This window comes from Phyllobates terribilis, unplaced genomic scaffold, assembly GCF_046119375.1.
Source record: "Phyllobates terribilis strain yellow unplaced genomic scaffold, ASM4611937v1 Scaffold_5__5_contigs__length_657084704, whole genome shotgun sequence".
Taxonomy (NCBI): domain Eukaryota; kingdom Metazoa; phylum Chordata; class Amphibia; order Anura; family Dendrobatidae; genus Phyllobates; species Phyllobates terribilis.
The window spans coordinates 543,700,539-543,844,717 of NW_027362765.1; positions in this window are offsets into that span (position 1 = coordinate 543,700,539).

Below are 144,179 nucleotides of genomic sequence, written 5' to 3' on the forward strand. Positions count from 1 at the left end.
TCAAGGCATGACTACAATCAACATTGTGCGATGATCAGGATGAAGTGTCTTGGCAATCAAGAAGTATGTAGCTGATTCACAGTACACACGTGTGCGTGCTGATAAGGGCAAATTGAGGACTCTTTCCTACAGGCAATTACGTCAGGTTGAAAGAGCAGCGGCAAAAAAGCCTTGTCATAGCAGCAGACAAGTTTTTGAAGCTGCTTGTGCCTCCAACGTCCCCCGAACAACAAGATGCAGGGTCCTTCAGAGGTTTGCAGCTGTGCATGCGCCATCCTGTCGACCTCCTCTATCCACTTCACACAAGCAGAAACGGCTCCAGTGGGCCAAACATTACATGAAGACTGATTTCAAAACTGTTTTGTTCACGGATTAGTGCCGTGCAGCGCTCGATGGTTCAGATGGATGGAGTGGAGGATGGCTGGTTGATGGACACCCCACGCAAACACGGCTACAGCGCCAACAAGGAGGAGGTGGAGTAATGTTTTGGGCTGGAATCATGGGGAGAGAGATTGTCGGCCCCTTTAGGATCCCTGAAGGCGCTAAAGATGAACTCCATAATGTATGTGGATTTTCTCAAACAGCACTTCCTGCCATGGTTCAAGAAGAAGAACCGTGTATTTCACAGCAAGATCATTTTTCTGCATGATAATGCACCATCTCATGCTGCACATAAAACATCTGCATCTCTGGCTGATATGGGCATAAAAGGGGACAAACTTATGGTGTGACCCCCATGCTCCCCTGACCTCTACCCCATTCAGAACCTTTGGAGCATCATTAAAAGGAGTGTCTATGATGGCGGGATGCAGTTCACATCTAAGCAACAGCTCTGGGAGGGTATTCTGTCCTCATGCAAAACAATTGAAGCAAAAAGCATCCAAAACCTGACAAATTCAATGGACGAGAGAGTTCAGAAGCTCCTTTCGAACAAGGGGTCCTATGTGAAAATGTAACATCACCTAGAATAAAGTTTTGAGTTGAAAACTGTTTGATTTCAGTTTCTAACAACCTGCTAATGCTTATAATTTCAAAAATGACCATTTTTTTGGTCTTTATTAAAATGAAAAGGTTGATCGAAAAGTTTGGGGGATCTAAGAGTGTGGCAACCCAGTAGTCATGATTACTTCGAATTCTGACAATATGAGGGTCATGCTGCAGGTAGTGCAGCAAGAAGGCACTTATGTGCCTTGCGCATCTCGGAGCCCCAAAATTATTTTCCGGGCTAGATGCAGCTAAAAATTATTTTTAATTTTAAATCTGGTGAAGCTTTAGTATAGATGGCCTAATAGGATCAGTGCTGCACACTGCTACAAAGCCCAAATTATTTTCCAGTCAAGATACAGATAAACATGATTAGTAATTTGAAAGCTTAAAACGGTTGGTAGGGTGATTTTAACCAATCATCAAGCTTTTACTCTCCCCAGGATGACACAGGGGTAGAAAAGTCGTTTCGGATCCATGATTTGTTCATCTTTATGAACGTGAGTCTGTCTACATTATCAGTGGAGAGCCGCGTGCGCTTATCTGTCAGCACACCACCAGCAGCGCTGAACACACGTTCAGACAGAACGCTGGCTGCGGGGCATGACAAGATCTCCAAGGCGTAAGTGGCTAGCTCCGGCCATTTATCCAGATTGGAAGCCCAAAAAGAGCAAGGGTCCAGTGACACAGTCGTGGCTTCAATGTTTACTTGGAGATACTCCTGTACCATCGTCTCTAGGCGTTGACTATGTGTCAGACTTCTTGTCTCCTGTGGCCTTGCAAAGGATGGGCTAAAAAAGTGGTGAAATGATTCCGCAAAATTGATGTTACCAGCAAATACTGTGGTTCTGTTACGGTTTGAGTGCTGAACACTTGACGGTCCCACGGTTGGCAAGTTGGAACTGTGAGATTCACTACGTGCACCACTGGTATTTTGTGGAAAAGCACATGTAAGATTCTGGAACAGTCTCTGCTGATACTCCTGCATGCGTGCATCCCTTTCTATGGCAGGAATAATTTCTGCAAATTTACTTTTGTACCGGGGATCTAACAGTGTGGCAACCCAGTAGTCAGGATTATCTCTAATTCTCACAATTCGAGGGTCATGTTGCAGGTAGTGCAGCAAGAAGGCACTCATGTGTGTTGCGCATCCAGGAGCACCAAGTCCCTGTTGTGTTGGTGGCGAGGTAACAATCATGCTTCCTTCCTCTGTCCTCTCCCCCCAACCTCGCACAACAGAAATGTGATCAAGGTCTCCCTCATCTGATGAGTCTTCCATCAGTTCGTCCTCCACTTCTTCCTGGGCTCCTGCACCTTCCTCACTAGTTTGGCTGCTACCATGCGCCCTGGTAAAACCATCTCCCCCACCCTCACATGCCTGCCGCCTTGGTGCTGCCGACCGTCTGGACCTTGCAGATGTTAGCCCTTCCGCATACAACTCCTCCTCCTCTACTTCCTCCACCTCCTCTTGTGCCACCACCTGACTCCGAATTCTGTTTAACATGTGCTCCAGCATGTAAATCACCGGAATAGTCATGCTGATAATGGCATCGTCAGCACTAAACATCTTCGTCGCCATTTCAAAACTGTGCAGAAGGGTGCATAGGTCCCTGATCTGAGTCCACTCCTCCAGCGTGATTTGCCCCACCTCTGAATCTCGTTGGCCCAGGCTATACGTCAGAACGTATTGCACCAGGGCTTGTCGGTGCTGCCACAGTCGCTGCAACATGTGCAGAGTTGAATTCCACCGGGTAGGCACATCGCATTTTAGCCGGTGAAGTGGCAGGCCCAACGACTTCTGTAGAGATGTAAGTCGCTGAGCTGCGGGATGCGAACGGCGGAAGTGAGCACACAGCGAGCGTGCCCTCTGCAGAAGGCCATCTAGTCTGGGATAGTGGGCTAAAAATTGCTGGACAACCAGGTTCAACACGTGAGCCATACAAGGCACGTGTGTGACATTGCCCCGGCGAAGGGCCGCACCCAGGTTTGCAGCATTGTCGCACACGGCCTTCCCTGGTTTCAGGTCCAGTGGAGACAACCATTCATGAAATTGGTTCTCCAGAGCTGACCACAACTCCTCAGCTGTGTGACTCACATTTCCCAGACATTTCAATGTAAAAACCGCCTGATGACGTTGAGCCCTACTGCCAGCATAGTAAGGAGGTGTGTAGGATCCCTTCTGCGCAGTTAGAAAGCTTGTGGCATGACCAGACAGGCTTTGGGTGCAGGTGGAAGACCGAGAGGAGGTTGAGGAGGCAGAAGCAGTGGAGGAACTTTGACATAAAGAGGATTGACGCACAACTCGTGGGGACGGCAAGACTTGGACAGCAGCCCCTTGTCCTGCTGTCACCATAGTTACCCAGTGCCCAGTCAGCGACATGTAACACCCCTGTCCATGCCTACTCGTCCAAGTGTCTGTGGTGAAATGCACCCTGTCACACACAGAGTTTCTCAAAGAAGCGGTGATGTTGTGTGCGACATGCTGGTGGAGCGCAGGCACACCTTTCTTTGAGAAGTAGTGCCGACTGGGCATCTGGTACTGGGGCACTGCGACGGACATAAGGTCTCAAAAATCCTCTGTGTCCACCAGGCGGAAAGGCAGCATTTCTGTAGCCAAGAGCTTGCAGATGGTGAAATTCAACCTCTTAGCTTTCTCATGGCTAGGAGGAAATGGTCTTTTACTTGTCCACATCTGAGGGACCGAGGGCTGGCTATTGTGCTTAGACGGGGTTGATAAGGGTGTCCCCGGCAAACTGCCGGTCTGTGAGGAAGATGCAGGCGGACATGTTAGGTTGCCTTGATCCAAAGGTGGTGCTATCGATGTCGGACAGCGCTCAACACCAGCTGGTGTTACCACCTCCAAAGAAAATGATGACCTGCCAATCACGCTGGCTGTTGCGGGTAAAGAGGTGGCAGGTCTGCGCCCCAAAACAGGTGTGACTGCTGTCCCCCCAGTCACAGAGGATGAAGAGGCCGCGGATGCACAAGATATGGCAGACGGTGATTGGCCCGGCCGGCTAGGCCGCATTGTAGCACACTGAGCTTCCCACTGCAACTTATGCTTCATGCCCATGTGCCGGTTCATGCATGAAGTACTCAAACTATGTATTTTTTGGCCTCTACTTAGCTTTTGCTGACAAATGTTACAGATAACACGAGTTGGGTCATCTTTATCGTTCTGAAAAAATGCCCAGGCTATGCAAGGCTTAGCACCCATGCGACCTGAAGAGCCACCACGACTTGTGGTGAGAGGCAGAGTTGTGTTTGAGGATGCAGTTGTTGACGTGCTTCCAGTACTACGTCTCTGTCCAGGAAGGCGCAACCTGACCTCGTCGTCACTAGCATCTTCCTCCACCTCCTCTGCTGACCTCATCTCTTGGCTGACTGTGGGTTGACAGTAAGTGGGATCTCCGACCTCATCATCATCACCCTGTGCGTTATCACACCCGTCGTCCTCAGAGCCAACCTGTTCCTGCCCTGACAAAAAACTAAAGTTGTCGCTCCAATCAGGTATTTGAGTCTTATCATCGTCTTCCTCATTGTCTCCACCAACAGGAGTTACAGTTTGGGAATGAGGGTCTACATTATGGTCAGAACCTTCTGCGTCTGGTCCTGGATCCGACTCATAAAGATTCTGGGCATCAGTGCAGATCATTTCCTCGTCTGGATTCACAGAAGCGCTGGAGTCGACCTCTGATTCCCAGGCTATAGTATGAGTAAACAGCTCTGCAGACTCAACCATCTGTTCTACCTCATACTCAGACGGGCAGCTGGAGATTTGGGAGCTGTGAGGAAGCAAGTGCGATTTGGGTGACACCTTTGAGGACTGGAGTATTTGTGATGTTGAAGTTGATGTGGAGGAGAGCCCACTTAAAGGAGCACTTGATATCCGTTGAAGCACCTGCTGTTTTTGTGCCTCATCTGGAATTTGTAGAGATTGGCGTGGCCGTAAGAAAGGGATCTTATCACATTGTCCGCTAAAAGAAGTAGACATTTTAGTTTGGCTGGAAGATGGTCTTTCTTCTGCAGATGTTACTGTTGCTTTAACACCTACCCCACGGACACAACCTTTTTTCCCCTTCCCAACACGCCTATTCCCCTTTCCACCAGCAGCAGGCCTTTTTCCACTCATTTTGGTGGTTAACTAATTCACAACTCTGGAGTTGTTTGCACAAAAAAACAATGGATGGTAACCGAGCAGAGCTGAGTGGCCAAACTGTGGTATTAGGCCAAAACTATTGGCTGGGTTAGATGCAGAAAAAAATTATTTTGAATTTGCAACCTGATGGAGGTCAGTATAGATGGACTAATACAAATAGTCCCACACACTGCTAGAAGCCCAAATATTTTTTCAGAGGTACTGTAGATGCAGATAAAAATTATTTTTAATTTGCAACCTGATGGAGGTCAGTATAGATGGACTAATAGACCAAGTCCCACACACCGCTAGAAGCCCAACTATTTTTTCAGAGCTAGATGCAGAAAAAAATTATATTCAATTTGCAACCTGCTGGAGGTCAGTATAGAAGGACTAATAGAACAAGTCCCACACACTGCTAGAAGCCCAAATATTTTTTCAGAGCTAAATGAAGAAAAAAATTATTTTTAATTTGCAACCTGATGGAGGTCAGTATAGATGGACTAATAGACCAAGTCCCACACACTGCTAGAAGCCCAAATATTTTTTCAGAGCTAGATGCAGAAAAAAATTATTTTTAATTTGCAACCTGATGGAGGTCAGTATAGATGGACTAATAGACCAAGTCCCACACACTGCTAGAAGCCAAAATATTTTTTCAGAGCTAGATGCAGAAAAAAAATATTTTTAATTTGCAACCTGATGGAGGTCAGTATAGATGGACTAATAGACCAAGTCCCACACACCGCTTGAAGCCCAACTATTTTTTCAGAGCTAGATGCAGAAAAAAATTATATTCAATTTGCAACCTGCTGGAGGTCAGTATAGCAGGACTAATAGAACAAGTCCCACACACTGCTAGAAGCCCAAATATTTTTTCAGAGCTAGATGCAGAAAAAAAATATTTTTAATTTGCAACCTGATGGAGGTCAGTATAGATGGACTAATAGACCAATTCCCACACACCGCTAGAAGCCCAACTATTTTTTCAGAGCTAGATGCAGAAAAAAATTATATTCAATTTGCAACCTGCTGGAGGTCAGTATAGAAGGACTAATAGAACAAGTCCCACACACTGCTAGAAGCCCAAATATTTTTTCAGAGCTAAATGAAGAAAAAAATTATTTTTAATTTGCAACCTGATGGAGGTCAGTATAGATGGACTAATAGACCAAGTCCCACACAATGCTAGAAGCCCAAATATTTTTTCAGAGCTAGATGCAGAAAAAAATTATTTTTAATTTGCAACCTGATGGAGGTCAGTATAGATGGACTAATAGACCAAGTCCCACACACTGCTAGAAGCCCAAATATTTTTTCAGAGCTAGATGCAGAAAAAAATTATTTTTAATTTGCAACCTGATGGAGGTCAGTATAGATGGACTAATAGACCAAGTCCCACACACTGCTAGAAGCCCAAATATTTTTTCAGAGCTAGATGCAGAAAAAAATTATTTTTAATTTGCAACCTGATGGAGGTCAGTATAGATGGACTAATAGACCAAGTCCCACACACCGCTAGAAGCCCAACTATTTTTTCAGAGCTAGATGCAGAAAAAAATTATATTCAATTTGCAACCTGCTGGAGGTCAGTATAGAAGGACTAATAGAACAAGTCCCACACACTGCTAGAAGCCCAAATATTTTTTCAGAGCTAAATGAAGAAAAAAATTATTTTTAATTTGCAACCTGATGGAGGTCAGTATAGATGGACTAACAGACCAAGTCCCACACACTGCTAGAAGCCCAAATATTTTTTCAGAGATAGATGCAGAAAAAAATTATATTCAGTTTGCAACCTGATGGAGGTCAGTATAGATGGACTAATAGAATGATGCTATGCCCAAAAGATTTTACTTCACTAGGTGCAGTAAAAAAATTGGTATTCTATACACAGGTGTTATATCTTGCAACACAGATAGGCTACTCCACTGACTAACACACTCTGCAATAGGCCAAAAAGGATTAGCTTTGCTAGATTCAGCCAAATGCTGTGAAAAAAACTTGCACAGCACTGGCACAGACCTGCCTGGCAAAAACTGATAGGAACTCATGTAACCTAGTCCTGAAAAGGACTCCAATTACAATTAGTCTTTACTCCCACAACCTATCTATTTAAGAGCACAGACCTCCCTGATAAAAGTCGTAGGAAATGCTGTAACCTAGTCCTTAAAAGGACTGCAATCACAACTATTCCCTACTCCCAAGCTATCTGTATATTTGTGCGAAAATTGGCTTGAAATTAACAAGGTATAGCGCACACAGCAACAGCGGTGCCGTCTAACACGCAGCTGCAGCAGTGAGAAAATGGTGGCGACGGGGAAAATGGCTTGGTCTTATAGGGCAAGGACATGTGACATACACTGCCAATGACACATGCCCTTGCTTGTGTGAAAAAAAGCACTTCGCTCCGTGTGTGCGCTGCTGATAGGCTGACAGATTGCACCTCCCCACTGCAAATGCGGGAAAGAGAAAAAAAATGGAGATCTTCATTGTTCCTGCAGAGATCCATCCCCTGCCCCTCCCCCCACCCCGCTGTACACTCAAACTGCGTATTAACATTAATTTTCATCATTACTGAGAAAACATCCAGTTATGATTTTGGTGCACGAACAGTTATCGAACATAACCTCGAACAGCCGAATTTTTCTCAAATTGTTCGTGTTCGCTGAACGGCTCGAACACCGCCCAAAACAGCTCGAATTTGAGATTGGCGAACAGTTCGAGTAGAACAACGCTCATCTCTAGTCTTTACTCCCACAACCTATCTATTTAAGAGCACAGACCTGCCTGATAAAAGTCATAGGAAATGCTGTAACCTAGTCCTTAAAAGGACTGCAATCACAACTATTCCCTACTCCCAAGCTATCTGTAGATTTGTGCGAAAATTGGCTTGAAATTAACAAGGTATAGCGCACACAGCAACAGCGGTGCCGTCTAACACGCAGCTGCAGCAGTGAGAAAATGGTGGCGACGGGGAAAATGGCTTGGTCTTATAGGGCAAGGACATGTGACATACACTGCCAATGACATATGCCCTTGCTTGTGTGAAAAAAAGCATTTCGCTCCGTGTGTGCGCTGCTGATAGGCTGACAGATTGCACCTCCCCACTGTAAATGCGGGAAAGAGAAAAAAAAAATGGAGATCTTCATTGTTCCTGCAGAGATCCATCCCGTGCCCCTCCCCCCACCCCGCTGTACACTCAAACTGCGTATTAACATTAATTTTCATCATTACTGAGAAAAAATCCAGTTATGATTTTGGTGCACGAACAGTTATCGAACATAACCTCGAACAGCCAAATTTTTCTCAAATTGTTCGTGTTCGCCGAACGGCTCGAACACCGCCCAAAACAGCTCGAATTTGAGATTGGCGAACAGTTCGAGTAGAACAACGCTCATCTCTAGTTATTTTATCACACAATGTGCGCCTTAAAAACAATTCCCAAAAACAATCTCAAAATTGCATTTTGCCTTTTTTCGCAATTTCACCGCATTTGGAATTTATTTTCATATTTCTTGTACACTATGATGTAAAATAGTGTAATTCAAAGTAAAATTTGTCCCTAAAAATAAACCCTCAAACATTTATGTGGACATAAAATAAAAAAGTTATGGCTTTTGGAAGAAGGGGAGGAAAAAATGAAAACGCAAAAACAGAAATTGGACCCGTCGTAAAGGGGTTAAAACATCTTTGTTATATCTTTGATTGACAGCCCAGCAACAGTCTCATTTCTACTACTTTGTCACCTGCTCATGGAGTACAGAGAGCATACTTGAGAAAGAAGTCCATCACCAAAATATCATGACTGTGTCTCTACACCAAGATTTTGACCATTAACCCAACTAGTACAGACAGCTCAGATGTCTACTGAGATGGATATCACTCTCGGTATTAGAGATTTAGCAAGAGCCTAAGCAAGAGACTAAATTTTATTGATGCATTTATTTGGTATATATCCACTGCACTTATCAATATTGATTGAAAACATCAGCTGATTTTCTGCTGTCATATTAACAACTCTAAAATTCTAAATGAGATAAGGCATCAACTGCAATATGGCATATACTTGTTCCATGCTATACAGTGGCTAAATATAAGCAATGTGAAAAAAGAGAGACAGTTGCTGTACATACTGTATTTCAGGCTACACGTGTGTTTACTGAGGATTGGGGAGGTTCAAAGAGCCTACTAGCCTACAAAGTATCCAGTGAGGCTGTTTAACTGATGGTCACGTATAACGCTATAAGTTTCTTAGAAGACCATCCTTTTGATGTTATTAATTTTGAACATTCAATAACATCATCAAAAACAGACCATGACTTAAAAACAGGTAATACTTTAGTATAATGTCCATAACCTTCCATGAGAACACATGTCTTCCCTGATAATGAAGATTGAGCATGGGTTTGGTTTTCTGGATCAGCTAATGGCAAATGTTTTGAATTATTGCCGAATTATAAACAGGAAGGTCATCTGATGTAATAAGCTGCAGGGTCAAATGTAAGATACCTGTTGGCTTAAGTCTGTACACATAGTTCATTTCCATCTAGTTTTCCGGATATTAGTCCTCCACAATGATAAATTATGTAGCTGTCCAATATTGTGAAATATCTGAAAATGGTTTGTGATGGAATAATACAATAATAAAAGCATATTACCGCATCTGCCATTATTGACGCTCATGGTAAGGCCTTCCAGCTTTTTAACCCAGTGGACTCCAACCAGTGATGGAAAAAGAAGCGTTATGGCAACTAGAACTCTTAGCTTTTCTTGACAGCCTCTTCAACACTAGTTGGAAAAAATAATTTTAACTAAAAAGTCCAGAATTGAAAATTAAAGTAATTTATTAACCTTGTTGGCCCCTTTTGAACCCCCTTCAGTAACTTTCACATTTTTAACACAGTCTTGTGATCTGAAGGGCCATAATACAGTGGCTTGAGAAAATATTCATCCCCCTTGGCATTTTTCGTGCTACCTCACAACCTGGAATTTCACTGTGCTTTTTAAGGGTTTGCATCAGTTCATGTAAAGAACATGCCTACAATAGGGAACATTTTGTTTTCTTTTTATTGTGAAGCAAACTACAAAATAACTGAAAACTTCAGTGTGCATAACTATTCACCCCCCTAAAATCAGTGCTTTGTAGAGCCTCCTTTGGCAGCAATTATAGCTCTCTCTTTGGATAAGTCTCTATGTATGTTCCACATCTTGCCACTGGGATTTTTCCCCATTCCTCAAAGCAAAACTGCTCCAGCTCCTTCAAGTTAGATGGCTTCCTCTGGTGAGAAGCAATCTTCAAGTCTAACTCTGTATTTTGCACCAATCTCCACAGCATGATGCTGCTACCACCATGTTTCACTGTAGGGATGGTGTTCTTGGGGTGATGAGCAGTGTTGGTTTGGCGCCAGACATAGCGTATACCTTGATGGCCAAAAAGTTAAATTTTGGTCTCATTTGACCACATCACCTTCCTCTGTACACTTGGGGAGAGTCCCACATGTCCTTTGGCCAACTCAAAATGAGCCTTATAGTTTTTCTGAGAAAGTGAAGGCTTTTTTCTGCCCGCTCTTATTGGAGTATACTGCTAATTGTGGTTGTATGGACCTATAATCCAGTCTCTATGAACTCTACAGCTCCTTCAGAATTACCTTTGGTCTCTGTGCTGCCTCTCAGATTAATGCCCTTTTTGCCTGGGCTAAGAGTTTTGATGGGCGGCACCCTCTTTTGTTTGTTGTCGTACCATGTTCTTTTCATTTGATGGTAATGGATTCGATAGTGCTCCGTTGATCATCAGACATTGGGACAGTTTTTTTTATAACCCAGCCCTCACTTGTACTTCTCAACAACTTTATCCCTGACTTGTTTGGAGATCTCCTTGATTTTAATGGTGTTGTTTCGTTAGTGGTGCCTCTTGTTCATGGTATTGCAGCCTCTGTGGCCTTTCAGAAAAGGTGTGTATATTAGTGATGAGCGAGCACTAAAATGCTTGGGTACTCGTTGCTCGGGTCGAACAAATTGGAATGCTTGAGTGCTCTGTCTGAGCAAAGAGCCCAATGTAAGCCTAAGGGAAACTAGAGCATTTTTTCAGCAGCCCCCCACCCCCCGACAGTCTGCAGAGGGCCTAAAAATTGCCCAAATCGAGAGCAGTGCGCCAATGACATGAGAACAGCATGGGGAAGCATCTCTGACTCACAGGTCACTGCTGTCAACAACGTTGTCAGATGTATTACGCCACTTTTATGGACTCACAATAAAACATACAAAAACTAAACCAAAATGGATTTTCCTGTGAAATATGTTAAAGAACATCCTTTCCAGGGTAATGACTTGTATATAAGGCAAAAAATATATACAAAAATGCTCCTCCACACCTTGGGCTATGTTCATATGACGCGCCCCCTGGGCCAGTGCTGTTGGGGATACCCGGAGCCGGATCAGATGGGGGTTGTAGTCTCCGAGTGGCTGTGACCCGGTCCGTGCCCAGGGTGTCAAGCTCAGTGTGTGGCAGTCCTTATAGATGTTACTAGATGTTCTTTTATGTCGACTACGCCACCCGTTGATTTGCGGTCACTACGGCCGCCGCTGCAGCAGGGTCCGCTGAGGCTGGTGATGTATGTGCAGCTTAGGTAGTATAACCCCCAACGGGAGGGGTATAGCCTCAGGGGGTCAGTTGCAGAGGATGGGGGTTGTGGTGGTGCAGCGGGGATGGAAATGAGACTCAGAGTCGGGCTGTGCAGTTCAGGGTTTGTTTACTTACTGCAGTTGTTCTGGTCACTCCGGCCTTAAGTGACCACCCGAGCCGTGCTGCGTCCACCAGGTCCTGGACTCGGCCAACCCCCAGGTGATTCTGGAGCGTGGTCCTGAGCTCCCTTTCTGTCCTGTCCTCTTCTCTGGCCTTCCCCACCAGGGATCCACCTATGTCCGGCTCCCTCGGGCCTCTTGGTGGTAAACCCTTGTCTCTGGGTTCCCTGACCCTATTCCTGGTCTGCCTTCCGGGTGGATTTAGTGGGTGGTCGTGGCAGATCCTGCCCACGACCTCCGGTTCCTGGCTAAGGTGTGCTGTAGCCTCTGCCAGCTTGGGATCCGGTACCCTTTTGCCAACTCTTCACCCTCTGGTCTAATTTGGGCTCTTGGAGTTCCTTCTTTCTCCCCCTCTGGGTCTTTCTTTCTCCTCTCTCTCTCTGGGCCTTGGAGCTGCTCTTCTCCTCTGCTCTCTTCCTCTGCTCTGCTCTGACAAAAGACTGACAGACTGACCCTGATCTAAGACGGTGCCCACCTTATATACTCCCTCTATGTGTGAGCTCAGGTGACCAGCACCCAATGAGCTCCTAGCTTTACCCAGACTGCTCCCCCTATCTGCCCCTACACTACTGGGATGTTCCACCCCCCTCCCACTCCAGCCAGGAACAGACTCTGTCGTACCTGCACATTTCTCTAGTGGGAGTACCATCGGTCTGTTCCCCGGAAATGGGATGTGTGTAGTGCATGCAGCTAACTGAGCTCAGTTCCACACTCCATCCTTACCCGGGAGTGGAATACCACACCTCTGGCTGAGGTGCAATACCCCTGTAGCAGCCGAATCCTCAGGGTGCTACATTCCCCCCTGGTAAATCACAGCACGTCCTCGGGCTGTAAGATATAAACAAAAACATCCAAAACATACAATTTTTTTTCATAAACATAAACATATAAAACATATAAAACATCATATACATCATCAGCAGCAATAAACTTTTCATATAAACATTCTTGTTTCTGGTTCCTCCGGTCACGGTGCAACTTGTGACCGGGTATAGTGCAACAGTTTCTTTAAGAAAATGGTTTTCCTATAAAACCAGTAGGGGGCGCTTTAGGAAGCGCAACTATATACAAGGGGAATATGGCCGCTCTCAGTCCTCGGCCAGGTATTAGGAACTAGGGACACACGGGCATCAGTTCAATTCGCTGGTCCCAACGGGGACTATAATAGCAGCAACAGTTTTTGGTACCCTTACGGGTAACTATATACAGTCTCTTCACTACCGTACTTCAACGACGGCGTCCTCCTGCTCCTTCTTTAGATTCTTCAGACCCGTCCGGGTCCTCTTGCTCCTCCTCACACCGCAGCTCCTCCTCCGTCAGGCAATGCACATGGAGGGCGTAGGGTCCTTTGGCACACTTGTGCCGGGTGAAGGTGACCTCTTCCCCTACATACAGGTCACGACCTCTGTGTCCCTCCGGCAGATGGCTTTCTACGTCTCTGCGGGTTACAAAGACGTCGCCGGGGGTCTGATGGTCTCTAATAAAGCCCCATCCGTGCTGCATGTTGAATTTTATCACAGTCCCGGTGGAAGGGGGACCATGAGCTGCACGGGGATTCCTCCTGGTCCGGCTCTTCTGCTCCGCGCTCCTTATCTGCGCTTGCTGTTCCCGGACCCGCCTCTCTCTCCGCTCCCTCTCGAAGACCTCGAGCTGCTGCCGGCAGCACTCTGCACGCTCTGCTGCGGCCGCCCGAGTCTCCTGAGTGAACCCCATGAGGTCTTCTCCAGTGGGGTCCCACTCGAACTGTGCCTCCTCTAGCGGGGGCGAGGTCCTCTTTACAGGCTTCGGAGCCGGAATCAGGGGCTCGCACATGGGCCTTGCTCTCTGGAGTTCCAGCTGAATGTACTCCTGGGGCCATATGAAGGGCTGCCCATCCGGGCACGTATGCTGGGCAAATAGATTTTCACCCAGGTGCGGCACTCTAGATGTTGAGGGCGCGTTGATGGTAGCGGCGCCCGGGTCGACCAGGCCTTGCGACCAGGCTTGGGGCACGCTAAAGGAAAAGGGCACCGTAAGAACGGCGGCGCCCTGGGTTATTCGGCCCTGCGACCAGGCCGGTGGCTCCGCGGAGGTAGGGGGCGCTGTTGGTATTGCGGCGCCCGGGGGTACTAGGCCTTGCGACCAGGCCGGTGGTATTTCCTGCTTGGCCACGCTCGAGGTCGAGGCGTGTGACGTCACAGGGGTCGCGGCCGCGGTTTCCGGTTGAGGCCTAGTCGGCGGCGGTGACGATGCAGCGACGGGCACGGCAAGGGGAATTTCGGGCTCTGCGACGGGGAGCTGGGGCAGGCACGCGGTTTCCCGGCTCGGGGTAGTGACGTCCCCTTTACCTGCCTCCGTCCGTTCAGCTCCCTTCTCGGCGCCGTCTCCTGCCTTCATTCCTCCTGCGCCATCCTCAGAGGCGGTCTGTCTCCTCGTCTCGGGTGGCGTGCTCTGCTGACGGATTTCGGTCTGCTGGGCCATCTCTCGGCTCCACTCCGCCAACGTCTCTCGCTGCACCCGGGCCATCCTCCGTGCGAGGCCCTCCAGCGCGGTCTGTGCACACTCCCGGTCTCGGGGGAGCTGTGCTAGGATCTCCAGCAGGCCTTCTGGAGTGGCGACCTGCAACAGGCTCCTGACCACTGGGTCGGTGCTGCCTGACTCTCCCTCCAGACGTCTTGTCTCCGGGTGCGCTCTCTCCAGACTGCTCCAGGCGACACCCATCTTTGTTCTCTTGTTCTGTCTCCGCCCACATCGAGGGTGGTCCCGGGGCAACTTAGTGATTGTCAGTTCCAGGGGCAGTTCTCTTACGCTGATGGACACTTCCAGCATCACAGTCTCTGTTGGTGGGCGCGGTTTCCGCTTTTGGCGCCATTCTTCGACCTGGCCCACGATGGGAGGTGACCTCTTGCCACCCTCTGGCACGCCCATAATGGCGTCCGCTCTTCCAAGGCGGGAAATCTTTGGAAATGGCGGGAATCGTCTCCCAGTGGCGGGAAACTCCATGGATGGCGGGAAAAAGCTGCAAATGGCGGACAACCGGCGGGAAACGACCTGTGATGGGGCCCGATGGCGGGGACCCTCCGGAACCGGCAGGAGACTTCTTTGTGAGGTAACGGTGAACTTTTCTTCAGGCACGCAGTACCCGGTTGTTGCGGGCACGTTATCCTGCCGACTACGCCAAAGTTGACGCGCCCCCTGGGCCAGTGCTGTTGGGGATACCCGGAGCCGGATCAGATGGGGGTTGTAGTTTCCGAGTGGCTGTGACCCGGTCCGTGCCCAGGGTGTCAAGCTCAGTGTGTGGCAGTCCTTATAGATGTTACTAGATGTTCTTTTATGTCGACTACGCCACCCGTTGATTTGCGGTCACTACGGCCGCCGCTGCAGCAGGGTCCGCTGAGGCTGGTGATGTATGTGCAGCTTAGGTAGTATAACCCCCAACGGGAGGGGTATAGCCTCAGGGGGTCAGTTGCAGAGGATGGGGGTTGTGGTGGTGCAGCGGGGATGGAAATGAGACTCAGAGTCGGGCTGTGCAGTTCAGGGTTTGTTTACTTACTGCAGTTGTTCTGGTCACTCCGGCCTTAAGTGACCACCCGAGCCGTGCTGCGTCCACCAGGTCCTGGACTCGGCCAACCCCCAGGTGATTCTGGAGCGTGGTCCTGAGCTCCCTTTCTGTCCTGTCCTCTTCTCTGGCCTTCCCCACCAGGGATCCACCTATGTCCGGCTCCCTCGGGCCTCTTGGTGGTAAACCCTTGTCTCTGGGTTCCCTGACCCTATTCCTGGTCTGCCTTCCGGGTGGATTTAGTAGGTGGTCGTGGCAGATCCTGCCCACGACCTCCGGTTCCTGGCTAAGGTGTGCTGTAGCCTCTGCCAGCTTGGGATCCGGTACCCTTTTGCCAACTCTTCACCCTCTGGTCTAATTTGGGCTCTTGGAGTTCCTTCTTTCTCCCCCTCTGGGTCTTTCTTTCTCCTCTCTCTCTCTGGGCCTTGGAGCTGCTCTTCTCCTCTGCTCTCTTCCTCTGCTCTGCTCTGACAAAAGACTGACAGACTGACCCTGATCTAAGATGGTGCCCACCTTATATACTCCCTCTATGTGTGAGCTCAGGTGACCAGCACCCAATGAGCTCCTAGCTTTACCCAGACTGCTCCCCCTATCTGCCCCTACACTACTGGGATGTTCCACCCCCCTCCCACTCCAGCCAGGAACAGACTCTGTCGTACCTGCACATTTCTCTAGTGGGAGTACCATCGGTCTGTTCCCCGGAAATGGGATGTGTGTAGTGCATGCAGCTAACTGAGCTCAGTTCCACACTCCATCCTTACCCGGGAGTGGAATACCACACCTCTGGCTGAGGTGCAATACCCCTGTAGCAGCCGAATCCTCAGGGTGCTACACATACATAGCATTTTTTAGCCGTTTTTGCACTTTTGCATCACTTTCAACGGTGAAAAATACATTCAAATATCATTTTAACATTTTAATTACAATGTAATCTGGCCATGTGGTGTATGAGACATCATCAAACACATCCTGTTTCATTTATGAAGAAGGGACTCTGAAAGTCACAAACACTATTTTAATAGGGCCACCAGCCGACCCTTACTATTCTTAAAGGGCCAGCAGTTGGGCGTCGCTATTGTTAGAGGGCCATCAGCCGGCTATGCTTTGTTGTTCCCATTATTAAAGAGTGGGTCTCCTATACTGTTATTGCAGTGACTGCAAGGGCTGCCAAAAATTTGGATGCACCTCAATACCCCTTTGAAGAGGCAAAGAGGAGGGCTTCAGTAAAAAAAAAATTTCCCATTATAAAGGAGTGGGTCTCCTATAGTGGTAATGAACATGCAGTGACTACAAGGGCTGACAAAATTTTGAAAAAAACTCAATAACAATTTAAAGACACATAGAGTTGGGCCACAGTAGCAACATGTTCCCATTAGAAAGGAGTGGGTCAGCTATACAGTTATCGGGTATTCAGTGAGTCCAACGGCTGCCAAAATTTAGGAAAAACACCAATAACAATTTAAAGACACATATAACTGGACCAAAGTAACGACATGTTCCCATTAGAAAGGAGAGGGTCTGATATACAGTTATAGGGTATGCAGTGAGTCCAACGGCTGCCAAAATTTAGGAAAAAAACAACTAACAATTTAAAGACACATAGAGCTGGGCCACAGTAACGATGTGTTACCCTTAGAAAGTAGAGGGTCTGTTACACAACTATAAGATATGCTGTGAGTCCAACGGCTGCCAAAATTTGGGAAAAACCCCAATAACAATTTAAAGACACATAGAGCTGGGCCACAGTAACGAGTACGACATATTCCCATTAGAAAGGAGAGTGTCTGCTATACAGTTATTGAGTATGCAGTGAGTACAACAGCTGCCAAAATTTAGGAAAAGCTCCAATAACAATTTAAAGACACATAGAGCTGGGCCACAGTAGCGACTTGTTCCCATTAGAAAGGAGTGGGTCTGCTATACAGTTATAGGGTATACAGTGAATCCAATGGCTGCTAAAATTTAGGAAAAAACAAAATAACAATTTAAAGACACATAGAGCTGGGCCACAGTAAGGACATGTTACCATTAGAAAGTAGAGGGTCTATTATACAACAATAGGATATGCTGTGAGTCCAACGACTGCCAAACTTTTGGAAAAACCCCAATAACAATTTAAAGACATATAGAGCTGGGCCACAGTAATGACATATTCCTTTTAGAAAGGAGTAGGCCTCCCATACTATTCTTGCGCATGCAGTGAATGCAACAGCTGCCAAAAATTTGGAGACACACCAATGCCCCTTGCAAGAGACATAGAGGAGGGCCTGCTGAAATTTTTTTTCCCATTATTATGAAGTGGGTCTCCCATACTGTTTGCTTATGTAGTGAAAGCAATGGCTGCCAAAAATTTGGAGGCACTCCAATGCCCCTTGCAAGAGACGTAGAGGAGGGACTGCTGAAAAATATGTTCCTATTATTAAGAAGTGGGTCTCCCATACTGTTTGCCTATACAGTGAGTGCAACAGCTACCAAAAATTTGGAGGAACTCCAATGCCCCTTGCAAGAGACGTAGAGGTCAGAGGGCCACCTGAAAACAATGTTCCCATTATTAGGAAATGGGTCTCCCATACTGTTTGCCTATGCAGTGAATGCAACGGCTGCCAAAAATTTTGAGGAACTCCAATGCCCCTTGCAAGAGACGTAGATATGGTGATATGGTAGATATGGTGGTGATATGATGGTGGAGGATGAGGATGAGGAGAAGGAGAAGGACAAGAGCAAATATACAAAATCAGGAAGCATATACCCATGTCTGGGTGTGAAGACAGAGGTGCATAGAAATAGAGTTAGCCCTCCCCAAAAAAAAGACACAGTATTTGAGTTTATGTTATGCTGCTATCATTTGTTGGTGTTGAGAAGTCTGGCTCAATCCAGCCCTTGTTCAATTTTATAAGAGTACTAGGCACTCAAAATTATGCACAAAATTGATGCAAAAAGATTTTTTTGCATCAATTTTGTGCATAATTTTGAGTGCCGAGTACTCTGCTACAAATACTCATGCACCATTCACATTGAGTGCCGTATACTTATCTGGTTCACTTTTATAAGAGTCAACCTTTCAGCATTTTCAGTTGACAGGCGGATGCACCTATTGGTTATAATTCCACTAGCGGCACTAAAAACCCACTCTGACAAAACACTAGTGGCAGGGCAGGTCAGGACATCCATGGAGTAGGGAGTCAGTTCATGCTACATGTCCAGCTTGGATACCCAATAATTATAAGGCACAGAGGAATCATGGAAGACATTGGTACATTCAGCAAGGTACTCCCTCATCATCTTTCAAAACTTTTCCCTCCTTGTGAAAGTATCCTGCGCCTCAAGGCCTGTGCGATGGAAGGGTCTGAGAAACTGTCCCAGAACTTTGACAGTGCTCCCCTCCCTCTGCTGGATTGGATTTGTGTCTCTCTCGCCTGTACTCCTTGGTTGTCCAATGAACAATGACCTCTGCTGCCAGCGTTTTCAGATGGGAACTTTTAATAATTCCTCAACCAGGGCATTCTGTTACTGCCCCATTTTATTAGACCTGTCCGGCGTGGGAATAAGAGACAGAAAGTTCTCCTTGTATCGTGGGTCTAGAAGTGCTACAACCAGTAATGACTGTCACCCAAAATTTGGACAATGCGAGGGTCACGGGAAAGGCAGAGTAACATAAACTCAGGAATGTGTGCCAGACTGCTAACAGCCAAGACTTCCATGTCCTCACCAAGAGGATGAATGACCATGCCCTCCTCATCCTCCTCCTCCTTCTTCTTCTCCCTGTCCTCAGCCTAGCCACGCTAAACAGACGGTATGACAATTCAGGTAGTACCATCTATAGCTCAGGAAACTAGCTCCTGTTCTTCCTCCTTCTCCTTCTCTTCCTCATTGTCACCCAATCTACGTTGGGATGAGATGAGGATGGGCTGTGTGGAATCACCCTGTATGATTCCTTGCTCCATCTCATCATTAGAGATGAGCGTTGTTCTACTCGAACTGTTCGCCAATCTCAAATTCGAGCTGTTTTGGGCGGTGTTCGAGCCGTTCGGCGAACACGAACAATTTGAGAAAAATTCGTCTGTTCGAGGTTATGTTCGATAACTGTTCGTGCACCAAAATCATAACTGGATTTTTTCTCAGTAATGATGAAAATTAATGTTAATACGCAGTTTGAGTGTACAGCGGGGTGGGGGGGAGGGGCAGGGGATGGATCTCTGCAGGAACAATGAAGATCTCCATTTTTTTTTTCTCTTTACCGCATTTACAGTGGGGAGGTGCAATCTGTCAGCCTATCAGCAGCGCACACACGGAGCGAAGTGCTTTTTTTCACACAAGCAAGGGCATGTGTCATTGGCAGTGTATGTCACATGTCCTTGCCCTATAAGACCAAGCCATTTTCCCCGTCGCCACCATTTTCTCACTGCTGCAGCTGCGTGTTAGACGGCACCGCTGTTGCTGTGTGCGCTATACCTTGTTAATTTCAAGCCAATTTTCGCACAAATCTACAGATAGCTTGGGAGTAGGGAATAGTTGTGATTGCAGTCCTTTTAAGGACTAGGTTACAGCATTTCCTATGACTTTTATCAGGCAGGTCTGTGCTCTTAAATAGATAGGCTGTGGGAGTAAAGACTAATTGTAATTGGAGTCCTTTTCAGGACTAGGTTACATCAGTTCCTATCAGTTTTTGCCAGGCAGGTCTGTGCCAGTGCTGTGCAAGTTTTTTTCACAGCATTTGGCTGAATCTAGCAAAGCTAATCCTTTTTGGCCTATTGCAGAGTGTGTTAGTCAGTGGAGTAGCCTATCTGTGTTGCAAGATATACCACCTGTGTATAGAAAACCAATTTTTTTACTGCACCTAGTGAAGTAAAATCTTTTGAGCATAGCATCATTCTATTAGTCCATCTATACTGACCTCCATCAGGTTGCAAATTGAATATAATTTTTTTCTGCATCTAGCTCTGAAAAAATATTTGGGCTTCTAGCTGTGTGTGGGACTTGTTGTATTAGTCCATCTATACTGACCTCCATCAGGTTGCAAACTGAATATATTTTTTCTGCATCTACCTCTGAAAAAATATTGGGCTTCTAGCTGTGTGTGGGACTTGTTCTATTAATCCATCTATACAGACCTCCATCAGGTTGCAAACTGAATATATTTTTTTCTGCATCTACCTCTGAAAAAATATTGGGCTTCTAGCTGTGTGTGGGACTTGTTGTATTAGTCCATCTATACTGACCTCCATCAGGTTGCAAATTAAAAATAATTTTTATCTGCATCTACAGTACCTCTGAAAAAATATTTGGGCTTCTAGCTGTGTGTGGGACTTGTTCTATTAGTCCATCTATACTGACCTCCATCAGGTTGCAAATTGAATATAATTTTTATCTGCATCTAGCTATGAAAAAATATTTGGCCTTCTAGCAGTGTGTGGGACTTTCTCTATTAGTCCATCTATACTGACCTCCATCAGGTTGCAAATTAAAAATAATTTTTATCTGCATCTACCTCTGAAAAAATATTTGGGCTTCTAGCTGTGTGTGGGACTTGTTCTATTAATCCATCTATACAGACCTCCATCAGGTTGCAAACTGAATATATTTTTTTCTGCATCTACCTCTGAAAAAATTTTGGGCTTCTAGCTGTGTGTGGGACTTGTTGTATTAGTCCATCTATACTGACCTCCATCAGGTTGCAAACTGAATATATTTTTTTCTGCATCTACCTCTGAAAAAATATTGGGCTTCTACCTGTGTGTGGGACTTGTTCTCTTAATCCATCTATACTGACCTCCATCAGGTTGCAAACTGAATATATTTTTTTCTGCATCTACCTCTGAAAAAATATGTGGCCTTCTAGCAGTGTGTGGGACTTTCTCTATTAGTCCATCTATACTGACCTCCATCAGGTTGCAAACTGAATATAATTTTTTCTGCATCTAGCTCTGAAAAAATATTTGGCCTTCTAGCAGTGTGTGGGACTTTCTCTATTAGTCCATCTATACTGACCTCCATCAGGTTGCAAATTCAAAATAATTTTTTGTCTGCATCTAGCTCTGAAAAAATATTGGGCTTCTAGCTGTGTGTGGGACTTGTTGTATTAGTCCATCTATACTGACCTCCATCAGGTTGCAAATTAAAAATAATTTTTATCTGCATCTACAGTACCTCTGAAAAAATATTTGGGCTTCTAGCTGTGTGTGGGACTTGTTCTATTAGTCCATCTATACTGACCTCCATCAGGTTGCAATTTGAATATAATTTTTATCTGCATCTAGCTCTGAAAAAATATTTGGCCTTCTAGCAGTGTGTGGGACTTTCTCTATTAGTCCATCTATGCTGACCTCCATCAGGTTGCAAATTGAATATAATTTTTATCTGCATCTAGCTCTGAAAAAATATTTGGCCTTCTAGCAGTGTGTGGGACTTTCTCTATTAGTCCATCTATACTGACCTCCATCAGGTTGCAAATTAAAAATAATTTTTATCTGCATCTACCTCTGAAAAAATATTTGGGCTTCTAGCAGTGTGTGGGACTCATTGTATTAGGCCATCTATACCAAGCTCCACCAGCTTTGAAATTAATAATAATTTTTAGCTGCATCTAGCCCTGAAAATAATTTTTCCCAATAGTGGTAGCAATAGAAATATGGGGCGCGCTCCTGGCTAACAAAAATATACGCTTCATAACACAAAACACCAGCCTATCGCACTGCATTAATAAGATGGCATCATCGTCTCTCCCAGTGCTAGGCCTACTACGCAGGCTAGTATTCCTGTGCCTAAAACACAATGTATGGGTCCGCGCTAGCCACTATGCTGAGGGGTATAAAGCTGCTGCTAATGCTTTAGAACAATTCAATTGTCAGATTTTCACAGAGCTCTTCCACAACGCCCACCCATCGGGCAACAGTTGCCCACCCTCCCTATGGGATCTAGTGGCGAATAGTTGATGCCATTAATCAGAGCGTCAGTTGCCCCGTCAACGTGGCAAGCATACGGTAAGGCAAGGGAATAGTGGACACGACTAGTAGCAGGCAGACGGGTTGACCAATGTGAACAAGCCAGATCACAAGTCACCATAGAATTTCTCCACCAGCTAATGATGAGGGGCATATCAGGGGCGTCAGCGCAGCAGTGTCTGACCGGAGTAGCATTTCACTTCCAACTACTGAATTGGGGAGATGTGACAAAGATTCATCATCAGACAATCCATAAAAGGGTGGAAAAGGGGTCTGCCAAGTCAGGAATGTAGACGTCCCGTCCCGTGTCACTAAAACTGATTTCTCACATCTTATCCCTAACACCATTAACATGACACTCACAATTTGAAGCAACACTAATGTCTACTGCATTTGTGATCGCCTTCTTCGGGGCACTATGTATAAGCGAATTAGTCCCTCAATCCAAAATTACCACCAGTGGACGCTTATTACACCAGGAAGTAGTCATAGCCAATAATGCAATACGTGTACGCATACACCAATCGAAAACGGTTCCAGCGGGCAGGGGTACTTGGGTACTTCTACAACCCACAAACGGTACACTGAGTCGGGTAACAATAGTAAAAACATATCTAACCATCAGATCACAAAGTAATTTCTTCGTATCACACATTGATGGAACGCCATTATCAAGATACCTGTTCCAAGCTATATTTAATAAATGCATAACATCAGCAGGGAACCACCCCAAAGATTACGGGACACACTCATTCCGCATAGGTGCGGCCACGGAAGCAGCAAGAGTAGAACTGTCAGAAACGGAAGTTCAGAGGATAGGGAGATGGCGATCCACGTGTTTGGCGAGATACATAAGACCGGACTTGTTATCCTAACGTGGTTTGTTTCTTTTACAGGTGACGCTAAGCCAACAGTGTGAGTGATAGGCCACTCATATATATATTGGGCACAAAAAAGGGCGAAAGTCCGCCCAGGCAGGAGGAAATTAGAGTTTCATAACACATATTTCAACTGGAGAGGTATTAGAGGCCTGCTATGGCCACAGGTACTAATGGAGGTAATCAAGGTAGGGAGAGAGGCAAGAGGTCCGGTCATCTTAGTTATACAGGCCGGGGGAAACAACCTAGGTCATCACAAGAGCGCATGACTAATGGCAATAATGAAACTAGACACTCAGCGCTTCAGAGAATTTTTCACAAAATTAGCTATAGTATGGTCAGAGATTGTGCCGATAGCGGTATGGCAAGGTGAGCGAGACATCACGGCCATCGAATGGACAAGGCGGGTAATAAATATTCGGATGGCAAAATTTAGAAGAGACAGAGGCGGTGTAGTGATACGACACCGACAACTGGAAGGAGATAAAGCAGGCCTCATACGGCCCGACGGTGTTCACTTAATAGATATTGGACTGGACATATTCCTGTCAGGACTCCAGGACGGAGTGGAACAAGCGTTAAGAGTGATGGGTGGGGGTCAGAGTCCTGCATACGAGTACGCTGGATCCTCCGTGGCCTGGAAATAGAAAGGACATGTTGGAGAGTTACACTTGTTGGCCAACTTGCCGGAGTGGGGACCCAGGGCATGCTGCAACAAGCTGAATTATTTTAGAAATAAAATGCCTTTCTAATGGAATGAGTATAAAGAGTTAATAAAGCTGTGACCAATCCTCACCCATCCAGTTGTAAGAGTTACATTATTGGATTGTCCATGAAAGGGGGGCGGTAGGGGGGCTGAGCATCTGGGTTTGGTTGGGGGTCCCCACAGTCTGCCTAGGCTAGATTAATTTAAAAATTCTTATTAGATACACAGGCGGTGCAGCTTGCTTCGCAGCTGGGCTACTACACCCAAAGTATTGCCTAGGCTAGATGCAGTTAAAAATTCTACGCTGACTAGCAGACACTGAAGATTTGGAGCAGACCTCTGAGTAAACAGCTCTTCAGACTCAACCATCTGTGTTACCCCAAGCCATAGTGTATGTAGTTTCTTACAGTTAAAAGGGGGGGGTGCGACCCAACCCACCTGGAATTGACGATGCCAACGTCACGTAAGACACAGCAAGGGGACTCCCAAAATTGTGGCACAGACACCACTTAACCCTAGAACGCATACCTGTGGCCTTGCAGGCCCGCCCAGTTAATTGTTTTCTATTTTCTGCAAGATTGCTTTAGTTAGAATTTTGAAACTCTAGGTATTCTTCATGTATATAGTTGTTTGTCATTTGAGTTTGAGTTATTCCATGTTATTTGCTCACGGGCCTAAAGGGCCCCAGGTATGTGAAAGTGTAGATTTTTATGGTCATGCGTTATAGGGTTAAGTGCCATCAATTGCCCCACTGTTGCTTAAAACGGTTGGGGAGGTGATTTTACCAAATCCCCAAGCTTTTAGTCTCCCAAGGATGACACAGGGGTAGAAATGTACTTGCGAATCCATGATTTGATCATCTTTATGAACGTGAGTCTGTCTACATTCTCAGTGGACAGCCGCGTGTGCTTATCTGTCAGCACACCACCAGCAGCGCTGAACACATGTTCAGAGAGAACGCTGGCTGCATGGCATGACAAGATCTCCAAGGCGTGAGTGGCGAGCTCCGGCGATTTTTCAAGATTGGAATACCAAAATGAGCAAGGGTCCAGTGACACAGTCATGGCTTCGATGTTCACTTGGAGATTCTCCTGTACCATCCTCTCTAGGCATTGACTATGTGTCAGACTTCTTGTCTCCTGTGGCCTTGCAAAGGATGGTCTAAAAAAGTGGTGAAACGATTCCACAAAATTGCTGTTACCAGCAGATACTGTGTTACTGTTACTGTTTGAGTGATGAAGACTCGACAGTCCCACCGTTGGCAAGTTAGAACTGTGAGATTCACTACGTGCACCACTGGTGTTTTGTGGAAAAGCACATGTAAGATTCTGCAACAGATACTCCTGCATTCGTCAATACCTTTTTATGGCAGGAATTATTTCAGCAAATATACTTTTGTACCGGGGATCTAAGAGTGTGGCAACCCAGTAGTCGGGATTACTTCGAATTCTGACAATCCGGGGATCATGTTGCAGGTAGTGCAGCAAGAAGGCACTCATGTGTCTTGCGCATCCAGAAGGACCAAGTCCTTGTTGTGTTTGTAGCGAGGTAAGAAACATGCTTCCTTCCTCTGCCCTCTCCCTCCAACCTCGCACAACAGAAATGTGATCAAGGTCTCCCTCATCTGATGAGTCTTCCATGCCCATTGCCAGTTCGTCCTCCACTTCTTCCTCGGCTCCTGCACCTTCCTCAACAGTTTGGCTGCTACCATGTGCCCTGGTTAATCCCTCTCCCCCACCCTCCCATGCCTGCCGCCTTGGTGCTGCCAACCGTCTGGACCTTGGAGATGTTATCCCTTCCGCATACGACTCCTCCTCTACTTCATCCACCTCCTCTTGTCCCACCACCTGACTCCGAATTCTGTTTAACATGTGCTCCAGCATGTAAATCACCGTAATAGTCATGCTGATAATGGCATCGTCAGCACTAAACATCTTCGTCGCCATTTCAAGACTGTGCAGAAGGGTGCATAGGTCCCTGATCTGAGACCACTCCTCCAGCGTGATTTGCCCCACCTCTGGATCTCGTTGGCCCAGGCTATACGTCAGAACGTATTGCACCAGGGCTTGTCGGTGCTGCCACAGTCGCTGCAACATGTGCAGAGTTGAATTCCACCGTGTCGGCACATCGCATTTCAGCCGGTGAACTGGCAGGCCCAACGACTTCTGTAGAAATGTAAGTCGTTGAACTGCGGGATGCGAACGGCGGAAGTGAGCACACAGCGACCGTGCACTCTGCAGAAGGCCATCTAGTCCGGGATAGTGGGCTAAAAATTGCTGGACAACCAGGTTCAACACGTGAGCCATACAAGGCACGTGTGTGACATTGCCCCGGCGAAGTGCCGCACCCAGGTTTGCAGCATTGTCGCACATGGCCTTCCCTGGTTGCAGGTCCAGTGGAGACAACCTTTCATGAAACTGGGTCTCCAGAGCTGACCAAAACTCCTCAGCTGTGTCACTCACATTTCCCAGACATTTCAAAGTAAACACTGATCCGTTGAGCCCTGCTGCCAGCATAGTAAGGAGGTGTGCAGGATTCCTTCTGCGCAGTTAGAAAGCAGGTGGCATTACCAGACAGGCTTTGGGTGCAGGTGGAGGACCGAGAGGGGGTTGAGGAGGCAGAAGCAGTGGAGGAAGTTCGAGATAAAGAGGATTAACACACAACTCGTGGGGACGGTAAGACTTGGACAGCAGCCCCTTGTCCTGCTGTCACCATAGTTACCTAGTGCCCAGTCAGCGACATGTAACGCCCCTGTCCATGCCTTCTTGTCCAAGTGTCTGTGGTGAAGTGCACCCTGTCACACACAGAGTTTCTCAAAGAAGCGGTGATGTTGTGTGCGACATGCTAGTGGAGCGCAGGCACACCTTTCTTTGAGAAGTAGTGCCGACTGGGCATCTGGTACTGGGGCACTGTGACGGACATAAGGTCTTGAAAATCCTCTGTGTTCTCCAGGTGGAAAGGCAGCATTTCTGTAGCCAACAGCTTGCAGATGGTGAAATTCAACCTCTTAGCTTTCTCATGGCTAGGAGGAAATGGTCTTTTACTTTTCCACATCTGAGGGACCGAGGGCTGGCTGTTGTGCTTAGACGGTGTTGAGTAGGGTGTCCCCGGCAACTGCCGGTCTGTGAGGAAGATGCAGGCGGACTTGTTAGGTTGCCTTGATCCAAAGGTGGTGCTCTCGATGTCGGAGAGCGCTCAACACTAGCAGGTGTTTCAACTTCCCAATGAACTGACGACCTGCCAATCACACTGGCTGTTGCGGGTAAAGAGGTGGCAGGTCTGCGTCCAAAAACATGTGTGACTGCTGTCCCCCCAGTCACAGAGGATGAAGAGGCTGCGGATGCACAAGATGGGGCAGACGGTGGTTGGCCCAGCCGGCTAGGCCGCATTGTAGCACAGTGAGCTTCCCACTGCAACTTATGCTTCATATCCATGTGACGGTACATGCATGAAGTACTCAAACTATGTATTTTTTGGCCTCTACTTAGCTTTTGCTGACAAATATTACAGATAACACGAGTTGGGTCATCCTTATCGATCTGAATAAATGCCCAGGCTATGCAAGGCTTAGCACCCATGTGACCTGAAGAGCCACTACGACTTGTGGTCAGAGGCATAGTTGTGGTTGAGGATGCAGTTGTTGACGTGCTTCCAGTACTCCGTCTCTGTTCAGGAAGGCGCAACCTAACCTCGTCGTCAATAGCATCTGTGATGCCCCGCTGCGCTTGTTATCACAGATCCTACAAGAGTGCATTGATGGAATCCTCCACAAGAGGCCCCCATAAACATTCACACATCTCCACCTTCCACCTCAGACCAGCAGAGGGAGCCCGTTAGGGATATAAATAGGGAAGGTGGAGCTAGGCAGTTCAGTTCCTCTGAAGAGTTCCTGCAGTAGAGAAGCCTAAGAGAGGTCAGTCTGCAGTGGAGCTCAGTCTAGTCTAGAGAACGCAGTTAATAGTTCAGCAGTGGAGCACGAGGCTCCTGCTTGCTAGATTCAGGGAGCCCAGATAGAGCTTAAGGTGTGCCGTAAGATCAGTGAAGCGCGGCAAGCTGCCGTTAGTGTGTATAGCCTAGTGAGGGCCCGAGTAGGCCGAAGGCGAGTGGCGAGTTAGTACCTAAGGGGCAGAGGAGCTTAACCAGCTCACCCCGAAGCATTTACCGGACACAGGATCCGAGCTTACCGGTATCTCTATGACCCAGTAAGGCATAACCGGAATCACTGGAGAACTACAAGTCCCAGGATCGCTAAGGTGCTGATATGTAACAGAGCCAGGAGACGCTTAGGCCCCGCATACTGGGAGCGTGAACTCCAAGAGAAGGCCCTACCACAAGGTCAGCCAGCGCAGGACAGAGACAAAGTTAGGCCTAGCTCCAGGCAGGTCAGAAACTTACTACGCAGAGGCAAGAAACAGGAGGCCCTACACCCGCTCATTGGGGAGGATCCTGATATGCACCCTTCACCCTACAGTGCTCCGGGATGTGCCTGAATTTCCACCAGTAAAAGGTACTGAAGTGACTACCGTGTCCGTTCCCATTCTTGCTCTGACCCAGCTGGGTCTCGCCTGTCCTGCATTCCCCCTGCATACGCTGCCCTGAGACCTAGCTCCACCTGTGGGGAGCTATACCAACGAGCTGCCTTATCACCGGCCTCAGTGGACTGCTGCAGCGCTGGTGCTTGTCACCAGATACCACAGGTGGCGTCATGAACTCTTATAAAATTAACAATTATCCACCCTTTTAAAGAGAGACCCCAGGGTACGGGCCAGGGAGCCGACCACCGCGACATCCCCAAGGCCAGGCAAATGCCCGGGTACCGAGTCATCCCCATCCCCGGGGCTAGTCACATCCTCCTCCACCTCCTCTGCTGACCTCATCGACTGTCTGACTGTGGGTTGACAGTAAGTGGGATCTCCAACCTCGTCATCATCACCCTGTGTGTTATCACACCCGTCGCCCTCAGAGCCAACCTCTTCCTGCCCTGACCGAAAAGTCAAGTTGTCGCTCCAATCAGGTATTTGAGTCTCATCATCGTCTTCATCATTGTCTCCACCAACAGGAGTTACAGTTTGGGAACAAGGGTCTACATTATGCTCAGAACCTTCTTCATCTGGTCCTGGATCCAACTTATAAAGATTCTGGGCATCGGATCAGATCATTTCCTCATCTGGATTAACAGAAGCTCTGGAGCAGACCTCTGTTTCCCAGGCTATAGTATGAGTAAACAGCTGGGCAGACTCAACCATCTGTGTTACCCCATACTCAGACGGGCAGCTGGAGACTTGGGAGCTGTGAGGAAGCAAGTGCGATTGGGGTGACACCTCTGAGGACTGGAGTATTTGTGATGTTGAAATTGAGGTGATGGAGAGCCCACTTGAAGGAGCACTTGATATCCGTTGAAGTACCTGCTGTTTTTGTGCCTCATCTAGAATTTGTAGCGATGGGCGTGTCCGTAAGAATGGGATCGTATCACATTTTCCACGAAAAGAAGTCGACATCTTAGTTTGGCTGGAAGATGGTCTTTCTTCTGCAGATGTTACTCCCCCCCCCCCACCGTGGGGGGCCTCGACCCACCGGCGGACAGGCACCAGTATTGGGATAGGGGGGCTGGCCGTCAGGGTCCACCGCGGCTCTGGCACAAACCCGGCGACACAGAGGTGGCACAGGCAGGAACGGACTGGCCGTGTCGGCTTCTCACTTTTTGGATTTTAGAAGGGCATGACATGCCTATATCTGTGTCTCCCCCTCCTTTTACTCCTCCACCTCTTTTCTTTTCACATGACTATATGTACTTGTCACTTTTCCATGTGTTAGTTGTGTCTTCTGAGCAGTTTGTCAGCTTTTGGACACCTTTGAAGGTGTTTTCTATGTGTTTCTATGTGTTTTTGTTTGCCTGCCATTGGTTTTAACGGTGTTCGAAGGTGTTCGACGAACAGTTCGATGAACAGTTCGGCGAACACAGGGGTGTTCGACGAACCGAACCGAACTCGAACACTACGGGGGTGGCTCAGCACTACTCATCATGCTCCACCTGCAATGCATCCTCTTTAATTGTGAGCAGAGAGCGTTTCAAAAGACAGAGAAGCGGGATGGTGACGCTAATTATGGCATCATCACCGCTTACCATCTTGGTGGAGTCCTCAAAGTTTTGGAGGTTGGTACAGATGTCTGACATCCATATCCACTCCTGAGATCTTATGTGTGGAATCTGACCTGAATACCGATGGCCTTGTTTATGCTGGTAGTCAACAACAGCCTTCTTCTGCTCACAAATCCTTCCTAACATCTGCAATGTAGAGTTCCAACGTGTGGAGACATCACACACCAGTCAGTGAGCTGTAAGCTGCAAATGCTACTGAAGCACGGCAAGGGTGGCAGAATGTGTTGCTGACTTTCTAAAATGGGCACACACATAGCGTACTTAGACAAGCAGATCCTGCAGATCCAGGTAGGTTTTGAGAAACTGCTGAACCACGAGGTTAAGCACATGGGCCAGGCATGGTACGTGTGTGATCTTGCTTCACTTCATAGCTGCCACCGAATTCCGGTCATTGTCACAGACAACCATGCCTGGCTATAGGGTCAGCGGTGTCAGCCACAGATCTGCCTACTCTTTCAGAGCTGTCTACAACTCTTCAGCATTGTGCGGTTTGTCACTTAAGCATTAGTGTTGAGCCACCCCCGTAGTGTTCGAGTTCGGTTCGGTTCGTCGAACACCCGTGTGTTCGCCGAACTGTTCGTCGAACACCTTCAAACACCGTTAAAACCAATGGCAGGCAAACAAAAACACATAGAAACACATAGAAAACACCTTCAAAGGTGTCCAAAAGCTGACAAACTGCTCTGAAGACACAACTAACACATGGAAAAGTGACAAGTACATATAGTCATGCGAAAAGAAAAGAGGTGGAGGAGTAAAAGGAGGGGGAGACACAGATATAGGCATGTCATGCCCTTCTAAAATCCAAAAAGTGAGAAGCCGACACGTTCAGTCCGCTCCTGCCCGTGCCACCTCCGTGTCGCCGGGTTTGTGCCAGAGCCGCGATGAACCCTGGTGGGTCGAGCGAGCCCCCCTGTGGTGGAGGCAGCTCTAAGCTTTTTAATTTAAGTTGTCTCTCTAATTTGAATGAATACACTTTAAATCCATTTACAAGGATCTATTGGAGGGCAAGTCTCATGCCAGCAGCCGCGTAATTCCAGCTCCAGTAGCGTCCACTAAAGCAGCTGCAGTTAAAAAGCTTTTATAAGGATCGAGCTCGGCTGTCCACCGCAAGGCATCCTACTGCCAGTCCCAGCCCCTATGCCTTGGGGTGCCTCCTGATGCTCTTCACTGAGTATCCCGTGGTCCCGAAGCATTTCCTTTGAAAAAATTAAGTGTCAAAACTTCAGGTGGTTAGCTTGCTTAACAGCCGGGATAATCCGCTGACTAGCAGACACTGCTACTAGGCACAAAGTATTTCCTGGGCTAGATGCAGTTAAAAATTTGCAATTAGATACTCTCGTTGGATGCTGAGAAAGCATTCCATAGAGTCTCCTGGCACGCCATATATGATTCTCTTAAAAAGCTTGGGGTAGGGGTCTAGGGGACCCTTTTATAGCCAAAATCACGGCTCTGTATCGCAATACGTCACCTAGGCTGAAGATAAATGGAACTGTATTACCCTGAGGGCTCGGTTGCTACAGAGGTATTGCACCTCACCCAGAGGTGTGATATCTCACTCTCAGGTAAGGATGGAGTGTGGATCAGGACCCGACACCTGCATGCATTACACCACATTGCCGTGGGGCAGGGCGACCAATATGCCCCTGAGATGGGCACGACAGTCCCTGTCCCTGGCTGGAGTGGGGGGAGGGAACACAGGAAGGGGAACCCTGTAGTGCAGGAGCAAGGAGGAAGCAGTTCCTGGGTGCATTGAGAAGGGAGTATAAAAGGTGGGCACCATCTTATTTCAGTGCAGAGAAGTCTGAGCAGAAGTGGCAGGGAGCAGGGGCTCTGCATGAGCTCTGCTCCGGAGGCGGGCCTAGTAACAGAGGCCCAGGCCTGGAAGAGGGAGAAGGAAGGAAGAGGAGCGGAGAAGGCTCCAGGAACGAGGAATGAAGGGATCCCAGGGGTGCGGACGGGCGAGTCGCCACCGCACGCCCGAATCCACCTGCGTGGAGGGGTCAGGCCAAAGGGGGAGACCGGTCCTCGAAACTAGTAGAGGCAGGAAACGACCCTCAGCTAGAAACCGGAGGCTGTGACATTTTATGTGGCGCAGCCCCTCGCTACACCCGCTAGGAAGGCACCACATAGGGTCAGGGAAACTGGCGCCAAGTTTACCAATCGGAGGCCCGAGGCAGCCGGACAGAAGGGTTGGTAAGAAAGGCCATACAAAGGACACACAAAGGGGGTCCTGTGAAGCGCTCCAAAGTTATCTGGGAGTTGTCTAAGCCCCTCACCTGGTGAGCACAGTACGACGTGGGCAGCCGTTACCTGCAGACATGGTCTGGATAACAAGAACTGTGAGTAAAGGCCCTGGACTGCATCACTGACTCCGTGTCGTTACTGCTGCTGCCCTGCACCATCACCCCCATCCTCCGCATACACTGCCCTGAGGCTATACTCCTCCCGTGGGGAGTTATGCTACGCTCTGCTGCACCCACAACACCAGCCTCAGCGGTCTGCCCTGGAGCGGCGGTTCACTCTGACCGCAATCCACGGGTGGCGTAGTCGGACATTTAAACATCAAAACCACATAAATAGTTCCGCCACTGGTTTGACCGCCCTGAGCCACGGAACCGGGTCGCCGCCAGGGAGACTACAACCACCAGCATCCACCAAAAAGGGTCCGGCTCCGGGTGTCCCAAGGCCCAGGGGGCGCGTCAGAACATTTTCATCACCTTTCACAATCACCAATGGGACAAGGCAGGGATGTTCTCTGTCCCCTCTCTTATACATCCTAGTGACGGAGCACCTGCTCTCATGAATTCGCCATAACCCCAATATTAGGTGGATTGAGGTGGGAGGCACCGAGTACAAGTGCTCTCTATTTGCTGATGATGTCCTAGTATATATCACTCAATCACATATATCCATCAGTGCTGTTATGGCTGAAATAGATGACTTTGTTACATGGTCAAATTTTAAAATCAATGCAGCGAAGTCTGAGGCCCTCGATGTCTCCCTCCCCAAATCCATATAGGATTCCATCCAGTCCAACTTTCCCTTTGACTGGCCCTCACAAGGTATCAAATACTTAGGAATTCCTATTCATAGAGACCTCTCCCATGACTACAATCAACATTGTGCGATGATCAGGATGAAGTGTCTTGGCAATCAAGAAGTATGTAGCTGATTCACAGTACACACGTGTGCGTGCTGATAAGGGCAAATTGAGGACTCTTTCCTACAAGCAATTACGTCAGGTTAAAAGAGCAGCGGCAAAAAGGCCTTGTCATAGCAGCAGACAAGTTTTTGAAGCTGCTGGTGCCTCCAACGTCCCCCGAACAACAAGATGCAGGGTCCTTCAGAAGTTTGCAGCTGTGCATACGCCATCCTGTCGACCTCCTCTATCCACTTCACACAAGCGGAAACGGCTCCAGTGGGCCAAACATTACATGAAGACTGATTTCAAAACTGTTTTGTTCACGGATGAGTGCCGTGCAGCGCTCGATGGTCCAGATGGATGGAGTGGAGGATGGCTGGTTGATGGACACCCCACGCAAACACGGCTACAGCACCAACAAGTAGGAGGTGGAGTAATGTTTTGGGCTGGAATCATGGGGAGAGAGATTGTCGGCCCCTTTAGGATCCCTGAAGGCGCTAAAGATGAACTCCATAATGTATGTGGATTTTCTCAAACAGCACTTCCTGCCATGGTTCAAGAAGAAGAACCGTGTATTTCACAGCAAGATCATTTTTTTGCATGATAATGCACCATCTCATGCTGCATATAAAACATCTGCATCTCTGGCTGATATGGGCATAAAAGGGGACAAACCTCTGGAGCATCATCAAAAGGAGTGTCTATGATGGCGGGAGGCAGTTCACATCTAAGCAACAGCTCTGGGAGGGTATTCTGTCCTCATGCAAAACAATTGAAGCAGAAACCATCCAAAACCTGACAAATTCAATGGACAAGAGAGTTCAGAAGCTCCTTTCGAACAAGGGGTCCTATGTGAAAATGTAACATCACCTAGAATAAAGTTTTGAGTTGAAAACTGTTTCATTTCAGTTTCTAATAACCTGCTAATGCTTATAATTTCAAAAATGACCATTTTTTTGGTCTTTATTAAAATGAAAAAGTTGATCGAAAAGTTTGGCGGATCTAAGAGTGTGGCAACCCAGTATTCATGATTACTTCGAATTCTGACAATATGAGGGTCATGTTGCAGGTAGTGCAGCAAGAAGGCACTTATGTGTCTTGCGCATCTCGGAGCCCCAAAATTATTTTCCGGGCTAGATGCAGCTAAAAATTATTATTAATTTTAAATCTGGTGGAGCTTAGTATAGATGGCCTAATAGGATCAGTGCTGCACACTGCTACAAAGCCCAAATTATTTTCCAGCCAAGATACAGATAAACATGATTAGTAATTTTAAATCTGGTGGAGCTTATTATAGATGGCCTAATAGAATCAGTGCTGCACACTGCTACAAAGCCTAAATTATTTTCCAGCCAAGATACAGATAAACATGATAAGTAATTTGAAAGCTTAAAACGGTTGGTAGGGTGATTTTAACCAATCATCCATCTTTTACTCTCCCCAGGATGACACAGGGGTAGAAAAGTCGTTTCGGATCCATGATTTGTTCATCTTTATGAACGTGAGTCTGTCTACATTATCAGTGGAGAGCCGCGTGCGATTATCTGTCAGCACACCACCAGCAGCGCTGAACACACGTTCAGACAGAACGCTGGCTGCGGGGCATGACAAGATCTCCAAGGCGTAAGTGGCTAGCTCCGGCCATTTATCCAGATTGGAAGCCCAAAAAGAGCAAGGGTCCAGTGACACAGTCATGGCTTCAATGTTTACTTGGAGATACTCCTGTACCATCGTCTCTAGGCGTTGACTATGTGTCAGACTTCTTGTCTCCTGTGGCCTTGCAAAGGATGGGCTAAAAAAGTGGTGAAATGATTGCGCAAAATTGATGTTACCAGCAGATACTGTGGTTCTGTTATGGTTTGAGTGCTGAACACTTGACGGTCCCACGGTTGGCAAGTTGGAACTGTGAGATTCACTACGTGCACCACTGGTGTTTTGTGGAAAAGCACATGTAAGATTCTGCAACAGTCTCTGCTGATACTCCTGCATGCGTGCATCCCTTTCTATGGCAGGAATAATTTCTGCAAATTTACTTTTGTACCGGGGATCTAACAGTGTGGCAACCCAGTAGTCAGGATTATTTCTAATTCTCACAATTCGAGGGTCATGTTGTAGGTAGTGCAGCAAGAGGGCACTCATGTGTGTTGCGCATCCAGGAGCACCAAGTCCCTGTTGTGTTGGTGGTGTGGTAACAATCATGCTTCCTTCCTCTGTCCTCTCCCCCCAACCTCGCCCAACAGAAATGTGATCAAGGTCTCCCTCATCTGATGAGTCTTCCATCAGTTCGTCCTCCACTTCTTCCTGGGCTCCTGCACCTTCTTCACTAGTTTGGCTGCTACCATGCGCCCTGGTAAAACCATCTCCCCCACCCTCACATGCCTGCCGCCTTGGTGCTGCCGACCGTCTGGACCTTGCAGATGTTAGCCCTTCCGCATACAACTCCTCCTCCTCTACTTCCTCCACCTCCTCTTGTGCCACCACCTGACTCCGAATTCTGTTTAACATGTGCTCCAGCATGTAAATCACCGGAATAGTCATGCTGATAATGGCATCGTCAGCACTAAACATCTTCGTCGCCATTTCAAAACTGTGCAGAAGGGTGCATAGGTCCCTGATCTGAGACCACTCCTCCAGCGTGATTTGCCCCACCTCTGGATCTCGTTGGCCCAGGCTATACGTCAGAACGTATTGCACCAGGGCTTGTCGGTGCTGCCACAGTCGCTGCAACATGTGCAGAGTTGAATTCCACCGGGTAGGCACATCGCATTTCAGCCGGTGAAGTGGCAGGCCCAACGACTTCTGTAGAGATGTAAGTCGTTGAGCTGCGGGATGCGAACGGCGGAAGTGAGCACACAGCGACCGTGCCCTCTGCAGAAGGCCATCTAGTCTGGGATAGTGGGCTAAAAATTGCTGGACAACCAGGTTCAACATGTGAGCCATACAAGGCACATGTGTGACATTGCCCCGGCGAAGGGCCGCACCCAGGTTTGCAGCATTGTCGCACAGGGCCTTCTCTGGTTTCAGGTCCAGTGGAGACAACCATTCATGAAATTGGTTCTCCAGAGCTGACCACAACTCCTAAGCTGTGTGACTCACATTTCCCAGACAATTCAAAGTAAAAACCGCCTGATGACGTTGAGCCCTTCTGCCAGCATAGTAAGGAGGTGTGCAGGATCCCTTCTGCGCAGTTAGAAAGCTTGTGGCATGACCAGACAGGCTTTGGGTGCAGGTGGAAGACCGAGAGGAGGTTGAGGAGACAGAAGCAGTGGAGGAACTTTGACATAAAGAGGATTGACGCACAACTCGTGGGGACGGCAAGACTTGGACAGCAGCCCCTTGTCCTGCTGTCACCATAGTTACCCAGTGCCCAGTCAGCGACATGTAACGCCCCTGTCCATGCCTACTCGTCCAAGTGTCTGTGGTGAAATGCACCCTGTCACACACAGAGTTTCTCAAAGAAGCGGTGATGTTGTGTGCGACATGCTGGTGGAGCGCAGGCACACCTTTCTTTGAGAAGTAGTGCCGACTGGGCATCTGGTACTGGGGCACTGCGACGGACATAAGGTCTCGAAAATCCTCTGTGTCCACCAGGCGGAAAGGCAGCATTTCTGTAGCCAAAGCTTGCAGATGGTGAAATTCAACCTCTTAGCTTTCTCATGGCTAGGAGGAAATGGTCTTTTACTTGTCCACATCTGAGGGACCAAGGGCTGGCTGTTGTGCTTAGACGGGGTTGATAAGCGTGTCCCTGGCAAACTGCCGGTCTGTGAGAAAGATGCAGGCGGATATGTTAGGTTGCCTTGATCCAAAGGTGGTGATATCGATGTCGGACAGCGCTCAACACCGGCTGGTGTTACCACCTCCAAAGAAAATGATGACCTGCCAATCACGCTGGCTGTTGCGGGTAAAGAGGTGGCAGGTCTGCGCCCCAAAACAGGTGTGACTGCTGTCCCCCCAGTCACAGAGGATGAAGAGGCCGCGGATGCACAAGATATGGCAGACGGTGGTTGGCCCGGCTGGCTAGGCCGCATTGTAGCACACTGAGCTTCCCACTGCAACTTATGCTTCATGTCCATGTGCCGGTTCATGCATGAAGTACTCAAACTATGTATTTTTTGGCCTCTACTTAGCTTTTGCTGACAAATGTTACAGATAACATGAGTTGGGTCATCTTTATCGATCTGAAAAAATGCCCAGGCTATGCAAGGCTTAGCACCCATGCGACCTGAAGAGCCACCACGACTTGTGGTGAGAGGCAGAGTTGTGTTTGAGGATGCAGTTGTTGACGTGCTTCCAGTACTACATCTCTGTCCAGGAAGGCGCAACCTGACCTCGTCGTCACTAGCCTCTTCCTCCACCTCCTCTGCTGACCTCATCTCTTGGCTGACTGTGGGTTGACAGTAAGTGGGATCTCCAACCTCATCATCATCACCCTGTGCGTTATCACACCCGTCGTCCTCAGAGCCAACCTGTTCCTGCCCTGACAAAAAACTAAAGTTGTCGCTCCAATCAGGTATTTGAGTCTCATCATCGTCTTCCTCATTGTCTCCACCAACAGGAGTTACAGTTTGGGAATGAGGGTCTACATTATGGTCAGAACCTTCTGCGTCTGGTCCTGGATCCGACTCATAAAGATTCTGGGCATCAGTGCAGATCATTTCCTCGTCTGGATTCACAGAAGCGCTGGAGTCGACCTCTGATTCCCAGGCTATAGTATGAGTAAACAGCTCTGCAGACTCAACCATCTGTTCTACCTCATACTCAGACGGGCAGCTGGAGATTTGGGAGTTGTGAGGAAGCAAGTGCGATTGGGGTGACACCTTTGAGGACTGGAGTATTTGTGATGTTGAAGTTGATGTGGAGGAGAGCCCACTTAAAGGAGCACTTGATATCCGTTGAAGCACCTGCTGTTTTTGTGCCTCATCTGGAATTTGTAGCGATTGGCGTGGCCGTAAGAAAGGGATCTTATTACATTGTCCGCTAAAAGAAGTAGACATTTTAGTTTGGCTGGAAGATGGTCTTTCTTCTGCAGATGTTACTGTTGCTTTAACACCTACCCCACGGACACAACCTTTTTTCCCCTTCCCAACACGCCTATTCCCCTTTCCACCAGCAGCAGGCCTTTTTCCACTCATTTTGGTGGTTAACTGATTAACAACTCTGGAGTTGTTTGCACAAAAAAACAATGGATGGGAACCAAGCAGAGCTGAGTGGCCAAACTGTGGTATTAAGCCAAAACTATTGGCTGGGTTAGATGCAGAAAAAAATTATATTCAATTTGCAACCTGATGGAGGTCAGTATAGATGGACTAATAGAACAAGTCCCACACACTGATAGAAGCCCAAATATTTTTTCAGAGGTAGATGCAGAAAAAAAAATATTCAGTTTGCAACCTGATGGAGGTCAGTATAGATGGACTAATAGAGAAAGTCCCACACACTGCTAGAAGGCCAAATATTTTTTCAGAGCTAGATGCAGACAAAAAATTATTTTGAATTTGCAACCTGATGGAGGTCAGTATAGGTGGACTAGTAGAACAAGTCCCACACACTGCTAGAAGGCCAAATATTTTTTCAGAGGTAGATGCAGAAAAAAATATATTCAGTTTGCAACCTGATGGAGGTCAGTATAGATGGACTAATACAACAAGTCCCACACACAGCTAGAAGCCCAATATTTTTTCAGAGCTAGATGCAGAAAAAAATTATATTCAATTTGCAACCTGATGGAGGTCAGTATAGATGGAGTAATAGAACAAGTCCCACACACAGCTAGAAGCCCAAATATTTTTTTAGAGCTAGATGCAGATAAAAATTATTTTTAATTTGCAACCTGATGGAGGTCAGTATAGATGGACTAATAGAGAAAGTCCCACACACTGCTAGAAGGCCCAATATTTTTTCAGAGCTAGATGCAGAAAAAAATTATATTCAGTTTGCAACCTGATGGAGGTCTCTATAGATGGATTAATAGAACAAGTCCCACACACAGCTAGAAGCCCAAAATTTTTTCAGAGCTAGATGCAGAAAAAAATATATTCAGTTTGCAACCTGATGGAGGTCAGTATAGATGGACTAATACAACAAGTCCCACACACAGCTAGTAGCCCAATATTTTTTCAGAGCTAGATGCAGAAAAAATTATATTCAATTTGCAACCTGATGGAGGTCAGTATAGATGGAGTAATAGAACAAGTCCCACACACAGCTAGAAGCCCAAATATTTTTTCAGAGCTAGATTCAGATAAAAATTATTTTTACTTTGCAACCTGATGGAGGTCAGTATAGATGGACTAATAGAGAAAGTCCCACACACTGCTAGAAGGCCAAATATTTTTTCAGAGCTAGATGCAGAAAAAAATTATATTCAGTTTGCAACCTGATGGAGATCTGTATAGATGGATTAATAGAACAAGTCCCACACACAGCTAGAAGCCCAATATTTTTTCAGAGGTAGATGCAGAAAAAAATATATTCAGTTTGCAACCTGATGGAGGTCAGTATAGATGGACTAATACAACAAGTCCCACATACAGCTAGAAGCCCAATATTTTTTCAGAGCTAGATGCAGAAAAAAATTATATTCAATTTGCAACCTGATGGAGGTCAGTATAGATGGAGTAATAGAACAAATCCCACACACAGCTAGAAGCCCAAATATTTTTTCAGAGGTAGATGCAGATAAAAATTATTTTTTATTTGCAACCTGATGGAGGTCAGTATAGATGGACTAATAGAGAAAGTTCCACACACTGCTAGAAGGCCAAATATTTTTTCAGAGCTAGATGCAGAAAAAAATTATATTCAGTTTGCAACCTGATGGAGGTCAGTATAGATGGACTAATAGAGAAAGTCCCACACACTGCTAGAAGGCCAAATATTTTTTCAGAGCTAGATGCAGAAAAAAATTATATTCAGTTTGCAACCTGATGGAGGTCTGTATAGATGGATTAATAGAACAAGTCTCACACACAGCTAGAAGCCCAATATTTTTTCAGAGGTAGATGCAGAAAAAAATATATTCAGTTTGCAACCTGATGGAGGTCAGTATAAATGGACTAATACAACAAGTCCCACATACAGCTAGAAGCCCAATATTTTTTCAGAGCTAGATGCAGAAAAAAATTATATTCAATTTGCAACCTGATGGAGGTCAGTATAGATGGAGTAATAGAACAAGTCCCACACACAGCTAGAAGCCCAAATATTTTTCAGAGGTAGATGCAGAAAAAAATTATATTCAGTTTGCAACCTGATGGAGGTCTGTATAGATTGATTAATAGAACAAGTCCCACACACAGCTACAAGCCCAATATTTTTTCAGAGGTAGATGCAGAAAAAAATATATTCAGTTTGCAACCTGATGGAGGTCAGTATAGATGGACTAATAGAGAAAGTACCACACACTGCTAGAAGGCCAAATATTTTTTCAGAGCTAGATGCAGAAAAAAATTATATTCAATTTGCAACCTGATGGAGGTCAGTATAGATGGACTAATAGAATGATGCTATGCCCAAAAGATTTTACTTCACTAGGTGCAGTAAAAAAATTGGTATTCTATACACAGGTGGTATATCTTGCAACACAGATAGGCTACTCCACTGACTAACACACTCTGCAATAGGCCAAAAAGGATTAGCTTTGCTAGATTCAGCCAAATGCTGTGAAAAAAACTTGCACAGCACTGGCACAGACCTGCCTGGCAAAAACTGATAGGAACTGATGTAACCTAGTCCTGAAAAGGTCTCCAATTACAATTAGTCTTTACTCCCACAACCTATCTATTTAAGAGCACAGACCTGCCTGATAAAAGTCGTAGGAAATGCTGTAACCTAGTCCTTAAAAGGACTGCAATCACAACTATTCCCTACTCCCAAGCTATCTGTAGATTTGTGCGAAAATTGGCTTGAAATTAACAAGGTATAGCGCACACAGCAACAGCGGTGCCGTCTAACACGCAGCTGCAGCAGTGAGAAAATGGTGGCGACGGGGAAAATGGCTTGGTCTTATAGGGCAAGGACACGTGACATACACTGCCAATGACACATGCCCTTGCTTGTGTGAAAAAAAGCACTTCGCTCCGTGTGTGCGCTTCTGATAGGCTGACAGATTGCACCTCCCCACTGTAAATGCGGGAAAGAGAAAAAAAAATGGAGATCTTCATTATTCCTGCAGAGATCCATCCCCTGCCCCTCCCCCCACCCCGCTGTACACTCAAACTGCGTATTAACATTAATTTTCATCATTACTGAGAAAAAATCCAGTTATGATTTTGGTGCACGAACAGTTATCGAACATAACCTCGAACAGCCGAATTTTTCTCAAATCGTTCGTGTTCGCCGAACGGCTCGAACACCGCCCAAAACAGCTCGAATTTGAGATTGGCGAACAGTTCGAGTAGAACAACGCTCATCTCTACTAAGCATATTAGCTTCAGCACAGCCTGTTGCCGCTTGGCCAAGGCAGTGCTGCAGTGCTTCCAGCTTGTTACTGACGTGGTCATTTCAGAAATGGAGGCTGTAGAGGAGGAGGTGCAGGAGCTATAGAATGTGGGGGCAACCCTGATTGACCCAGAACCCGCAATCCTCGGCAGCGGGGGGACGTGTTCCATCCCAAGGTCCGACTGGGTCCCGGCATCCACTATATTAATCCATCGTGCCATCAGCAAGATGTACCATCCCTGCCCACAAGCACTTGTCCACGTGTCCATAGTTAGGTGGACTTTCCTAGTAACTACGTTGTTGAGGGCACGGCTAATGTTGTGGGACACGTGCTCGTGTAATGCGGGGACCGCACACCGAGAGAAATAGTGGCAGCTGGGGACTGAGTACCGAGGGACGGCCGCCACCATTAGGTTGCGGAAAGTTTCCCTCTCCACGAGCCTAAAAAGCAACATTTTGAGTGCAAGCATTCGCAAAATGTGTGAATTTAGTAGTGTGGCTTGTGGGGCGTTGGCTGCGTTTTTGCGCTTGCGTTCAAAGGACTGGGGTAGGGACTAGTGTTGAGCGAATTTGTTTGGCGAAAGTTCGAAAGTTTCAAATTTGGCACGAATATGGCACAATCGGATTTGTGATAGCAAAGGAGAGCAAATTTTCTTAACCCTAGAAAGCATACCTGGGGCCTCGCAGGCCCACCCTGTTAATTGTTTTCTATTTTCTGCAAGATTAATTTAGTTAGAATTTTGAAACTCTAGGTAATCCTCAGGTATATAGTTGTTTGTCATTTTTGTTTGAGTTATTCCATGTTATTTGCACACGGGCCTAAAAGGCCCCAGGTATGTGAAAAAGTAGATTTTTATGGTCATGCGTTCTAGGGTTAAAATCTGAAAAGTTTGACAAATTGGCGCGGGACCGCGAATACAGGGCAACCACGGCATTTTGAACAGTTTTGTTAGCATAGTGCAAGTGTATGATGAGCAGTGACATGCGCCATGTGAGTGTGGGGGCTGTGGAGAGCTTAGAACAGGTCAGATGAGCAGCGCACTGTTTTTTTTTCCTGTGTGTGGTAACTAGAGATGAGCGGTGTTCGACTCGAACTGTTCGCCAATCTCAAATTCGAGCTGTTTTGGGCGGTGTTCGAGCCGTTCGGCGAACACGAACGATTTGAAAAAAATTCGGCTGTTCGAGGTTATGTTCGATAACTGTTCGTGTACCAAAATCATAACTGGATTTTTTCTCAGTAATGCTGAAAATTAATGTTAATACGCAGTTTGAGTGTACAGCGGGGTGGGGGGAGGGGCAGGGGATGGATCTCTGCAGGAATAATGAAGATCTCCATTTTTTTTTCTCTTTCCCGCATTTACAGTGGTTCGGTGCAGTCTGTCAGCCTATCAGCAGCGCACACATGGAGCGAACTGCTTTTTTTCACACAAGCAAGGGCATGTGTCATTGGCAGTGTATGTCACATGTCCTTGCCCTATAAGACCCAGCCATTTTCCCCATCGCCACCATTTTCTCACTGCTGCAGCTGCGTGTTAGACGGCACCGCTGTTGCTGTGTGCACTATACTTTGTTAATTTCAAGCCAATTTTCGCACAAATCTACAGATAGCTTGGGAGTAGGGAAGAGTTGTGATTGCAGTCCTTTTAAGGACTAGGTTACATAATTTCTTACGACTTTTATCAGGCAGGTCTGTGCTCTTAAATAGATAGGTTGGGAGTAAAGACTAACTGTAATTGCAGTCCTTTTCAGGGCTAGGTTACATCAGTTCCTATCACTTTTTGCCAGGCAGGTCAGTGCCAGTGCTGTGCAAGTTTTTTTCACAGCATTTGGCTAAATCTAGCAAAGCAAATCCTTTTTGGCTTATTGCAGAGTGTGTTAGTCAGTGGAGTAGCCTATCTGTGTTGCAAGCTACACCACCTGTGCATAGAATACAAATTTTTTTACTGCACCTAGTGAAGTAAAACCTTTTGGGCATAGCATCATTCTATTAGTCCATCTATACTGACCTCCATCAAGTTGCAAATTAAAAATAATTTTTATCTGCATCTAGCTCTGAAAAAATATTTAGGCTTCTAGCAGTGTGTGGGACTTGTTCTATTAGTCCATCTATACTGACCTCCATCAGGTTGCAAATTCAATATAATTTTATTCTGCATCTAGCTCTGAAAAAATATTTAGGCTTCTAACAGTGTGTGGGACTTGTTCTATTAGTCCATCTATACTGACCTTCATCAGGTTGCAAATTAAAAATAATTTTTATCTGCATCTAGCTCTGAAAAAATATTTAGGCTTCTAGCAGTTTGTGGGACTTGGTCTATTAGTCCATCTATACTGACCTCCACCAGGTTGCAAATTAAAAATAATTTTTAACTGCATCTAGCACTGAAAAAATATTTCAGCTTCTAGCAGTGTGTGGGACTTATTCTATTAGTCCATCTATACTGACCTCCATCAGGTTGAAAATTCAATATAATTTTTATCTGTATCTAGCTCTGAAAAAATATTTAGGCTTCTAGCAGTGTGTGAGACTTGGTCTATTAGTCCATCTATACTGACCTCCATCAGGTTGCAAATTAAAAATAATTTTTAACTGCATCTAGCTCTGAAAAAATATTTCAGCTTCTAGCAGTGTGTGGGGCTTGTTCTATTAGTCCATCTATACTGACCTCCATCAGGTTGCAAATTCAATATAATTTTTATCTGCATCTAGCTCTGAAAAAATATTTAGGCTTCTAGCAGTGTGTGGGATTTGGTCTATTAGTCCATCTATACTTACGTCCATCAGGTTGCAAATTCAATACGATTTCTTTCTGCATCTAGCTCTGAAAAAATATTTAGGCTTCTAGCAGTGTGTGGGACTGGTTCTATTAGTCCATCTATACTGACCTCCATCAGGTTGCAAATTTAATATAATTTTTTTCTGCATCTAGCTCTGAAAAAATATTTGGGCTTGTAGCAGTGTGTGGTACTCATTGTATTAGGCCATCTATACCAAGCTCCAGCAGCTTTGAAATTAATAATAATTTTTAGCTGCATCTAGCCCTGAAAATAATTTTTCTTCCCAATAACAAAAATATACGCTTCATAACAAAAAACACCAGCCTAGCGCATTGCATTAATAAGATGGCATCATCGTCTCTCCCAGTGCTAGGCCTACTACGCCGGCTAGCATTCCTGTGCCTAAAACACAATGTATGGGTCCGCGCTAGCCACTATGCTGAGGGGTCTAAAGCTGCTGCTAGCGTTTTATAGCAATTCAATTGGCAGATTTTCACAGAGCTCTTCCCCAACGCCCACCAATCGGCGAATAGTTGATGCCATTAATCAGAGCGTCAGTTGCCCCGTCGACATGGCAAGCATACAGTAAGGCATGGGAAGAGTGGACACGACTAGTAGCAGGCAGACGGGTTGACCAATGTGAACAAGCCAGATCACAAGTCACCATAGAATTTCTCCACCAGCTAATGATGAGGGGCATATCAGGGGCGTCAGCGCAGCGGTGTCTGACCAGAGTAGCATTTCACTTCCAACTACTGAATTGGGGAGATGTGACAAAGATTCATCATCAGACAATCCAAAAAAGGGTGGAAAAGGGGTCAACCAAGTAGGAGTGTAGACGTCCCGTCCCGTGTCACTAAAACTGATTTCTCACATCATATCCCTAACACCATTAACATGACACTCACAATTTGAAGCAACACTACTGTCTACGGCATTTGTAATCGCCTTCTTCGGGGCGCTATGCATAAGTGAATTAGTCCCTCAATCCAAAATTACCACCAGTGGAGGCTTATTACACCAGGACGTAGTCATAGCCAATAAAGCAATACGTCTACGCATACGCCAATCGAAAACGGTTCCAGCGGGCAGGGGCACTTGGGTAATTTTACAACCCACAAATGGTACACTGAGTCGGGTAACAATAGTAAAAACATATCTAACCATCAGATCACAAAGTAATTTCTTCCTATCACACATTGATGGAATGCCATTATCAAGATACCAGTTCCAAGCTATATTTAATAAATGCATAACATCGGCAGAGAACCACCCCAAAGATTACGGGACACACTCATTCCGCATAGGCGCGGCCACGGAAGCTGCAAGAGCAGGACTGTCAGAAACGGAAGTTCAGAGGATAGGGAGATGGCGATCCACGTGTTTGGCGAGATACATAAGACCGGACTTGTTATCCTAACGTGGTTTGTTTCTTTTACAGGTGATGCTAAGCCAACAGTGTGGGTGATAGGCCACTCATATATATATTGGGCAGAAAAAAGGGCGAAAGTCCGCCCAGGCGGGAGGAAATTAGAGTTTCATAACACATATTTCAACTGGAGAGGTATTAGAGGCCTGCTATGGCCACAGGTACTAATGGAGGTAATCAAGGTAGGGAGAGAGGCAAGAGGTCTGGTCATCTTAGTTATACAGGCCGGGGGAAACAACCTAGGTCATCACAAGAGCGCATAACTAATGGCAATAATGAAACTAGACACTGAGCGCTTCAGAGAATTTTTCACAAAACTAGCTATAGTATGGTCAGAGATTGTGCCGATAGCGGTATGGGAAGGTGCGCGAGACATCACGGCCATCGAACGGACAAAGCGGGTAATAAATATTCGGATGGCAAAATTTAGAAGAGACAGAGGCGGTGTAGTGATACGACACCGACAACTGTAAGGAGATAAAGCAGGCCTCATAGGGCCCGACGTTGTTCACTTAATGGATATTGGACTGGACATATCCCTGTCAGGACTCCAGGACGGAGTGGAACAAGCGTTAAGAGTGATGGGTGGGGTTCAGATTCCTGCATACGAGTACGCAGGATCCTCCGTGGCCTGGAAATAGAAAGGACATGTTGGAGAGTTACACTTGTTGGCCAACTTACCGAAGTGGAGACCCAGCGCATGCTGCAACAAGCTGAATTATTTTAGAAATAAAATGCCTTTCTAATGGAATGAGTAGAAAGAGTTAATAAAGCTGTGACCGATCCTCACCCATCCAGTTGTAAGAGTTACATTATTGTATTGTCAAGGAAAGGGGGGCGGTAGGGGGGCAGAGCGTCTGGGTTTGGTTGGGGGTCCCCACAGTCTGCCTAGGCTAGATGAATTTAAAAATTCTTATTAGATACACAGGCGGTGCAGCTTGCTTCGCAGCTGGGCTTCTACGTCCAAAGTATTGCCTAGGCTAGATGCAGTTAAAAATTCTACGCTGACTAGCAGACAATGAAGCTTTGGAGCAGACCTCTGAGTAAACAACTCTTCAGACTCAACCATCTGTGTTAGCCCAAGCCATAGCGTATGTAGTTTCTTACAGTTAAAAGGGGAGGGGGGGGCGACCCAACCCACCTCGAATTGACGATGCCAACGTCACGTAAGACACAGCAAGGGGACTCCAAAAAGAGTCTCCATTTTTTCCCAGAATTGTGGCACAGACACCACTTAACCCTAGAACGCATACCTGGTGCCTCGCAGGCCCGCCCTGTTAATTGTTTTCTATTTTCTGCAAGATTACTTTAGTTAGAATTTTGAAACTCTAGGTATTCTTCATGTATATAGTTGTTTGTCATTTGAGTTTGAGTTATTCCATGTTATTTGCACACGGGCCTAAAAGGCCCCAGGTATGTGAAAGTGTAGATTTTTATGGTCATGCGTTCTAGGGTTAAGTGGCATCAATTGCCCCACAGTTGCTTAAAACGGTTGGTGAGGAGATTTTAACAAATCCTCAAGCTTTTAGTCTCCCCAGGATGACACAGGGGTAGAAAAGTCCTTTCGAATCCATGATTTGTTCATCTTTATGAACGTGAGTCTGTCTACATTCTCAGTGGACAGCCGCGTGCGCTTATCTGTCTGCACACCACCAGCAGCGCTGAACACACGTTCAGAGAGAACGCTGGCTGCAGGGCATGACAAGATCTCCAAGGCGTGAGTGGCGAGCTCCGGCCATTTTTCCTGTTTGGAATTCCAAAATGATCAAGGGTCCAGTGACACATTCATGGCTTCAATGTTCACTTGGAGATACTCCTGTACCATCCTCTCTAGGCGTTGACTATGTGTCAGACTTCTTGTCTCCTGTGGCCTTGCAAAGGATGGTCTAAAAAAGTGGTGAAACGATTCCACAAAATTGCTGTTACCAGCAGATACTGTGTTACTGTTACTGTTTGAGTGATGAAGACTCGACAGTCCCACGGTTGGCAAGTTAGAACTGTGAGATTCACTACGTGTACCACAGGCGTTTTGTGGAAAAGCACATGTAAGATTCTGCAACAGCGTCTGCAAATACTCCTGCATGCGTAAATCCCTTTTTATGGCAGGAATTATTTCGGCAAATTTACTTTTGTACCGGGGATCTAAGAGTGTGGCAACCCAGTAGTCAGGATTACTTCGAATTCTGACAATTCGAGGGTCATGTTGCAGGTAGTGCAGCAAGAAGGCACTCATGTGTCTTGCGCATCCAGGATTACGAAGTCCTTGTTGTGTTGGTAGCGAGGTAAGAATCATGCTTCCTTCCTCTGCCCTCTCCCCCCCAACCTCACCCAACAGAAATGTGATCAAGGTCTCCCTCATCTGATGAGTCTTCCATGCCCATCGCCAATTCGTCCTCCACTTCTTCCTCGGCTCCTGCACCTTCCTCAACAGTTTGGCTGCTACCATGAGCCCTGGCTAATCCCTCTCCCCCACTCTCTCATGCCTGCCGCCTTGGTGCTGCCGACCGTCTGGACCTTGGAGATGTTATCCCTTCCGCATACGACTCCTCCTCTGCTTCCTCCACCTCCTCTTGTCCCACCACCTGACTCTGAATTCTGTTTAATGTGTGCTCCAGCATGTAAATCACCGGAATAGTCATGCTGATAATGGCATCGTCGTCAGCACTAAACATCTTCGTCGCCATTTCAAAACTGTGCAGAAGGGTGTGTGGCGCCCCTGAGGGTTCAGTCGCCACAGAGTTACTGCATCTCACCAAGAGGTGTGGTATCTCACCCTCAGGTAAGGAAGGCGCATGGCTCGGGACCCTAACACCTGCATCCAACACATACCCGCAGTGGGGGTAGGGCGAGATTGCTCCTAAAGGAGAGCACAGTCCCAGGTCCCTAGCTGGCCGGAGGGTCCTATGTAGTGGGTGCTTAGGGGTAGCAGCATAGGGGAGCACATGACAGGGAGAGTATATATAGGAAGCCATCTTAGAAAGAGCAATCCAGTCAGAGAAGGAAAAGTGACAGGAGCAGAGGCTCTGCATGAGCTCTGCTCCGGAGGCGGGCCTAGCCTGGGAGGCCCAGGACTGAAGGAGAGAAGAGAGGAGTGGGAGCAGGAAGGCTCCAGGAATCGAAGGGACCCTAGGGCTACGGGCTGTGCAGAAGGCCACCCGTACTCCCGCTGCTACCAGGAGGTAGAGGGGTCAGGCCAGATAAGGGGAACCGGTCCCTCAACTAGCGGAGAAACAGCAAGGCTCAACTAGAAACCGGAGGCTGCAGCATTTCATGTACTGCAGGCTCAAGTCCACACCAGTCTCACTAAGAAGGTAGCCACATAGGACCCAGGGGACGGAACACACGTCGTCCGCCAAGGCCCGAGGATACCGGATAGAAGTATCACTGGGTGTGAGGTGCAGGGAGAAGGCCAGAGAAAGGACACACAGAAGGGGGTCCTGCTAAGTACTCCGGAGCTATCTGGGGGTGAACTGAGCCCCTCACTGAGTATGCACAGCACGACGGGGGAGATTGCTCTGGTACCTGTAATATGGACTGCAACAACTGTGAGTAAAGATTAGTGTTGAGCCACCCCCGTAGTGTTCGAGTTCGGTTCGGTTCGTCGAACACCCGTGTGTTCGCCGAACTGTTCGTCGAACTGTTCGTCGAACACCTTCGAACACCGTTAAAACCAATGGCAGGCAAACAAAAACACATAGAAACACATAGAAAACACCTTCAGGTGTCCAAAAGCTGACAAACTGCTCAGAAGACACAACTAACACATGGAAAAGTGACAAGTAAATATAGTCATGCGAAAAGAAAAGAGGTGGAGGAGTAAAAGGAGGGGGAGACACAGATATAGGCATGTCATGCCCTTCTAAAATCCAAAAAGTGAGAAGCCGACACGTTCAGTCCGCTCCTGCCCGTGCCACCTCCGTGTCGCCGGGTTTGTGCCAGAGCCGCGGTGAACCCTGACGGCCAGCCCCCCTCTCCCAATACTGGTGCCTGTCCGCTGGTGGGTCGAGCGAGCCCCCCTGTGGTGGAGGCAGCTCTAAGCTTTTTAATTTAAATTGTCTCTCTAGTTTGAATGAATACACTTTAAATCCATTTACAAGGATCTATTGGAGGGCAAGTCTCATGCCAGCAGCCGCGTAATTCCAGCTCCAGTAGCGTCCACTAAAGCTGCTGCAGTTAAAAAGCTTTTATAAGGATCGAGCTCGGCTGTCCACCGCAAGGCATCCTAATGCCAGTCCCAGCCCCTATGCCTTGGGGTGCCTCCTGATGCTCTTCACTGAGTATCCCGTGGTCCCGAAGCATTTCCTTTGAAAAAATTAAGTGTCCAAACTACAGGTGGTGTAGCTTGCTTAACAGTCGGGATAATCCGCTGACTAGCAGACACTGCTACTAGGCACAAAGTATTTCCTGGGCTAGATGCAGTTAAAAATTTGTAATTAGATACTCTCGTTGGATGCTGAGAAAGCATTCCATAGAGTCTCCTGGCACGCCATATATGATTCTCTTAAAAAGCTTGGGGTAGGGGTCTAGGGGACCCTTTTATAGCCAAAATCACGGCCCTGTATCACAATACATCACCTAGGCTGAAGATAAATGGAACTGTAGCACCCTGAGGGCTCGGTTGCTACAGAGGTATTGCACCTCACCCAGAGGTGTGATATCTCACTCTCAGGTAAGGATGTAGTGTGGATCAGGACCCGACACCTGCATGCATTACACCACATTGCCGTGGGGCAGGGCGACCAATATGCCTCTGAGATGGGCACGACAGTCCCTGTCCCTGGCTGGAGTGGGGGGAGGGAACACTGAGGAAGGGGAACCCTGTAGTGCAGGAGCAGGGAGGAAGCAGTTCCTGGGTGCATTGAAAAGGGAGTATAAAAGGTGGGCACCATCTTAGTTCAGTGCAGAGAAGTCTGAGCAGAAGTGGCAGGGAGCAGGGGCTCTGCATGAGCTCTGCTCCGGAGGCGGGCCTAGTAACAGAGGCCCAGGCCTGGAAGAAGGAGAAGGAAGGAAGAGGAGCGGAGAAGGCTCCAGGAACGAGGAATGAAGGGATCCCAGGGGTGCGGACGGGCGAGTCGCCACCGCACGCCCGAATCCACCTGCGTGGAGGGGTCAGGCCAAAGGGGGAGACCGGTCCCCGAAACTAGTGGAGGCAGGAAACGACCCTCAGCTAGAAACCGGAGGCTGTGACATTTTATGTGGCGCAGCCCCTCGCTACACCCGCTAGGAAGGCACCACATAGGGTCAGGGAAACTGGCGCCTAGTTTACCAAGAGGAGGCCCGAGGTAGCCGGACAGAAGGATTGGTAAGAAAGGCCAGACAAAGGACACACAAAGGGGGTCCTGTGAAGCGCTCCAAAGATATCTGGGAGTCTTCTGAGCCCCTCACCTGGTGAGCACAGTACGACGTGGGCAGCCGTTACCTGCAGACGTGGTCTGGATAATAAGAACTGTGAGTAAGGCCCTGGACTGCATCACTGACTCTGTGTCGTTACTGCTGCTGCCCTGCACCATCACCCCCATCCTCCGCATACACTGCCCTGAGGCTATACTCCTCCCGTGGGGAGTTATGCTACGATCTGCTGCACCCACAACACCAGCCTCAGCGGTCTGCCCTGCAGCGGCGGTTCACTCTGACCGCAATCCACGGGTGGCGTAGTCGGACATTTAAACATCAAAACCACATAAATAGTTCCGCCACTGGTTTGACCACCCTGAGCCACGGAACCGGGTCGCCGCCACGAAGACTACAACCACCAGCATCCACCAAAAAGGGTCCGGCTCCGGGTGTCCCAAGGCCCAGGGGGTGCATCAGAACATTTTCATCACCTTTCACAATCACCAATGGGACAAGGCAGGGATGTCCTCTGTCCCCTCTCTTATACATCCTAGTGACGGAGCACCTGCTCTCATCAATTCGCCATAACCCCAATATTAGGTGGATTGAGGTGGGAGGCACCGAGTACAAGTGCTCTCTATTTGCTGATGATGTCCTAGTATATATCACTCAATCATATATATCCATCCATGCTGTTATGGCTGAAATAGATCACTTTGTTACATGGTCAAATTTTAAAATCAATGCAGCGAAGTCTGAGGCCCTCGATGTCTCCCTCCACAAATCCATATAGGATTCCATCCAGTCCAACTTTCCCTTTGCCTGGCCCTCACAGGGTATCAAATACTTAGGAATTCCTATTCATAGAGACCTCTCCCATCTATGTTATCTTAATTTTGGGCCCTTTATTGAACAACTCCATACAGACCACGGTTGGCAAGTTAGAACTGTAAGATTCACTACGTGAACCACTGGTGTTTTGTGGAAAAGCACATGTACACTGTGTTCCAAATTATTATGCAAAAAGTGTTTAGGAGTGATAAGGGAAGAATTTTTGTTTGTTTGTCAGTTAAACTCATTGATGGTGATGTGTGTCAGGGCTCTTTATATCACTGTAAGCAATTGCAGACACCTGTGCTAATTAGTTTGGCAGGTGTGTCCAATGAAAGGCAAGACTACTTAAGAAGGCTGTCTCACATTATTAAGCAGCCTACATTTTCTGCCAAAATGGGAAAGAAAAAGGATGTGTCGGCTGCTGAGAAGCAACAAATTGTGGAGTGTTTAGGTCAAGGCATGACTACAATCAACATTGTGCGATGATCAGGATGAAGTGTCTTGGCAATCAAGAAGTATGTAGCTGATTCACAGTACACACGTGTGCGTGCTGATAAGGGCAAATTGAGGACTCTTTCCTACAGGCAATTACGTCAGGTTAAAAGAGCAGCGGCAAAAAAGCCTTGTCATAGCAGCAGACAAGTTTTTGAAGCTGCTGGTGCCTCCAACGTCCCCCGAACAACAAGATGCAGGGTCCTTCAGAGGTTTGCAGCTGTGCATACGCCATCCTGTCGACCTCCTCTATCCACTTCACACAAGCAGAAACGGCTCCAGTGGGCCAAACATTACATGAAGACTGATTTCAAAACTGTTTTGTTCACGGATGAGTGCCGTGCAGCGCTCGATGGTCCAGATGGATGGAATGGAGGATGGCTGGTTGATGGACACCCCACGCAAACACGGCTACAGCGCCAACAAGGAGGAGTTGGAGTAATGTTTTGGGCTGGAATCATGGGGAGAGAGATTGTCGGCCCCTTTAGGATCCCTGAAGGCGCTAAAGATGAACTCCATAATGTATGTGGATTTTCTCAAACAGCACTTCCTGCCATGGTTCAAGAAGAAGAACCGTGTATTTCACAGCAAGATCATTTTTTTGCATGATAATGAACCATCTCATGCTGCACATAAAACATCTGCATCTCTGGCTGATATGAGCATAAAAGGGGACAAACTTATGGTGTGACCCCCATGCTCCCCTGACCTCTACCCCATGCAGAACCTCTGGAGCATCATCAAAAGGAGTGTCTATGATGGCGGGAGGCAGTTCACATCTAAGCAACAGCTCTGGGAGGGTATTCTGTCCTCATGCAAAACAATTGAAGCAGAAACCATCCAAAACCTGACAAATTCAATGGACGAGAGAGTTCAGAAGCTCCTTTCGAACAAGGGGTCCTATGTGAAAATGTAACATCACCTAGAATAAAGTTTTGAGTTGAAAACTGTTTGATTTCAGTTTCTAATAACCTGCTAATGCTTATAATTTCAAAAATGACCATTTTTTTGGTCTTTATTAAAATGAAAAGGTTGATCGAAAAGTTTGGGGGATCTAATAGTGTGGCAACCCAGTAGTCATGATTACTTCGAATTCTGACAATATGAGGGTCATGTTGCAGGTAGTGCAGCAAGAAGGCACTTATGTGTCTTGCGCATCTCGGAGCCCCAAAATTATTTTCCGGGCTAGATGCAGCTGAAAATTATTATTAATTTTAAATCTGGTGGAACTTATTATAGACGGCCTAATAGAATCAGTGCTGCACACTGCTACAAAGACCAAATTATTTTCCAGCCAAGATACAGATAAACATGATTAGTAATTTGAAAGCTTAAAACGGTTGGTAGGGTGATTTTAACCAATCATCAAGCTTTTACTCTCCCCAGGATGACACAGGGGTAGAAAAGTCGTTTCGGATCCATGATTTGTTCATCTTTATGAACGTGAGTCTGTCTACATTATCAGTGGAGAGCCGCGTGCGCTTATCTGTCAGCACACCACCAGCAGCGCTGAACACACGTTCAGACAGAACGCTGGCTGCGGGGCATGACAAGATCTCCAAGGCGTAAGTGGCTAGCTCCGGCCATTTATCCAGATTGGAAGCCCAAAAAGAGCAAGGGTCCAGTGACACAGTCATGGCTTCAATGTTTACTTGGAGATACTCCTGTACCATCGTCTCTAGGCGTTGACTATGTGTCTGACTTCTTGTCTCCTGTGGCCTTGCAAAGGATGGGCTAAAAAAGTGGTGAAATGATTCCGCAAAATTGATGTTACCAGCAGATACTGTGGTTCTGTTATGGTTTGAGTGCTGAACACTTGACGGTCCCACGGTTGGCAACTTGGAACTGTGAGATTCACTACGTGCACCACTGGTGTTTTGTGGAAAAGCACATGTAAGATTATGCAACAGTCTCTGCTGATACTCCTGCATGCGTGCATCCCTTTCTATGGCAGGAATAATTTCTGCAAATTTACTTTTGTACCGGGGATCTAACAGTGTGGCAACCCAGTAGTCAGGATTATTTCTAATTCTCACAATTCGAGGGTCATGTTGCAGGTAGTGCAGCAAGAAGGCACTCATGTGTGTTGCGCATCCAGGAGCACCAAGTCCCTGTTGTGTTGGTGGCGAGGTAACAATCATGCTTCCTTCCTCTGTCCTCTCCCCCCAACCTCGCACAACAGAAATTTGATCAAGGTCTCCCTCATCTGATGAGTCTTCCATCAGTTCGTCCTCCACTTCTTCCTGGGCTCCTGCACCTTCCTCACTAGTTTGGCTGCTACCATGCGCCCTGGTAAAACCATCTCCCCCACCCTCACATGCCTGCCGCCTTGGTGCTGCCGACCGTCTGGACCTTGCAGATGTTAGCCCTTCCGCATACAACTCCTCCTCCTCTACTTCCTCCACCTCCTCTTGTGCCACCACCTGACTCCGAATTCTGTTTAACATGTGCTCCAGCATGTAAATCACCAGAATAGTCATGCTGATAATGGCATCGTCAGCACTAAAAATCTTCGTCGCCATTTCAAAACTGTGCAGAAGGGTGCATAGGTCCCTGATCTGAGACCATTCCTCCAGCGTGATTTGCCCCACCTCTGGATCTCGTTGGCCCAGGCTATACGTCAGAACGTATTGCACCAGGGCTTGTCGGTGCTGCCACAGTCGCTGCAACATGTGCAGAGTTGAATTCCACCGGGTAGGCACATCGCATTTTAGCCGGTGAAGTGGCAGGCCCAACGACTTCTGTAGAGATGTAAGTCGCTGAGCTGCGGGATGCGAACGGCGGAAGTGAGCACACAGCGACCGTGCCCTCTGCAGAAGGCCATCTAGTCTGGGATAGTGGGCTAAAAATTGCTGGACAACCAGGTTCAACACGTGAGCCATACAAGACACGTGGGTGACATTGCCCCGGCGAAGGGCCGCACCCAGGTTTGCAGCATTGTCGCACACGGCCTTCCCTGGTTTCAGGTCCAGTGGAGACAACCATTCATGAAATTGGTTCTCCAGAGCTGACCACAACTCCTCAGCTGTGTGACTCTCATTTCCGAGACATTTCAAATTAAAAACCGCCTGATGACGTTGAGCCCTACTGCCAGCATAGCAAGGAGGTGTGCAGGATCCCTTCTGCGCAGTTACAAAGCTTGTGGCATGACCAGACATGCTTTGGGTGCAGGTGGAAGACCGAGAGGAGGTTGAGGAGGCATAAGCAGTGGAGGAACTTTGAGATAAAGAGGATTGACGCACAACTCGTGGGGACGGCAAGACTTGGACAGCAGCCCCTTGTCCTGCTGTCACCATAGTTACCCAGTGCCCAGTCAGCGACATGTAACGCCCCTGTCCATGCCTACTCGTCCAAGTGTCTGTGGTGAAATGCACCCTGTCACACACAGAGTTTCTCAAAGAAGCGGTGATGTTGTGTGCGACATGCTGGTGGAGCACAGGAACACCTTTCTTTGAGAAGTAGTGCCGACTGGGCATCTGGTACTGGGGCACTGCGACGGACATAAGGTCTCGAAAATCCTCTGTGTCCACCAGGCGGAAAGGCAGCATTTCTGTAGCCAAGAGCTTGCAGATGGTGAAATTCAACCTCTTAGCTTTCTCATGGCTAGGAGGAAATGATCTTTTACTTGTCCACATCTGAGGGACCGAGGGCTGGCTATTGTGCTTAGACGGGGTTGATAAGGGTGTCCCCGGCAAACTGCCGGTCTGTGAGGAAGATGCAGGCGGACATGTTAGGTTGCCTTGATCCAAAGGTGGTGCTATCGATGTCGGACAGCGCTCAACACCAGCTGGTGTTACCACCTCCAAAGAAAATGATGACCTGCCAATCATGCTGGCTGTTGCAGGTAAAGAGGTGGCAGGTCTGCGCCCCAAAACAGGTGTGACTGCTGTCCCCCCAGTCACAGAGGATGAAGAGGCCACGGATGCACAAGATATGGCAGACGGTGGTTGGCCCGGCCGGCTAGGCCGCATTGTAGCACACTAAGCTTCCCACTGCAACTTATGCTTCATGTCCATGTGCCGGTTCATGCATGAAGTACTCAAACTATGTATTTTTTGGCCTCTACTTAGCTTTTGCTGACAAATGTTACAGATAACACGAGTTGGGTCATCTTTATCGATCTGAAAAAATGCCCAGGCTATGCAAGGCTTAGCACCCATGCGACCTGAAGAGCCACCACGACTTGTGGTGAGATGCAGAGTTGTGTTTGAGGATGCAGTTGTTGACGTGCTTCCAGTACTACGTCTCTGTCCAGGAAGGCGCAACCTGACCTCGTCGTCACTAGCATCTTCCTCCACCTCCTCTGCTGACCTCATCTCTTGGCTGACTGTGGGTTGACAGTAAGTGGGATCTCCAACCTCATCATCATCACCCTGTGCGTTATCACACCCGTCGTCCTCAGAGCCAACCTGTTCCTGCCCTGACAAAAAACTAAAGTTGTCGCTCCAATCAGGTATTTGAGTCTCATCATCGTCTTCCTCATTGTCTCCACCAACAGGAGTTACAGTTTGGGAATGACGGTCTACATTATGGTCAGAACCTTCTGCGTCTGGTCCTGGATCCGACTCATAAAGATTCTGGGCATCAGTGCAGACCATTTCCTCGTCTGGATTCACAGAAGCGCTGGAGTCGACCTCTGATTCCCAGGCTATAGTATGAGTAAACAGCTCTGCAGAATCAACCATCTGTTCTACCTCATACTCAGACGGGCAGCTGGAGATTTGGGAGCTGTGAGGAAGCAAGTGCGATTGGGGTGACACCTTTGAGGACTGGAGTATTTGTGATGTTGAAGTTGATGTGGAGGAGAGCCCACTTAAAGGAGCGCTTGATATCCGTTGAAGCACCTGCTGTTTTTTGTGCCTCATCTGGAATTTGTAGCGATTGGCGTGGCCGTAAGAAAGGAATCTTATCAAATTGTCCGCTAAATGAAGTAGACATTTTAGTTTGGCTGGAAGATGGTCTTTCTTCTGCAGATGTTACTGTTGCTTTAACACCTACCCCACGGACACAACCTTTTTTCCCCTTCCCAACACGCCTATTCCCCTTTCCACCAGCAGCAGGCCTTTTTCCACTCATTTTGGTGGTTAAATAATTCACAACTCTGGAGTTGTTTGCACAAAAAAACAATGGATGGGAACCGAGCAGAGCTGAGTGTCCAAACTGTGGTATTAGGCCAAAACTATTGGCTGGGTTAGATGCAGAAAAAAATTATATTCAATTTGCAACCTGATGGAGGTCAGTATAGATGGACTAATAGAACAAGTCCCACACACAGCTAGAAGTCCAAATATTTTTTCAGAGGTAGATTCAGAAAAAAATTGTATTCAGTTTGCAACCTGATGGAGGTCAGTATAGATGGACTAATAGAACAAGTCCCACACATTGCTAGAAGGCCAAATATTTTTTCAGAGCTAGATGCAGACAAAAAATTATTTTTAATTTGCAACCTGATGGAGGTCAGTATAGATGGACTAATAGAGAAAGTCCCACACACTGCTAGAAGGCCAAATATTTTTTCAGAGCTAGTTGCAGATATAAATTATTTTTAATTTGCAACCTGATGGAGGTCAGTATAGATGGACTAATAGAGAAAGTCCCACACACTGCTAGAAGGCCAAATATTTTTTCAGAGCTAGATGCAGAAAAAAAATATATTCAGTTTGCAACCTGATGGAGGTCAGTATAGATGGACTAATAGAACAAGTCCCACACACAGCTAGAAGCCCAAATATTTTTTCAGAGGTAGATGCAGAAAAAAATATATTCAGTTTGCAACCTGATGGAGGTCAGTATAGATGGACTAATAGAGAAAGTCCCACACACTGCTAGAAGGCCAAATATTTTTTCAGAGCTAGATGCAGACAAAAAATTATTTTGAATTTGCAACCTGATGGAGGTCAGTATAGATGGACTAATAGAGAAAGTCCCACACACTGCTAGAAGGCCAAATATTTTTTCAGAGCTAGATGCAGACAAAAAATTATTTTTAATTTGCAACCTGATGGAGGTCAGTATAGATGGACTAATAGAGAAAGTCCCACACACTACTAGAAGGCCAAATATTTTTTCAGAGCTACATGCAGATATAAATTATTTTTAATTTGCAACCTGATGGAGTTCAGTATAGATGGACTAATAGAGAAAGTCCCACACACTGCTAGAAGCCCAAATATTTTTTCAGAGCTAAATGCAGAAAAAAATTATATTCAGTTTGCAACCTGATGGAGGTCAGTATAGATGGACTAATAGAACAAGTCCCACACACATCTAGAAGCCCAAATGTTTTTTCAGAGGTAGATGCAGAAAAAAAATATATTCAGTATGCAACCTGATGGAGGTCAGTATAGATGGACTAATAGAACAAGTCCCACACACAGCTAGAAGGCCAAATATTTTTTCAGAGGTAGATGCAGATAAAAATTATTTTTAATTTGCTGCCTGATGGAGGTCAGTATAGATGGACTAATAGAGAAAGTCCCACACACTGCTAGAAGGCCACATATTTTTTCAGAGCTAGATGCAGACAAAAAATTATTTTGAATTTGCAACCTGATGGAGGTAAGTATAGATGGACTAATAGAGAAAGTCCCACACACTGCTAGAAGGCCAAATATTTTTTCAGAGCTAGATGCAGACAAAAAATTATTTTTAATTTGCAACCTGATGGAGGTCAGTATAGATGGACTAATAGAGAAAGTCCCACACACTGCTAGAAGGCCAAATATTTTTTCAGAGCTAGATGCAGATAAAAATTATTTTTAATTTGCAACCTGATGGAGGTCAGTATAGATGGACTAATAGAGAAAGTCCCACACACTGCTAGAAGGCCAAATATTTTTTCAGAGCTAGATGCAGACAAAAAATTATTTTGAATTTGCAGCGTGATGGCGGTCAGTATAGATGGACTAATAGAACAAGTCCCACACACTGCTAGAAGGCCAAATATTTTTTCAGAGCTAGATGCAGAAAAAAATTATATTCAGTTTGCAACCTGATGGAGGTCAGTATAGATGGACTAATAGAGCAAGTCCCACACACTGCTAGAAGCCCAAATATTTTTTCAGAGCTAGATGCAGAAAAAAATTATATTCAATTTGCAACCTGATGGAGGTCAGTATAGATGGACTAATAGAATGATGCTATGCCCAAAAGATTTTACTTCACTAGGTGCAGTAAAAAAATTGGTATTCTATACACAGGTGGTATATCTTGCAGCACAGATAGGCTACTCCACTGACTAACACACTCTGCAGTAGGCCAAAAAGGATTAGGTTTGTTAGATTCAGCCAAATGCTGTGAAAAAAACTTGCACAGCACTGGCACAGACCTGCCTGGCAAAAAATGATAGGAACTGTTGTAACCTAGTCCTGAAAAGGACTGCAATTACAATTAGTCTTTACTCCCACAATCTATCTATTTAAGAGCACAGACCTGCCTGATAAAAGTCGTAGGAAATGCTCTAACCTAGTCCTTAAAAGGACTGCAATCACAACTATTCCCTACTCCCAAGCTATCTGTAGATTTGTGCGAAAATTGGCTTGAAATTAACAAGGTATAGCGCACACAGCAACAGGGGTGCTGTCTAACACGCAGCTGCAGCAGTGAGAAAAAGGTTGGCGACGGGGAAAATGGCTTGGTCTTATAGGGCAAGGACATGTGACATACACTGCCAATGACACATGCCCTTGCTTGTGTGAAAAAAAGCACTTCGCTCCGTGTGTGCGCTGCTGATAGGCTGACAGATTGCACCTCCCCTCTGTAAATGCGGGAAAGAGAAAAAAAAATGGAGATCTTCATTATTCCTGCAGAGATCCATCCCCTGCCCCTCCCCCCACCCCGCTGTACACTCAAACTGCGTATTAACATTAATTTTCATCATTACTGAGAAAAAATCCAGTTATGATTTTGGTGCACGAACAGTTATCGAACATAACCTCGAACAGCCGAATTTTTCTCAAATCGTTCGTGTTCGCCAAACGGCTCGAACATCGCCCAAAACAGCTCGAATTTGAGATTGGCGAACAGTTCGAGTCGAACAACGTTCATCTCTAGTAAAGATCTTGGGACTGCATCACACGGACTCTGTGTTCATTACTGACTCCCTGCACTACAACCACCATCATCCACCCACACTGCCCTGAAGCTACACTCTTCCTGTGGGTAAAAACACAAGAGAGAACTGAGTATACAGCATATAAAAAAGACTTTATTAATAGAAGTATAGATACACAATATTATAAATATAATGAAATGATGCAAATAGGGAGACGATACAGAGCCACAAGGGCGCAAATAGGGAGACAATCTGGAACCACAAGGGCACGTAATAACTATCCACGACTAACCAAAATGGTAGGATAGTGTAATGGAGGGAAAAAGGGGAGGGAAAGAGGGGGGGAAAAGGGAAAAAGAGCGACCCAAAGCAGCATATGCTGATAAATGGTAAGATAAGAGAGGTATCTATAGAAGGATATCAGTACATTAAATAATGGTCAATACATATCCCATTTTTCCCCCTAATGGGGCCAAAGTAGATAAAATCCATATATAGGATACACTCACCAAAAAGGTCACCAAGGGGCGCTCAAGGAGGGGGGCAGGGAACAAGGCAGGAGCAGACCAGTGTGGAACCTGCGGGCCTCGACGCGCGTTTCGCGGGTTTGCTTTATCAAGAGGCGTCACGGTGAAAGCGCCGACATCTTTTTAAATATGCCCCCAAAATAGGTCACATGTGCACACTTGAGGCCGGAAGAAAATGGCCACCAACCGGAAGGCGTAAGCGGCGCATGCGCGGGGATCGTCAAACCGTCCCGCCCCCAAAACGCCCGTCATGACGTCGGCGCGAACCCGGAAGTACAAAGAGTAAAGTCCGGGGTAGCGCCGACACCAAGGAGACAGGCGCCTGGGACGCCCGGAAGGTGAGTAGTCCCGAGCATGCGCACCGCCAGACAAGGGGGCCAATGGTGCACACCAAGACATTAATGTCCACACATGTATAACAACATTCCAATCAAAATGTGACCAGTGTCGCCTAAAGCATATACAGACAATGCAATTATATAAATTAGGACACACAAAAGACAACAAATGCATGTGTAGAGAAAAGGGAGCCAAAAATGTCCACGACACAAGGGCAATCTAAAGACAGCATCCAAAGATGTCAGTGATCATCCATTTCACCATCTCCAATCCATGTCAGCGGACATCACTAGAAGCGGGCTTCACAATAAAGACAAGGTCCACAAGAAAAAAACTGTATATACAAAAGAAGAAAAAATGATTAGAAAAAAAAAGAAATAAAAGGTAAAAATAAAGAGTAGACAATAAAGGATAACAAGTAAAAAACAATGAATCAATGTTAATAAATATTAAAAACAGCAAAAGCAAAAGCAAAAGGGGCTCACTACCTTGAGAACATATGTACAGGAGGGGCCACGGGAGAGCATGCAAAAATGGAGTATGGACCGCATAAACAGGAATATGGTCAAAATGACAAAATTTATTACTCCATAGGGTGTAGGGACTATCACTCCTATAGAGGCACAGGACAAAAAATGGAGGGACAATGTATGTCACAAAAAAGGTGAAAAACCAAGGTTTTCATTCAGACCCCGCGGTGCCAGGGTATTAAGGGTGATGATCCATCTCGCCTCCTTCTGGGCGAGGAGGCGTTTAGCATTCCCACCCCGAGAGCCAAGACACACCTTATCAATCCCCCGCACTCGTAATGAGCGGGGGTCACAGTTACGGACGGCCTTAAAATGCCGTGGTAGTGTCTTCAGCTCTCGGGGGTCCGTGGCAGTGCGGGCAGCGCCAATGTACCGGACGTGTTCCCGAACTCTGATTCTAAGCTCATTACTGGTTAATCCTATGTAGATTAATTGGCACTCACATGTGGCAAAATAGACCACATGTGTAGTGCCACAAGATATATAATGACGAATGTCAAATTGACGGGAGCCATCAGAGTTGGAGAAAGACGTACAACGTAGGACATTGGCGCATGCGACGCAATGGCCGCAAGGGAAAGAACCCACCGTGGGACCGCGGGATCCAAAGAAATTGGGGCGCGAGGGGACGTAGTGGCTGGAAACCAGAACGTCCCCTAGCGTCCTCGATCGACGTGGCGTCATGTGAGGAAAATCGCCTAGACAGTCCCGAAGGGAGGGCTCCGTGTGAAGTATACTCCAATGTCGAGAGAGGATCCGCCGCATAGCTCCCCACTCATGGTTGAATGTGGATATGTAGCGGATCCTCTCAGATGTCCCATGGCTAGGCACCGGGGAGGGATGAATAAGATGGTCCCTGGGTATGCTGCGGGCCCTCTTATAGCCACGGCGAATACATCGGTTGCTATAACCACGTTGTTTAAAGCGATCAGCAAGATCTGTAGCCTGTTTCTCAAAATACGAATTAGTTGAGCAGATGCGCCTCATCCTGAGGAACTGTCCAACTGGGACGGCTCTAATGGTGGAATAATCATGAGCCGAAGAAGCATGTATCAGGGAATTTGTTGCAGGAGGCTTCCTATATGCTGTAGATATAGTATATCTTGACTTCAGCAAAGCATTTGACAAAGTATCTCACACCATCCTTATTGAAAAAATGACCAAGTATGCAATGGACCAGGCAACTGTTAGGTGGATTCATAACTGGCTTAGTGATCGGACTCAAAGGGTGGTTGTAAATGGCTTCACATCCAGCTGGGTGAATGTCTCAAGTGGGGTACCACAGGGCTCCGTCCTGGGACCTGTATTGTTCAACATCTTTATCAATGATTTAGATGAAGGAATTGAGGGTAAACTGATTAAATTTGCTGATGACACAAAGCTAGGAGGGATAGCTAATACTAGAGAAGAGAGAGAGAGGATTCAAAAAGACCTAAATAAACTGGAGTAGTGGGCAGCAACCAACAGAATGGTTTTTAACAGGGAAAAATGCAAAGTACTACATCTGGGCAATAAAAATGAAAAAAGCATATACAGAATGGGAGGAATAGAGCTAAGCAACAGTACATGTGAAAAAGACTTAGGTATACTAATAGATCATAGACTGAACATGAGTCAACAGTGTGATGCAGCAGCAAAAAAGACAAATACAATTCTGGGATGTATTAACAGAAGCATACAGTCTAGATCACGTGAAGTCATTATCAGTCTTTACTCCTCTTTGGTCAGACCTCATCTGGAATACTGTGTACAGTTTTGGGCACCACATTTTAAAAAAGACATAGACAAACTGGAGCAAGTTCAGAGAAGAGCGACCAGAATGGTGACTGGTCTGCAAACCATGTCCTATGAGGAACGGTTGCAGGATTTGGGAATGTTTAGCTTGCAAAAAAGAAGACTGAGAGGAGACTTAATAGCTGTCTACAAATATGTCAAGGGCTGTCACATTGTAGAAGGATCATCTTTATTCTCATTTGCACAAGGAAAGACTAGAAGCAATGGGATGAAACTAAATGGGAGGAGACGCAGATTAGATATTAGAAAAAACTTTTTGACAGTTAGGGTGATTAATGAGTGGAACAGGCTGCCACGAGAGGTGGTGAGTTCCCCTTCAATGGACGTCTTCAAACAGAGGCTGGACAGACATCTGTCTGAGATGATCTAGTGAATCCTGCTTTGAGCAGGGGGTTGGACCAGATGACCCAGGAGGTCCCTTCCAACTCTACCATTCTATGATTCTATGATTCTATATACATCTGTCTGGATTCGACCATCCGGATCCACCGCAAGGGTGATATCGAGAAAGTCAATCCTCTTAGAATGATGGGTATAGGTAAGTCTAATTGAATGAGTATTAGAATTCAATCTTAACATGAAGTCGTCGAGCTCCTCCACCGTCCCCAGCCAAAAGAAAAGAATGTCATCTATATATCTTATCCATGACACGACCCGGTCCGCGCCCTGCACCCCCTCGTCGCCAAAAATCTCTCTCTCCCAGGCACCCAAGAAGAGATTGGCGTACGAGGGGGCACAGGCCGCACCCATGGCCGTGCCACGTCCCTTTTCCCCCCCTCTTTCCCTCCCCTTTTTCCCTCCATTACACTATCCTACCATTTTGGTTAGTCGTGGATAGTTATTACGTGCCCTTGTGGTTCCAGATTGTCTCCCTATTTGCGCCCTTGTGGCTCTGTATCGTCTCCCTATTTGCATCATTTCATTATATTTATAATATTGTGTATCTATACTTCTATTAATAAAGTCTTTTTTATATGCTGTATACTCAGTTCTCTCTTGTGTTTTTACATTCATTTTGAGTAAGCAATTTCTTGTGCGACCATGGGGTGTGAGTTGTGGTTTTTCCGCACTCCATATTCGTGATTTTCATTATGCTGGCCATAGTGTTTACTACTCTTCCTGTGGGGAGTAATAATACCATTGCTGCAAAACCACCAGCTTCAGAGGACTGTTCCGCAGCGGCGGCCCCTTTGGCCGCACTCCACAGGTGGCGTAGTAGGACATTATAAAACGCATATATACAAATTACCCTTGGATTGACTGCCATGGGTCACGGACCGGGTCACCGCCACAGTGACTACAACCCCCAGCGTCTACCGGCCCGGCTCCGGTTACCCCACGGCCCAGGGGGTGCGCCAACTTCATATGTCCCTGATCTGAGACCACTTCTGCAGCGTGATTTGCCCCACCTCTGGATCTCATTGGCCCAGGCTATGCGTCAGAACGTATTGCACCAGGGCTTGTCGGTGCTGCCACAGTCGCTGCAACATGTGCAGAGTTGAATTCTACCATGTCGGCACATCGCATTTCAGCCGGTGAACTGGCAGGCCCAACGACTTCTGTAGAGATGTAAGTCGTTGAGCTGCGGGATGTGAACGGCGGAAGTGAGCACACAGCGACCGTGCCCTCTGTAGAAGGCCATCTAGTCCGGGATAGTGGGCTAAAAATTGCTGGAATACCAGGTTCAACAAGTGAGCCATAAAAGGCACATGTGTGACATTGCCCTGGCGAAGGGCCGCACCCAGGTTTGCAACATTGTCGCACACGGCCTTCCCTGGTTGCAGGTCCAGTGGAGACAACCATTCATGAAACTGGGTCTCTAGAGCTGACCACAACTCCTCAGCTGTGTGACTCACATTTCCCCGACATTTCAAAGTAAACACTGATGCCGTTGAGCCCTGCTGCCAGCATAGTAAGGAGGTGTGCAGGATTCCTTCTGCGCAGTTAGAAAGCAGGTGGCATTACCAGACAGGCTTTGGGTGCAGGTGGAGGACCGAGAGGCGGTTGAGGAGGCAGAAGCAGTGGAGGAACTTCGAGATAAAGAGGATTGACGCACAACTCGTGGGGACGGCAAGACTTGGACAGCAGCCCCTTGTCCTGCTGTCACCATAGTTACCCAGTGCCCAGTCAGCGACATGTAACGCCCCTGTCCATGCCTACTCGTCCAATTGTCTGTGGTGAAATGTACCCTGTCACACACAGAGTTTCTCAAAGAAGCGATGATGTTGTGTGCGACATGCTGGTTGAGCGCAGGCACACCTTTCTTTGAGAAGTAGTGCCGACTGGGCATCTGGTACTGGGGCACTGCGACGAACATGAGGTCTCGAAAATCCTCTGTGTCCTCCAGGCGGAAAGGCAGCATTTCTGCAGCCAACAGCTTGCAGGTGGTGAAATTCAACCTCTTAGCTTTGTCATGACTAGGAGGAAATGGTCTTTTACTTTTCCACATCTGAGGGACCGAGGGCTGGCTGTTGTGCTTAGACGGGGTTGAGACGGGTGTCCCCGGCAAACTGTCGGTCTGTGAGGAAGATGCAGGCAGACATGTTAGGTTGCCTTGATCCAAAGGTGTTGCTCTCGATGTCGGAGAGCACTCAACACCAGCAGGTGTTTCCACTTCCCAATGAACTGACGACCTGCCAATCACACTGGCTGTTGCTGGTAAAGAGATGGCAGGTCTGCGTCCAAAAACATGTGTGACTGCTGTCCCCCCAGTCACAGAGGATGAAGAGGCTGCGGATACACAAGATGGGGCAGACAGTGGTTGGCCTGGCCCGCTAGGCCGCATTGTAGCACAGTGAGCTTCCCACTGCAACTTATGCTTCATATCCATGTGACGGTACATGCATGAAGTTCTCAAACTATGGATTTTTTGGCATCTACTTAGCTTTTGGTGACAAATATTACAGATAACACGAGTTGGGTTATCCTTATTGATCTGAAAAAATGCCCAGGCTATGCAAGGCTTAGAGCCCATGCGACCTGAAGAACCACTTCGACTTGTTGTCAGAGGCAGAGTTGTGGTTGAGGATGCAGTTGTTGACGTGCTTCCAGTACTCCATCTCTGTCCAGGAAGGCGCAACCTAACCTCATCGTCAATAGCATCTGTGACGCCCCGCTGCGCTTGGTAGCACAGATCCTAGAAGAGTGCATTGATGGAATCCTTCACAAGAGGACCCCATAAACATTCTCACATCTCCACCTTCCACCTCAGACCAACAGAGGGAGCCTGTTAGGGATATAAATAGGGAAAGTGGAGCTAGGCTGTTCAGTTCCTCTGAAGAGTTCCTGCAGTAGAGAAGCCTAAGAGAGGTCAGTCTGCAGTGGAGCTCAGTCTAGTCTAGAGAACTCAGTTAATAGTTCAGCAGTGGAGCACGAGGCTCCTGCTAGCTAGATTCAGGGAGCCCAGATAGAGCTTAAGGTGTGCCGGCGCCATAAGATCGGTGAAGCGCAGCAAGCTGCCGTTAGTGTGTATAGCCTAGTGAGGGCCCGAGTAGGCCGAAGGCGAGTGGCAAATTAGTACATAAGGGGCAGAGGAGCTTAACCAGCTCATGCCGAAGCATTTGCCGGACACCGGATCCGAACTTACCGGGATCTCTATGACCCAGTAAGGCATAACCAGAATCCCTGGAGAACTACAAGTCTCAGGATCGCTAAGGTGCTGATACGTAACAGAGCCAGGAGACACTTAGGCCCCGCATACTGGGAGCGTGAACTCCAAGAGAAGGCCCTACCACAAGGTCAGCCAGCGCAGGACAGAGACAAAGTTAGGCCTAGCTCCAGGCAGGTCAGAAACTTACTACGCAGAGGCAAGAAACAGGAGGCCCTACACCCGCTCATTGGGGAGGATCCTGATATGCACCCTTCACTAGTGTTGAGCCACCCCCGTAGTGTTCGGGTTCGGTTCGGTTCGTCGAACACCGGGATGTTCGAGGAACTGTTCGTCGAACTGTTCGTTGAACACCTTAGAACACCGTCGAACACCGTTAAAACCAATGGCAGGCAAACAAAAACACATAGGAACACATAGAAAACACCTTCAAAGGTGTCCAAAAGCTCACAAACTGCTCAGAAGACGCTTTCTTTAAAAAAGCCGGCCGGCAATTCAGCAGCGGCATACACCGGTACCCGACAATTTAGACATGAAGGAATAGAGCATCACACATAGATTAGATAGATAGAAACATGTCAGTCACATATATATGAAGTACAGTGACAGTGTTGCTTACTGTACTTGTCATTTAGTGTAAAGGATTTATTAAAAAATATAATAGTGTTTTCATGCACTGTCTCTTTAAAAAAGCCGGCCGGCAATTCAGCAGCGGTACCCGACAATTTATAACAGACAGAATAGAGCTTCACACATAGATTAGATAGATAGAAACATGTCAGTCACATATATATGAAGTACAGTGACAGTGTTGCTTACTGTACTTGTCATTTACTGCAAAGGATTTATTAAAAAAAATAATAGTGTTTTCATGCACCGTCTCTTTAAAAAAGCCGGCTGGCAATTCAGCATCTGTACCCGACAATTTAGAATAGAAGGAATAGAGAATCACACATAGATTAGATAGATAGAAACATGTCAGCCACATATATACGAAGTACAGTGACAGTGTTGCTTACTGTAATTGTCATTTAGTGTAAAGGATTTATCAAAAAAAATAATAGTGTTTTCATGCACCGTCTCTTTAAAAAAGCCGGCCGGCAATTCAGCATCTGTACCCGACAATTTATAACAGACAGAATAGAGCTTCACACATAGATTAGATGGATAGAAACATGTCAGTCACATATATAATAAGTACAGTGATAGTGTTGGTTACTGTACATGTCATTTAGTATTAAAATAAAGGATTTATTATTAAAAAAAATTGGAGTGGGGTTCCCCGTAATTTTAGTCTCTAGCGGAGGTTAAGCAGACAGCTGGGGCAGATGTTTGAAGCCTGGGAAGGGGGTAATACCCTCGGAGCTTCCCAGGCTACTAATATCAGCCCCCAGCTGAATACCTAGCCTTTACTAGCTATTAAAATGGGGGACCCCCCCAAAAAAATGACGTGGGGTCCCCCCTAATTTAATAGCTAGCAAAGGCTAGGCAGACAGCTGGGGGCTGATATTAATAGCCCAGGAAGGGAGCCATGAATATTGGCCCCCTCCCAGGCTAGAAACACCAGCCGTCAGCCGCCCCAGAAATGGCGCATCCATAGGATGCGCCAATTCTGGCACTTAGCCTCGCTCTTCCACGCTGCCCTGGTGCGGTGGCAGGGGGTAATAGGGTTGGGGTTGATGTCAGCTTATAATGCCAGCTGACATCAAGCCCAGGTTAGTAATGGAGAGGCGTCTATAAGACACCCCCATTACTAACCCCATAGTCAAAGTTAAAAAAAAAACACAAACACCCAGAATAAAGTCCTTTAATTGAAATAAAGACACAATTCTTTATTGGTCTAAATTAAACCATACTTACCATCACGCCCATTCCAGCTGAAGCCAACGATCTCCTGCAATAAAAGAAAAATAATAAAGCAACCTCATCCTTACCTTTCCATGGTTCCCAGGACAGCTTCAGCTCTGCTACATCGAGATGACAGGCTGGACCGCAGCAGAACGCTGCCATCCAGCTTGCCATGCCGCACACACTGAGAAGCGCAGGCATGCTTGCGCTCCTCAGTGTCTTACTGTGACGGCATCCAGATGAGCCGACAATGAACTCAGCTAACCTCATGTACGTCACTGACAGCGTGGGAAAATTCTCCTGCACTCAGCGCTTCAGCGTGAGAATTTTCCCACGCTGTCAGTGACGTGCATGAGGTGAGCCGAGTTCATTGGACATGAACTCGGCTCATCTGGATGCCGTCACAGCCAGACACTGAGTAGCGCAAGCAAGCCTGCGCTTCTCAGTGTCTGCGGGATGACAGGCTGGATGGCAGCTTTCTGCTGCGTTCCAGCCTGTCATCTCGATGTAGCAGAGCTGAAGCTGTCGTGGGAGCCATGGAAAGGTAAGGATGATGTTGCTTTATTATTTTACTTTTATTGCAGGAGATCATTGGCTTCAGCTGGAATGGGCGTGGCGGTAAGTATGGTTTAATTTAGAACAATAAAGAATTGTGTGTTTATTTCAATTAAAGGACTTTTTTCTGGGTGTTTGTGTTTTTTTTAAATACTTTACTAGAAATTCATGGTGGTCATGTCTAATATTGGCGTGACCCCATGAATTTCGGGCTTAGGGCCAGCTGATAATGCCAAGCTGGCCTTAACCCCTTTATTACCCAGTGAGCCACCACACCAGGGCCCTGGATGAGTTGGGTACAGCGCCAGAAGATGGCGCTTCTATGAACGCGCCATTTTCCGGGGCGGCTGCGGACTGCAATTTGCAGCGGGTGGGGCCCAGAAAGCTTGGGCCTCCCTGCGCTGCAGATTCCAGCCCCCAGCTGCCTAGTTGTACCTGGCTGGACACAAAAATAGGGCGAAGCTCCACGTATTTTTTTTTTAAATTCATGAAATTCATGGAATAATTAAGAAAAAAAGGGCTTCCCTATATTGTTGTGTCCCGCTAGGTACAAATAGGCAGCTGGTGGTTGGGAGCAGCCCCTTCCTGCCTGCTGTACCTGACTGGACACAAATATAGGGCGAAGCCCCACATCAATTTTTTTTTCATTATTTCATGAATTTCCTGAAATAATTTAAAAAAAATTGACGTGGGGCTTCGCCCTATATTTGTGTCCAGTCAGGTACAGCAGGCAGGAACGGGCTGCCCCCAACCACCAGCTGCCTATTTGTACCTGGCCAGACACAACAATATAGGGAAGCCCTTTTTTAAAAAAATTATTTCATGAAATAATTAAAAAAAAATTGACGTGGGGCTTCGCACTATATTTGTGTCCAGCCAGGTACAGCAGGCAGGGACGGGCTGCCCCCAACCACCAGCTGCCTATTTGTACCTGGTTGGACACAACAATATAGGGAAGCCCTTTTTTTCTTAATTATTCCATGAATTTCATGAAATAATTTAAAAAAAAAATGCGTGGGGCTTCGCCCTATTTTTGTGCCCAGCCAGGTACAACTAGGCAGCTGGGAGCTGGAATCCGCAGCGCAGGGAGGCCCAAGCTTTCTGGGCCCCCCCCGCTGCAAATTGCAGTCCGCAGCCGCCCCGGAAAATGGCGCGTTCATAGAAGCGCCATCTTCTGGCGCTGTACCCAACTCATCCAGGGCCCTGGTGCGGTGGCTCACTGGGTAATAAAGGGGTTAAGGCCAGCTTGGCATTATCAGCTGGCCCTAAGCCCGAAATTCATGGGGTCACGCCAATATTAGACATGACCACCATGAATTTCTAGTAAAGTATTTAAAAAAACACAACACCCAGAATAAAGTCCTTTAATTGAAATAAACACACAATTCTTTATTGTTCTAAATTAAACCATACTTACCGTCACGCCCATTCCAGCTGAAGCCAATGTCTTCTGCAATAAAAGTAAAATAATAAAGCAACCTCATCCTTACCTTTCCATGGTTCCCACGACAGCTTCAGCTCTGCTACATCGAGATGACAGGCTGGACCGCAGCAGAACGCTGCCATCCAGCCTGTCATCCCGCGGACACTGAGAAGCGCAGGCATGCTTGCTCTCCTCAGTGTCTCGCTGTGACGGCATAAAGATGAGACAAGTTCATGTCCAATGAACTCGGCGCACCTCATGCACGTCACTGACAGCGTGGGAGAATTCTCCTGCACTCAGCACTTCAGCGTGAAAATTCTCCCACGCTGTCAGTGACGTACATGAGGTCAGCTGAGTTCATTGGACATGAATGAGCTCACCTCATGCACGTCACTGACAGCGTGGGAAAATTCTCACGCTGAAGCTCTGAGTGCAGGAGAATTTTCCCACGCTGTCAGTGACGTGCATGAGGTGAGCTCATTCATGTCCAATGATCTCAGCTCACCTCATGCACGTCACTGACAGCGTGGGAAAATTCTCCTGCACTCAGCGCTACAGCGTGAGAATTCTCCCACGCTGTCAGTGACGTGCATGAGGTGAGCTCATTCATGTCCAATGAACTCAGCTGACCTCATGTACGTCACTGACAGCGTGGGAGAATTCTCACGCTGAAGTGCTGAGTGCAGGAGAATTCTCCCACGCTGTCAGTGACGTGCATGAGGTGCGCCGAGTTCATTGGACATGAACTCGTCTCATCTTTATGCCGTCACAGCCAGACACTGCAGAGCGCAAGCATGCCTGCGCTTCTCAGTGTCTGCGGGATGACAGGCTGGATGGCAGCGTTCTGCTGCGGTCCAGCCTGTTATCTCGATGTAGCAGAGCTGAAGCTGTCGTGGGAACCATGGAAAGGTAAGGATGAGGTTGCTTTATTATTTTTCTTTTATTGCAGTAGATCGTTGGCTTCAGCTGGAATGGGCGTGATGGTAAGTATGGTTTAATTTAGAATAATAAAGGAATGTGTCTTTATTTCAATTAAAGGACTTTATTCTGGGTGTTTGTGTTTTCTTTTAACTTTGACTATGGGGTTAGTAATGGGGGTGTTTTATAGACGCCTCTCCATTACTAACCTGGGCTTGATGTCAGCTGGCATTATAAGCTGACATCAACCCCAACCCTATTACCCCACTGCCACCGCTACAGGGCAGTGGGAAGAGCGAGGCTACGTGCCAGAATTGGCGCATCCTAAGGATGCGCCATTTCTGGGGCGGCTGACGGCTGGTGTTTCTAGCCTGGGAGCGGGCCAATATTCATGGCTCCCTTCCTGGGCTATTAATATCAGCCCCCAGCTGTCTGCCTAGCCTTTGCTAGCTATTAAAATAGGGGGGACCCCACGTCATTTTTTTGGGGGGTCCCCCATTTTAATAGCTAGTAAAGGCTGATATTAGTAGCCTGGGAAGCTCCGTGGGTATTACCCCCTTCCCAGGCTTCAAACATCTGCCCCAGCCGTCTGGTTAACCTCCGCTAGAGCCTAAAATTATGGGGATCCCCACGCCAATTTTTTTTTAAATAAATCCTTTATTTTAACACTAAATGACAAGTACAGTAATCAACACTGTCACTGTACTTCATATATATGTGACTGACATGTTTCTATCTATCTAATCTATGTGTGATTCTCTATTCCTTCTATTCTAAATTGTCGGGTACAGATGCTGAATTGCCGGCCGGCTTTTTTAGAGACGGTGCATGAAAACACTATTATTTTTTTTTAATAAATCCTTTACACTAAATGACAAGTACAGTAATCAACACTGTCACTGTACTTCATATATATGTGACTGACATGTTTCTATTTATCTAATCTATGTGTGATTCTCTATTCCTTCTATTCTAAATTGTTGGGTACAGATGCTGAATTGCCGGCTGGCTTTTTTAAAGAGACGGTGCATGAAAACACTATTATTTTTTTTAATAAATCCTTTACTCTAAATGACAAGTACAGTAATCAACACTGTCACTGTACTTCATATATATGTGACTGACATGTTTCTATCTATCTTATCTATGTGTGAAGCTCTATTCTGTCTGTTATAAATTGTCAGGTACCGCTGCTGAATTGCCAGCCGGCTTTTTTAAAGAGACGGTGCATGAAAACACTATTATTTTTTTTGATAAATCCTTTACACTAAATGACAAGTACAGTAAGCAACACTGTCACTGTACTTCTTATATATGTGACTGACATGTTTCTATCTATCTAATCTATGTGTGATGCTCTATTCTTTCTGTTCTAAATTGTCGGGTACCGGTCTATGCCGCTGCTGAATTGCCACTTTTCATCTTTCACTGTGAGCACTGTTCCCATCGATTTGGGCAATCACTGTAATGCCACAACCACCATGGCTGTGGCATTACAGTGAGTGGCAGACAATCCCTGCATGATTGGTGCTCTAAATAGCGCCAGACATGCAGGACACGCTTTTGGTGCACGAACAGTTATCGAACATAACCTCGAACAGCCGAATATTTTGCAAATCGTTCGGGTTCGTCGAACAACTCGAACACCGCCCAAAACAGCTCGAATTTGAGATTGTCGAACAGTTCTAGTCGAACACCGCTCATCTCTACCCTTCACCCTTCAGTGCTCCGGGATGTGCCTGAATTTCCACCAGTAAAAGGTACTGAAGTGACTACCGTGTCAGTTCCCGTTCTTGCTCTGACCCAGCTGGGTCTCGCCTGTCCTGCATTCCCCCTGCATACGCTGCCCTGAGACCTAGCTCCACCTGTGGGGAGCTATACCATTGAGCTGCCTTATCACCGGCCTCAGTGGACTGCTGCAGCGCTGGTGCTTCTCACCAGATACCACAGGTGGCATCACGAACTCTTATAAAATTAACAATTATCCAACCTTTTAAAGAGTGACCCCAGGGTACGGGCCAGGGAGCCGACCACCGCGACATCCCCAAGGCCAGGCAAAGGCCCAGGTACCGAGTCATCCCCATCCCCTGGGCTAGTCACATCCTCCTCCACCTCCTCTGCTGACCTCATCGACTGGCTGACTGTGGGTTGACAGTAATTGGGATCTCCAACCTCGTCATCCTCACCCTGTGTGTTCTCACACCCCTCGTCCTCAGAGCCAACCTCTTCCTGCCCTGACCAATCAGGTATTTGAGTCTCATCATCATTTTCATCATTGTCTCCACCAACAGGAGTTACAGTTTGGGAACGAGGGTCTACATTATGCTCAGAACCTTCTTCATCTGGTCCTGGATCCGACTTATAAAGATTCTGGGCATCAGTGCAGATCATTTCCTCGTCTGGATTAACAGAAGCTCTGGAGCTGACCTCCGTTTCCCAGGCTATAGTATGACTAAACAGCTGTGCAGACTCAACCATCTGTGTTACCCCATACTCAGACGGGCAGCTGGAGACTTGGGAGCTGTGAGGAAGCAAGTGCGATTGGGGTGACACCTCTGAGGACTGGAGAATTTGTGATGTTGAAGTTGAGGTGGAGGAGAGCCCACTTGAAGGAGCACTTGATATCCGTTGAAGCACCTGCTGTTTTTGTGCCTCATCTGGAATTTGTAGCGATGGGCGTGTCCGTAAGAAAGGGATCGTATCACATTGTCCACGAAAAGAAGTAGACATCTTAGTTTGGCTGGAAGATGGTCTTTCTTCTGCAGATGTTACTCCCCCCCCCACCGCAGGGGGGCTCGACCCACCAGCGGACAGGCACCAGTAATGGGAGAGGGGGCTGGCCGTCAGGGTCCACCGCGGCTCTGGCACAAACCCGACGACACGGAGGTCGCATGGGCAGGAACGGACTGGCCGTGTCGGCTTCGCACTTTTTTGGCTTTAGAAGGGCATGACATGCCAATATCTGTGTCTCCCCCTCCTTTTACTCCTCCACCTCTTTTCTTTTCGCATGACTATATGTACTTTTCACTTTTCCATGTGTTAGTTGTGTCTTCTGAGCAGTTTGTCAGCTTTTGGACACCTTTTGAAGTGTTTTCTATGTGTTTTCTATGTATTTCTATGTGTTTTTGTTTGCCTGCCATTGGTTTTAACGGTGTTCGACGAACAGTTCGAAGAACAGTTCGACAAACAGTTCGGCGAACATACGGGTGTTCGACGAACCGAACCGAACTCGAACACTACGGGGGTGGCTCAACACTAGTGGTAACTTTAACTGAGGAAAGCGCGACCAGCCAATCATAGCGCAGGAAGCATCTACACTGTCCAGACATAAGGGCTTCTGCAATTGGCTGCAGAAATCACATTATATCCATGTCACTGCTGGAGACAGCCTCAGCTCAGTGTTCTCCTGTGTAAAGAGAGATATTAGCAAGATAGATGGGCGCTTGTGTGGTAGTCATATAGTGTAGACAATTCCTGGCCTGTGTACCTCTTCAACCGCTGGTGCAGCACATTTTTGGTGCTCTTGTGCAAGTACTGAGATTCTGACAGAAAAAGAGGGCCGTTCCATACAATAGTGCTGTGTACCGCTGGTTTAGAGCTCCATGTCTTAATATACATTGAATCTTTTTTTGCACTTGCTACTGAGATCAAGCAAGCGCAGTACACCTTTTCATTTAGTGGGGTTGAAATTGTGCTCTGCACAGTCTGCAGAGCTTCTTATTGAAGTGCACAAAATCTGTTTTTTTCTGTTGCTATTGTGATATTGAAATCTGTGTGCACTAAAGTTTTTTTTGTGTCAGATACTATTTTAGTCGACTTGAACTTCAGGTGGTTTCAGAGTAAAAAAATACATTTTTTCTCTTGCTATTCCCAGTCCAAAAAATATTTTTTTCCTGTCCCAAAAGTCATACAGTGCTATAAGCCAGCTACTACGTCAGTGGCGGTCAAAGTCAGCTGGACGCAGAGCTTATGCAGAGTAACCCACAAATATTTTTTGCTCTGAGTAAAGTGATACAGCTGGCTAGATCTGAGTTTGAAATATTTTGGAGAATATAATGTATGTCATACTGGCCTCAACCACATTAAAAAAAAATTTCTTCTGTTCCTAAAATAATACAGCAGGGGACATATCAGTTTGAAATAGTTTGGAAAATATGTCATAGGTTTTATTGGCCTTATGCATGTGGCACCCCAGGGGTCTGGTCTCCACAGTAATAGCAATGTTATGTCTGAGAGCAGGTGGGAGGTCTCTTGGTCAGGAATCCTATGCATGCCACACCTCCTGCCCAGTCCTGGGAGGGGAAGAACTTCCCCTATATAAAACTGGGGCTGAGGCAGGGTTAGAAGAGAAGAGTAGAGAGAAGAAGAGGAGCAGCTTAGGAAATAAAGATCAGGAGCTCAGTGGGAGCAGTGCTAAAAGGAATCAAGGGCTGGCAGCTGAAGAGCTCGCCCTGATTGAAGAGTTACCACCGGACCCGGAGTCCGAGGCTGTGGGGATTAACCCAGACCCAGCAGCAGAAACCGCCCGGCAGGGGATCTCAGGTCCTCTGGCCAAGAAACCCGAAGGCACGGTCACACGCGTGGGACCAGCACCGCCGTCGTGGAGCGGAAGCCACTAGAAGGCCCCGAGTCACCGGCCATACGGGTGAGCACCACACGGTACACTCAGGGACGTGGGCTACCTTTGCCCGCCTCTAGCAAGGGAGCCAGAAGAGTACAATTAGTTGGGGAGGCCTACAACTCCGCCTGGCCAAGGGGGATCCCATCTGCTCAAGGACTGACCAGGCCCCGACCGCTAGCCAGTACTCCGGGAGGGTCTATCTTTGTCACCAGTAAAGACCCTGAACTACACCGCATCGTCTCTGAGTGGTTCCTACTACCCCCATCATCCACGTCGGCTGCCCTGAGGCCATACCCCTCCCGTTGGCGGTTATACCATCCACGCTGCACCATCCTTCCACCGGCCTCAGCGGTCTGCCCTGCAGTGGCAGCTCCATAGCTGCATTCAACGGGTGGCGTAGTCGTCCTACATCTACTGCTAATATACCGCCACTCAGCTTGACTCCCTGGGCACGGACCGGGTCACCGCCACGAGACTACTACCCCTATCAGATCCGGCTCCGGGTAGGCTCCCGCGTGCGCAACGCTACTCAGCACAGGCCCAGGGGCGCGTCAGCTTTTGGCGTAGTCGGCAGGATACCGTGCCCGCAACCACCGGGTACTGCGTGCCTGAAAAAGAGACTTTTAAACTAACCTGTGGTGAAGATTCCCGCCATCCGGCGCCATCTTCAGCCTTCTTTCCGCCATCCGTGAAGTTTTCCCGCCATCCGGCGCCATTTTCAGCCTTCTTCCCGCCTTCCGTGGAGTTTTCCCGCCGTTGGACGCCATCTTGAAGACGCCGCGCGGGAAGAAGAGGGGCGTGGACTCCAAAAGCGCGCGAGAACTGAAGCCCCGCCTCACGTCCAGACGTCGCGTAAGGTCCTGGAAGGAGCCCGGCAGACGCTGACGTCACAGGAGCGCGACGGAAGGTCCTCAACCCTGACGATCCACTGCGGAGCCGCGGCCTACGGAAGAGGATCATCGCAAGGTAGGCCACGGTCCACTAGGGGGGAGGAAGATGTCGGATACGAAGGAGAGCTTCACTGCCTCAACCCCCGCCAGCGCCAGCGCTGCTGCAGTCATGCCTTTTACCATGCCCTATATCCCGGGAGCAGCCTGGCTACCCCAATACTCAGGGGAGTCACATACCCTGAATGACTTTAGAGAAAAGCTGGATAGCCTCTTCCAGGTGTACCCCCTCACAGAAGAGCAAAAAGTGAGCATCCTGGTGGCCCAACTAACTGGGGCAGCCCAAAGGGAGGTAAAGTCCTGGCCACCTGGGAGGAGGACTGTCGCGGGGATACTAACCCGGCTGAGGGACACCTTTGATACCCGCACCTCAGCCGAGATTAAGCTTAAATTCTATGGGTGCAAGCAGCGAGCACATGAGAGTATAAGGGACTATGCACTAAACCTACAAGAGGCCCTGAGAGCCATTAAGCAGACTGACCCCGACAGCGTGGGAAACGAGGACAGGCTGTTGACCGAACAATTTATAGAGGGACTATATTGCAATGTCCACCAAACCCAGTTGCGGGCCATAGCCTTACAGGATCCTCATTTGGACTTTGCACAGTTCAAGGATAGAGCCATCCGGGTGCTCCGAGAACCGGCACCGGGTGGCGTTGTGACCCACAGGCGCCCAGCTATCACTTACCACCAGGAGGTGGCGCCCTTGTCGGCAGGGCCTGTGGGGGCTGATGCGCAGGCTTTGAACAATGACCCGGCTCCAGACCTGCACCATCAGGTCCAAGAGCTAGCTAAAAGCGTTGCTGCGCTAACCCGAACTGTGCAGTCTTTACAGGTTTCCACTCCAGGGAAGATCCAGCTGGCATCCGGACCGGAGGACATCCCGTGGCGTCGACCAAGGAGGACCCCACCGGCCAGAGGAAGACCCAGCGACCGATACAACGAGGACGGACAACCCATCTGCCGCCGCTGCAATCAACCCGGACATATGGCAAGGTACTGTCCTTTAAACTGGCACAACCTGGGGTAGAGGGCCAACCCCCAGGAAAAAGATCACCAGGCCCATCGAGCTGGCGCGACAAATATGTGGGAGGACGTCCAGTCTTGCCTGTGGTACTGGATGGCATTCCTATGAGTGCCCTACTGGACACCGGGTCACAGGTCACCACCATCCCGTACGTGCTCTTCAAGCAGTACTGGAATGACTCGGATATAACCCGCTACCCTGACGACGACTTGAGTATCATCGCCAGCAATGGTCAACCCGTGCCGCAGATCGGATTCAAAGAGGTGACCATTAAAATCGGTAGAGTCGAACTGGCAGCACAGGGACTGATCATTGTGGACATTGACAAGCGCGAGAGTCACCCAAAGATAACTCTAGGAACTAATGTGATTGAAAATTGTCTTGCAGAGGTGATTTTCATTTTACAGCAGGTTGCCAAGAACGCCAGCTCCGGCCAGCAGCGAGTGCTCCAGAAAGAGATCCGGGCACTGATGCGACGGCAACAAGTGGAACTCTCCGGCGGTGAGATTGGTAGCGTAAGAATGTGTGACCCTTTCCCTATTGCCATACCCCCGAAAAGTGAAATGATGATTTGGTGCCGGGCAGCTATTGGTCTGAGAGGTAGAGATTACCAGGCCATGGTAGAGCCAGTCTACTCAGGCAGTAGGCCCACCATTTTGACAGCCCGGGGGGTAGTTGATGTACGCCATGGGAGGGTACCCGTTCGCATAATAAATATTGGGAAAAGGGAAGTATACCTGCCCCGGTATGCTACGCTAGCCAAATTATATACTATCAACCAAAATTCTATACAGTCTGTGGAACCCTTGCCTCCATCTCATCCGGAGGAAGGAAACGGCTCTGAGAAAATAATGGAGGATTGGTGTCATCAACTACATTTGGGTACTGACTCCACTCCCTCCCACCAGAAACAGGGAGTCTACCTGGTGGTTCAAGAGTACGAGAGAGTGTTTAGTAAACACCCGTTAGACTTCGGGCGAGTCAAGGGGGTAGAACACCACATCCCCACGGGAGACCATCCTCCCATAAAAGAGAGGTATCGGCCCGTACCCCCTGCACACTACCAACACGCCAAGGGGATGCTTAGAGACATGAAGGAGGCTGGGGTAATCAGGGATAGCTGTAGCCCCTGGGCAGCTCCACTAGTCTTGGTCAAAAAGAAAGACAACACCATGAGAATGTGTGTAGATTACCGGAAAATTAACCGTATCACACACAAAGATGCGTACCCCTTACCAAGAATAGAGGAGTCTTTGGCTGCTTTAAAATCTGCTAACTTCTTCTCCACCTTGGATCTCACTAGCGGGTACTGGCAGGTTCCTGTAGCAGAGGCGGATCGGGAGAAGACGGCATTCACCACCCCGATGGGACTTAGCGAGTTTACCTGCATGCCGTTTGGACTCTGCAACGCACCAGGAACCTTCCAGCGACTGATGGAGTGCTGTCTGGGACACCGGAACTTTGAGACGGTACTGTTATACCTGGACGATGTCATCGTCTACTCCAAGACCTACGAGGACCACCTGAAGCACCTGGCGGAAGTGTTTGAAGCTCTGGCAAGTTACGGCCTAAAGGTGAAGCCTTCCAAGTGTCACCTCCTGAAGCCAAAGGTGCAGTACCTGGGACACGTGGTGAGTGCTGACGGAGTGGCTCCCGACCCTGATAAGATCACCGCAATTAAGGAATGGCCAAGCCCCTCCAGCGTAAAGGAAGTGAGGCAGTTCCTCGGGTTGGTAGGCTACTACCGAAGGTTCATACCCGGTTTCACCAAAAAGGCAGCTCCTATGCAGGACCTCCTGATAGGCCAGTCCAGGAAGGCCAAGAACCAGAAGCCGCCCTTCAGATGGGAGAAGTTGGAAGAAGAGTCCTTCCGCCAGCTGAAGATGGCCCTCGCGGGGGATGAAATCCTGGTGTACCCTGAATATAGCCAGCCCTTTATCCTCTACACCGACGCCAGTAATATCGGGCTAGGAGCCGTACTATCCCAGATCCAGCAGGGGAAAGAACGGGTAATTGCTTACGCCAGCCGAAAACTGCGACCCACCGAAAGAAACCCTGAGAATTACAGCTCATTTAAGCTAGAGTTCCTGGCAGTGGTGTGGGCAGTCACCGAACGCTTTAAGCACTACCTCGCTTCTTCCCGGTTCACCGTGTACACGGATAACAACCCGTTGACACACCTGGACACTGCAAGACTCGGTGCCCTAGAGCAGAGATGGATGGCCCGCTTGTCCAACTATGAGTTTACAATCAAATACCGGGCAGGACGCTCCAATACCAACGCAGACGCCCTGTCCAGGATGCCAAACCTACCGGACGTAGGGGAAGATTCAGAGGAACTGGAAGAAGTTGAGCTCCCCGCGTTCCACCGTCATGGGACTATCCAGTATTCCCACCGTGTAAGAAGTAAGCAAACCGCTACGTTCAACCTCTTACCTCATTACAACTGGGTGGAGACGCAAGACAGTGACCCTGCCGTCCGTCTGGTAAAGGAGATGCTGACTCGGCCAGATGCACGCCTTGACCCAGACGCTCCGGAGGAAGCCAAGCAACTGTGGGCTGAGAAGAGTCGACTGTTCCTTTACAAGGGAAAGTTGTGCCGCAGAATGGTTAACTCCCGGACGCATGAACTAATCTGGCAAGTAGTGGTGTCAAGAAGAGATGCAGCTATGGTGATGGAGGCATACCACGACGGAGCTGGGCATTTCGGATGGAAGAAGCTGGAGTTTCTGCTGCGCGGGCGGTTCCATTGGGTAGGCATGAGAGGAACCATCGAGACGTGGTGCAGAGACTGTGGCCCATGCAACTTAAGAAGGAGGGACCGTGCCAGCCAGAAGACTCCCCTGCGGTCCATCATCACCAGACAGCCGTTGGAACTGGTAGCCTTGGATCATGTAAAACTGACCCCAAGCAGAAGTGGCTACGTCTACGCGTTAACCATCGTGGATCACTACTCCCGGTTCTTGGTTGTCGTCCCCGTCAAGGACTTAACGGCTCACACAGCAGCTAGAGCCTTCCAGCAGCACTTCTGCCGTCCGCATGGATACCCGGAGCAGGTGCTGACGGACCAGGGGCCTGCCTTTGAAGCGGAGGTCTTCCAGGAGTTCTGCACCCTGTATGGATGCCGGAAGATAAGAACAACACCCTATCACCCGCAAACTAATGGACTTTGTGAGAAAATGAACCAGGTGGTGATAGATCTCCTGAAAACATTGCCCCTGGAGGAACGCAGTCTGTGGCCTGAGAAGCTGCCCGACCTGGTGGACCTATACAACCACATCCCTGTAGGTTCCAGCAACTGTACCCCGGCTTACCTAATGAGGGCAAGACCTGGTAAGCTTCCTGTTGATCTGGAGATGGGAGTCCTGACACCCGAGGACACTTCACCAGAAGCCAACTGGAACACAGAGAGGCAGCAGCAATACCGAAAAGTACAGGAGAGCTTGGAGCGTAGTCTCTGTCAAGCTAGGGAAAGACAAGAGAAAACTTACAACCAGTATGCTCCCGCTGTTCCCCTGGTGCCCGGAGAGCAGGTCTTGCAGAGGAAAAGACGGCTCCACAAGTTGGACGACCAATGGGAGAAGGACCCGTACACCGTACTGCCCTCAAGCCACGACAACCCGAAGATCTGTACAATCAGTAAAGACGGAGGGGAAACCACAGCCATTGTATCCCGGGATCACCTAAAGAAGTGTCCCGAACAGCTACGGAACCCTGAAGAGGAACAAGAGGACCCTCGACCCGTAGAGGAAAGGGAAGATATGGTTAGTACTGTGCTCGGAGACTTCCCTCGGTCTTGGACTCAAGTCAATGGTGCTGTTGTGGTACCCGTCCTCACGTTCCTCCAACCAGCATCTCAAGTACCTACGGAGAAACAGGTAGAGCTGGAAGAGCAGCCGGTCCAGAAGGCAGAAGACCCCACACAAGCAGACCAGGAGGATCAACCCTCTGCTTATAGTGAGCCTGCCATACCCCTAGTGAGCCAAAGAGTCCGTAGACGGCTGCCCAGTTTACCCTTGACAGCCCCTATACCCTGTAGCTCAGGACCAATCAACCAGCTCCGTAGGTCCACTAGGGTCACTAGAGGCCAGCTGCCCATACGGTGGAGGATCTAAATGTTCAAGCTATTTTATTAATGTTTACCTGTTTATTGTTGCTTGTGTATAATTATGTGTTTCTAGTTATTTATAGGAGTCTTTGGTGGATTTACCGGGAATCCTTTGTGCATATAGTTGGAGCGTAACCCAGGACGGACTGAGACTGTTAAGGACTCGGGGCAGGACAGACCCCTACCTGGTTACGTCTCCCTGTGTTGGTGAAATGGACACCCTTGTTTTCCTCAAAAGTTACACCCGGTTGCGGACACGCCGTGACCACCTTATGTGTTGTCTCTATTAGAATGTTATTGTTTGCACCTTGTTATGTTTACAAAAGTATGTTTAGTCCCGGAGTACTAACTTTCACTAGGGGGGAATGTGGCACCCCAGGGGTCTGGTCTCCACAGTAATAGCAATGTTATGTCTGAGAGCAGGTGGGAGGTCTCTTGGTCAGGAATCCTATGCATGCCACACCTCCTGCCCAGTCCTGGGAGGGGAAGAACTTCCCCTATATAAAACTGGGGCTGAGGCAGGGTTAGAAGAGAAGAGTAGAGAGAAGAAGAGGAGCAGCTTAGGAAAGAAAGATCAGGAGCTCAGTGGGAGCAGTGCTAAAAGGAATCAGGGGCTGGCAGCTGAAGAGCTCGCCCTGATTGAAGAGTTACCACCGGACCCGGAGTCCGAGGCTGTGGGGATTAACCCAGACCCAGCAGCAGAAACCGCCCGGCAGGGGATCTCAGGTCCTCTGGCCAAGAAACCCGAAGGCACGGTCACACGCGTGGGACCAGCACCGCCGTCGTGGAGCGGAAGCCACTAGAAGGCCCCGAGTCACCGGCCATACGGGTGAGCACCACACGGTACACTCAGGGACGTGGGCTACCTTTACCCGCCTCTAGCAAGGGAGCCAGAAGAGTACAATTAGTTGGGGAGGCCTACAACTCCGCCTGGCCAAGGGGGATCCCATCTGCTCAAGGACTGACCAGGCCCCGACCGCTAGCCAGTACTCCGGGAGGGTCTATCTTTGTCACCAGTAAATACCCTGAACTACACCGCATCGTCTCTGAGTGGTTCCTACTACCCCCATCATCCACGTCGGCTGCCCTGAGGCCATACCCCTCCCGTTGGGGGTTATACCATCCACGCTGCACCATCCTTCCACCGGCCTCAGCGGTCTGCCCTGCAGCGGCAGCTCCATAGCTGCATTCAACGGGTGGCGTAGTCGTCCTACATCTACTGCTAATATACCGCCACTCAGCTTGACTCCCTGGGCACGGACCGGGTCACCGCCACGAGACTACTACCCCTATCAGATCCGGCTCCGGGTAGGCTCCCGCGTGCGCAACGCTACTCAGCACAGGCCCAGGGGCGCGTCATGCACACTAACAAATTTCTTTTGTCTGTTAGTAACGTTATATGGCAGGCCATATCTTACCTTGTCATTTAGTGTCGCTGAAATTCAGTTGTGTGCTGAGCTATTGCACAGGAAAAAAAACATATTTTTTTAAGTTAATTGCGTGCTCCTACCACTGTATCTGACCAACATGAGTGGAAAAAAAAGAGGATGTGGTGGAAGGAGGAATTGGCTTGGTGTTCAAGGTGTATGTGGGGTACGTGGTAATGTTAGTGAAAGATCTAGTGAACCAACACAAACGGGTCCTATCCCAAAGACAACTGACAACTTATGTTAGTGGACGGCCTACTGCACTCCCTTCCTTTGGCAGCCGCACAACGATATGTCTTGTTGATAAGGCCCAGAAAGAGCAGGTGCTCCAGTGGATGGCAAGCTCTTCTTCCAGTGCCCTCTCCTCTTTTTTGTCCACCTCAACATCACACGCAGTACAGTCCACAGAGGTGGCACCCCAATTACCCATGCTTCCCCCCCGCGTCACAACTGGCCAACTGGCCAACTGACTGTAGCGAACCACAGATGGGCGAGTCTGTAGAACTCTTCACCCATTGTACACCATGGGCATCAGAAGTATACTCCAAACAGTCACAGAGTCAAGGGGAGGAAAGCACCTGCACCGATGCCCAAAATTTTTTAAGCTTGGATTCGGGGCAGGACAAAGTAGGTTCCTGACCCTCATCACCAGACGTTAACTGCAGGGGAGGGAGGTGATCCTGATGAGACTCAGATACCTGAGGCTCATGCGGACTGTACTGTGCTGTCAGGGCAACAAGAATAGAGGGATGACTCTGAGGGCGAGGAATGGGATAACACATTGGATGATGACCAGGTTGAAGATCTTATTTGGCGTGGACCCAGAGTCACGCAGCCGAGTAGCTCATCTGAGAAGGTGGAGGAGGAAGACGAGGAGGTTACATTTCGCCCTATGGCACAGACACGGAGTGATGCAAGCATGAGGAGCACTGCATCCTTAGCCACAACCGTGGCTGTGGCCAGCAGCGGTCATGGGTCTGAAGCTTGCAGGGGTAGCAAGGGTTGCCTAGCATGGGCCTTTTTTGTCACTGCAAAGGATGAGCTAACTCACATTATCTGCAAACTTTGAGATAAAAAACTCAGTAGAGGGAAAAACTGCAATAATTTGACTAATACATGCATGAACGTTCACATGCTCATACAACATTCTTTATGCTGGGAATCTTACCGCGCTAAAATGCGGGCCACCGCACCTCAACAACCATCAGCTGCCCCATCAAACGCATTCGCTGCTTCTTCCTCCTCCTCTGTTACCATGCCAAGTATTGTCACAAAGGTCTCCCATCGCAAAAACTCTGGTTCTTTACCCGCTCAAGTCAGGCTGAGTGACAGCCCGTCAGCTGTAAAGGAAGCGGACACATCGGCTGTGTTTGTTTCACCGAGCGCACCGCATGCTTCTCAATCCACCGTAACATCTGCACCTCACTCACGCTCCACCAGTTTTTCCGGTTCACCATACTCCACTCTCTCTCAGCATGTGTAAGAAATAGACATTCCTCACATGTAATAAAACTGTCAAACAGTCGCAAATCATGCACACGGGAGCGATTTAACCTTATCACCGAGCAGCTGTAAATACTCGGAGCTCGGCCCGAGCCTACTCGGCGAAAGGGTTAATAGAACATACTCGCTCAACACTACAGGTGATACGTCTGGCAGAGAACCATGGTTTTAAATAGAAGGCCTGTAGTTTACTAATACTATTCTTCACAGAGACCTCGTGTGAATAGCTTGACCAATACACTGCAACAAAATGCAAATGGAGGCTAATATTTTCCACGTTCAGTTTAAATTTCTGGATTTTTATCACTGTAATATGGAAAAGATCTGGCTGTATTCTGCAATGCTAACAAGCAAATGGAAAAGAAAAATGGTATACTCTGGATTGCTTTTTAAGCAAATAATCAGGATTAAGATAAAAGGAACAATTAGGCCTGGCCCCTGACATCTGGGGCTATGTTTTCAAATATTTGTCACAGCAGAATCAGTCAGAATTTGAACGTTCAATGGACCCTCTTGTGCTGTATCATGCACTGCAATCTGTCACATACCCTGCCTGCCTGCCTAACTCCTGCTATCACCTTCACCACTGAAAATATGCAGCTGGATTACTTCTCAGAAGGACTGTTAGTTCAGATTGATAGATAGATAGATAGATAGATAGATAGATAGATAGATACAGTATGTTGTGGAATACCTATACTAACTATAAGCAAGCAAATCTCTCCCTGACTCAGCAGCTGCTCTCCCTACTCCCTACTGTTTCCGGGGTAAGACTGTGACGCGAATAGGGACACCAGGTCTTATATAGACCTGATGACGCTGTGCGGCCAGCCAATCACTGTAATGCCTACAACCAACAAGGCTACGGCATTACAGTGCGTGGCAAGCAATCCCTGCAAGTTCATTGGCTCTCTAAAGAGCCCCAAACACGCAGGGCGAGCTTTCGAGCTCCCGCCAGAGCAACCCAGAAATACTCCTAAGCGATGAGCTTGTTGAGCACCGTGATGCTCAGGTGAGTACCGAGTAGTGGCGAGCACGTTCGCTCATCACTAGTGTATGTACTAACTGACCATGTGACACTTAGATTTCACACAGGTAGACTTCCTTTAACTATGCATGTGACTTATGAAGGTAAATACTTGCACCAAATACTTTTAGGAGCTTCATTGTAAAAGGGGTGAATACATATGCATATTCCAATTTTTAGTTATTTGATCCCATAAATTAAATGAATGCCTATATTTTTCTCACTTCACTTCACCAACTCCAGACTATTTTGTGCTGATGCATCACACACAAATCAGATTACAAAACTACTAAACGCAGGTTGTAATATAACAAAATAGGTAAAAAACCAAGGGGGTGAATACTTTCGCAAGGCTCTGTATATTTTTAAAATTGTTAAAAAAAGACTAATTTCTTTTTATTTAAAAATAAGGAATATATAACAGATGAAAAAGAGGAAAACATAATGCTGACATCTCCCATACTTAGGTTTCCGTCTTTTTAGGCATGCACTTCTGAAAAGAAGAACAATGCTGAACAGAGGCCAGATGGCACTCAGAGTAACTCTGCTGCCTCATTATAGTGAATGGATCCTTTGGGGGTTTCATCTGAATCATATCACTAGGAGATTTAGATGGAGACTCAAAACTAAATGCTTAGTGTAGAGTGCCTGATAAGTGTGATCCCAAATGTTATTTAAAATGTTCCCAATAAAAGCTTCAACTCAATCCACAAAAAAAGCACCCACTCAGGTCCATCATCTGTTATCGGAAATATAGGGGGCTTCTACGTTACTGGTAGTAAAAAGGCTCTGGAAAGCAATTTGGCTCCCAAAAGAAAACCAGAGAATTCTGCGCTCTCAAATCCAAATGCCGCCCTCCCTTCTGAGCCACTGTGTGTCTAAACCACATATAGCATCCACATGTTGGCCATTTCTGTAGCGATGATAGCCCGCCTAATTTATGGGTGCTCGTCTCCAGAAGCACGAGCTGGGCATAATGTACAGGCACTACAATGTACTGGTCACTACAATGTACTGGTCACTACAACTGCAGTTTGCAATTTCCATCCAGTGCTGCTTGTTTCTGGAAAACACACATGGAGTCAAAATCATCATTACACCTGTAGATAATTTCCCAAAGAGGTATAAATTTTAAAATGGACTCATTTGAGGGGGAATTCTACTCTTCTAGCACTTTGGGGCTTTGTATATGGAGTCCGCAAACTATTGTAGGAAAATCTGCACTCCGGGAGGCAAATAGCGCTCTGTCCCTCCTGAGTCTCGCCGTGTGGCTAAGCAGTACTGTACAGCCACATATAGGGTATTTCTACATTCAGCAGAAATTGGGGGACACATTTTGGTGCCATTTTTACCTATTTCCCTGTGTGAAAATGTAAAAACTGGGGCTAAAACAAAATTTTGGTGGTAAAAGTGTAATTATTCTGTCTTCACCCCCCCAATGGTATAAAATGCTGTGACACAGCTGTGGTGTCAATATGATCACTGCATCTTTAGGTGAATTCATTGAGTGGTGTAGTTTGTAAAATGGGGTCACTTATGGGGGATTTGGCTGTTCTGTAACCTCAGGGGCTCTACTAATGTGACATGACACCCTCAAACCAGTCCAGCAAAATCTGAACCCTAATATGGTGCTTCTTCCCTTCTGAGCTTTGCACTGTACCTCAAAAGTAATTTTCGACCACATATGGGGTATCGGCGTACTCAGGATAAACTTTAAAACAAATTTTGAGATCCATTTTCTCCTGCTATCCTCATGAAAATAAAAATATTTGGGGTTAAAGCAACATTTTTGTGTAAAAATTTTATTTTTTTTTCATTTTCACAGATCAATGTTGTAAAATTCTGTGAAGCACCTGTGGGTTCAAGGTGCTCACCACACATCTAAATAAATTCCTTGAGGGGTATAGTTTCCAAAATGGGGTCACTTTTATGGGTTTTCCACTATTTAGGCACATCAGGGCTCTACAAAACTGAAATGATACCCGCAGCCAATTCCAACAAAATCTGCTTTCCAAAACGTCACTCCTTCCTTTATGAGCCCTGACGTGCACCCAAACAGTAGTTTTAACCCACACATGAGGTATCAGCGGACTCAGGAGAAATTGATCAACAAATTTTGAAGTCCATTTCCTCCTGTTACCCTTGTGAAAATGCAAAAATTTGTGGCTAAAAATAATTTTTAAGCGAAAAACGTGAATTTTTTTTATTTTTATGGCTCAATGTTATAAACTTTGGTGAAGCACCAGAGGGTTGAAAGTGCTCACCACACATATAGATAAGTTCCCTGAGGTGGTCTAGTTTCCAAAATGGTGTCACTTGTTGGGGGTTTCCACTGTTTAGGCACATCATTTGCCCAACAAACGCAACATGGCTTCTGCTAATTATTCCAGCTAATTTTGTCGCAAAAGTCAAATGGCGCTCTTTCCCTTCTGCGCCTTTCCGTGCGCCCAAAGAGTAGTTTTCCTCCACATATTGGGTACCTGCATACTCAGGAGAAATTACACAAGAAAATATATGGTGCATTTTCTAAATTTTCCAAATCTTTGCCAAATTTCCGATTATTTCACAAATAAACGCAAATCAAATCAAAGAAATTTTACCACTATTATGAAGTACAATACGTCCCAAGAAAACATTCTCAGAATCACTGGGATCCATTGAAGTGTTCCAGAGTTATTATTTCATAAAGTGACACCAGTCAGAATGGTTAGGAAGATGAAAACAGGCTTCGGGGTGAATTATGAAAAGAGAGACCGTTTCAAATATTCTACTACTCACGGGGCCTAGATTTAAGTACATTTGTGTTGTGACATCATTTCCAAGCTAGTTCGGAATTTCACTCTGTAAAATTGAATCACTATAGCCGGTCAAATTATCAGCAATAGAAGAGTGTTTTGTGTCCAAGGTAGTGGAACCAGAACCTTCACCACAATTATTAGTAGTTTGGATAAATCGTTTTTGAAGTGGCTATAAGCTTGAGAGCTTATAGACAAGACTATAATATTTAGTAAAAGGTGTACAGTATTTGTGCCTTGAAGATATAACTATAATGCAGTTTTGAAGAGACGTAGAGGAGGTACTCATTAAAAAAATTTGTTCCCATTATTAAGGAATAGGTCTGCTATAGTGTCAATGCCCATGCACCAAGTGCATGGGCTGAAAAACATTTACCCCTGGCGGGGTATACATGAACATACTGTATAATATACAGAATGTTAGAGGTATGTGACTCGCCCCCTGGGCCGTGGGGCACTCGGATCCGGGCAGTAGGGGAACGATGGGAGTAGTAGTAGCAACCCGGTACTGTGGCTCAGGGTGGTCAGGCCAGTGGTAGTCCGTTATGCGCTGATGATTATGTCCGACTACGCCACCCGTGGATTGCGGTTATTAGGAACCGCCGCTGCATGCAGACCGCTGGGGCTGATGAGGTGTGCAGCTAGGGTAGTGTGACTCCCCACGGGAAGAGTGCGGCCCCAGGGCAGTATAATGGATGGTGGGAGTGATGGTGGTGAGAGTCCCAGTACCGGTAGTGCTGGAGGCGCGAAGGAGCACACAGACAACAGGTGGCAGTCCAGGGCCTTTACTAAAACAGGTAAACTGACCCATAAACAGTCCCGGCTAGGAGGGGACCTGGATGTCTGAGAGCAATGGGGAAATTGGCCCTGGTCAGGGTGAGGGTGTAGGCCTACCGTGCTTTCTGTGCTCCTTCTGGCTATCTCCTCCTTATAGGGTAACAGCGCACGTTTCCGAGCTTTCCGTGTACTCTCACCTGTATGGCCTGCGACGTGGGTTCCTTTCTGCTCCCGGCCTGGTACGGCTTTACTGGTCCCTTCTGTTGTGGCAGAGCCTCCAGGTTTCTTAGGCCAAGGAACATACAGTCCCCTGCGGACTGGTTATCTGCTGTGGGATGTGGAATCCTCCCAGCCTCAGACACCAAAGTCTGGTAAATTAAGTCCTTTATCTGCCAAGACAGGCTCACATCGCCTCTTGTCTCTGGCTTGTGGCTCTTCTCCTGCCACACTTCCTCTTAGGTGCAATACAACTTTCTGTCCCTGCTCTGCTCCGGGACACGTCTCAGTACTGAGACAGGTCATCCAGTTCTCTCTAACCCTGCCCCCAGCACCAGCTTTTATAGGGGCAGCCTGCTCCCCCTACTGGCCTGAGACAGGAGGTACTGCATGCTAATGTTCCGCTGACTAGAGAACCTCCCCCTTGCTCTCAGACACAGCTTTATTACATTTTGTGGCATCCAGGCCAGGGTGACACATTCCCCCCTAGTAAAATTTAGTACTCCGGGACAAAACAATAAACAAAGACAATATGCATAACCATAAAACATTATCAGGAAAGTGACGCACAAATTGAGTTCTTTAGGTCACAGTGTGGTCTGTGACCGGGTGTCCATATCACCAATACAACGGGGAGCCTTAACCAGGTGGGAGGTCTGTCCTACCCCAAGTCCTTCACAGTCTTAGTTCATTCCTTGGCTAGGCTCCGAACGCAGTCCATACAAGATTCCGGTTATAAAAAGTCCATAACCTTCGAGTCTGTACGGCAACTGTAAGGAACTGAAACACACAATTATTAATCACGCAGGTAACTTGGCAAACAATTCAACATTTGGCAACAGGGTTGTTTACAATTTTAGCGCGCTCTATATTTTCCAGCGAGCGGGTATCTGCCCCTTTGTGCTCCTGGTTGATCTCCTTAACCCACTGTCTGGTGATGGACTGGCTTGGCTTTCCCCACTAGCGTTAGGTATGCAGCTACCAGCTGGGTGTACAGGTAGGGCAGGCAGCTGTCTGCGGGCCCTTTGGCTTACCGCAGGCATGGCAGGCTCACTGTCAGCAGAGGATTGACTCTCCTGGGCTGCTGGTACAGGCTCTTCTGCCTCTGGAACCGCTTGCTCCTCTTCACCTTCCGGCTCTGGTGTTGGTTGTTGCTGTGCCGGTTGCAGGGAATGCAAGACGGGTACCACTATGGCATCATTTATGCGTGTCCAGGACTGAGGGAACTCTCCGAGAACGGTGCTGATCATTTCTTCCTTGTCCTCTGCGGGTTCAAGGTCACTCTGATCCTCTTCTGCACTACGGAGTTGCTCGGGGCATCTTTTGAGGTGGTCTCTGGAGACGGTGCTAGTGGTTTCTCCTCCGTCCTTGGTGATCACGCACACCTTCGGGTTGTCGTGATCAGACTGCAGTACGGTGTAGGGTTCCCTTTCCCACTGGTCGTCCAACTTATGTAGCATTCTTTTTCGCTTTAGGACTTGCTCACCAGGTTCTAGGGAACCAGCAGGGGCGTGTTGGTTGAAGAGTCTTTCTTGCCTTTCTCTCACCTGGGCCAGGCTCCTCTCCACACTCTCCTGTATCTTTTTGTACTGCTGTTGCCTTTCCGTATCCCAGTCTGCATCCGGGGAGGTGTCCTCAGGTGTTAGGACTCCCATCTCCAGGTCTACGGGCAGCTTACCTGGTCTGGCTCGCATCAGGTAAGCCGGGGTGCCGTTGGTAGCGTTCACCGGGATATGATTGTATAAGTCTATCAGGTCCGGCAGTTTTTCTGGCCACAGGCTGCGTTCCTCCAGGGGCAACGTCTTCAGGAGATCAATGACTATATTATTCATCTTCTCACACATCCCGTTGGTTTGTGGGTGGTAAGGCGCTGTCCGAATCTTCTTACAGCCATATAGGTTGCAGAACTCTTGGAAGATTTCAGCCTCGAACGCTGGGCCCTGGTCTGTCAGGACCTGTTCCGGATACCCGTGTGGATGGCAGAAGTATTACTGGAAGGCTCTGGCCGCTGTTTGGGCTGTCAAGTCCTTTACTGGGACCACCACTAGAAAACGGGAATAGTGGTCCACGATTGTCAGGGCATAGATGTATCCTGACCGGCTGGGAGCCAATTTGACATGGTCCAGAGCTACCAGCTCAAGAGGCTGCGTGTTGACGATGGGCCTCAAGGGTGTCTTCTGGCTGGCACGGTCCTTCCTCCTAGGTGCCAAGGGCCACAGTCTCTGCACCATTTTTCTATAGCTCCTCTCATGCCGACCCAAAAGATCCTTCCTCTTAACAGGAACTCCAGTTTCTTCCAACCGAAGTGCCCCGCTCTGTCATGGTAAGCCCCCAGGACCATAGCTGCATCTCGCCTTGGGACCACGACTTGCCAGGTCAGCTCGTGCATCCGGTGGTTGACAATCCTTCTACACAACTTGCCTTCGTAGAGGAACAGCTTGCTCTTCTCTTTCCATAGCTGCTTGGCTTCCTCTGGGGCATCTGGATCTAAGCGGGCGTCTTCCCGGGTCAGCAGATCTTTCACCAGCTGGATTGCAGGGTCACTATCTTGGGTCTCGGCCCAGCTGTGGTGAGGTAGGGGATTGATCATCACAGTTGTTAGATCCTCCTCCTTCACACGGTGGAGTATTGAGCGGCTCCATACCGGTGAAACGCAGGAAGTTCTACCTCCTCCAGCTCTTCTGGGTCTTCGTCACCTTCAGGTAAGTGAGGCATCCTCGATAGGGCATCAGCGTTGGCATTGGTTTTGCCTGCTCGGTACTTGATCACGAAGTCATAGTTGGAGAGATGGGCCATCCACCGCTGTTCCAGGGCACCCAGTCTCGCATTGTCCAGGTGTGTCAACGGGTTGTTGTCTGTGTACACGGTGAACTTTGCGGAGGACCAGGTAATGCTTGAAGCGTTCTGTCACGGCCCACACCACCGCCAAGAATTCTAGCTTGAAGGAGCTGTAATTCTCCGGGTTCCTCTCGGTGGGTCTCAGCTTCCGGCAGGCATACGCGATCACCCTTTCTCTGCCCTGTTGGTTTTGGGACAGTACGGCTCCCAGTCCCACATTACTGGCGTCTGTGTGGAGAATAAAAGGCTGGCCATAGTCAGGGTAGGCCAGGATCTCATCCCCCGTGAGGGCCATCTTCAACTGGCGGAAGGACTCCTCTTCCGGTTTATCCCACTTGAAGGGTGGCTTTTGACTTCGGGACTTAGACTGTCCAATCAGGAGGTCCTGCATAGGAGCTGCCATCTTAGTGAACCCGGGGATGAACCTTCGGTAGTAGCCTACCAACCCGAGGAACTGTCTCACCTCTTTGATGTTCGAGGGGCTTGGCCAGCTCTAGATTGCCGTGACCTTGTCAGGGTCGGGAGCTACTCCTTCCGCACTTACCACGTGCCCTAGGTACTGGACCTTCGGTTTCAACAGGTGACACTTCGATGGTTTCACCTTCAGGCCATAGCCTGCCAGGGCTTCGAACACCTCGGCCAGGTGCTTTAGATGGTCCTCGTAGGTCTTCGAATAGACGATCACGTCGTCCAGGTAAAGGAGGACCGTCTCGAAGTTTCGGTGCCCTAGACAGCATTCCATCAGCCTCTGGAAGGTCCCTGGTGCCTTGCAGAGCCCGAAGGGCATACAGTTGAACTCACTCAGTCCCATTGGGGTGGTGAAGGCGGTCTTCTCCTTGTCAGCCTCTGCCACAGGAACCTGCCAGTACCCGCTAGTAAGGTCCAAAGTAGAAAAGAAGTTAGCTGATTTTAGTGCGGCTAAAGACTCCTCTATTCTAGGCAGCGGATATGCATCTTTGTGGGTGATACGGTTGATTTGTCTATAGTCGACGCACATTCTCATGGTGCCGTCTTTCTTTTTCACCAGAACCAAGGGGGCTGCCCAGGGGCTACAGCTGTCTCTAATGACCCCAGCTTCTTTCATTTCTCTTAGCATGCCCTTGGTGTTCTGATAATGTGCAGGGGGTACAGGCCTGTGTCTCTCTTTTATTGGTTGGTGGCTCCCTGTGGGGATGTGGTGTTCTATCCCTTTTACTCTGCCGAAGTCTAGCGGGTGCTTACTAAAGACTCTCTCGTACTCCTGTACCACCCGGTAGACTCCTTATTTTTGGTGCAGGGGAGTGGAGTCAGCACCCACATGGAGTTTCTGGCACCAGTCCTCCTTTTGTTTCTGGGAGCCATTACCCTCCGCCTGAGGAGATGGAGGCAAGGGTTCCACGGCCCTGATAGCTTTGTGTTCGACAACAAACAGTTTGGCGAGTGTAGCGTACCTGGGTAAGTGTACTTCTCTCTCCCCAATGTTGAGAATGCGAACGGGCACCCTCCCATGACGGACATCAACCACCCCCCGGGCTGTCAAAATGGTGGGCCTGCTGTCTGAGTACACGGGTTCTACCATGGCTTGGTAGTCTCTACCTCTCAACCCGATTGCAGTCCGACACCAGATCATCATTTCACTTTTGGGAGGCATGGAAATGGGGAATGGGTCACTCAGTCTTATGCTACCGATCTCACCACCAGACAGTTCTACCTGCTGCCGCCATTACTGGCGATGATGCTCAAGTTACTGTCTGGATACCGTGTGATATCAGCATCAGTCCAATACTGCTTAAAAAGTACGTAAGGGATAGTGGTTACTTGTGACCCAGTATCCAGCAAGGCGCTCATGGGGATACCGTCCAGCACCACGGGTAAAACCGGGCGCCCCCCAACGTATTTATCACACCAATTATAAGGGCCTGGTGATCTTACGCCTGGGGGTTGGCCCTCTGCCCCAGGTTGGACCCGTTTAAATTACAGTACCTGGAAATGTGTCCGGGCTGGTTGCATCGACGGCAAATGGGCTGTCCATCCTCTGCGTAGCGGTTTGTGGGCCTCCCTCGGAACGACGGGATCCTCCTCTGTCGACGCCACGGGACATCCTCAGGCCTTGAAGCCAGCTCGATGGGTCTTCACGGGTCCACTTGCAATGCCTGGACGGTGCTGGTCAATGCCGCGACGCTCCTGGTCAGCTCCTGGACTTGGTGGTGCAGGTCTTTCGACGGGGCTTGGTTCAGGGCCTGTGCATCAGCCCCCACGGGGTCCATAGAGGAGGGCGCCGCCTCCTGGTGGTAGGTGAGAGCAGGGCGCCGGGGGTTTATAGTGCCACTGGTTGCAGATTCACGGAGCACCCTTATGGCCCTGTCCTTAAATTGGGCAATGGTCAGGTCGGGGTTCTGAAAGAACATGAGGCGCAGTTGGGCCCTGTGGGCGCTAGACAGCAGACCTTCTATGAATTGTTCTGTTAGCAGCTTATCCGTTTCCTGCACACTGCCAGGGTCAGTTTGTTGAATAGCCCTCAAGACTTCCTGCAGATTTAGGGCATAGTCTCTGATGCTGTCCTGTGCCCTCTGCTTTCATCCATAGAACCTCATTTTAATATCAGCGGAGGTACGTGTGTCAAAGGTACCCCGCAGCCGGGCCATAATACCCTTCACAGTCCTTTACTCCTCAGTGGGCCATGATTTTACCTCCCTTTTGGCTGCGCCAGTTAACTGCCCTGTCAATATGCTGACCTTCTGTTCCTCTGTCAGGGGGTAAACCTGGAACAAACTGTACAGAATTTCCTTAAAGTCAGTTAGGGCATGGGGCTCCCCTGAGTACTTGGGCAGCCAGGCCGCTCCAGGGATGTAGGGCAGGGAAAAGGGCATCACCGCTGCTACAGCTGCGTTGGTGGTAGTGGGCGCCTCTGTATCCGACATCTTCCTCCCCCCTAGTTAAGCGTGGCCTACCTTCCGACGATCCTCTTCTGTAGGCCGCGGCTCCGCTGCTGCTGCTGCTCTGGACGAGGACCTTGCGTCGCGTCCTGATGACGTCAGCGTCGCTCTCTCTCCCTTCCAGGACCTTGCACAGCGTCGGTGTGTGGGGCGGAGCTTCAGGTCTCGCACGCATTCGGCGTCCACGCCCCTCTTGTTCCCATGCGACGTCCTGAAGATGTCGTCCGACGGCGGGAAAACGAATTCGGATGGCGGGAAAACAGCTGAAGATGGCGGGAACCGACTGAAGATGGCGGGAAACGGATCCGGATGGCGGGAACCTTCACCACGGTAGGTATGAGAGTCTTTTGAAGGCAAGCAGTACCCGGTGGTTGCGGGCACGAAATCCTGCCGACTACGCCAAAGCTGACTCACCCCCTGGGCCGTGGGGCACTCGGATCCGGGCAGTAGGGGAACGATGGGAGTAGTAGTGGCAAACCGGTTCCGTGGCTCAGGGTGGTCAGGCCAGTGGTAGTCCGTTATGCGCTGATGATTATGTCCGACTACGCTACCCGTGGATTGTGGCTATTAGGAACCGCCGCTGCATGCAGACCGCTGGGGCTAATGAGGTGTGCAGCTAGGGTAGTGTGACTCCCCACGGGAAGAGTGCAGCCCCAGGGCAGTATAATGGATGGTGGGAGTGATGGTGATGAGAGTCCCAGTACCGGTAGTGCTGGAGGTGCGAAGGAGCACACAGACAACAGGTTGCAGTCCAGGGCCTTTACTAAAACAGGTAAACTGACCCATAAACAGTCCCGGCTAGGAGGGGACCTGGATGTCTGAGAGCAATGGGGAAATTGGCCCTGGTCAGGGTGAGGGTGTATGCCTACCGTGCTTTCTGTGCTCCTTCTGGCTATCTCCTCCTTATAGGCTAACAGCCCACGTTTCCGAGCTTTCCGTGTATTCTTGCCTGTATGGCCTGCGACGTGGGTTCCTTTCTGCTCTCGGCCTGGTACGGCTTTACTGGTCCCTTCTGTTGTGGCAGAGCCTCCAGGTTTCTTAGGCCAAGGAACATACAGTCCCCTGCGGACTGGTTATCTGCTGTGGGATGTGGAATCCTCCCAGCCTCAGACACCAAAGTCTGGTAAATTAAGTCCTTTATCTGCCAAGACAGGCTCACGTCGCCTCTTGTCTCTGGCTTGTGGCTCTCCTCCTGCCACACTTCCTCTTAGGTGCAATACAACTTTCTGTCCCTGCTCTGCTCCGGGACACGTCTCAATACTGAGACAGGTCATCCAGTTCTCTCTAACCCTGCCCCCAGCACCAGCTTTTATAGGGGCAGCCTGCTCCCCCTACTGGCCTGAGACAGGAGGTACTGCATGCTAATGTTCCCCTGACTAGAGAACCTCCCCCTTGCTCTCAGACACAGCTTTATTACATTTTGTGGCATCCAGGCCAGGGTGACACATATGCCTACTAAAAATATTTCCTAGGGGCTTCATTAACACCCATAAAAAAATTATGTGGGTGTTGCATAATGGTCACGATGTTGATATGGTGGTGAAGGATGGGAAAAGGAGAAGGAAGAGGGTGACATAAAATAGACAAAATCAGGAAGTGTATACCCATGTCTGGGTGTGAAGATGTGCATGGAAATAGACCACCACCCAAAAAAACACTGGATTTGACTTTAAGTCAGCATGTCAGCATTTTCAGTTGACAGGCGGATTCGCCTATCAGTTATAATACCCGTGGCAGCACTAAAAACCCGCTCTGACAAAATGCTAGGACAGGACCTGCAAGGCGTAGAGAGACATTTCTTACCACGTGTCCAGCTTAGATACCCAATAGTTATAAGGCACAGAGGAATCACGGAAGATGTTTTTACTGTCGGCAAGGTACTCTTTCAGCATCTTCCCAAACTTTTCACTCCTTGACAGAGTACCCCGCGGATCAGCGCCTGGGCGTTGGGAGGGGCTGAGAAAACTGTCCCAGACCTTTGACAGTATTCCCCTGCCTCTGCTGCATCGTATTTGGGTCTCCCTCACCTGTACTCCTTGGTTGTCCAACAAACTGTGACCTCTGCCACCAACATTTTCAGATGGAAATTTTTTTAATAATTCTACAAGGGCCTTCTCGTACTGCAACATTTTATTAGATCTCTCCACCATGGGAAGTAGAGATAGAAAATTCTCCTTGTAGCATGAGTCTAGAAGTGTGACCAACCATTAACTGTCACCCAAAATGTGTACAACGCGAGGGTCACGGGAAAGGTAGCCATGTGTGCCAGACTGCCAACAGCCAAGACTTCCCTGTCCTGACCAAGAGGATGACTGTCCGTTCTCTTCTCCTCCTCATCCTCCTCCTGGTCCTCCTCCTCATTCTACCTCTCCTCAGGCCATCCATGCTGAACAGACAGTATGACTGTTGTATGGGTAGTACTGCCTGTAGTGCAGGAAAACAGCTCCTGTTCTTCCTCCTCCTCCTCATTATCACCCAATCCGCATTGAGATGAGATGAGGCTGGGCTGTGTGGCATCACCCTGTATACTTCCTTGCTCCATCTCATCAAGCTCCGCCTGCAATTCCTCATCTTTAATTGTGCTCCACCTGCAATTCCTCCTCTTTAATTGTGAGTAGCGAGCATTTCAATAGACAGAGAAGCCGGATGGTGATGGTAATTATGGCGTCATCGCCGCTCACCATCTTGGTGGAGTTCTTAAAATTTTGAAGGACAGCACATATGTCAGACATCCATGCCCACTCCTCAGCTCTTATGTACGTAGGCTGACATAAATACAGACTGGCATGTTGAAGCTGGTACTGAACAACTGCCCTCTGCTGCTCACAAACCCTTCCCAACATATGCAGCATTGAGTTCAAATGATTGGTGACATCGCACACCTGTCGGTGAGCTGGAAACTGCAAATGTTGCTGAAGCACTGCAAGGGTGGCAGAAGCTTTAGGTGACTTTTAGAAATGGGCACACACGCATCGTACTTTCACAAGCAGATCAGGCAGATCCGGGTAGGTTTTTGAGAAACCACTGAACCACTAGATTGAGCACATGGGCCTGGCATGGTACGTTTGAGAGCTTGCCTAGCTTCAGAGCTGCAACCAGGTTCTGGCCATTGTCACAAATGACCATGCCTGGCTGTAGGTTCAGGGGTGACAGACACAGATCTGCCTGCTCTGTTACAGCTGTCAACAACTCTACAGCCTGCTACCACTTGGCAAGTGCGGCAGTGGTTCCAGCTTCCAACTGATGTGGTAATTTCGAAAATGGAGGCTGAAGAGGAGGAGGAGCAGGAGGTGCAGAGCTGTAGCATGTGGGGGCAACCCTGATTGACCCAAGGCCCACAATCCTCAGTGTCGGGATGACATGTTCCGTCCCAGAATCTGACTGGGTCCCGGATTTCATTATATTAACCCAGTGTGCTGTCAGAGAGATGTACCGTCCCTGGCCACAAGCACTTGTTTATGAGTCTGTGGTTAGCTGGACCTTAGTATTGTGGCCTGTGGGGTGTTGGCTGCATATTTGCGCTTGTGTTTAAAAGACTGGGGTAGGGACAACTGAACTCTGCGCTGAGACAAAGACGTGGACGTGGTTGCTGATGGTGGTGGTTGCAAGTGTGCAATGACAGGTGCAAGGTAGGAAGCATTTTCACCTGCGCCATAGACAACAGAACAGGCAGTGGTGTCACCTGCAGAAACTGTTTCTGGACCCTAGTGTTCGGCCCAACTAGTCAGGTGCTTTGCTGTCATGTGCCTGAGCATGCTGGTGGTGGTAAGGCTGGTAGTTTTGCTGCCTCCTGCTGATGCTGGTATGGCAGATGTTGCTTTTTGGGGTTATCTAGACAGTCTTCAAAAAAGAGCCAGACTCTGGAAGACCTAACAGTTGGACTGGCAACTTCTCTCATGTTAGTGTTCCGGGGAACAGTTGCCCACCTTGTGTCCTCGCTATGCATGTCACCTTGCCAGGTTGGGTCAGTGACTTCAATGTCCACCTCCCCGTCTTCCACGTATGCACCCTGAGCCTCCTCCTGACTTGCTGTCAATTGTGTCTCATCATCATCATCCACTTCTTGCGACAGTAATTGCACTTTCTCACCATCACCTTCGTGTGACCGTGGCTGCTCAAATATTTGGGCATCGCTACGTGTGATCATCTCCTGCCCCACTTGAAGCGGGCCGGGCGAGAGTCCCTAATCTATAAATGGAAAAGTGAACAGCTCTTTGGAGTGTCCAAGTGTGTTATCACTTGCCTCCAGGCACTTGGCATAGTGACAGGAAGGAGGATCAGGGTGAGGAATATGTAGTCCAGACTCACGGCTACTAAGACTGGACCAAGTCAAAGACAGGGTGGAGGTGGTAGCAAACTGACTGGAAGCATTATCTGCTATCCAACCAACAAAATTTTCACACTGCTTTGGCTTCAAGAGTGGTGTTCCACGGCCTCCTAGAAATTGGGATAGGAAGGTAGTTCGACATGATGTGGATGTTTGTTGTACTCCCTCAGAAGGCACAGTTTCATTTTGCCCATGACCTTGGCCTCTGCGTGCACCATCATCATCACGTCCACTTCTCCATCCCTTGCCACTCCCCATGCTCATTTTTTTGGGGATATTCTATCTCTGAATGTTAAAATTAACCTACCCTTAAAATTATAGACTGTTCATGTCTTTGTCAGTGAGCAAACTTACAAAAACAGCAAGGGATCAAATACTTATTTCCCCACTGTATTGCTGAGGAAAATACCTAATACATCACAAAATAAACCACCAATTCTCTCCCTAGCTGAAGGGTAGACTGTGATGAGCACAGGGTCACCAGGTCTGATATAGACCCAATGACGCTATGCGACCAGCCAATAACTGTAATGCCACAACCAACAATGATGCGGCATTTCAGTGAGTGGCAGGCAATCCCTGCATGTTTATTTGCTGTCTAAACAGCACCAAACATGTGGAGCGGGGACTCAAGCTCCCGCCCGAACATCCAGGAAGTACTCGCCGAGCATCTAGAACAATGAGATGCCCGGTCATGTTCCGAGCAGTAGCGAGCATGCTCGCTCATCACTTATGATGACCTCTAGCTGGGTAAAAAGTTTCTTTATACTGAAATGTATATTTTTTTCCAATGTTGCAGAGGGAATAAAACTTGCTAGCTTTGAAGATGAGGGAATATTAACTATGTGGTATTTTGTATTGATATCAAGCCAAAGACTAATTTTGATTTTAGTTATGCTGTGTTCTACTGTACAAATTCAAGATCCTTCTTATTTACTTACACCCATAGTGCTTTAGGAAACTTACCAGTCATGAGTCTCTTGATTTACACAACTCATTATTTAATTACCGGATGTAATAATGTGAACCACTTGATTACATAAATTTGCCTGCGCTTCTCAGTGTCTGCGGGATGACAGGCTGGATGGCAGCGTTCTGCTGCGATCCAGCCTGTCATGTGAATGTAGCAGAGCTGAAGCTGTCCTGGGAACCATGGAAAGGTAAGGATGATGTTGCTTTATTATTTTACTTTTATTGCAGGAGATCGTTGGCTTCAGCTGGAATGGGCGTGACGGTAAGTAGAGTTTAATTTAGAACAATAAAGAATTGTGTGTTTATTTCAATTAATGGACTTTATTCTGGGTGTTGTGTTTATTTTTAAATACTTTACTAGAAATTCATGGCGGTCATGTCTAATATTGGCGTAACCCCATGAATTTCGGGCTTAGGGCCAGCGGATAATACAAAGTTGACCCTAACCCCTTTATTACCCAGTGAGCCACCGCACCAGGGCCCTGGATGAGCTGGATACAGTGCCAGAAGATGGCGCTTCTATGAACGCAACATTTTCTGGTGTAGCTGCGGACTGCAGTTCGCAGCAGGGGGGCCCACAAAGCTTGGGCCACCCTGAGCTGTGGATTCCAGCCCCCAGCTGCTTAGTTGTACCTGGCTGGACACAAAAATAGGGCGAAGCCCCACATATTTTTTTTTTAAACTTATTTCATGAAATTCATGAAATAATAAAAAAAAAAGGGCTTCCCTATATTGTTGTGTCCGGCCAGGTACAAATAGGCAGCTGGGAGTTGGGGGCAGCCCGTTCCTGGATTCTGTATCTGGCTGGCATACAAAAATATGGCAAAGCCCACGTCAAAATTTTTGGTAAAAATTAATTAAAAAATAAATAATAATTTAGGGACTGCATCTTTATTAACCCCTCAAGTGTCATTTAGTGTTAAAATAAAGGATTTATTAAAAAAAAATTGCCGTGGGATCCCCCATAATTTTAGTCTGTAGCAGAGGTTAAGCAGACAGCTGGGGCAGATGTTTCAAGCCTGGGAAGGGGGTAATACCCACGGAGCTTCCCAGGCTGCTAATATCAGCCCCCAGCTGAATACCTAGCCTTTACTAGCTATTAAAGTGGGAGACCCCCCAAAAAAAAATGATGTGGGGTCCCCCCTATTTTAATAGCTAGCAAAGGCTAGGCAGACAGCTGGGGGCTGATATTAATAGCCCAGGAAGGATGCCATGAATATTGGCCCCCTCCCAGGCTAGAAACACCAGCCGTCAGCTGCCCCAGAAATGGCGCATCCATAGGATGCGCCAATTCTGGCACTTAGCCTCGCTCTTCCACGCTGCCCTGGTGCGGTGGCAGGGGGTAATAGGGTTGGGGTTCATGTCAGCGCCAGCTGCCATGAAGCCCAGGTTAGTGATGATGGGCGTCTATAAGACACCCCCATTACTAACCTACAAAGTGTTAAAAAGAAAAAACACACTACACCCAGAAAAAAATAATTTATTTGAAATAAAACACACCATTTTATTTAATTCTTAGTTTACTAAAAAAAAAATAGTTACCTGTCCACGTTCCTGCGCTGATATCCCATGCACAGCTGTCACATCTGGAGATGGTGACAGCTGTGCATGGCTGCTGTAACTGAGGTCACAGGAGTGCATTCAGTCAGCGCAGCTCCGGTGACCTCCTTTACGGCCCTGCTGTACCGTGAGAATTTCTCACGGTACAGCAGGCCCGTAAAGCAGATCACCGGAGCAGCGCTGCCTGAACTCCGGCGAATGACGGGCTGCTTTACGGCCCCGTCATTCTAGCGGCGGCAGCGGTTCAGAGCGGTCACATTCTATGTAGCTGCTCTAAACTGGAGATCTTCGTGGGACACTCGTGGACTACTACGGAGGGGTAAGGATAAGGTTGTGGTTTATTATTTTATATTTTATTACAGGAGACCGATGGCTTCGGTGAGTTAGGTGTCTAGGTGAGTTTAGGTGTAGTTTTTTATTTTTTACTTTATTTTAAGTGGCGATCGGCGAGGACAGGTAATGTATGAACTAATTTATTTTAGGTAACCACTGGCCACCAATGAAATGTATTTAAAATTTATTGGGGACACAGTAGGGCAATTTAAATAGCAGGATCAGGCTGATGGGAACTACTGCTCCCATCGAGCTGATCCTGCTGGCACGAGTGGACGGGGGACAGACATAGGCCGATGGAAGTAGTAGTATCACATCGGCCTATGTCTGCCTGCACGCACACACCAATCATGACGGGTCTGATGGTCTGGGAGGTGAGGCTGACCTGTGTGGCCGTGGGAAAGTTCATGTGAGTTCATGCAATGTAGTCAAGCATGAACTCACATGAACCCTCTGAGGGCACCGCGGCGACTTCAAATGAACAGCTGATCGGCATCACCTGATACCTCAGCTGTTCATTTGAAATAACCGGCGGGAAAGCGCAGCACAGAACGGGAAAGCCGGCGGCGAAGTCTTTTCATTGCCGGCTTCCCCGCCAGGGTCCTTCGCTCCCCGCTCCCTGGTGCTGCGCTCCCCGCCCAGTCCTAACTTATGATCGGCATGGGAGGTGGCGAGGGGAGCGGAGGATCGGGGTGGGAGGTGGCGAGGGGACCGGAGGATCGGGGTGGGAGGCTGCGGGGAAGCGAGTATGGGGCTGAGTGATTGTTTTAAAGCCGGCGGGCGGTAAAAAGCCGCCGGCTTTTAAACAATCAGGAGAATTCTCCCACGCTGGGTTGGCATTCTGATGACAGGCTGGATCGCAGCTGAGCGCTGCCATCCAGCTTGTCATCCTTCAGAGACACTGCAGAGCGCAGGCATTATGGGAACTTCCGATTCCAGTATCCGATATTGTAAAAATATCGGAACTCAGTATCGGAACTCCGATACCACGAATATCGGCCGATACCCGATATTACAGTATCGGAATGCTCAACACTAGTGAAGAACTGAAATATTGCATTGGTATGTGACTAACCACATACCATATATACTCGAGTATAAGCTGACCCGAATATAAGCCAAGGCACCTAATTTTACCACAAAAAAATGGGAAAACTTATTGACTCGAGTATAAGCCTAGGGTGGAAAATGCAGCAGTTACTGGTAAATTTCTCCATCCTGCTAAGCATTGCCCACTCATCCCCAATCCTGGTATGCATGGCCCCCTCATCCCCAATCCTGGCATGCATGGCACCCCTCATCCCAATCCTGGTGTGCATGGCAACCCTCATTCAAATCCTGGTAAGCATGGCACCTCTCATCTCAATCCTGGTATGCATGGCCCCATCATCCCCAATCCTGATATGCATGGCCCCCTCATCCCCTACCCTGGTTTACATGGCTCCCTCATCCCCAATCCTGGTATGCATGGCCCCCTCATCCCCAAGCCTAGTATGCATGGCACCCCTCATCCCAATCCTGGTATACATGGATGGCCCCCATCACTGAACACATGAAAAAAAATAAACACTCCTGCTCACCTTTCTTTCCTCTGCTCCAGCTCTGCCGTCTCATTCTGCCAGCAGCAGCTCACTTTCGCATCTGAGCAGCTCATGATGTTACTGCCATGTGCCCTCAGATGCCAAGGTGAGCTGCCAGGATATTCACTCCTCTCCACACTGGGACTATGGGCGAGGAGAGGAGTGAATATGCATTCTCCTTACTACTTGCAGCAGCTCAGGGATCCTCTATGCCCGCTACTAAAGAGAATGAATATTCACTCTTCTCCATGCCCACCGGAGTGGGGAGGAGTGCATATTCATACTCTCTAATAGCGGTCACAGAGGAGGGGCGGCTGTGACTGATACTGCGCTTTTAAAAAAAAAATAATATTCACTCCTCTCCACTCCCATGGGTGTGGAAAAGAGTGAACATTCATTTTCTTTACCAGCGGGCACACATGGTAGCTGCACCAGCAGGCTACTGCCTGTGCCCGCTCCTCCGCTGCCGCAACACCCACACCACCACCAGTATATACTGTATATATAAGTATATACCCAAGTATAAGCCAAGGGTTTTTTTTCGCATAAAAAATGTGCTGAAAAAGTCGGCTTATACTCGAATTTATGTATAAAGTAATCTATTAATCTAATACAAAAAATGATATAATACATGATTGGTAAAAAAAATAAATCACAAAACTAAATCCAAAAGTACAGAACATAGAAATCCCCAATGCCTACAAAAAAAAAACATAAAAAAATGAGAACTAAAATGACATAATGTGTAGTTAAGGTCAGATGTACAGGGTGGGCCATTTATATGGATACACCTAAATTAAATGGGAATGGTTGGTGATATCAGCTTCCTGTTTGTGGCACATTAGTATATGGGAAGGGGAAAGCTTTTCCAGATGGGTGGTGACCATGGTGGCCATTTTGAAGTCGGCCATTTTGGATCCAACTTTATTTTCTTCAATGGGAAGAGGGTCATGTGACATCAAACTTATTGAGAATTTCATAAGAAAAACAATGGTGTGCTTGGTTTCAACATAACTTTATTCCTTCATGAGTTTTTTACAAGTTTATGACCACTTATAAAATGTGTTCAAAGTGCTGCCAATTGTTTTGGATTGTCAATATAACCCTCTTCTCCCACTCTTGACACACTGATAACAACACCGCAGAAGAAATGCTAGCACAGGCTTCCAGTATCCATTGTTTCAGATGTTGCACATCTCGTATCTTCACAGCATAGACAATTGCCATCAGATGACCCCAAAGATAACAGTCTAAGGGGGTCAGATTGGGAGACCTTGGTGGCCATTCAACTGGCCCACAACAACCAATCCACTTTCCAGGAAACTGTTCATGTGGGAATGCTCGACCTGTCACCCATAATGTGATGGTGCACCATCTTGTTGGAAAGACTCAGGGAACGTGTCATCTTCAGTGCATAAAGAGGGCAACACATCATCATGCAGCAATTTCAGATATCCAGTGGCATTGAGGTTTTCATTGATGAAGAATGGTCCCACTATCTTTGTACCCCATATATCACACCATACCATCAAGGTATGAGATGTGCAGCATCTGAAACAATGGATACTGGCAGCCTGTGCTAGCATTTCTTCTGCGGTGTTGCTATCAGTGTGTCAAGAGTGTGAGAAGAGGGTTGCATTGACAATCCAACACAATAGGCAGCACTTTGAACACATTTTATACGTGGTCATAAATTTGTAAAAAACTCATCAAAGAATAAAGTTACATTAAAACCAAGCACACCATTGTTTTTCTTATGAAATTCTCAATAAATTTGATGTGTCACATGACTCTCTTCCCATTGAAAAAATAAAGTTGGATCCAAAATGGTCAACTTCAAAATGGCTGCCATGGTCACCACCCATCTGGAAAAGTTTTCCCCCTCCCATATACTAATGTGCCACAAACAGGAAGTTGATATCACCAACCATTCCCATTTAATTTAGGTGTATCCATATAAATGGCCCACCCTGTATATAGTATATATAGTTGTGTCTAGTAACAATAACACATTAACAGTTATACTCAATCATCTTGGGACAGTATTGATTACAGTGGATAGGTGAGTATTATAGTGGATTATTATTTTTTCTCTTTTACAGATGACATGGGCTTCGGGGATTAGGCATTAAGGTGAGTATTATGGTGTTTTTATATTTTTGTTTTTACGGGGGACAAGAGCTTCAGGAATTAGGTGTTAGATGAATATAACTATGTTTGTTTTTTTTATTTCAATATTTATTTATTCATTTTAACTTTTTTTTTTCTTTGAGCACAGGCACCAGCTGATGACTACTCCCATCAGCAGCACCAGCTCTCGCTGTCATCAGCGGCAGTAGGCATAGGCAGATGGGAGTAGTAGTACTCTCATCTACCGACGCCTGTGACCAGCGGTAAGCTTTTTACTACGACTCACAGTCACAGCTGCAGGCTCACTCTGACATCTGACAGCATGATCCCACAGTGCAATGTCTGGCAGTAACTATGTTTACGCCAATCAGAGACCCTGTTTCCCATGCTGTCACATAGATGAAAGCCTGAGAAAAGCACAGATATTCAGGCCTCCCATCCATATGAATGAGGTCCGGGTTCAGGTACTGTTCTGGTACACGAACTGAACTTTTAATAGATGTTTGGCTGAACCCACCAGACCCGAATATCCAATTGTCGTGAAAATAATAATAATTATTTTTATACAGCGCCAACATATTCCGCAGCGCTTTACATACATTATCATGGCTGTCCCCATTGGGTCTCACAATCTAAATTCCCTATCAGTATGTCTTTGGAGTGTGGGAGGACACCGGAGAACCCTGAAGGAACCCACGCAAACATGGGGAGTAGAGATGAGCGTGGTTCTACTCGAACTGTTTGCCAATCTCAAATTCGAGCTGTTTTGGGCGGTGTTCGAGCCGTTCGACGAACACGAACAATTTGAGAAAAATTCGGCTGTTCGAGGTTATGTTCGATAACTGTTCGTGCACCAAAATCATAACTGGATTTTTTCTCAGTAATGATGAAAATTAATGTTAATACGCAGTTTGAGTGTACAGCGGGGTGGGGGGAGGGGCAGGGGATGGATCTCTGCAGGAGCAATGAAGATCTCCATTTTTTTTTCTCTTTCCCGCATTTACAGTGGGGAGGTGCAATCTGTCAGCCTATCAGCAGCGCACACACGGAGCGAAGTGCTTTTTTTCACACAAGCAAGGGCATGTGTCATTGGCAGTGTATGTCACATGTCCTTGCCCTATAAGACCAAGCCATTTTCCCCGTCGCCACCATTTTCTCACTGCTGCAGCTGCGTGTTAGACGGCACCGCTGTTGCTGTGTGCGCTATACCTTGTTAATTTCAAGCCAATTTTCGCACAAATCTACAGATAGCTTGGGAGTAGGGAATAGTTGTGATTGCAGTCCTTTTAAGGACTAGGTTACAGCATTTCCTACGACTTTTATCAGGCAGGTCTGTGCTCTTAAATAGATAGGTTGTGGGAGTAAAGACTAATTGTAATTGGAGTCCTTTTCAGGACTAGGTTACATCAGTTCCTATCAGTTTTTGCCAGGCAGGTCTGTGCCAGTGCTGTGCAAGTTTTTTCACAGCATTTGGCTGAATCTAGCAAAGCTAATCCTTTTTGGCCTATTGCAGAGTGTGTTAGTCAGTGGAGTAGCCTATCTGTGTTGCAAGATATACCACCTGTGTATAGAATACCAATTTTTTTACTGCACCTAGTGAAGTAAAATCTTTTGGGCATAGCATCATTCTATTAGTCTATTTTTTTCTGCATCTAGCTCTGAAAAAATATTTGGCCTTCTAGCAGTGTGTCGGACTTTCTCTATTAGTCCATCTATACTGACCTCCATCAGGTTGCAAATTCAAAATAATTTTTATCTGCATCTACAGTACCTCTGAAAAAATATTTGGGCTTCTAGCTGTGTGTGGGACTTATTGTATTAGTCCATCTATACTGACCTCCATCAGGTTGCAAACTGAATATATTTTTTTCTGCATCTACCTCTGAAAAAATATTGGGCTTCTAGCTGTGTGTGGGACTTGTTGTATTAGTCCATCTATACTGACCTCCATCAGGTTGCAAACTGAATATATTTTTTTCTGCATCTACCTCTGAAAAAATATTCGGCTTCTAGCTGTGTGTGGGACTTGTTGTATTAAGCCATCTATACTGACCTCCATCAGGTTGCAAACTGAATATAATTTTTTTCTGCATCTAGCTCTGAAAAAATATTTGGCCTTCTAGTAGTGTGTCGGACTTTCTCTATTAGTCCGTCTATACTGACCTCCATCAGGTTGCAAATTAAAAATAATTTTTATCTGCATCTACAGTACCTCTGAAAAAATATTTGGCCTTCTAGCAGTGTGTCGGACTTTCTCTATTAGTCCATCTATACTGACCTCCATCAGGTTGCAAATTCAAAATAATTTTTATCTGCATCTACAGTACCTCTGAAAAAATATTTGGCCTTCTAGCAGTGTGTCGGACTTTCTCTATTAGTCCATCTATACTGACCTCCATCAGGTTGCAAATTCAAAATAATTTTTATCTGCATCTACAGTACCTCTGAAAAAATATTTGGGCTTCTAGCTGTGTGTGGGACTTGTTGTATTAGTCCATCTATACTGACCTCCATCAGGTTGCAAACTGAATATATTTTTTTCTGCATCTACCTCTGAAAAAATATTGGGCTTCTAGCTGTGTGTGGGTCTTGTTCTATTAATCCATCTATACAGACCTCCATCAGGTTGCAAACTGAATATAATTTTTTTCTGCATCTAGCTCTGAAAAAATATTTGGTCTTCTAGCAGTGTGTCGGACTTTCTCTATTAGTCCATCTATACTGACCTCCATCAGGTTGCAAATTCAAAATAATTTTTATCTGCATCTACAGTACCTCTGAAAAAATATTTGGGCTTCTAGCTGTGTGTGGGACTTGTTGTATTAGCCCATCTGTAACGTGTCTGGGAGGCGGAACCTCTGAGCTACTATACAAGGGGGCGGTCCTTGTAAGGGAGCGGGTGGCGACCAGGGAAGACGGGCTGGAAGTCTCAGCAGGTGAACGGGACAGTCTCTGAGTGAACGGGCTGGAGGTCACGGCAAGTGACCGGGGCAGTCTCTAGGTATAGGGTTGGTACGACCTGTGGCGGCTGAAGATAGACGTGAGCTCCCAGGTGAGCAGGCGAGAGTCTCTGGATGAACGGGTGGTCACAGCATGTGACGGCGGAGCCTCCAGGAAGACCAGCGGACAGGCGGCAGATGAGCGCTCCCAGGTGAGCGGGCAGAAGTCTCTGGACAGGCGGGTGGTCACAGCACGTGACGGCAGAGCCTCCGGGTAGGCAAGCAGACTGGTAGCAGATGAGCGCTCCCAGGTGAGCGGGCAGGAGTCACTGGACAGGCAGGTGGTCACAGCACGTGACGGCGGAGCCTCCAGGTAGGCTAGCAGGCAGGTAGCAGATGTGCGCTCCCAGGTGAGCGGGCAAGCTGGTCCATAGACAGACTGACCGGAGTTGGAAGGCAGACCGTCGGACCACAGGCAAGCAGGCAGGTAGCTGATGTGCGCTCCCAGGTGTGCGGGCAGGCTGGTCCTTAGACAGACTGACAGGATTAGCAAGGCAGACCGTCGGACCTCAGATTAGCAGGCAGGTAGCAAGTAAACAGGCAGGAATCTGGCAGGTAACTGGCAGGTAACTGGCAACGGGACCTGAGGGCTGAAGCACAGGTGAGACACAGGTGCAAACAACATTGCTCGGGCACCTCCATTTTGGAGGAGGTGCCTTATATATGGTAAAGTCCTCCGGCCATTGGCCGGGGACTCCTTAGGACGGCGCGCGCGGCCCCTTTAAGAGGGAGGGAGGGCGCGCGCGCCCTAAGCACAGTGGCCGGGAAGGAGCGCGCGCTGCCAGCAGAGCGGGAGAGGGACGCCGGGCACGGAGCAGAACGGTGAGCGGAACAGCGTCCCTGCCTAGCAGAGGGCAGGGACGCCGGCACTACAGTACCCCCCCCTTTAGGCCCCCCCTTTTTTAGGCCAGATAGAAATTTAGCTAGGATGAGAGGGGCATGGATGTTCTCCCGGGGCTCCCACGTTCTCTCCTCAGGACCAAACCCCTTCCAATCTACCAGAAAAAAGGTCTTTCCTCTTACCCTTTTGGTGGCAAGAATGTTCTCTACCTCAAACTCGTCCTCAGCAGAAACCGGAGCAGGAGGCGTACCTGTAGACTTGGAAAAAGAGTTAAGCACCACGGGTTTGAGGAGAGATACATGGAAGGAGTTAGGGATCCGTAAGTTGGCCGGGAGTTTCAATTTATAGGCCACCGGGTTGATCTGACTGATGACCTCCAGAGGACCGATGAACCGAGGACCTAACTTGTAAGAAGTTATCTTAAGTCGAACATATTTAGATGAGAGCCAGACTTTATCTCCTGGACGAAATTGTGGAGGATCCAGGCGTTTTTTGTCAGCGTGTCTTTTCATACGCTCGGATGACAGAAGGAGTGCGGACCGGGTACTCTCCCATATGGAGGAAAATTTGCTAACGAGAGATTCCGCAGCCGGGTTGTCCACAGAGGTGGAGACAGGAAAAGGAATCCGAGGATGCTGACCAAAGACTACAAAAAACGGGGATTTGGAGGAGGATTCGCTCTCGTGATTATTATAAGAGAACTCGGCCCATGGTAGGAGATCCACCCAGTCAGAATGGTGGGCATTAACGAAGTGCCGGAGGTAACTGGTCAGGTTCTGATTGATCCGCTCCACTTGACCATTGGACTGTGGGTGGTAAGCGGAAGAGAAGTCCAGGGTGACGTCTAGTAGTTTACAAGTGGCTCTCCAGAAACGTAAGGTGAACTGTACCCCACGATCCGACACGATGTGGAGGGGCAGGCCATGAAGACGGAAGATGTGGCGGATAAAGTCTTTAGCCAGCTCGGGTGCAGACGGAAGGCCTGGCAGGGGAATAAAGTGAGCCATCTTGGAAAAGCGGTCAGCGATCACCCAAATGACCGTACAACCGGCAGAGACGGGGAGATCAGTTATAAAGTCCATTGCTATATGCTGCCAGGGGGCAGCAGGTACAGGAAGCGGAAGGAGGCGTCCGGCTGGCAGATGTCTCGGGACTTTGTTGCGGGCGCAGGACACACAGGCAGAAACAAAGTCTATTGTGTCCTTGTGCAGGGTAGGCCACCAATAGTGCCGGGCAATAAGCTGGAGGGTCTTTTTCTGACCGGCGTGGCCAGCTAGTTTAGACGAATGGCCCCAGTGTAGGATCTTCTCCCGATCAGGTACTGAAACAAACGTCTTACCGGGAGGGAGACGATTTAGACTCACAGGAGCCACCTGCATTACTCTGGCGGGATCGATGATTTGTTTAGGTTCTTCCTCGAGATCGGACACCAGAAAGGATCGGGACAAGGCGTCTGCTTTGACGTTTTTGTCAGCCGGGCGAAAATGAAGAACAAAATCAAAGCGAGTAAAAAACAAGGACCACCGGGCTTGGCGCGGGTTAAGTCTCTGGGCATGCTGGAGGTAAGCCAAGTTCTTGTGGTCAGTGTAAATTATTACCGGATGAAGAGCCCCCTCGAGTAGGTAGCGCCACTAGTCCAACGCCAGCTTGATGGCCAATAACTCTCGGTCTCCTATGGAATAGTTGCGCTCAGAAGAGGAGAAGAGTTTGGAGAAGAAGCCACAAGTTACCATTCTCCCGGAAGATGATTTTTGAGTAAGTACCGCTCCGGCTCCAGAGGAGGAGGCGTCAACTTCCAGGAAGAACTGCTTGTTGCCGTCCGGGCGATGCAGCACCGGGGCGGAAGAGAAGGCCTGTTTTAGGGAAAGAAAGGCCTCCTCTGCTTCGGGCGGCCACTCTTTGGGATTAGTACCCTTACGGGTGAGCGCGGAAATTGGGGCAGTCCGGGAAGAGAAGTGCGGGATGAAGAGGCGGTAATAGTTGGCGAAGCCCAGGAACCGTTGAATAGCCTTCAACCCCTCTGGTCGGGGCCATTTCTCGATGGCAGACAGTTTCTCAGGATCCATTTGTAGGCCGGTCTGAGAGATAATGTAGCCCAGAAACGGAAGCGAGGTCTGCTCAAAGAGGCACTTCTCATATTTAGCGTAGAGATGGTTCTGCCTGAGCCTGAGCAGGACCTGACGAACATCCCTCCGGTGAGTTTGGAGATCCGGAGAGAAGACCAAGATGTCGTCCAGGTACACCACTACGCAGGAGTAGAGAAGGTCCCGGAAGATGTCATTGACCAACTCTTGAAAGACGGCAGGAGCGTTACAGAGGCCAAAGGGCATTACCAGATATTCATAGTGGCCGTCCCGGGTGTTGAATGCCGTCTTCCATTCATCCCCCTGACGGATACGAACCAGGTTGTACGCCCCACGGAGGTCCAGTTTGGTGAAGATTCTAGCCCCCCTCAGACGATCAAATAACTCCGGAATGAGCGGAAGGGGGTACTTATTCTTCACCGTGATCTGGTTAAGGCCTCTATAGTCTATACAGGGACGGAGAGAGCCGTCCTTCTTTTTGACGAAAAAGAAGCCTGCTCCCGCCGGGGAGGTAGATTTCCGGATGAATCCCCTGGCCAGATTCTCCTCAATATATTCGGACATCGACCGGGTCTCAGCAGCGGATAATGGATAAATACGCCCACGGGGAGGAGAAGTACCAGGTAACAGGTCGATAGGGCAGTCGTATGGTCTATGAGGGGGTAGTGTCTCTGCCTCCTTTTTATTAAAGACATCAGCATAAGACCAATAAGGAATCGGAAGTCCAGGTAGATTAGCTGGGGTAGGAGAAGGACGGACGGGATGAACGGGAACCAGACAGGTCTTATGGCAGCCCTGTCCCCAGCGAAGGACTTCTCCGGTCTGCCAGTCAAGAACGGGTGCATGTTTCTGGAGCCAAGGTAGGCCTAGCAAGAGGGCGTGAGAGAGTCCAGGCAGAACATGGAAGGAGATACTTTCAGAATGCAGCATTCCCACCTGCAGAGTAATGGATTCGGTGATGAGTTGGATGGGGTGTGGTAAGAGCCCCCCATCCACGGCAGCAACAGACAAGGGTACAGCCAGAGGTTTGGTGGGGATGCGGTATTTCTCTACCAGGGACTGTGAAATAAGATTCCCGGCTGCTCCAGAGTCCAGTTGGGCTAGTTCGAAATAACGGTTCTCCCCGTAGACGATTGAAACTGACAACAGCAGGGATGGAGAGGATTTATTCTTGTCTAGGTGGACCTCTCTGAGCGAACCTAGACACAGGCGTTTCCCGACCTCTCCGGGCAGGCACGGATCCGGTGCTCCTTACTGCCACAGTAGAAGCAGGTCCCCTCGGCACGGCGTAAGTCCTGACGGGTCTTGACCATCTTGGTCTGGTCGACCTGCATAGGCTCAGGAGGGTGTACCTGGTTAGAGACAGAAGGAGTGACGGGTTTCTGAAAAGTAGGAGCTAGACGTGGTAACCTCCTCTCACGGGTGACCTCTCTGGCACGCTCCTGGAACCGTAGGTCAATCCGGGTGGCAAGAGTTATTAAGTCATCGAGAGTGGTAGGAATGTCCCGACCGGCAAGTTCATCTTTAATACGGCCGGACAGACCCTCCCAGAAGACGGAAACCAGAGCGTCGTTATCCCAGGCCAGCTCCGAGGCAAGGGTACGGAACCGTATGGCATATTGGCCCACGGTGAGACTCTCCTGACGGAGGCGTAGCAACGATGATGCGGATGAGGTCTTCCGTCCGGGTTCGTCGAAGACTTTCCGGAAAGCCGAGAGAAAGGCAGGCAAGTCGGACACCAGGGGGTCTCCTCTCTCCCATAGAGGATTTAGCCAGGCCAGGGCCTCCCCGGTGAGATGGGACATGATGAAGGCAATTTTGGCCCGGTCGGAGTTAAACTGGAGGGACAATAGTTCAAAGTGCAGGGTGCACTGGTTTATGAAGCCCCTAGCTTGAGCGGGGTCGCCTCCGAAGCGTGGAGGTGTAGAAAGCCGGGGTCCGGGGCAGGATGCCATGGTAATGGTGGGCAGCGGCGCTGCCGGGCTGCGAGTCATGACACTAGCGGTGGTTGCTGGTGGAACAGTCAGAGTGTCCAGGAAAGAGTTGACATTCTGCAGATGACTCAGGATGGACTCCTGTTGGGACCTCTGACGGGACAGTTCATGACGTAGGTCCGAAAGCGAGAGAGCTTGGGTGCCACCGGGTTCCATGGCCCGAGCAAACTGTAACGGGATAGGGAGGGGGAACCTCTGAGCTACTATACAAGGGGGCGGTCCTTGTAAGGGAGCGGGTGGCGACCAGGGAAGACGGGCTGGAAGTCTCAGCAGGTGAACGGGACAGTCTCTGAGTGAACGGGCTGGAGGTCACGGCAAGTGACCGGGGCAGTCTCTAGGTATAGGGTTGGTACGACCTGTGGCGGCTGAAGATAGACGTGAGCTCCCAGGTGAGCAGGCGAGAGTCTCTGGATGAACGGGTGGTCACAGCATGTGACGGCGGAGCCTCCAGGAAGACCAGCGGACAGGCGACAGATGAGCGCTCCCAGGTGAGCGGGCAGAAGTCTCTGGACAGGCGGGTGGTCACAGCACGTGACGGCAGAGCCTCCGGGTAGGCAAGCAGACTGGTAGCAGATGAGCGCTCCCAGGTGAGCGGGCAGGAGTCACTGGACAGGCAGGTGGTCACAGCACGTGACGGCGGAGCCTCCAGGTAGGCTAGCAGGCAGGTAGCAGATGTGCGCTCCCAGGTGAGCGGGCAAGCTGGTCCATAGACAGACTGACAGGAGTTGGAAGGCAGACCGTCGGACCACAGGCAAGCAGGCAGGTAGCTGATGTGCGCTCCCAGGTGAGCGGGCAGGCTGGTCCTTAGACAGACTGACAGGATTAGTAAGGCAGACCGTCGGACCTCAGACTAGCAGGCAGGTAGCAAGTAAACAGGCAGGAATCTGGCAGGTAACTGGCAGGTAACTGGCAACGGGACCTGAGGGCTGAAGCACAGGTGAGACACAGGTGCAAACAACATTGCTCGGGCACCTCCATTTTGGAGGAGGTGCCTTATATATGGTAAAGTCCTCCGGCCATTGGCCGGGGACTCCTTAGGACGGCGCGCGCGGCCCCTTTAAGAGGGAGGGAGGACGCGCGCGCACGCCCTAAGCACAGTGGCCGGGAAGGAGCGCGCGCTGCCAGCAGAGCGGGAGAGGGACGCCGGGCACGGAGCAGAGCGGTGAGGGGAACAGCGTCCCTGCCTAACAGAGGGCAGGGACGCCGGCACTACACCATCTATACTGACCTCCATCAGGTTGCAAACTGAGTATATTTTTTTCTGCATCTACCTCTGAAAAAATATTGGGCTTCTAGCTGTGTGTGGGACTTGTTGTATTAGTCCATCTATACTGACCTCCATCAGGTTGCAAACTGAATATATTTTTTTCTGCATCTACCTCTGAAAAAATATTGGGCTTCTAGCTGTGTGTGGGACTTGTTGTATTAGTCCATCTATACTGACCTCCATCAGGTTGCAAACTGAATATATTTTTTTCTGCATCTACCTCTGAAAAAATATTGGGCTTCTAGCTGTGTGTGGGACTTGTTGTATTAGTCCATCTATACTGACCTCGATCAGGTTGCAAACTGAATATATTTTTTTCTGCATCTACCTCTGAAAAAATATTGGGCTTCTAGCTGTGTGTGGGACTTGTTGTATTAGTCCATCTATACTGACCTCCATCAGGTTGCAAATTGAATATAATTTTTTTCTGCATCTAACCCAGCCAATAGTTTTGGCCTAATACCACAGTTTGGCCACTCAGCTCTGCTCGGTTACCATCCATTGTTTTTTTGTGCAAACAACTCCAGAGTTGTGAATTAGTTAACCACCAAAATGAGTGGAAAAAGGCCTGCTGCTGGTGGAAAGGGGAATAGGCGTGTTGGGAAGGGGAAAAAAGGTTGTGTCCGTGGGGTAGGTGTTAAAGCAACAGTAACATCTGCAGAAGAAAGACCATCTTCCAGCCAAACTAAAATGTCTACTTCTTTTAGCGGACAATGTGATAAGATCCCTTTCTTACGGCCACGCCAATCGCTACAAATTCCAGATGAGGCACAAAAACAGCAGGTGCTTCAACGGATATCAAGTGCTCCTTTAAGTGGGCTCTCCTCCACATCAACTTCAACATCACAAATACTCCAGTCCTCAAAGGTGTCACCCAAATCGCACTTGCTTCCTCACAGCTCCCAAATCTCCAGCTGCCCGTCTGAGTATGAGGTAGAACAGATGGTTGAGTCTGCAGAGCTGTTTACTCATACTATAGCCTGGGAATCAGAGGTCGACTCCAGCGCTTCTGTGAATCCAGACGAGGAAATGATCTGCACTGATGCCCAGAATCTTTATGAGTCGGATCCAGGACAAGACGCAGAAGGTTCTGACCATAATGTAGACCCTCATTCCCAAACTGTAACTCCTGTTGGTGGAGACAATGAGGAAGACGATGATAAGACTCAAATACCTGATTGGAGCGACAACTTTAGTTTTTTGTCAGGGCAGTAACAGGTTGGCTCTGAGGACGACGGGTGTGATAACACACAGGGTGATGATGATGAGGTTGGAGATCCCACTTACTGTCAACCCACAGTCAGCCAAGAGATGAGGTCAGCAGAGGAGGTGGAGGAAGATGCTAGTGACGACGAGGTCAGGTTGCGCCTTCCTGGACAGAGACGTAGTACTGGAAGCACGTCAACAACTGCATCCTCAAACACAACTCTGCCACTCACCACAAGTTGTGGTGGCTCTTCAGGTCGCATGGGTGCTAAGCCTTGCATAGCCTGGGCATTTTTTCAGATCGATAAAGATGACCCAACTCGTGTTATCTGTAACATTTGTCAGCAAAAGCTAAGTAGAGGCCAAAAAATACATAGTTTGAGTACTTCATGCATGAACCGGCACATGGACATGAAGCATAAGTTGCAGTGGGAAGTAGTGTTGAGCCACCCCCGTAGTGTTCGAGTTCGGTTCGGTTCGTCGAACACCCGTGTGTTCGCCGAACTGTTCGTCGAACTGTTCGTCGAACACCTTCGAACACCGTTAAAACCAATGGCAGGCAAACAAAAACACATAGAAACACATAGAAAACACCTTCAAAGGTGTCCAAAAGCTGACAAACTGCTCAGAAGACATAACTAACACATGGAAAAGTGACAAGTACATATAGTCATGCGAAAATAAAAGAGGTGGAGGAGTAAAAGGAGGGGGAGACACAGATATAGGCATGTCATGCCCTTCTAAAATCCAAAAAGTGAGAAGCCGACACGGCCAGTCCGCTCCTGCCCGTGCCACCTCCGTGTCGCCGGGTTTGTGCCAGAGCCGCGGTGAACCCTGACGGCCAGCCCCCCTCTCCCAATACTGGTGCCTGTCCGCTGGTGGGTCGAGCGAGCCCCCCTGTGGTGGAGGCAGCTCTAAGCTTTTTAATTTAAATTGTCTCTCTAATTTGAATGAATACACTTTAAATCCATTTACAAGGATCTATTGGAGGGCAAGTCTCATGCCAGCAGCCGCGGTAATTCCAGCTCCAGTAGCGTCCACTAAAGCTGCTGCAGTTAAAAAGCTTTTATAAGGATCGAGCTCGGCTGTCCACCGCAAGGCATCCTACTGCCAGTCCCAGCCCCTATGCCTTGGGGTGCCTCCTGATGCTCTTCACTAAGTATCCCATGGTCCCGAAGCATTTCCTTTGAAAAAATTAAGTGTCTAAACTACAGGTGGTGCAGCTTGCTTAACAGCCGGGATAATCCGCTGACTAGCAGACACTGCTACTAGGCACAAAGTATTTCCTGGGCTAGATGCAGTTAAAAATTTGTAATTAGATACTCTCGTTGGATGCTGAGAAAGCATTCCATAGAGTCTCCTGGCACGCCATATATGATTCTCTTAAAAAGCTTGGGGTAGGGGTCTAGGGGACCCTTTTATAGCCAAAATCACGGCCCTGTATCGCAATACGTCACCTAGGCTGAAGATAAATGGAACTGTAGCACCCTGAGGGCTCGGTTGCTACAGACGTATTGCACCTCACCCAGAGGTGTGATATCTCACTCTCAGGTAAGGATGGAGTGTGGATCAGGACCCGACACCTGCATGCATTACACCACATTGCCGTGGGGCAGGGCGACCAATATGCCCCTGAGATGGGCACGACAGTCCCTGTCCCTGGCTGGAGTGGGGGGAGGGAACACTGAGGAAGGGGAACCCTGTAGTGCAGGAGCAGGGAGGAAGCAGTTCCTGGGTGCATTGAGAAGGGAGTATAAAAGGTGGGCACCATCTTAGTTCAGTGCAGAGAAGTCTGAGCAGAAGTGGCAGGGAGCAGGGGCTCTGCATGAGCTCTGCTCCGGAGGCGGGCCTAGTAACAGAGGCCCAGGCCTGGAAGAGGGAGAAGGAAGGAAGAGGAGCGGAGAAGGCTCCAGGAACGAGGAATGAAGGGATCCCAGGGGTGCGGACGGGCGAGTCGCCACCGCACGCCCGAATCCACCTGCGTGGAGGGGTCAGGCCAAAGGGGGAGACCGGTCCCCGAACTAGTGGAGGCAGGAAACGACCCTCAGCTAGAAACCGGAGGCTCTGACATTTTATGTGGCGCAGCCCCTCGCTACAACCGCTAGGAAGGCACCACATAGGGTCAGGGAAACTGGCGCCAAGTTTACCAAGAGGAGGCCCGAGGCAGCCGGACAGAAGTGTTGGTAAGAAAGGCCAGACAAAGGACACACAAAGGGGGTCCTGTGAAGTGCTCCAAAGTTATCTGGGAGTTGTCTGAGCCCCTCACCTGGTGAGCACAGTACGACGTGGGCAGCCGTTACCTGCAGACGTGGTCTGGATAATAAGAACTGTGAGTAAAGGCCCTGAACTGCATCACTGACTCCGTGTCGTTACTGCTGCTGCCCTGCACCATCACCCCCATCCTCCGCATACACTGCCCTGAGGCTATACTCCTCCCGTGGGGAGTTATGCTACGCTCTGCTGCACCCACAACACCAGCCTCAGTGGTCTGCCCTGTAGCGGCGGTTCACTCTGACCGCAATCCACGGGTGGCGTAGTCGGACATTTAAACATGAAAACCACATAAATAGTTCCGCCACTGGTTTGACCGCCCTGAGCCACGGAACTGGGTCGCCGCCACGAAGACTACAACCACCAGCATCCACCAAAAAGGGTCCGGCTCCGGGTGTCCCAAGGCCCAGGGGGTGCGTCAGAACATTTTCATCACCTTTCACAATCACCAATGGGACAAGGCAGTGATGTCCTCTGTCCCCTCTCTTATACATCCTAGTGACGGAGCACCTGCTCTCATCAATTCGCCATAACCCCAATATTAGGTGGATTGAGGTGGGAGGCACCGAGTACAAGTGCTCTCTATTTGCTGATGATGTCCTAGTATATATCACTCAATCACATATATCCATCCATGCTGTTATGGCTGAAATAGATCACTTTGTTACATGGTAAAATTTTAAAATCAATGCAGCGAAGTCTGAGGCCCTCGATGTCTCCTTCCCCAAATCCATATAGGATTCCATCCAGTCCAACTTTCCCTTTGCCTGGCCCTCACAGGGTATCAAATACTTAGGAATTCCTATTCATAGAGACCTCTCCCATCTATGTTATCTTAATTTTGGGCCCTTTATTGAACAACTCCATACAGACCACGGTTGGCAAGTTAGAACTTTAAGATTCACTACATGAACCACTGGTGTTTTGTGGAAAAGCACATGTACACTGCGTTCCAAATTATTATACAAAAAGTGTTTAGAAGTGATAAGGGAAGAATTTGTTTGTTTGTCAGTTAAACTCATTGATGGTGATGTGTGTCAGGGCTCTTTATATCACTGTAAGCAATTGCAGACACCTGTGCTAATTAGTTTGGCAGGTGTGTCCAATGAAAGGCAAAACTACTTAAGAAGGCTCTCTCACATTATTAAGCAGCCTACATTTTCTGCCAAAATGGGAAAGAAAAAGGATGTGTCGGCTGCTGAGAAGCAACAAATTGTGGAGTGTTTAGGTCAAGGCATGACTACAATCAACATTGTGCGATGATCAGGATGAAGTGTCTTGGCAATCAAGAAGTATGTAGCTGATTCACAGTACACACATGTGCGTGCTGATAAGGGCAAATTGAGGACTCTTTCCTACAGGCAATTACGTCAGGTTGAAAGAGCAGCGGCAAAAAAGCCTTGTCATAGCAGCAGACAAGTTTTTGAAGCTGCTTGTGCCTCCAACGTCCCCCGAACAACAAGATGCAGGGTCCTTCAGAGGTTTGCAGCTGTGCATGCGCCATCCTGTCGACCTCCTCTATCCACTTCACACAAGCAGAAACGGCTCCAGTGGGCCAAACATTACATGAAGACTGATTTCAAAACTGTTTTGTTCACGGATGAGTGCCGTGCAGCGCTCGATGGTCCAGATGGATGGAGTGGAGGATGGCTGGTTGATGGACACCCCACGCAAACACGGCTACAGCGCCAACAAGGAGGAGGTGGAGTAATGTTTTGGGCTGGAATCATGGGGAGAGAGATTGTCGGCCCCTTTAGGATCCCTGAAGGCGCTAAAGATGAACTCCATAATGTATGTGGATTTTCTCAAACAGCACTTCCTGCCATGGTTCAAGAAGAAGAACCGTGTATTTCACAGCAAGATCATTTTTCTGCATGATAATGCACCATCTCATGCTGCACATAAAACATCTGCATCTCTGGCTGATATGGGCATAAAAGGGGACAAACTTATGGTGTGACCCCCATGCTCCCCTGACCTCTACCCCATTCAGAACCTTTGGAGCATCATTAAAAGGAGTGTCTATGATGGCGGGAGGCAGTTCACATCTAAGCAACAGCTCTAGGAGGGTATTCTGTCCTCATGCAAAACAATTGAAGCAGAAACCATCCAAAACCTGACAAATTCAATGGACGAGAGAGTTCAGAAGCTCCTTTCGAACAAGGGGTCCTATGTGAAAATGTAACATCACCTAGAATAAAGTTTTGAGTTGAAAACTGTTTGATTTCAGTTTCTAACAACCTGCTAATGCTTATAATTTCAAAAATGACCATTTTTTTGGTCTTTATTAAAATGAAAAGGTTGATCGAAAAGTTTGGGGGATCTAAGAGTGTGGCAACCCAGTAGTCATGATTACTTCGAATTCTGACAATATGAGGGTCATGCTGCAGGTAGTGCAGCAAGAAGGCACTTATGTGCCTTGCGCATCTCGGAGCCCCAAAATTATTTTCCGGGCTAGATGCAGCTAAAAATTATTTTTAATTTTAAATCTGGTGAAGCTTTAGTATAGATGGCCTAATAGGATCAGTGCTGCACACTGCTACAAAGCCCAAATTATTTTCCAGTCAAGATACAGATAAACATGATTAGTAATTTGAAAGCTTAAAACGGTTGGTAGGGTGATTTTAACCAATCATCAAGCTTTTACTCTCCCCAGGATGACACAGGGGTAGAAAAGTCGTTTCGGATCCATGATTTGTTCATCTTTATGAACGTGAGTCTGTCTACATTATCAGTGGAGAGCCGCGTGCGCTTATCTGTCAGCACACCACCAGCAGCGCTGAACACACGTTCAGACAGAACGCTGGCTGCGGGGCATGACAAGATCTCCAAGGCGTAAGTGGCTAGCTCCGGCCATTTATCCAGATTGGAAGCCCAAAAAGAGCAAGGGTCCAGTGACACAGTCGTGGCTTCAATGTTTACTTGGAGATACTCCTGTACCATCGTCTCTAGGCGTTGACTATGTGTCAGACTTCTTGTCTCCTGTGGCCTTGCAATGGATGGGCTAAAAAAGTGGTGAAATGATTCCGCAAAATTGATGTTACCAGCAGATACTGTGGTTCTGTTACGGTTTGAGTGCTGAACACTTGACGGTCCCACGGTTGGCAAGTTGGAACTGTGAGATTCACTACGTGCACCACTGGTATTTTGTGGAAAAGCACATGTAAGATTCTGCAACAGTCTCTGCTGATACTCCTGCATGCGTGCATCCCTTTCTATGGCAGGAATAATTTCTGCAAATTTACTTTTGTACCGGGGATCTAACAGTGTGGCAACCCAGTAGTCAGGATTATTTCTAATTCTCACAATTCGAGGGTCATGTTGCAGGTAGTGCAGCAAGAAGGCACTCATGTGTGTTGCGCATCCAGGAGCACCAAGTCCCTGTTGTGTTGGTGGCGAGGTAACAATCATGCTTCCTTCCTCTGTCCTCTCCCCCCAACCTCGCACAACAGAAATGTGATCAAGGTCTCCCTCATCTGATGAGTCTTCCATCAGTTCGTCCTCCACTTCTTCCAGGGCTCCTGCACCTTCCTCACTAGTTTGGCTGCTACCATGCGCCCTGGTAAAACCATCTCCCCCACCCTCACATGCCTGCCGCCTTGGTGCTGCCGACCGTCTGGACCTTGCAGATGTTAGCCCTTCCGCATACAACTCCTCCTCCTCTACTTCCTCCACCTCCTCTTGTGCCACCACCTGACTCCGAATTCTGTTTAACATGTGCTCCAGCATGTAAATCACCGGAATAGTCATGCTGATAATGGCATCGTCAGCACTAAACATCTTCGTCGCCATTTCAAAACTGTGCAGAAGGGTGCATAGGTCCCTGATCTGAGACCACTCCTCCAGCGTGATTTGCCCCACCTCTGAATCTCGTTGGCCCAGGCTATACGTCAGAACGTATTGCACCAGGGCTTGTCGGTGCTGCCACAGTCGCTGCAACATGTGCAGAGTTGAATTCCACCGGGTAGGCACATCGCATTTTAGCCGGTGAAGTGGCAGGCCCAACGACTTCTGTAGAGATGTAAGTCGCTGAGCTGCGGGATGCGAACGGCGGAAGTGAGCACACAGCGACCGTGCCCTCTGCAGAAGGCCATCTAGTCTGGGATAGTGGGCTAAAAATTGCTGGACAACCAGGTTCAACACGTGAGCCATACAAGGCACGTGTGTGACATTGCCCCGGCGAAGGGCCGCACCCAGGTTTGCAGCATTGTCGCACACGGCCTTCCCTGGTTTCAGGTCCAGTGGAGACAACCATTCATGAAATTGGTTCTCCAGAGCTGACCACAACTCCTCAGCTGTGTGACTCACATTTCCCAGACATTTCAATGTAAAAACCGCCTGATGACGTTGAGCCCTACTGCCAGCATAGTAAGGAGGTGTGCAGGATCCCTTCTGCGCAGTTAGAAAGCTTGTGGCATGACCAGACAGGCTTTGAGTGCAGGTGGAAGACCGAGAGGAGGTTGAGGAGGCAGAAGCAGTGGAGGAACTTTGACATAAAGAGGATTGACGCACAACTCGTGGGGACGGCAAGAGTTGGACAGCAGCCCCTTGTCCTGCTGTCACCATAGTTACCCAGTGCCCAGTCAGCGACATGTAACGCCCCTGTCCATACCTACTCGTCCAAGTGTCTGTGGTGAAATGCACCCTGTCACACACAGAGTTTCTCAAAGAAGCGGTGATGTTGTGTGCGACATGCTGGTGGAGCGCAGGCACACCTTTCTTTGAGAAGTAGTGCCGACTGGGCATCTGGTACTGGGGCACTGCGACGGACATAAGGTCTCGAAAATCCTCTGTGTCCGCCAGGCGGAAAGGCAGCATTTCTGTAGCCAAGAGCTTGCAGATGGTGAAATTCAACCTCTTAGCTTTCTCATGGCTAGGAGGAAATGGTCTTTTACTTGTCCACAACTGAGGGACCGAGGGCTGGCTATTGTGCTTAGACGGGGTTGATAAGGGTGTCCCCGGCAAACTGCCGGTCTGTGAGGAAGATGCAGGCGGACATGTTAGGTTGCCTTGATCCAAAGGTGGTGCTATCGATGTCGGACAGCGCTCAACACCAGCTGGTGTTACCACCTCCAAAGAAAATGATGACCTGCCAATCACGCTGGCTGTTGCGGGTAAAGAGGTGGCAGGTCTGCGCCCCAAAACAGGTGAAATACACGGTTCTTCTTCTTGAACCATGGCAGGAAGTGCTGTTTGAGAAAATCCACATACATTATGGAGTTCATCTTTAGCGCCTTCAGGGATCCTAAAGGGGCCGACAATCTCTCTCCCCATGATTCCAGCCCAAAACATTACTCCACCTCCTCCTTGTTGGCGCTGTAGCCGTGTTTGCGTGGGGTGTCCATCAACCAGCCATCCTCCACTCCATCCATCTGGACCATCGAGCGCTGCACGGCACTCATCCGTGAACAAAACAGTTTTGAAATCAGTCTTCATGTAATGTTTGGCCCACTGGAGCCGTTTCTGCTTGTGTGAAGTGGATAGAGGAGGTTGACAGGATGGCGTATGCACAGCTGCAAACCTCTGAAGGACCCTGCATCTTGTTGTTCGGGGGACGTTGGAGGCACCAGCAGCTTCAAAAACTTGTCTGCTGCTATGACAAGGCTTTCTTGCCGCTGCTCTTTTAACCTGACGTAATTGCCTGTAGGAAAGAGTCCTCAATTTGCCCTTATCAGCACGCACACGTGTGTACTGTGAATCAGCTACATACTTCTTGATTGCCAAGACACTTCATCCTGATCATCGCACAATGTTGATTGTAGTCATGCCTTGACCTAAACACTCCACAATTTGTTGCTTCTCAGCAGCCGACACATCCTTTTTCTTTCCCATTTTGGCAGAAAATGTAGGCTGCTTAATAATGTGAGAGAGCCTTCTTAAGTAGTCTTGCCTTTCATTGGACACACCTGCCAAACTAATTAGCACAGGTGTCTGCAATTGCTTACAGTGATATAAAGAGCCCTGACACACATCACCATCAATGAGTTTAACTGACAAACAAACAAATTCTTCCCTTATCACTCATAAACACTTTTTGCATAATAATTTGGAACGCAGTGTACATGTGCTTTTCCACAAAACACCAGTGGTTCACGTAGTGAATCTTACAGTTCTAACTTGCCAACCGTGGTCTGTATGGAATTGTTCAATAAAGGGCCCAAAATTAAGATAACATAGATGGGAGAGGTCTCTATGAATAGGAATTCCTAAGTATTTGATACCCTGTGAGGGCCAGGCAAAGGGAAAGTTGGACTGGATGGAATCCTATATGGATTTGGGGAGGGAGACATCGAGGGCCTCAGACTTCGCTGCATTGATTTTAAAATTTTACCATGTAACAAAGTGATCTATTTCAGCCATAACAGCAGGGATGGATATATGTGATTGAGTGATATATACTAGGACATCATCAGCAAAGAGAGAGCACTTGTACTCGGTGCCTCCCACCTCAATCCACCTAATATTGGGGTTATGGCGAATTGATGAGAGCAGGTGCTCCGTCACTAGGATGTATAAGAGAGGGGACAGAGGACATCCCTGCCTTGTCCCATTGGTGATTGTGAAAGGTGATGAAAATGTTCTGACGCACCCCCTGGGCCTTGGGACACCCGGAGCCGGACCCTTTTTGGTGGATGCTGGTGGTTGTAGTCTTCGTGGCGGCGACCCGGTTCCGTGGCTCAGGGCGGTCAAACCAGTGGTAGAACTATTTATGTGGTTTTGATGTTTAAATGTCCGACTACGCCACCCGTGGATTGCGGTCAGAGTGAACCGCCGCTACAGGGCAGACCGCTGAGGCTGGTGTTGTGGGTGCAGCAGAGCGTAGCATAACTCCCCACGGGAGGAGTATAGCCTCAGGGCAGTGTATGCGGAGGATGGGGGTGATGGTGCAGGGCAGCAGCAGTAACGACACAGAGTCAGTGATGCAGTCCAGGGCCTTTACTCACAGTTCTTATTATCCAGACCACGTTGCAGGTAACGGCTGCCCACGTCGTACTGTGCTCACCAGGTGAGGGGCTCAGACAACTCCCAGATAACTTTGGAGCACTTCACAGGACCCCCTTTGTGTGTCCTTTGTCTGGCCTTTCTTACCAACACTTCTGTCCGGCTGCCTCGGGCCTCCTCTTGGTAAACTTGGCGCCAGTTTCCCTGACCCTATGTGGTGCCTTCCTAGCGGGTGTAGCGAGGGGCTACGCCACATAAAATGTCAGAGCCTCCGGTTTCTAGCTGAGGGTCGTTTCCTGCCTCCACTAGTTCGGGGACCGGTCTCCCCCTTTGGCCTGACCCCTCCACGCAGGTGGATTCGGGCGTGCGGTGGCGACTCGCCCGTCCGCACCCCTGGGATCCCTTCATTCCTCGTTCCTGGAGCCTTCTCCACTCCTCTTCCTTCCTTCTCCCTCTTCCAGGCCTGGGCCTCTGTTACTAGGCCCGCCTCCGGAGCAGAGCTCATGCAGAGCCCCTGCTCCCTGCCACTTCTGCTCAGACTTCTCTGCACTGAACTAAGATGGTGCCCACCTTTTATACTCCCTTCTCAATGCACCCAGGAACTGCTTCCTCCCTGCTCCTGCACTACAGGGTTCCCCTTCCTCAGTGTTCCCTCCCCCCACTCCAGCCAGGGACAGGGACTGTCGTGCCCATCTCAGGGGCATATTGGTCGCCCTGCCCCACGGCAATGTGGTGTAATGCATGCAGGTGTCGGGTCCTGATCCACACTCCATCCTTACCTGAGAGTGAGATATCACACCTCTGGGTGAGGTGCAATACGTCTGTAGCAACCGAGCCCTCAGGGTGCTATAGTTCCATTTATCTTCAGCCTAGGTGACGTATTGCGATACAGGGCCGTGATTTTGGCTATAAAAGGGTCCCCTAGACCCCTACCCCAAGCTTTTTAAGAGAATCATATATGGCGTGCCAGGAGACTCTATGGAATGCTTTCTCAGCATCCAACGAGAGTATCTAATTACAAATTTTTAACTGCATCTAGCCCAGGAAATACTTTGTGCCTAGTAGCAGTGTCTGCTAGTCAGCGGATTATCCCGGCTGTTAAGCAAGCTACACCACCTGTAGTTTAGACACTTAATTTTTTCAAAGGAAATGCTTCGGGACCATGGGATACTTAGTGAAGAGCATCAGGAGGCACCCCAAGGCATAGGGGCTGGGACTGGCAGTAGGATGCCTTGCGGTGGACAGCCGAGCTCGATCCTTGTAAAAGCTTTTTAACTGCAGCAGCTTTAGTGGACGCTACTGGAGCTGGAATTACCGCGGCTGCTGGCATGAGACTTGCCCTCCAATAGATCCTTGTAAATGGATTTAAAGTGTATTCATTCAAATTACAGAGACAATTTAAATTAAAAAGCTTAGAGCTGCCTCCACCACAGGGGGGCTCGCTCGACCCACCAGCGGACAGGCACCAGTATTGGGAGAGGGGAGCTGGCCGTCAGGGTTCACCGCGGCTCTGGCACAAACCCGGCGACACGGAGGTGGCACGGGCAGGAGCGGACTGGCCGTGTCGGCTTCTCACTTTTTGGATTTTAGAAGGGCATGACATGCCTATATCTGTGTCTCCCCCTCCTTTTACTCCTCCACCTCTTTTATTTTCGCATGACTATATGTACTTGTCACTTTTCCATGTGTTAGTTATGTCTTCTGAGCAGTTTGTCAGCTTTTGGACACCTTTAAAGGTGTTTTCTATGTGTTTCTATGTGTTTTTGTTTGCCTGCCATTGGTTTTAACGGTGTTCGAAGGTGTTCGACGAACAGTTCGGCAAACACACGGGTGTTCGACGAACCGAACCGAACTCGAACACTACGGGGGTGGCTCAACACTAATGGGGAGAACATACAAACTTCTTGCAGATGTTGTCCTTGGTGAGATTTGAACCCAGGACCCCAGCGCGAGTCATGATATGAGATAGAGCATAATTAATTACTAGCCAAAAACAATCAACAGTCTGATAATAACATGATTCTAAAGGATAACTATCTGATCACAATATGAATATAGGAAGTAGTATTATCTAATGACATGATGCTGTCAGGTGTAACCCCTCTGTGCAAACACCTCGGTGCACATTTTGAGGTTTTATATGTTTTATATATATACATCTATATATATAATTGTCTTATCCCGTCTATCTGTCTGTCTGTCTGTCTGTCTGTCTGTCCAGGAAATCCAGCGTCGCTCATTGGTCCGGCCGCTGTCTGTCCAGGAAATCCCGCGTCGCTCATTGGTCCGGCCGCGGCAAATCAGTGGGAGATGAGCGGCGCTAGCAGCAGAACTACCCCGACCTGCGGTGCCGCGATCTATCAGCGAGATTAGCGCCAGATTTAAACAACGCTCTGCTGATTGGTCCGGCCGCGGCAAATCAGTGACGCGGGATTTCAGAAAAAAGATGGTGGCCGTTAGCGGCTCATCTGCCGGACGGAGGTCAGCCGCTGACCTCCATGCGGCTAACGTTGGGAGATTAGTGGCTATGACCGCTGATCTCCCGACGACAAGTGTGAGCGGAGGAGCGGGGAGCGGCGCCGCCGGTCGGGATGCTTCTGCTGCGAACAGCCGCTCATCTCCCAGCTGCTCGCTGCGAAAGTACCCGCACAGGCAGCGCAGCTCCCCGGTCCTCGCTAATACGACGCTGATTGGTCGCATCCGCCGGACACGACCAATCAGCGATTTTGGTGCAAAATTTAAACAACGCTCTGCTGATTGGTCGCGTGCGCCAGCCGGCTGCGACCAATCAGCGAGATTGGAGCCAAATTTAAACAACGCTCTGCTGATTGGTCGCGGCCGCCAGCCGCGACCAATCCGTAAGATTGGCGCCAAATTTAAACAATGCTCTGCTGATTGGTCGTGGCTGTCAGCCGCGACCAATCTGCGAGATTGGCGCTAAATTTAAACAACGCTCTGCTGATTGTCGCGGCCGCCGGCCAGCCGCAACCAATCAGCAATTTGGGCGCCAAATTTAAACAACGCTCTACTGATTGGTCGCGGTCGCAGGCCGTGACCAATCACCATTATTGGCGCCAAATTTAAACACCCCTCTGCTGATTAGTCGCGGGCGCTGGCCGCAATCAATCAGCGATATTGGCGCCAAATTTAAACACCCCTCTGCTGATTGATCGCGACCGCCGGCCGCGACCAATCTGCATTTTTCCCGCTAAATTTAAACAACGCTCTGCTGATTGGTCGCGACCGCCAGCCGCGACCAATTAGCCATATTGGTGCCAAATTTAAACACCGCTGTGCTGATTGGTCGCGGTTGCTGGCCCCAACCAATCAGCATTATTCGCGCCAAATTTAAACCCCGCTCTGCTGATTGGTCGCAACCGCCGGCCGCAAACAATCAGCGATATTGGCGCCAAATTTAAACACCATTTTGCTGAGTGGTCGCGGTCGCGACTAATCAGCGATTTTATCGCCAAATTTAAACAAGCTCTCCAGTCCTCACTAACACAGTTCGCTGATTGGTCGCGGCCGCCACCCGCGACCAATCACCGATATTGCTGCCAAATTTAAACACCGTTTTGCTGATTGGTCGCGTTTCCGGCCACGACCAATCAGCGATTTTGGCGCCAAATTTAAACAACGTCCTGCTGATTGCGCCCGGTCGGCCGCATACATATTCTAGAACAGGGTTCCCCAACTCCAGTCCTCAAGGCCCACCAACAGGTCATGTTTTCAGGATTTCCTTAGTATTACACAGGTGATAATTGCATCACCTGCACAGGCAATAATTCCATCACCTGTGCAATACTAAGGAAATCCTGAAAACATGACCTGTTGGTGGGCCTTGAGGACTGGAGTTGGGGAACCCTGTTCTAGAATACCCGATGCGTTAGAATCGGGCCACCATCTAGTATATATATATATATATATATATATATATATATATACAGTACAGACCAGAAGTTTGGAACACCTTCTCATTTAAAGATTTTTCTGTATTTTCATAACTATGAAAACTGTACATTCACACTGAAGGCATCAAAACTGTGAATTAACACATGTGGAATTATATACTTAACAAAAAAAGTGTGAAACAACTGAAAATATGTCTGATATTCTAGGTTCTTCAAAGTAGCCACCTTTTGCTTTGATGACTGCTTTGCACACTCTTGGCATTCTCTTGATGAACTTCAAGAGGTAGTCACCGGAAATGGTTTTCACTTCACAGGTGTGCCCTGTCAGGTTTAATAAGTGGGATTTCTTGCCTTATAAATGGGGTTGGGACCATCAGTTGTGTTGTGCAGAAGTCTGGTGGATACACAGCTGATAGTCCTACTGAATAGACTGTTAGAATTTGTATTATGGCAAGAAAAAAGCAGCTAAGTAAATTAAAACGAGTGGCCATCATTACTTTAAGAAATGAAGATCAGTCAGTGTGAAAAATTGGGCAACCTTTGAAAGTGTCCCCAAGTGCAGTTGCAAAAACCATCAAGCGCTACAAAGAAACTGGCTCACATGAGGACCGCCCCAGGAAATGAAGACCAAGAGTCACCTATGCTTCTGAGGATAAGTTTATCTGAGTCACCAGCCTCAGAAATTGCAGGTTAACAGCAGCTCAGATTAGAGACCAGGTCAATGCCACACAGAGTTCTAGCAGCAGACACATCTCTACAACAACTGTTAAGAGGAGACTTTGTGCAGCAGGCCTTCATGGTAAAATAGCTGCTAGGAAACCACTCCTAAGGACAGGCAACAAGCAGAAGAGACTTGTTTGGGCTAAAGAACACAAGGAATGGACAATAGACCAGTTAAAATCTGTGCTTGGTCTGATGAGTCCAAATTTGAGATCTTTGGTTCCAACCACCGTGTCTTTGTGCGACGCAGAAAAGGTGAACGGATGGACTCTACATACCTGGTTCCCACCGTGAAGCATGGAGGAGGAGGTGTGATGGTGTGGGGGTGCTTTGCTGGTGACACTGTTGGGGATTTATTCAAAATTGAAGGCATACTGAACCAGAATGGCTACCACAGCATCTTGCAGCGGCATGCTATTCCATCCGGTTTGCATTTAGTTGAGCCATCATTTATTTTTCAACAGGACAATGACCGCAAACACACATCCAGGCTGTGTAAAGGCTATTTGACCAAGAAGGAGAGTGATGGGGTGCTACGCCAGATGACCTGGCCTCCACAGTCACCAGACCTGAACCCAATCGAGATGGTTTGGGGTGAGCTGGACCGCAGAGTGAAGGCAAAAGGGCCATCAAGTGCTAAGCATCTCTGGGAACTCCTTCAAGATTGTTGGAAGACCATTTCCGGTGACTGCCTCTTGAAGCTCATCAAGAGAATGCCAAGAGTGTGCAAAGCAGTCATCAAAGCAAAAGGTGGCTACTTTGAAGAACCTAGAATATAAGACATATTTTCAGTTGTTTCACACTTTTTTGTTAAGTATATAATTCCACATGTGTTAATTCATAGTTTTGATGCCTTCAGTGTGAATGTACAATTTTCATAGTCATGAAAATACAGAAAAATCTTTAAATGAGAAGATGTGTCCAAACTTTTGGTCTGTACTGTATATCATGTGGCCTGGAAGTTAGGGAGGGCTATTAAGACATCATATGGGGGAATGTACTGTGGGGCTATCATACTTTACGTAGGGAGCTGTGGGCCATCATACTGTGTATAGAGGAACTGTGGGCCATCATGTTATGTATGTGTATAGGGGCTAAAGGCCATCACACTTTGTATAGGGGCTATGAGCCATCATACTGTATATAGGAAGCTAAAGGACATAATACTCTGTATGGGGAGACAATTTGGACATCATAATGTGTATAGGGAGCTGTGAGACATCACGCTACATGGGGCTAAGGTCTACCATACTATATATAGAGGAGCTATGGGATCATAGTGTGTAGTGATCATGATGTAGAGCTTGTAAGTAAAACTTGCTTTGGTGGTGAGTTTTGCTTGTAACCTTGCATCTCTTCCAATGTCCATCTGTAGGTACCAACCTCCTTCACTAGGCCACAAAACGTGGAAGCTTAGATATCAGTATTTCTCTTCTTCTTGTTGACTGTGAGTCTTTAGCACTTTTAAGCAGGGATCTAGCAGGTTAAGAAATAACTTGCAGTAGTGAAAGGCAGCCACTTAGGTTCCTCATAGAGGGAGAAGGCTCGTCCAGAAGAGATTCAGCTGTAGCTGGCTTGTAGAAAAGGTTGGCAAAACCTGCATTGGTGGAAGATATTGTGTTCATAATGTGGTAGGTTGGGATGAGTTTGCATCTGCTTTTCATTCGCCTCAGCAACTAGCTAGGAAAAAGTCCAGAAGGCATTAATAGCGAAGTGAGACCAATGGTACAAAATGTACGTGTTGAGGCAGCAGCCAGGCTAGGGGCAAAGACTGCAAATTATGACCACAATTTAAGCTTATATCTAGGACGTGCTGCAGATTTTGTTCAGGGCTTCACAGTACAACTCTACACATGAGTGTCTTGTTTTCTTATTTTAATGATGGTTGTTTCTTGTGTATATATTATATGCAGTTATACAGTAAATGATGAAGTAGTTTTTTCTCTTCTTGTGTGAAGCTCTTTCTCTAAATGTCCTGCTGTCCTTGTTTTTATTTTTATATGTTAAATAATCCTAAAACATTTTTTTATTCAAAGTTATTTTAAGGTAAATTAATGAAGAGTTTGGAATCTATATAAGAACTTGACAGGAGAGAAAAACTTAATATTTTATTCTAGTACAAATTATTCTTCTTCTAGCTATTATTTGAAATATTTAATTTAGGGAAAACTGTAATAAAACAGTATTTTTCCACTATGATTTTAATTGTCCTGTAGGACATTTCAGATTTCTCCAAGGTTGAGAGAGAATCATATCTGCATAAAATAAAATTCAATATATATTTTAGTAATTTTTAGTAAAAGGACTAATGCGTCCGAGACATAAAATTTATCTTTAACCAGTATTAATATGTTGTCATGTCAGGATGTTATTGCATATTGTTAGGAGGGCAGTTGCAGACAACTGTAATATAATGGAACGCAACCGACCCCGGGGTCCGCGATGCAGCCTGGTGGACTGCTGCCGAACACTTTCCGGGTGGAAAGGGAAGCAACAAACTTAAATGTAAAACCCTTCCGTGTTTCTGCACACTGGAGTGGGTATAGCAATTCGCACTATCTCCGTTAGCTGCACGAGAGATAGGCAGAGAAAAACTATCTGTAGTCCTGTTACAGCACAGGGACTACAGTGGCGGCGCTAGGATGCGTGTGTGACTACACCAACGGGTACACGTGCCTCCAGCCGGCGTGCTACCAGACTGAAGGGTTCAACTCCACGTGGCTGACAGGCGTTAGCGGTGAACAGGACGTCTGCAGGCTGCTCGTGGTGATAGGTGACCCATTTGGCTGAGCCAGGCTGCTAGACGAAGCTACCTGCTTCTATGGAGCTAACCTGCCTCTATGGAGCTAACCTGCCTAAGCGACCTGTGCTAATTAGCCAAGCGAACTCTGGCATCGGCAGGTCACGGAGTGAACAGCTAGGGAGCACGTGGAACACAGTTGTCCACACAACAGCATCGCTTGCTCAAATGATCAGAGCATGCCGCCATGTTTGTGGGTGGGCCTTTTAAAGACTAAGCCCTGCCCACCGACGCGCCATTGGTGACACCACCCGTGGACCAATCAGGTGGTGCCAGGTCACCGGGTCAGGTGGGTGCCAAACCACCAATCACGATCCGCCAGGTCACGGGCATGCTCAGTGCGACGAATCCTGGACTTAGATTCCAAGCACCCTGTCTCCCTCTGCAACCTATGCTTAATATTGCTAGAAACCAAAACACAGGAGACAATCTGTACGTCTCGTGGACCAGCTAGGCTTTGGGTCTGATGACAATGCTGAGCAGCATCAGCCCTGGCTGGACTGAAATGGGAGACCACAGAAGGTCCTGGACCCATTTCGAATCCAGCCATAGACTGACGCCTAACATTATCCCACCCTCCACTTGATGCTCATTTTCCTCCATGAGCAGGGGGACAAAAATGTGGTCCACCGGGTCACAGAGGGGATTCACAGAATCGTGACCCCTCCGGTGTACAGGGTAGCCTTTTTTAAAGCGAGGAGCAAACCTCGCAGATTCCCTGCGCACTTTAGTATTACGGGCCGTGAGCCACACTCTGTCGCCCGGATAGGATACGTGGGCAGGACGACGAGAAGTGACAACCGACTCTCTATGTGTGGAGTACGTCACGTGTGACAGCTGGGGAAGACCAGACGGACTTTGGCGGATAGATTTATCTCTCGCACAGACGGGACATGAAAGAACAAAGTTCTTGATGTCCTGGCACCACCAGGGCCCCCAAGAGGACTGTTGAAGGGACTTAGTGGTACGTTTTACCCCCAGATGAGCTCCGATCTTAGGGGCATGAGCCCAGGAGAGCACCTCATTTTGTAACTTAGGGGAAACAAACGTCCTCCCCGACGGAACCTGGTTAGAGGACACTGGAGCCACCCACTCTACCTGAGAGTTCTTATTGGCATAGTCTGACAAGACCCGGGTCTTGGGGACAGACGAAGAATCTGTACCGGAAGCCATGACGGTAGAGGGATCAGAAACTACCCTCCGGTGACTTTGACTATACACTGAGATGCACAATTCTCACTCCAGGAAGAAATTCTCCCCGTATTCCAGTCAATGTGTGGAGTATGACAGCGTAGCCAGGGGAGACCCAATAACACCTCGTCTAATCCACCAGGAATAATAAGAAATGAGATGACCTCCCGGTGGCCCTGAGGAGATGACATGGTGAGGGGAATCGACTGGTGGGTGATTTGCGCGTCCAGGAATGAACCATTGACAACACCAATGTTCATTGGTCTTGAGAGTAACTCTATAGGGATGGCATGCCTATGGGCAAACGTAGATGATAAAAAATTGCCATCAGCACTAGGGTCCACCCACGCCTTGGCAGTAACTGCAGATGTACCAAAAGACAATGTCACGTTATATAATAATTTGGAGGAAGAAGTCCCAGAATTTAATACACCTCCTCCAACGGTGGTAAGACCTACTCGTTTTCCCGACTGCTTGGAACCTTTATTTACGGGGTACTCCAAGAGATGTGCAGGACGGGAACGAGAAGGACCAGACTCAGTCCGGGATATATCCATAGCCTCAGGCTCAGTGTCAAGAGTCTCGGGTTTGGAAATGGGTCTAGAGAAGGATGGTGCCAACTGATACTGAGGTCTGGCAACCTCCAGCTCTAACTTGTGTTCCGCATGACGCAAATCTATGCGGTCAGCGAGAGATATTAACTCCTCCAGGGAGGTTGGAATCTCTCTGGTAGATAGAGCATCTTTAATATGCCCAGCCAGACCCTTCCAGAACACCGGGATAAGCGACCGCTCAGACCAATACAGTTCAGCCGTTAGGGTTCTGAACAGGATGGCATAGTGGCTGGCGGTGGCCAAACCCTGGATCAACGCGAGAAGCTTAAGAGCCGTATCATGCGTGACCTGGGGACCTAGGAACACACCTTTTAAGGTCTTAAGGAAAAGACCCGCATTTACTACAGCCGGATCATTCCGCTCCCATAGAGGAGTAGCCCACTCCAGAGCCCTGTGAGAGAGTAATGAGATGATATATCCTACTTTGGCTCTTTCGGAGGGGAACCGTGCCTCCATCATCTCCAAATGAATGGAGCATACATTAATAAAGCCCCTGCAGAGTTTACTGTCCCCAGAAAATTTTTCCGGGAGAGCAAAACGGGGTAATGGGGCACTTGCAGTGCTTGCAGTATTCACCGCAGCCGAGTTAATAATATTGGCTGCTAGAGTAGCCGTCTAGGTAGCTACTGCAGTGATATCAGCGACCGGGACAGCTTGTTCCAGAGATTTAAGTCTGGCCTCAATTAGCGGGATATACTGCAGCAATTGCTGGTTGTCGGCCATGTTCGGCAAGACCCTGGTGCTCTGATACTGTTAGGAGGGCGGTTGCAGACAACTTTTATATAATGGAACGCAACCGACCCCGGGGTCTGCGATGCAGCCTGGTGGACTGCTGCCGAACACTTTCCGGGTGGAAAGGGAAGCAACCCACTTAAATGTAAAACCCTTCCGTGTTTCTGCACACTTGAACGTGTATAGCAATTCGCACTATCTCCGTTAGCTGCACGAGAGATAGGCAGATAAAAACTATCTGTAGTCCTGTTACAGCACAGGGACTACAGTGGCGGCGCTAGGATGCGTGTGTGACTACGCCAACAGGTACACGTGCCTCCAGCCGGCGTGCTACTGGACTGAAGGGTTCAACTCCATGTGGCTGACAGGCATTAGCGGTGAACAGGACGTCTGCAGGCTTCTCGGGGTGATAGGTGACCCCTTTGGCTGAGCCAGGCTGCTAGACGAAGCTACCTGCCTCAATGGAGCTAACCTGCCTCTATGGAGCTAACTTGCCCAAGCGACCTGTACCTAATTAGCCGAGCGAACTCTGGCATCGGCAGGTCACGGAGTGAACAGCTAGGGAGCACGTGGAACACAGTTGTCCACACAACAGCATTGCTTGCTCAAATGATAAGAGCGCGCCGCCATGTTTGTGTGCGGGTCTTTTAAAGACTAAGCCATGCCCACCGACGCGCCATTGGTGATGCCACCCATGGACCAATCAGGCGGTGCCAGGTCACCGGGTCAGGTGTATGCCAAACCACCAATCACGATCCACCAGGTCACGGGCATGCTCAGTGCGACGAATCCCGGACTTCGATTCCAAGCACCCTGTCTCCCTCTGCAACCTATGCTTAACATTGCTAGGAACCAAAACACAGGAGACACTCTGTATGTCTTGTGGACCAGCTAGGCATTGGGGCTGATGATGATGCTGAGCAGCATCATCCCTGGCTGGACTGAAATGGAAGACCACAGAAGTTCCTGGACCCATTTTGAATCCAGCCACAGACCGACGCCTACCACATATATTTGTCTGTTATGAATTGTAAAAAGCTGATATTTGGAACTGTAGAAGGATAATCTATAAAATGTTTTGGATTATGAAATGAGCAGTTTCAACATTGCTGATTATAACGTCATCAATTTTTCAGTTCTTCACTATCTTGTCATAAAGCTTTAAGAAATAGCTGAGTAAAATACAGTGCTACAATTTCTATGTAAAATTTTTAAATAACATTATCACTGCTGTTCTGTTTGTATTGGCTATACACTTGTACTGTTCGGGTCAATATGACCCAATCTATTAAAGTCTGTTAATTTTGACATTAATCTACTATAAGCGTATTATTTGATTACCAGTTGCGTTATTTAACTGTATGTAAACATGTTTGGTCAAAAACAAATGAAAAATGTAAATCAAAACTTTGGTTTGCTTTATTTACTTTAGGAAAAGGTTGTACATGTTCACTTATTGCTATATTCAGGCATTCTTAGATTCTGCATAGAAATAACTCACATGTGCTTTACATAAATGTTTACTACAGCTAGGACATGTAATATTTGTTTTATTACACAAAGATGGATAAATACTGTATCTTTTCCTTTTTAGTCTTTTTCCAGTGCTGGTGGAGGCTGTGGGTCCACTTTGTTGAGCATGCTGCTGGATATGGTTTACTATGGCTGCTGCTCCTTCACTTCAGGGTTTTACTTTTCTTACTAAAATAGATGGCATAATAAGTGACTTTCCTAATTCTTCCAGAATGAGTCTTTGTTTATGCAGTTTATTGGTGTTCCAATTGGGGTTAATTTCTCACCATAAAACAAATGTATTGCAGCCATAGAAATCAAGAATGTTATAAAATAAAACCATTGGCCACCGATTGGTTTTGTGTTTGCTTGTGTATGAAGCTATTAGGTGTTCTAGTGTATCAACTGCCCCTTTGGGGAATTATAATCTAATATCATCTGTGGCTTTTTGTCATCTTCACTGTTTACTGCATTGTCATGGTGCATCGTGCTCATCAGAATGACCTGTTTGTTTTTCTTGGGGGGAATGTAAGAAACCACTGTCGTATCTCCAGTAAAGTAAAACGTTGAACTATGAACATCTCTTTTACCAAGGATACCTTGTGGCAGTTCAGGCTTGCTTTTTCTTACAGTGCCCAGTATTGTAAGTTTTAGTTTTAGCAACAGCTGCCCCAGTTGGTGTGATGTAAAAAATGTTGTCACAAGACACATTTTGTCCTCTTAGTCCAAACTAGAGTTGAGCCACCCCCGCAGTGTTCGAGATCGGTTCGGTTCGTCGAACACCCGTATGTTCGTCGAACTGTTCGTCGAACTGTTCGTCGAACTGTTCGTCGAACTGTTCGTCGAACTGTTCGTAACACCTTCGAACACCGTTAAAACCAATGGCAGTCAAACAAAAACACAGAGAAACACATAGAAAACACCTTCAAAGGTGTCCAAAAGCTGACAAACTGCTCAGAAGACACAACTAACACAGGGAAAAGTGACAAGTACATATAGTCATGCAAAAAGAAAAGAGATGGAGGAGTAAAAGGAGGGGGAGACACAGATATAGGCATGTCATGCCCTTCTAAAACCAAAAAAGTGCGAAGCTGACACGGCCAGTCCGTTCCTGCACATGAGACTTCCGTATCGCCGGGTTTGTGCCAGAGCTGCGGTGGACCCTGACGACCAGCCCCCCTCTCCCAATACTGGTGCCTGTCCGCTGGTGGGTCGAGCGAGCCCCCCTGCGGTGGAGGCAGGTCTAAGCTTATTAATTTAAATTGTCTCTGTAATTTGAATGAGTACATGTGGCACCCCAGGGGTCTGGTTTCCACAGTAACAGCAATGTTATGTCTGAGAGCAGGTGGGAGGTCTCTTGGTCAGGAATCCTATGCATGCCACACCTCCTGCCCAGTCCTGGGAGGGGAAGAACTTCCCCTATATAAACCTGGGGCTGAGGCAGGGTTAGAGAGTTCAGAGGGAGAGTGCAGCCAGGAGGGCTGACAGGGAGCTGTGGCTCCGGCTGGGCCCAGCTCCTGGGCCATGCCAGAAGTAGAGACAGAGAAGAGAAGCAGCTATGGGAAGAAACAACAGGAGCTCTGTGGGAGCAGTGTTACAAGGAGTCAGGGGCTGGCAGCTGCAGAGCTCGCCCTGACTGAGAAGATTTCTTACCGGACCCGGAGTCCGAGGCTGTGGGGACTAACTCCTACCCAGCAGCAGAATCCGTCAGGCAGGGGATTTCAGGTCCTCTGGCCAAGAAACCCGAAGGCACGGTCACACGCATGGGACCAGCACCGCCGTCGTGGAGCGGAAGCTACTAGAAGGCCCCGAGTCACCGGCCATACGGGTGAGCACCACACGGTACACTCAGGGACGTGGGCTACTTATACCCGCCTCTAGCAAGGTAGCCAGAAGAGTACAGTTAGTTTGGGAGGCCTACAACTCCGCCTGGCCAGGGGAGATCCCATCTGCTCAAGGACTGACCAGGCCCCAATCGCTAGCCAGTACTCCGGGAGGGTCTATCTTTGTCACCAGTAAAGACCCTGAACTACACCGTACCGTCTCCGAGTGGTTCCTGCTACCCCCATCATCCACGTCGGCTGCCCTGAGGCCATACCCCTCCCGTTGGGGGTTATACCATCCCCGCTGCACCATCCTTCCACCGGCCTCAGCGGTCTGCTCTGCAGCGGCAGCTCCAAAGCTGCATTCAACGGGTGGCGTAGTCATCCAACATCTACCGCTGATACAGCGCCACTTAGTCTGACTCCCTGGGCACGGACCGGATCACCGCCACGAGACTACAACCCTCAAAAGATCCGGCTCCGGGTAAGCTCCCGCGTGCGCAACGCTGCGCGACACAGGCCCAGGGGTGCGTCATACACTTTAAATCCTTTTACAAGGATCTATTGGAGGGCAAGTCTGATGCCAGCAGCAGCGGGAATTCCAGCTCCAGTAGCGTCCACTAAAGCTGCTGCAGTTAAAAAGCTTTTATAGGCTATGTGCCCACGTTGCATTTATGAAGCAGAAAATTTCTGCTGCATAAATGCAAGTCCTCTCCCGGAAAAACGCATGCGGAATTCCGCACGCGTTTATCACGCATTTTTCGCGCGTTTATCACGCGTTTTCCACATGCGGAATTGCCTTGCGTTTTTTATGCATTGGACAAAGGCAATTCCGCTTGCGGAAACGCAAAATTAAATGACATGCTGCGGATTTTTGAACGCGGCATAAACGCTGCGGAAAAATCCGCAGCATGTGCATAGAACTTGCGGAATCCCATTGGGGACCATGGGGTGCGGATATACATCTGTTTTTCAAGCGTTTACGCTGCGGAAATTCCACAGCATATACGCTTGAAAAATGCTACGTGGGCACACAGCCTTAAGGATCGAGCTTGGCAGTCCACCGCAAGGCATCCTACCGCCAGTCCCAGCCCCTGTGCCTTGGGGTGCCTCCCCGATGCTCTTCACTGAGTGTCCCGGGGGCCCGAAGCATTTCCTTTGAAAAAATTAAGTGTCCAAACTACAGGTGTTGTAGCTTGCTTAACAGGTGGGATAATCCACTGACTAGCAGATACTGCTACTAGGTCCAAATTATTTCCTGGGCTAGATGCAGTTAAAAATTTGTAATTAGATCTACAGGCGGCGGCTACTCCGCTGACTAGCAGACACTGCTACTAGGCCCAAAGTATTGCCTGGGCTAGATGCAGTGAAAAATTTGTAATTAGATACTCTCCTTGGATGCTGAGAAAGCATTCCATAGAGTCTCCTGGCACGCCATATATTATTTTCTTAAAAAGATTGGGGTAGGGGTCTAGGGGACCCTTTTATAGCCAAAATCATGGCCCTGTATCGCAATCCGTCAGCTAGGCTGAAGATAAATGGAACATTTTCATCACCTTTCATAATCACCAATGGGACAAGGCAGGGATGTCCTCTGTCCCCTCTCTTATACATCCTAGTGATGGAGCACCTGCTCTCATCAATTCTCGATAACCCCAATATTAGGTGGATTGAGGTGGGAGGCACCGAGTACAAGTGCTCTGCATTTGCTGATTATGTCCTAGTATATATCATTCAATCACATATATCCATCCCTGCTGTTATGGCTGAAATAGATCACTTTGTTACATGGTCAAATTTTAAAATCAATGCAGCGAAGTCTGAGGCCCTTGATGTCTCCCTCCCCAAATCCATACAGGATTCCATCCAGTCCAACTTTCCCTTTGCCTGGCCCTCACAGGGTATCAAATACTTAGAAATTCGTATTCATAGAGAACTCTCCCATCTATTTTATCTTAATTTTGGGCCCTTTATTGAACAACTCCATAAAGATCTTACTTCTTGGACGGTGAAGGATTTTTCCTGGTTCGGCAGAATAAGTATACTAAAAATGAACGTCCTACCTAAACTCTTATACCTCTTCCAAACCATTCCCGTGGTAATTCCCTCAAATTTTTGGAAAAGACTACGCAGTAGCTTTTAGTCTCCCCAGGATGACACAGGTGGGGAAGATGGTGGTTGTCCCGGCCCGCTAGGCCGCATTGTAGCACAGTGAGCTTCGCACTGCAACTTATGCTTCATATCCATGTGACGGTTCATGCATGAAGTGCTCAAACTATGGATTTTTTGGCCTCTACTTAGCTTTTGGTGACAAATGTTACAGATAACACGAGTTGGGTCATCCTTAGCGATCGGAAAAAATGCACAGGCTATGCAAGGTTTAGAGCCCATGCGACTCTGCTACTAGCAATACTATCAAATGATTGGCTGGGTTACATGCAGAACGTCTGGGTTTGGTTGGGGGTCACCACAGTCTGCCTAGGCTAGATGCAGTTAAAAATTCTCATTAGATACACAGGCGGTGCAGCTTGCTTCGCAGCTGGGCTAATACGCCCAAAGTATTGGTAGACTCTATACTAAATAAGGAAGGATTCACTGACTGTGGTTGCCCCTCCGTGGGCCGTGGTGATTGGTGGAGATTTGGTGGATGAATTTAGGAGAAAGCTCCTTAATAGAGAAAGCTGGTGGATTTATACTTTAAATACACGTGTACCAGCGGTTTTAAACATCAGACAGGATTTGATGTATCATTATGAGTGATCATTTATAGATTATTATTATATATGTTCCTTTTTTCTTCTTTTCTTTTTCTTTTTGATTATTTACATTTATATGCATTGTTTCTATGCTATATGATTTTAACATGGTATGTGTGTTTAAATTTCTGATTAACTCAGCCTTGAACAGGTGCATAGCAGGACATGACATATAAATACCACTTCCTTGCTGTTTTTTTGCTATGCAATGATTAAGAACTTGTATATATATTGTGCAGAAAGAAGGGTGAAAGTCCGCCCAGGCGGGAGGAAATTGGAGTTTCATAACACATATTTGAACTGGAGAGGTATTAGAGGCCTGCAATGGCCACAGGTACTAATGGAGATATCAAGGTAGGCAGAGAGGCAAGAGGTCCGGTCATCTTAGTAATACAGGCCGGGGGAAACGACATAGCTTATCACAAGAGCGCATAACTAATGGCAATAATGAAACTAGACACTGAGCGCTTCAGAGAATTTTTCACAAAACTAACTGTATGGTCAGAGATTGTGCCGAGAACGGTATGGCAAGGTGCGTGAGACATCACGGCCATTGAACGGACAAGGCAGGTAATAAATATTCGGATGGCAAAATTTATAAGAGACAGAGGCTGTGTAGTGATACGACACCGACAACTGGAAGGAGATAAAGCAGGCCTCATACGGCCCGACGGTGTTCACTTAATGGATATTGGACTGGACATATTCCTGTCAGGACTCCAGGACGGAGTGGAACAAGCATTAAGAGTGATGGATGGGGGTCGGAGTCCTGCATACGAGTAAGCTGGATCCTCCGTGGCCTGGAAATAGAAAGGACATGTTGGAGAGTTACACTTGTTGGCCAACTTGCCGTTGTGGAGACTGGAGACACAGGGCATGCTGCAACAAGCTGAATTATTTTAGAAATAAAATGCATTTCTAATGGAATGAGTATAAACAGTTAATAAAGCTGTGACCGATCCTCACCCATCCAGTTGTAAGAGTTACATGATTGTATTGTCAATGAAAGGGGGGCATTAGGGGGCTGAGCGTCTGGGTTTGGTTAGGGGTCCCCACAGTCTGCCTAGGCTAGATGCATTTAAAAATCATTATTAGATACACAGGCGTTGCAACTTGCTTCGCAGCTGGGTTACTACGCTGACTAGCAGACACTGAAGCTTTGGAGCAGACCTCTGAGTAAACAGCTCTTCAGACTCAACCATCTGTGTTACCCCAAGCC